This window comes from Adiantum capillus-veneris, chromosome 8, assembly GCF_014529385.1.
Source record: "Adiantum capillus-veneris isolate H3 chromosome 8, ASM1452938v2, whole genome shotgun sequence".
NCBI classification, from domain to species: domain Eukaryota; kingdom Viridiplantae; phylum Streptophyta; class Polypodiopsida; order Polypodiales; family Pteridaceae; genus Adiantum; species Adiantum capillus-veneris.
This window is the reverse complement of record NC_140938.1, coordinates 29,174,198-29,312,639: the sequence shown is the minus strand read 5'-3', so window position 1 is coordinate 29,312,639 and position 138,442 is coordinate 29,174,198. Positions and strand designations below refer to the sequence as shown.

Below are 138,442 nucleotides of genomic sequence, written 5' to 3'. Positions count from 1 at the left end.
AGGACTTGAACTGGTGGGACTGGCTGTGGTTGCATGGCTGGTGGTGGTCTCACCCTTGGTGGAGAGATTTGATTCTGCCTTCCTCCAAGTTCTGCCTTCTAGGATGAGGGCAATAATACATGCCATGGCCATCCTCTCCACAGTTGTAGCAATAGTACTCCTAGTTTTGCCTCTGTTGTCCTCTCCCTTGTTGTACCAAATGCACAGATAGATTCTCAAGCTGAGTAGTGATGCAAGTTAACAGATCTTGCTGCTCTTCTGATGCCTCTTGTGGTTGAGTTCTCTGAGCAGTTTTGTGCATGCCCTTATTGTACCAAATGCACAGGTAGATTCTCAAGCTGAGTAGTGATGCAACTTAATAGATCTTGCTACTATTCTGATGTCTCTTGTGGTTGAGTTCTCTGAGCAGCTGTTGCAGTCTCACTGGGGTTAGTCGGATCGAGCTCAATTCCTATGGATTGTTGACTCTTGCTTGCATGTGCAGCTTCTTGTCTAGGGAGAATTCCTTAAGTGTGGAGACCCTACTCTTATGTGTGGTGACCCTTGGAGTCAGGGTGTGTGCATGGCTTCCTTCTCAAGTGTTGACTCTCCATTGCCCCCTAGTGCCGCAAGTATTCAAGTGCCCCAAAAGAATGCTCTCTCAAATGCCCCCCTAAAATACTCTACAATGCTACACCACTCTCCCAGAGTGTTCTCCCGAAATGCTGCCCCCCCATGCTCTCTCTTGAAATTGCCGCCCTGATAGTGACCTCTCAGTGTTCTTTTATAGGTGCAAACTGCGTTAGTTTAGGATAATCTGATTAGGTTAGGGCCCTAATCAGGAGAGACAAAGCAAGGACCCAGGTCCCAAATAGTTGACCCTTGCTTTGTTTTATGAGAACTTTAAAATGATATCTCCTAGGTGGGCCTTTGTGACCATCACCTAGAGAGAGGTGGCAAGATACAATTGGTTTTTTATACAAGATTTTTGGCTTGAAAATGGGAAGTAGATCACCCTATGGATATTTACTGCGAAGAAGCGTTGTGGGCGAGATGCCAGTGAATGGCGGGCTTTGCTGGTGCATCGGTGTAACGCGTTCTGCCACTTACAGGGTTGACCGGGGCATGCCTTCGGCGTCATTTCTTGATTCAGTGTCGCTCATGTGTGCTTTTGGTCATCTCGTTCTTTTGTCGATGGCGTGGAGTTCGAGTTCTTTTGTTTTTCCTTCTTGTGCGTGCGTATGGCATGCATTGTTTGTTGGCTTGAATGTCTACGTGCTCGTAGACGTGCTATATGAATGTATTAATGCATGTGTGGGTGTAGATGATGTGAGTGTGTGTGGTCTGCAAGAGTGTGTGTGTGTGTGAACGAGAGTATAAGAGATGTATTTATTATATTTTTAAAAATATGTTTACGTGCTGTAGGTGTTGATTACAGAGAACGAGAGCGTGAGTGAGGAGAGGGCGGGTGATAGGGAGAGAGGGGTTGGGGTGAGTGTGTGGGTGTGTGTGTGTGTAGATGTGTGTATAGAGAGAGAGAGAGAGAGAGAGAGAGAGCGAGTCCGAGAGTGAAGCGAGGGGGGGAGGAGAGAGTGAGGGAGGGTGAGGGAGTTGAGAGAGTGTGTGTGTGTGTGCGTGTATGGGTGGGTGTGTGGGTGTGAATGAGAGAGAGAGTGAGTCCGAGACTGAAGCGAGGGGGGGAGGAGAGAGTGAGGGAGAGGGTGAGGGAGTTGAGAGAGTGTGTGTGTGTGTGTGAGTGAGAGAGAGAGAGAGAGAGAGAGAGAGAGAGAGAGAGAGAGAGAGAGAGAGAGAGAGAGAGAGAGAGAGAGAGAGAGAGAGAGAGATTATTCCCTTGCGCCATGTGGGCTGCCTAGCGTCTCAGGAAACGAGAGGGGGGGAGAGAGTCAACGGGCCAGGGGTGTGTGAATGGATGATAGTGAGCAGTCGGGGGAGAGAGCTAGAGGTGGGTGTGTGTGTGTGTGTGTGTGTGTGTGTGAATAGGGTGAGTGTAGGTGGGTGTGTGTAGGTCCGTGTGTGTAGGTAACGAGAGAGAGAGAGAGAGAGAGAGAGAGAGAGAGAGAGAGAGAGAGGAGAGAGAGAGAGAGAGAGAGAGAGAGAGAGAGAGAGAGAGAGAGAGAGAGAGAACGGGCTGAGCCCTGTTGCGCCATTTGGCTACTACCGACAAGAGAGGGAGAGTCAACGAGAACGAGGGAGAGAGAGAGAGAGAGAGAGAGAGAGAGAGAGAGAGAGAGAGAGAGAGAGAGAGAGAGAGAGAGAGAGAGAGAGAGAGAGAGAGAGAGAGAGAGAGAGAGAGAGAGAGAGAGAGAGAGGGAACGTATGGATGAGAGGGGAGAGAGGGGCTGTGGCGGGCCAGGGAGAGAGAGAGATGCATGGCAGCCCGCCTTGGTTGACAAACAAGAGGGAGAGTATGGACGAGAGGGGAGAGAGGGAGGAAGAGTGTGAGAGTGTGTGTGTGTGGTGAATAATTAAAGAGAGAGAGAGACTCTTGTCCCATGCATGGCGGCCCTCGAGAGAGAAAGAGATATTATCTTGTGCCCTATGGGCTTGGTGACACAGGAACGAGAGGGGGGGGGGGGGGGAGAGAGAGAGAGAGAGAGAGAGAGAGAGAGAGAGAGAGAGAGAGAGAGAGAGAGCTTGTCGTTTGGCGATAATGGAGGAGAAATGGAGAGAGTGTGGCCAAGCTGAGAGGCGGCCCACTACATGCAAGCATGGAAGGGGTGGTGGTGCAAGTTTAAAAAAACGTGTTTTTAATCATTTTTCTTGTATTATGCTCCCCCCGGTTGGGGTTGGTTCTCGCGGCCATGCTCCAAAAGCCGGGCATCACATCTTGGTTGAGGGGATGACGAGGGTGTGACAAGCTAGGTGTCACCGTGCTTCAGGTGAGGAAAGAGAAACCTTTCTCCTTTTTTTTATTTTTGAAAACCGGCTATCATAACATTCCCGATTCATCAAAATAATAAGTGATTTTACAATAAAAGCTTCGAAAAATGATATTCGAGTATCTGAGCTAGCTTGCTGCTAACATTCCCCCCCTCCTCGACTATGTCATCCCTTGACACAGCTTCATGGGCTGAAGCAATCTTCGGGTTGACGGGCGTGCATGTAATGCTTTCTCATTTCTGAGTCTTCTTTCTTTGTCTGGAACATGCAAGAACTGCATGGTGACTCTGTTTTTAAGCTCAATGGCTGAATAGCCAACAAATCTAGATGTGAGGTTGCTTATCACTGGCCCCAATATCTTCGTTCGCCAAGTGAAGAAACCTATATAGAAAGGTTCCTCAAACGCCAACATATTGCTAGAGGGCAAAAACATGCATCGGGCATAGAAGCCGTAAAGGACTTCTTCAGAAGGCTGGCCGCTTAGGTCATAACAGAGACCCTTATTGCCTTCGAGGAACGACATCCATGGTGCTCTTGCTTTCTCTGGCTCGTGAAAAGCTTGAATACATGTGAGCAGCATTCTGCAAATATTATATAACATGGCACATGAGAGGTCAGGAAGGCTCTTGAAGAAAGTCATGGCGCTCGTTAGGATTTTCACCATGTATTCCTTTGTTTCCGGTCCCTACTCTGGAGCTGGAAATCGTGGGTAGTTCAGCCACGTCGGCCTCTTCTTTTTTAGTGCTTCAAATGCTTTCCATGTCCTTACCCGTGGTACAGGACATAATGTTGGGTCTTTCTGTAGTGTTGCAGGTGCTCTTGTGAACAGAATGAGATATCTCGGATTCTTGTTCAGCCAGCTCTTTCTCTACTTGGGGTGGACATCCTTTGATCCTTCTGCTTGCATATCTTTGTATAGTTTTTCTTTTACCTGTAGTAGCTCTACTTTGATCAAAGGGTATGGCAATGATTGTTGATGCCACTGAGCATTGATTCGGTGGGGAGTGAGTTGAGTTACATTGACCAAGTGGAGAACTCTCAACTCCCAATCCATCGCTGCTTTTGATTCAGCATCCGTTTCTTGGGTACTCTGTTCCTTTAGGGCATCTTCCTCATATTTAGAAAGCTGGACCATGGGCACTTGCTCAACATCAGTCAATGGTACTTGAAAATCCTCATTTCCTTCTAGCCCTTCCATCGGTCTGTTTCCATCTCAGCAAAAGAGACTGAGGGAATGTTGACAGTTAGTTACTCCGAAAGACCTACTTCTTCATGTGTCTCTGGTTGTCCCTCTCTCAGCTGCTGATAGACTCTTGTTAACTCTGCTATCTCTTTGAGCAATTGCTCTTCTCGTTTTACCTGCAGCAGTGCAAAGTCTCTTCTTTGTGATTGCTCTAGCTTTAGCTCTAGCTTGAGATCCTTGTTTCGTTTTTCCAAAGTCTTATAGACTTCATATGTACCTTTTATTGAAACGACAACAGGATTTTCCCTTATTTGTCTCAAAAATGCTGCCTGATCATTAATCCTTTGCTCAGAGTACTGCAAAGAAGTGCTCGCTACATCGAGCTGCACTTGGATTTTTTGTACTGACAGAGTGGTGGTTAGGAGTTCATTTGTTACCTATGTCAGCTGTTGATCTTTGTTCTTACAGGCATTGGATAACTTGGTTAGAAGTTCTCCCAGCTCCTCCATTTCTTTTTGCTTCTTCTCTTTTCAAGATGGTGTTGTTTGGCTTCAGCTTTCAGCTCTTTGACTTGTCTTTGTAGATCTGAGATTATGTTCATCCTGTCATCCAGCTCTCCCTGTAGAGCATCGATGACTAGCTCAAGATCTCTAGCCTTAGCACTGTGGCTAAGTGTTGTAGTTCGCATTTTTTCGATCATCACTTGTATCTGCTTGGCATATTTATTGAATTACATGATGACTTTGTTGTTTGTTTCCCATTCTTCAGACTCTATAGACTGTCTAGATGTTTCAGTCGTTTCAGTTTGTGGCTCCTTAGGTGGTGCTGTGGTGGCTGCTTGTGGTTGCGGCGGGGGTTCTACTTCTCCTTGAGGCATTGCGATTGCCTCGGCTGTTCTGTTGCTTGAGGCTTTGTGGATGCCTCTGTTGTTTCTTGTTGGGTGGTCATAGAAGGTTCAACTCTAGTTTGTTCGGTTTATTTTGGCTGCTCAAAACTGGCTGCTGCCTGCGGTTCAGGCTCTTTTTCTTTGGCTTCCTCGCCCTCATTGGGTTTAGCTGTTGGTGAAGGGAGAGGGCTTGGCATTGGATGGTATTTCTGCTCCGCAGTGGGTGAGGTGGGCTTCAGAGACATTTCCCCTTGGTCGAGATTTGTCTCGATTTGTTCCATTGCCTCCGCTTGTCTTTGTTGTTCGGCCACTTCTTCCCTTGCTTTCCTCTCAGCTTCTTGAGCTTCTTTCAACTTTAGGGCTTCTGCTTCCGCATACATGCGTTCAAGAAGTCTGTGGGGTCCTCTGCTTCTTTCGTTGCAGGGTCTTTGGTTCGGGGTCCCCTTATCTCTCTTGGAACCCACCTTTCCGGGTCCTCAACTACAGCTTGGCGGGTTCTTTCATAAGTTTGTTTTTCTCTTTCAAACCTCGCCTTCTTTTGCTGAGGTTCTTCTTGATGTGCAGCCACAACTTTCTTCTTCATCTCTTCAATTTTGGCCTTCTCTCCTCATTGTCCAAGCTCTTACTACTATGAGCTTCGTGGGAGCTTTCATCAGATTCTTCATCTGACTTATTGTAACATTGAATGGCCTAGTAACTTGTGTGTACCGGAAAATAGAATGAACATAGTGAGAATTTCATTAGAATAGATTCCTAATGAGAATAACAAGAGTGCTTGGGTGGAGAGAGCAACGAAAAGGATAACACCTAGTTAGATAGCATTAACAATACTGAAAAAGAGAGAGAAATTAAGCAATTGACAATAGTTGAGGATCGGATTTGCATGGAGCCGGTCCCCCCTCCAAAAGGCTTTGTATTATGGTTTCTCCCCTCAAGAGAGACATTTTACAATACAATTCTTTGTGTTCCTTCCATTCTAGCTAGGGTTATGAAGATGGAAACTTCAAGCACTAAGCACAACACTTATTAAACACAACATCAATTCCCTCACGGTCTCAGACCCAAGACCTCACACACCTTCGAAGATGGTGAGAGCTAGTGGGGTATGAGAGTAGATTGAGAGGAAGAAGGAGTATTCTTACGGGAAAGATGTTCATCTCTTCACAAAATCACTCATATTAGCATAGCTTAGCTTAGTAATTAGCATGGTAGAGGAGATGAGCATGCATTGAAGCTTGGCTCTTGGTTGGATTTGCATCACAAAGCCAAGAGTTGTTGGTGTAGGCCTCCCTTCTCACAAGCTTGGAGTAGGTGGTAAGCTTTCCATTAAAGCTTGAGAAGGAGAGAGAGAGAGTCTTCTTGCTTCACACATAGATTGTGTGAGTGTGTAAGTCAATAATGCCTTTGAAAAATCAGCCCCCTCTCTCTCTCTCTCTTGGTCGACCCCTCTTGCTATTTGCTCATGCTCACATCCTATTGGACCTCCCCAGCCTCAAGCAATGGAAATTAAGCAACATAAGTGATAGCCTTCTATTATGTGTCCCCCGTTCCCCTTTTGTGAGAGCTTTAGGTAATTAATAAATGCAACTAAACTCTGATTGGGACCCCTTTGCCTCCTGGCCAATAGGAATCAGGCAAGCCATTGGGCTGCTGAATGCTCATTGGACCCCTTGGGAGACTGTCCAATAGTCTTCTAGAGAGCTTAATTCTTATTGGTTCTTTTATTAAGTGTTTTTAAATTGATTAAACTAGATTTACTCTAGCCTAATTCTCATTGGTCTACCTCCAAGGTCATCCAATAGGATTTGAGTACACCTTGTGGGCATCTGGGCTAGGGAGCTAACATGTGTCCCTCATTCCCTTTGTGTAAAGGGAGCTTGTGTGTGTGTGTGTGTGTGTGTGTGTGTGTGTGAGTTTCTCTCTCATATCGTACAACTAGGGCTCGCCCCCGCCTATGTAGGGATGCATGAAGACTTTTGGGACACACACAAAGCTTCCAATTTCCCTAATGTTTGACCTTTGGACACAACCTTTGAATTTTGGAACCTTAGCATTTTGAAAGTCTTAATGGGCCGAATCTTAGGTCTTTTAAGCCTATTGTTGCACATTTCTCTTTTGCAGATCGCTCCCCCTTTGGATCCCTATTTTCCCTCCTTTGGATCCCTATTGTGGCCGGTCTACCAGCTTAACCAATATTCTAGCTTTTTCTCCCCTGGCACTTCCCCATATTAAATGATCAGTTTAACATGAGAAAATCATTTAGGAGAATTAGATATTAGTTATTATGACATTACCCCTCTCTTGAAATCATAGTCGTCCTCGACTATGGGGTAGAGAAGATAAAGCATATTCATTAGCCCTTTTTATAGCGGGTAGAGGATCCCTATGTTACCCTACGACATCGTTCCAGAATGGATGACTAGTCCATTTGGCGCTTGAGAGCCTAAGCTGCCGCAAGCATGTCTGCACATTAGTCCTATCAATCTTCCATAGTAGAGTGACAAGCTCTACTTGGTGTTCGGAGACGTCATCTCCACAAACTTGATCTAAGCATGCATACTAGATTTTTGTGCACAATTAAAAAAAAAAGAGTTTTATAAGACAAAAACTTTGTTCATTTTTAACATTTGTACATTTGATTACTCTAGGGAAGCATTCTAAGCATTGACAAGGTTTAGGTTATCCTTTAATTGTATGCCTTTCATCCATCTAGCATCTTCAAAAGGATAATTCTTAAACTTAATAAGATATCGTCGGATGGTCTTACCGCCTCTTAGTACCTTGTCTTCATGTCGGAGAATGGAATCGGGCTGCAACACCTCTTCTTGGTCCTCGATCTCCGGTGGGTCTTCAATAGTTGATTCTTGAGGTGTCTCTCCTTTGTAATGCTTTATTAGGCTCACATGGAAAGCATTGTGTATGAGCTAATGGTTGGGCAACTTGAGTTGATAGGCCATCTCATTGATTGGCCTAAGAATCTGGAAGGGACCATAGTACCTTTTTGCTAGCTTAACATAGTACTTGGTGTCTCGTAGGATTCTTGCCCGTCGTGTGCCTTAATCGAGCCTTGGGGAAATTTGAGTAAGACCCAATCATTTTCTTTGAAGGCTTGGGCTCTTCTGTGCTTGTCAGCAGGCAGCCTTTCGCCTTTGTTGTGAGATAGAGATAGCATCCTTAATCTTTTGGGAAGATTCTTGTAGGGCTCGCCTATACTCATCTGCAACAATGAAGATCTTCCCGTGTATCTTAAGTAGCAGGGGACTTTTTGTTTTTCCCTCAATTACCTCAAAAGGTGCTTTTCCCGTGGAAGTATGTACAGTGTTATTGTAGGCATACTTCACTAAGGGTAAGTACTTCTCCCAGTGGGATCTTTGATCTACTTCCGTTCCATAGGCTTTTAGTAAATTGAGAATTGTTAGGCTAGCTATTTCACTTTGGCCATCCGTTTGCGGAGAATAGGTCGAAGAGAAGTTTGCTCTTATAGAGGTTGCATCATCACTACCTTCCGATCTTGGATAGTGAACTTTCTATAGTGGGATGGCACGCTCATTTTGTCCTCATTTTTCTCGTCTTCTCCTTTCTCACTTTCTACTTCTGTTGTCCAGACTTCCTTGAGATTTTTCTTGCTCTGGTACTTCTTCTTTCTCTCCATCTTGGTCCATTTAGTCTCTCCAAACTTGTTCAATCTTGGTTCTTTTGTATTTTTGGGTTTTGTTTCAGATTCGCACTTTCTAGTTTGTTTTTCCAGGTCTCTTATGCTCTCTTTTGTTTTTGGATCTTGAGCTTTAGAGAACCTTCTAGATATCTGGCCCTTGGCACAATATTTAGCCTTTACAAGCATCAGAAACTGCGTTCTATTCCTTAGTCTAAGCATAGGGTTCTCTCTTGGTCTGTTTTCAGCTCTCTTTTTCTTGTAGCGCTCTTGACGTCTAGGTTTTTGATTTGGAAAATTGTAAAACCAGACATCTGATATCGTTTCTTAGTGTTCCCTTGGGTTGTCAAAGCCTTCATTATCTGTGTCATCTACTCTCTCAAAATGCTATGCGCAGTCATAAATCGTATCCTCTTCTTCAACACACACCAGACGATCATCTCCGGGTTTTCTAGGTTTAATTTCTCATCATTCTCATTTACTATATTGACCATATAGTATGGAACCACGTCATAACCGTCCTTGTCACAAAATTTTGTTGTGGGCCCATCCAAAAAATAGCACACACAACTAGGGTTGCTAGAATATGAGTCCATTCCAATGGCTCTAGAGCTTCTTCGGGGAAGGGTTCACAAAGGTATACTTTATTGTCAAGCCCCCTTTCCAGAATACACTCTTCTCGTTTCAAGATTCCGCAATGAGAGGCTCCAAACATCCATAGCTTATTAGGCTTGCCTAACCAAGTTGGAAGCTTTGATCTTGCTAATGTAGTTGAATTAAACTCCTCAACTGGGGTCCGATTCACGTCTTTGAAACTATGGTCTTTAAGGTTTATGTGCGTTGTGGTTTTCCATGTGTCTAATGTATATATGATCATATCCCCAATCTTGAACCATCTTTAATTGTCGCATGAATGGCCATCCAAGTATTATGTCATAGTTGTTCCTCTTGCCAAAATCCTCTATAGCAAAGGTATGCTCATACTCAATGCCGCAAGAAGTAACAATTACCTTTCTCTAGATGTCCTGTTAGGTGTAGCTAGGGTGGATGCCATCGGCAAGAAGCCATGGCTATGGGAGAGTACAAAGGTGTAGAGAGAGAGAGAGAGAGAGAGAGAGAGCAGCTAGGGTGGATGCCATCGGCAAGAAGCCATGGCTATGGGAGAGTACAAAAGTGTAGAGGAATGAGAGAGAGAGAGAGAGAGAGAGAGAGAGAGCAGCTTGATAGAGAAAAATGAAAAACGTTATGCAGCTAGGGTGGATAACGTTAGGGTGCAGCTAGATAGAGCGTTAGGGTGCAGCTAGGGTGGATGCCATCGGCAAGAAGCCATGGCTATGGGAGAGTACAAAAGTGTAGAGGAATGAGAGAGAGAGAGAGAGCAGCTCGACAGAGAAAAATGAAAAACGTTATGCCTTGCATTAACTTCGTACAAAAAACCTTACAATATATAAATGTTGACCATGCAAACTTCTAAAAGTGGAGTTGCCGTTGCATGCTACTGGGATATGTTCCCATGGATAGACAATATCGACAAGGGCTTGAAAACCCAACAATCCCCCCCAATCCCGAACTAGATATATGACTCTCATGATATCGAGTTTTTGGTTTACTTGTCAACAGTGAGTTTTAGGTTCTCTCACAACCAAGAGTTTTGGTATATGGTGTTTGTCTGCTAAGCCACAATCCCAAAAACTATCAGAGGGACATGGATCACGATTCATATTCCACCATGTCTGAACCTCAGGCTTGGTCAAATTGTTATTTGAAGTCTATGGAGTCTATTTATCCACTTATTTTCGGATCTGAAACCTATTCACCTTGCCAAAAGCAAAATTTTGTGGATGCTTGCAGTTTTTGACTTACTTGTATTTTGGTGTTTTGGTCAACTTTTTTTGTTTTTTGCTATGATGACCTTCACAAAAGTTGTTCCAAATGGTATCAACTTCTTACTACCCAAATCTCAGCCTCAGATGCTTCAAGGGTTCATGGATTGCGATCCATGTTCCACCTCATTTGGTCATGGAATTTGGTCATCTGTATGTCTAGACCCTATAGAAGTCAGATTTTCACTTATTTTTGAATTTGGAGATAAAAAGTCAAAAAGGCCCAATTTTGGTATATTTTTAAGGTTTTTTGTATCCTTGCCAAATTTCCTTGATTTGGTGAGACTTTTCATCAATTTTTCCACCAAAAGTGTATAGTCAGTGAGTTGTGGAACCACACTGCACCCAATGGTATCAGTTTCTGCTCAACAAGTCACATGGAAACATGGATTGTGATCCATGTTCCTGCACCAAACTGTATGAAACTTAACATATTCACTCTCTCTGGTTTAGTTATGCCCTTTTTGTAGTTATTTTTGAATTTAGATCGGCTTTGGAGTTTTGACCATCAAATTTTTAGTTTCTTAGAGTTTATGATTGTTTTGTTCAAAATATGGTTTTCACCCTTTTCTTCTCTGATCTTTCAACCCAAAATTAATGGTGGTAGTTTCTACTTACCCTACTCCTAAGTACTGGAATGAAACATGAAACAAAAAAAGACAAAATGATACAAAATAAAGTCAAAACGAAAAACAATATAGCACTCTAAAAGTAACGAGAAAATCAAAGAATGAAATGCTTTTGGCTATTTCACTCACAACCCTCTTTACCTCTTGAGAATAGATCTAGCAAGTCCTCGACTTCTAAACTCTATCAAGCACCAAACCCCGTCCCATGTCTAGCTGCCTAACTGCTAAAGTAAAAATAAAGTGGAAATCAAAATCAAAGTCTCTACCTAGAAATCTACAACTAGGTCACTCACCACCTAAGGCTCACTATCCCCGGCAACGATGCCAATGTCAGTGGCGGATCGCCATGATGGACGTCAATAGCATAGCTTTCTGGCACTGAGGGAAGCAACTGGAATGGGACACACAGACTCTTTGAGAGCGTCGACCTCAAGAAGTGAACCTATGGAATGACACGATCTCTAGCACATGCAAATCTATCACTCTTTGATCTGGCAGCCTACCTATATGTCCTATGTCACCGCACTCAATTATCAAACTGTGTTGGCACTCAAACGAAGCCCAAATCCTACAAAACTTTAGGCGGAGGACACTTAGGGACACTAACTTACTAAGTTTGGGCGCAATGCGAGGAGGTACCAAAATCACGATCCATCATTATCAAGGTCCTCAATATTGCAACAAAACATACCAAAAAGGTCGCACAAGGGTCTAGGAACACTCTTCTATGGTTAGAATGTCAAAAAATAGTCATTAACCCACTCAAAACAATAGATTTAGCCTACTAATGCGTAGTCACAAATCACCGCAGAATCGACAATGACTATACTTGAATGAAAGAGCAATGGACAAGGAACACAATTTAAGTTTTGGAATCGCATTGTGATTACCAAAGTTCAAGATATGAGGATTACAAGTCGCAAGAGAGTAGTCACTCTCAGTTTTACGCTTCAAAACTCAAAACTTGATAATGATAAGAGTGTCTTTTTTCCACCTTACAAAATAGACTTTATACCTAGGGCTCTCTTAGCCAATGGCCGACTTTACAAGACTCATACTCCATTACAGACTTTACAACTCAGCTTCTCAGAGATTACATATCTATAATTAGAGATTATCAAATAATTACAAGGCTTTCCAAAAAAATAATGAAGAAATTTTGGGGCTCATGGGAGAAAGGGTCGACTAGAAGGGCACCCGTCTGGCTTGGCTGCCAACATAAATTGCACATTCTCACCTACTCATCTCCTTGAGGAGCTTTCCTTGAGAAAAGAAGTAACAAAGTTGCCTTGAGGAATAATTACGAGGCCATTTTTAATAAGAGAGAGAGAGAATTTAGCGTATTTTCAGTCATGAAAGTTTTTGTGTGGTAGTGTGGACACCAAAATCTTGAGATTTTCTCCAACTTGATGCCACACTGATTACGTCTTCTCACTATTCGAATTTGGTGTGACATATTGTGGAGCCTAGCAAGTGTTGGATATGCCTCTTTTTTGGTAGGTGGTGCAATGCTTTCTTTCCTTACATGCCCAAGACTTTCTTGAGTTATATGAGCTTGAATATGTCAAATACTCCCTCTAAATGGCATGCCAATTTCCTTGGGTTGTATACCTCTTGCAAGAGGTTCCCTGCAAGCGATTAGTAATGCTTGAAATGTGAAAGTTAAGAAGAATCACTCTCTACTCAATAGTGTGGCACATGTTCCTCACCTTGTTGATGCATACTCTAGCTTCACCTTGTTCCATGTTTCATGCATTCACGGACTGACTATTGTCCATAGCAATACCAAATTGCATTAATGGATTCCCCATTTCTTCGAATTCACCATGTTGAATGCAATGCTCTCTTGCGCCAACACCATTCTTGTTCACCAATGAAAGAATCAACACCGAATGATGGAATTGCTTTGAATGATTAGTAAAAGTGCATAAGCGTGCTTGTAATTTCTTGAAGGATCCAAGCAGCCACAATCACATTGCAAGCCTAAGTAATACCATTGATTGGGGTCACTTGCACTTGTAGCTTGAAATGTAATGTCAATTCATTTAAAATGCACAAGGTAGATGGATTATGCTCATAAAAAATAAGTATCTCCTCTCCTTCTCTCAATAAGCGTTTAAAGTCAATTTCCATGTAAAAACACGGGTTCAATAGAAAAGAATCCATCAATTGCCCAAAGATGCAATATGAAGCTTAACTATCTCCAGTTTGCTTGTAAAATTTTAATACAATTCCACCCATGTGTGTGCTAGTTATTGAGTCACCCATAATGACATAGAGAAGCTCGAGAATATTTATCTATGCATTCAATAAGGCGTACTTGATATGCTGCCATAATCTCTCAACTAGGTTTGTTGTGTCAAGATTCCCATAGTTCAAAAGGCAACTTGGGCTACTAATAAATGATATATCCCTTTTGGGTCACTTGTAGTAGGATTGTAGGGTTGACAAAAGAAAACCTACATTGAAGAGGGAATGTCAATGTCAAGAGGAACTTAAGCAATGGTTGAGATGTCTACCTTTCACGGTTTGTTTAAACCTCTATCCACATGGTTGTCCAATCATCATTTGTAATCTTGCCTAAACACCAAATGGGAAACATGGTTACTATTGGCAAAAGAGTTGCATTACTAGATGTTACCTTGACTACAAATTTTGTATGAGAGCATAGCGACCTCCCTTGGTATCATGAAGAATCTATGGGTAACACTATCAACGGGTGAGCATTGCTCATAATGCAATTGTTCCTTTGATAAGGACATCCTAGAAACGTGTTGAGAAATCCCCACATCAAAAAAATCTTCCATGTAGCATTCAATCACATCTAGATGAACATGCAAATAGTATAGAACATCATGTGAGCTTAGGGTATGGCCTTCATTAAGAGCAATAGGTGAGATAATGGCACTTTTTGTCTCATGACCAAGACACACTCTTACTTCAAATTGGCATCAACATCTCTTAGACCTCTTCAACCTATTTTGTGTTTCAATCATTAGTGGTTCTCCACCTCTACGACAAGCGTAAACAAATATCTTTTGTTTGTTGTGACTTCTCCTTGAATGAACAATTGCAAGTTTCACCTTATGCTCAATCATAATGTCATTTAGAGTATCCCTAATTTTCTCAGTCTCTATTTATCAGGATTTTGGTCGCTTCCAACAACACGTGCGCAAATGTTGAGCAAATCCTTCACATAAGCTAGGGGTATGACATGCCTTCGAATATCCACATATTAGGCCTTCTTTATGACTTGAAGAGTCACCACAATGTCATGATACATATTGTCGTCTTCACACATTGACATCCATGGGCAATATGCTTGCACTCACCTATATATAGAATCCTTTAAGAGGGTGGGAAACTTAAGCAAAGGTTGAATGAACCATCTCATCTCTCACCAAGGAAATGCTAGCTTTCGTCTTCCTCCACCTTGACAAGTCAAGATTGTTGCTATAGTCACATGCCTTCAACCTCTCCAAAGTCATTGTTTCACTAGTTTGTAGTGCGGCCTTCATAAGATTGTGAGTGGTGTCATCAAATGAATAAAATGTCCTTGAGACATAATGGGTTGGTCAATCAAATGGGACATTTATAGGCTACTTAGTTGCTCCAAAACCCAACGATATGGATTTGGTAGAATTGTGTTTGGGAGGTTATTGGTATCCTCATTACTTAGGAAGGCATAAACCATGTTTATCGTGTTGTAGTTGCTACAATATTCATGTGAATTGCCATTTAAAGGTATGAAGTGCCTCTCTACTTCTCATTCAATACCCATTAAGTCCATAAAGCCTATGTATTATGAAAGTCTTTGGATATAGGCTTGCCTAGTGAAAAGGTAGTCATTCTAGTTTATGCATGGTTCACACAAAAAAAAATACACACGAGTCATTAAAATGTTCACACTAAGTTCACACCAAGTCCACCCAATGATCTCAAAATAGCCATGAATATAATGGTTTACACTAAATTCAGATTGTGATCACAAAAAATTCACGGATAAATTGGTTCACACTAAATTTAGACCAAGTTCATGTGAAGAACACAAAAACTAGGAATTACATAGTTTACGGTATGTCACAAAAGAGAACTTAGAAAAGGCACTTACCTATAGTCCCTATGTTGGAGCTCGCATGGAATGTTTGCTCATTAACCCTCCAAGTTGAACTTGAACAAAGAAGTAAGGAAAAGGGAGAAGGAAAGAGCACATTGAGAGAGAGAGAGAGAGAGAGAGAGAGAGAGAGAGAGAGAGAGGAAGAAGAAGAAGAAGAAGAAGAGAGTTTTAACTCCATAGGAAACTATCCCAACAGTCCTTAAAGATCTAGCCGACGAGGAGTTGAACTCAAGACCTGTTATGTGTGTGTGTGTGTGTGTGTGTGTGTGTGTGTGTGTGTGTGTGTGTGTGTGTGTGTGTGTGTGTGTGTGTGTGTGTGTGAGAGAGAGAGAGAGAGAGAGAGAGAGAGAGAGAGCATATGCACACATGGTGCTATTCTACTTGATTTATTTTTCACCCTTGAACATTATCTACTAGCGAACGGCATCCTACGCACATGCATGGTTGATCGATTGCAACGATGCTCACATAGGCTGCAAATTTTGACAAAGCTAGCAAAGGCGGTTGCAGGTTCCTTGTAGCCATTTTGAGTCCTTCTCGCCACCTTGAATGCATGCATTTTAAATTAAATGAATTATCGAGAGGGATGCAAACTCATTGGAATCGTTTATCGATCCAAGTCCATATAAAATAAAGGCGGGCCCTTGCACTTTTGAGCAATCGAACATCCTTCATGTGTGCACTACATGAGAGAGCAAGTCACACACACACACACTTTGTTTTTTTTAGTTAATCTGTTTTGATTAATTTATCAGTGGGAAACCTCAAAGCGAGGAAAACCCACGGAAAAGATCAAATACAAAGGGAGGAACACAAAAGTGTTATGCGATATTAAAGCGCTAAAAGCAAAGAAGAGTTGCAAGATTTCCAAGGATATGTCCCCAATATCAAAGGCAAAATGTAACGATTGCCTCAACGAAATTTTCAACGAGGGAAAGGATCTGCCTCATGCCGGTAAAACATGGAGAGATTGCGATGGCGCCACAAAGACTATAGCGACCAAAATCTAACCCATGTGAAGAAGATGGCAAATCGTTGAAGGGAAGTCGGAAGACTGCCAATAGGCCAGAATTGTTTGTGGAAAATTGCTTATAGAAATTGAAGGTGTATACAAGCAAAAGCGCGGCAAAGGAAAGCCCTGGTGCAGTGACAATCCCAAAGAAAATGTTTGACAGTCTCATCAACAGCGAAGCAACTGACACAACGAGAGGAGCTAATGTGACGCACGCAAGGAGAGTTCCAACCGGAAGAACTTTCAGCAAGCAGCACCAAAGAAACAGACGCTCCTTAAGAGGCAAGTGGGACTTCCAAATTACAGTAAGAGCTTGTCTCCACCATTGATCAGATTTGTGTAAAGTCTAGAGCGCATTACAATGATCAGCTAGCCAAGAGTCCTGCATAAGAGAAGCATAAATATGGCAGGCAGAAATTGCACCCAAAGGAGTGTCCCATAAATTCCAATCTTGCATACGGCATCCACTGGCCAACGGTAGACTGAGGCGGAAAGCAGCCATCATATGTTGAAGCAGACTCCAAATCTGACAATAATGCAGGCCCAACCCAAAGCGTGTTGTTGCCTGAGAAAAAGTAAGCAAATTCCCAAATGAATCCACCACATCATCCATCGTGTATATGCCACGACTAGAGAGGAAGTAGGCTTGACGAGGTGACCGATCAACAACGGTAAGAGAGAACACTTGACTCCAGTGAATCCTTTCCAAACGCAACGAACTCCCATCTGTTTGCTACTTGCCATGCCAAGAGAGATGATCCGTAACAACTTTCCAAGTAGGGAGCAAGCCAAAGGTGATCAATCAACCAGGATACACACACGCGCGCGTGCGTGCGCGCGCACACACACACACACACACACACACTCACTCAGAGTATGTTTGTGAGCACCAAACATCATAGCATGTGATTGGGAAGAGAGCAAGTTAAATATGTTCATGTAACACTTAGTGTATGTGTTTTATGTAGCACAAAGAAAGAAAGAGAGAGAGAGAGAGAGAGAGAGAGAGAGAGAGAGATAGATTGTTGCTCATGAGCTTAGGACAAACTAGACTTTAGATTTCCGAGAGGAAAATACAATAACATGAAAAACAGTTATGAAGTGACAATAGGAGTGCCACAATGACGATTGAGCCAAAATGGGTAGTAGAAGTGTCGTAGTGAAAATTGAGTTCATTGAATTTAAGTTAACACTCCCACATACACCATCTATATGTGACTGAATGAAGGGTATATATGCTGATTTCCAAGGTCAAATCATTTTTGCAGATTGTTTCAATAAGAAAGAGAATTTAATGGCTCGATCGTTACCTTGCTTGGTTGTACCAGGTCAAATTGCTTTAATCTAAAAGATGCATATAAATTTTGTGAGATTGGTGTTATTTGTTGGCCATCTTATTTGCTTTGATGTTCTTGTTGCATTATAAATGTAGCCACCACTCTTGGCTTGATTCAAATAGATAAAAGGTATATCAAGATTTATTTCTTCATTGATATACTATTCTATGAAACCTTGCCCATGTGGATGTATGGTGCATCCCTTACATGAAACCTAGAGAGAGAGAGAGAGAGAGATCTCATTTTAGCCTTCCGACTGTGTACTTGATGTACACATCACACCCACAAGGGGCCATATCATAGGAACCATTCCTGCCATGGAGAAGTTGATAACACCCATCAAATTAAGCCTCGAACCCTCAACCTTGTTATATCACAAAGGTTCAACCAGCTGAGCCACTTCCACTTCATGACAAATTGAAATCATTGATACCTTCATCCTTTATCGCTCAAGTCACAGCTAATGAGCTGAAAAGCAAAGCTTCAACCACCTTCAACAATATTATAAGTATGAACTGCATTTTGGCAAATGCAAAAATCCTCCCTTTGGTGGCAACAAAATCATGGAAAGACCCATTTGTCTAAAGAGAAGGTATTTTCTTGGAAATGTATGGTTGGAGTATGATAATGTATACTTTCAAAAGCCACTTGTGTTTATTGGCATTGCCTTTTTGCAAAAACGGAGGGTGTATGCTGAAAAAGTCTCATCTCGTGTTTGCTATCTTTTGAGTGATGATGTCTCCTCCCCTCATCACTATATCACACGAGTATGGTCAAATGGGATCAATGGTGGAGGAGGAAAATGCGAGCGCGTCAATTATGGATTGTCAAATTTGAGGTTGTCCCGAATTTACTAATTGGCCCACATTTACAATATGACATATTCGAATCACCTATATTTCAACGCATGCATGATGGCATAGTGGTTAGTGCACACAGCCCATGGAGGTCAAGGGTTTGAGACATGGGGTGCGGACCGACCCGAATTTACAAGTCTACCCGAATTTACTTTTCTTCCCTAAAGGTTGTCCGAAGGACTTCTCGAAGCCAATGGAGTCTATGCATTTAACTTTCCAAATGTCTTCTCTTGGCAATTCTTTTTCGAAAGTGCGACAATATTCTTCATTTCCTTAAGGTGGTACAACACAATCTTTTGTTTTTTGTGTGCTTATCATTTAAAATCTTTTCCAAGTTTGCAAATGTTGGTTCATATTTTCTTTTGATTTTTTTAAACTACGAATTTCTCTCTATATTTTCTTTCAGCCAAACCCTCTTCTTTGTTTGGTACAATATAATAAAAAACAAGGAAATTTTTTCAGGAAACCCTTAAAATTTGAGATAGTTCACAAAATACTCCACGTTCCAAATAAATCCAAAACATTTTCGAATAAATTGCTCCAATTTTAGCATAGAATGCCTTATACAAGACTTTTCACTGATGAGCTAAGAACAGCATTTGTGTCTACTTATCTTCCTAAGAAGAGTTGCGAAAAACCAACCCAAAAAAAAGACTTTAAGAGTTTAATAATTTTGGGAAGTTTGAAAAAGTCGATTGTTCTTGAAGTTTTTACAAATTTAAATTTGAGGAGAGTTTTGAACATTTCCACAAATTTCAACGGTGATTTGGTAATTTTCGCTAAAAATAAAAGGAGCCTTTTGCGCCACTTGGATACTCCCACCCACCCCACACACACACACACACACACAAAAAACAAAAAAATAAAAATAAAAACTGAAGAATTCTTGTTGCATCTTATTCAAGTCTAGCATGTGAGATTCCTTTCCCATACACTAGGAAAACATTTTGGATGCTGTGTGTTATTAGGAATTCTACAAACTTTTCCATTTTCTTTGCTTGGGTGCAATATTTAGGGCGACATAGTTCCATTAAGCTACTCTCAAACAAACATTTACTTATCTTCCTAAGAAGAGTTGCAAAAAACCAACCCACAAAAAAAAAAAAAAGGACTTTGAGAGTTCAATATTTTTGGGAATTTTGAAAAAGTCAAGTTCTCAAATGAAATGAAGGGACTCATTTACAAACCAGGTCCATAATAAAAATGATTAAATATACAAATGTAGGCTTAACTCCCTTCTCCATGGACACCCATCCCCTCCAAGCAAACAGCCTTTAAGACCCCCCTGCTACTGCCTTGTGGACTCGCTCCTCCAGCTCCGAAATGAGCTTCAACTCCAACAAAGAGATACAATGGCATCAAGTCAGAACAAAACTATGTTGCCACGTTTCCTCGTTATTTAATGCAGAGTTTTAAGCACTAAAGGCAGGTTGTGACTTACCCTCTCAGAAGATTTAGCCCAGATGCTAACATTCTCAGAAGCTGCCTTTAGATGCACAAAATTGCGAGCACTAAGGTTGGAGGAGAAAATGGAACTCTCAGATGCTTCTGCAACCCACATGGAGTTCCTTTGATCTCGACATCTCTTCAAGAGATTGCAGTAACCAATCTTCGGCAAACCAAACACTATGTTCAATCTCTGCACAACTAAAAAGCCAGGACCTGCTGGTGTCAAAACCAACAAGAGATTGCACACTTACTATGCAACCTTCGAGTGCCCTCTCTACTGGCAGAAACGCATCACTTGAGGTTGACAAATCTATCGCCAATAAAGAGAGCATTTTTTTTGGTTCTTGCGAAAATTCTTCCTCCAGAGAACCATCAGACGCGAACAACCATTGTCTTCGATGAAAACCGCATGCATAAGGCTTGCCAACATGTATAATCAATGCTGCAACATCAAACTCACTAGCATTCAAGAAAAATAAGTTCAGTTTCCATATGCTTCACACATGTTACACTACTGCAGATGGTCAAATAGGTACGTTATGACCTTCTAAACGGGAGCGTTCCAAGCATTGACAAGGGTAGCGCCTTACGAGGAATAAATCCAGAAAACCTGCAAAAATCCTAGTAATGAATTAGCAACTAGGAAAGGTGCTCACTTGTAATGTTCCTACTTAAAGCATTGGAGCCTACACTGCTTGAGGCAGTAAGTGCCAATTTGATGCCTTGGTTGTCCGCATTTGTAATACAGCATTCCTGCTCCGAGCACCACTCCTCCCAGTAAATGGACTCAAATTCGAGACACAATATACAGCTCCTTCTTTCAAACGATCCACCTGTAAATAATCATATTGATAGATTTGCATGAATAGAATACAAAGCTCAAAAATCAACAGATGAGCTTGCCTGCTCCTCTGTCACATGCCAAACAGTCACAATCCCTCCTTTTGTACACTTGCTGCAAATTTGGGATTTGCATGCTGGGAAACAGAGACCTCTGACACTTATTTTCATGAAGGGGGCCACTTCCCTTGAATCAAGATGTACGTCTCCTAGAGCCTTGAGAATGTTCTTCTGTGCTAAAGATTGCCTAGCGGCCTGAAAAGATTGAAATATATGCAATTAATTTTCAAAACCAGAGGAGAAAGGTTGCACACAAATTTCTAAACAAAAGATTTGTACGTAAGTAAAAATATCCTAAAAGTTGGTTTAAAAAGGTCTTGTTTGTTCAGACCAGTAACCTCTCTTTTCGCTTGAAAAGCTGAAAATGCAGCATGTTGTGCAGCAGACATGTCTGCCATCAACAGCTCAGGCTCTGCTGAGCTTTCAAGAAGTTGAAATATTTTTGCCCCTTCATCTGTCTCATTCTCAGGCATAAATGGCATGCACTCTCTTTCCATTCTGATAACTGTGTCCTCTGCAACCTGAATTCTCCTGCGAAAGTGAAGTATTAGAGCTACAGCATTGTCCTCTGGCTGCTAACAGATGAAGAATGAACACATAAGCTACCTGTCCTGATATCCACGCACAGCCAAATCCTCAGCTCTGGCAGATCTTGTTATCGATCCCCCATCTGGAAGCCTGACACAATTTTCTTTCTTAAAAAAATGAAAACCCAGATGATGCCCAATTGACAGCAAAACTGAAAGAATTACTTCGTATACCTTTCATGATATAAGACAGGGTAAATTCGATGGATTCCGATTATTGTTCTTGGGACAGGCCCACCATCTGGTTTAATGCAGTGAAATGCTAAAGGCACAGGCATACCTTTGCCTGCAAAGGCAAGTGCTTGAAACATTACAAGCTGTAGCACCTTGCAAAATTTATTGCTTTGTGTGTCAGATGAAACATAAGATTGACCAAAATTTTACATTAACTTCTACTTACAAAGTCCCAATTTATCCATCCAGTGAGCTCTATATGTACCATTTATGTGCAGCACAAGCTTCATAACTTGAAATGCCTGTCACAGAAAAGCTCAATCAATGTAGAGCCAGTGCCACCAAGCCACATGTAAGTATTCAAAAACCGACCTCTAAGGGAGGCATGGGCGTAGTGCATCCTAATAATGTTGCTCCACAGACCTGGTTAGAGATTTGTTCAGTTAATGGTATCAAAGAACCAAACCTTGAAATGCTTTTTATTGAAGTTAGTTTGAGAACTGCATTCTTGTGCTTGCAAAGCATGCCTCTGCCGCCAAGCACAAGAGCTTAAACTGCAACCAAAAAGTTAACATGCACAATTCTGAATTCACGTTTATACAAAATAAGCTCAAGATAAAGTAATTGTGATAGATACTCATGGTTCAGAACCCACTTAAGATGCCTCCACACACATGCAAGGGGGCAAAAGACACCACAGGGTGTTAACCCCACAACCTTGCTAATGCTTCCTCCTTAGGAGGGCATGACTCTCAAAAAAAAGGAGACATGTTAGCAAAAACACCAATCAAGCGTGGATGGCACGATGATAAAGATCCCCAAGTGAATGGAACACCCTTATGAGCCAGGGTATGCAAAGGCAAAGCAATCTCCACAAGCAATCAAATGAACCGCCAGTAGTACAAGCACAAACCCAAAAAGCTTCAAACTTCATGCAAATTGGCCAATCCCAAATAGAAGCAACATTTGTTGGGTCCATCTGACACCTTCTGCCGAGACGTAAGTGCCCCGAAAAGTGCATCTCTAGTAGGAAGAACTCACTCTTCTTCTCGTTGATGAACAACCTGTGTTTCCACAGAGCCTCAAAAACCTATAAGAGATGTTTTTTGTGTTCCTCTTCATTCTTCAAGAATTCGATAATGTTGTCAAAGAAAGCACCCACGAACTGTCTATGCTCTCAATAAATACGGTCCATCATCCTATTGAACGTTGCAGGAGCATTTGTGAGACCAAATGGCATCACCAAATACTCATACAATCCAAAGGATGTCCTGAACACGGTCTTGTACAAATCTCCAGGAGTGATCCTGATATGATGATAGCCACTTTTCAGATCCATTCTACTAAAGCACAAAGAGCCCTGTAATCTATGGAGTATACCATCGATCGTGGATATTGGAAACCTGTTCTTGATGGTGATTTTGTTGAGAGCCTCGTAGTCAATGCACTTTCCCCAGATGGACACTTTCCCCAAGATCCATCTTTCTTCAAAACAAGCAGCACTCGTGAACAAAAAGGTAACGTACTTGGTTGAATTAGACCCTTTTCTAAAGTTGTTCTACTTGGCTCATTATTTCTTCATTCTCGGCTTTGCTTACTTTGTAAGGTAGCCAGTTTTTTTTTTCCGAGAAAAAGATCCTTTTATTAGTTAATGAAACTGCCCATTGGGCTACTGCCACCTCTACAAGAGAGGGCTACAACAATCATGATGGGGAAACTCTCCCAATGAAAAAACAGCATATGTACAATGAGGCTAAATCAAGAAATGGGAGGAGGGAAAAGCCACACAGGTGGACGGTAGTGCCATCTGAGCACACCTTGGACCATGGTGAAAAAAGGCCCAGGACGCCAGAGTCGAAGGAAAGCCTCTCTACGCTCCCGCATGCGTTCGGAACAGCCCTGGAGTCTCTCGAACTGTCCTTTGAGAGTATGGATCAGCTCTAGCCAAAGATCCCGAACAGTCTCTTCTGGTGGTACAGGGCGAGCCTCGAAGATGCGGAAGCAGCGGGCCCCCCAGATGAACCAGAGTGTCAGGCCGCTGATGAGCTCCCAACACTCCTCTCTCTCACTGCACCACTCCTGTGGAGTAAGCTCTATAGCAGGCTGGAGTGTAGGTCGACCCCCCTGTATCACTATCATCCTGCTGGTGGAGGATAGCTCAAGCTGAAGTGTCTGGCCCGTGAGAGTGGACCAAGCAGCTGCCCTCAAAGTGTACTGCCGAGCTGTGGAAAGAGTTAGCATTAGCCGAAGAACACGAAGCCACACCTGTCGTGCCAAAGGACAGTCCTAAAGACAGTGACGCTGACTCTCCACAAGATGGTCACAAGCTGCACATGCGGCCGAGAGACCACTATGTGCAAGCCAGCTCCCAACTGCTGTAGCTCGGTGTGCAACCAGCCACTGGAACAAAGTGACTCGCCTCGGCTGTCTGAAGTCCCACAACCTTTCCCAAAAAGCTGCCAAGAACTCAAATGTGAGACCCTCCTCCTGCCAATGAGGTGTTGCAGCAAGACGAGCCTCTCTCTACGCTGCCAGTATGTGACGTCTCAGTCGAATAGTGTACTAAAAGAAAGGGACACCTGGATGGTCTGTTGAGGAGCAAGGGTCTCTCCAAAGCCACTCTCCAGGATCCCAATGTACTCGTGCCAGTGGACAGCTCTCCCAAGCCCACAGTCTCCAATGGCCAGTCTCAAGAGCTGATGGGTCGGGATCTATTACACAAGTCCTCCGACAGATGCCCACCACTCGGATCCTTTGAAAACAGCACTCTGCCACCTGTGGGGCCTCTACTACAACTCGGTGTAAGCGTCCCTCACCCTATAGCTCGAAAAACAGGGAGGGTAAAGTCTCTAAGCAAGCCCCAACTGAGATGAGAACCTCCAGTCACGTGAAGGCCCCCATCCATATGGGCGCTGCTGACTCGAGAGGTGTGAACCACTCAGCTGGTACTGCCTCTGAGATGTCCTGACACATGCTCTGCACCCCTCTCATGCTCTGTAGCTGAATGCCTTGAAGCTCCTCTGACAAGCATGAAAATTGTAGCCAGTCACCTAAAGTGCGTGCTGAACCCTCTGCCGTGGGACCCCAGGAAACATGAGGCCGACTACCAACCAAGTGGCCTCTCTGAGTGCTAACCATGGGGTTCCAGACAAGGGGCTGTCTCAGGCGCTCCTCCGTGCAAGTAGGTTGACGCTGCTCCAGGCCTCTCCGCAATTGCTCCCAAGATCGGAGCAGACTCACAGCGAAGCGGTCCTCTAGTCTCTTGCTCAAGCCAACTCTGCGCATCTCTGTGAAAATCCATCTAGTCGAGTGTTGCCAGGGGCCTCCAGCCGGAGGCACCCTAGCACTAAGCCGCTGAAGCAAGAACTCCTTCCAGGGCTCCTCTCTTGGAAGAAGTCCTCTGACGATAAACTTCCCAAGGGCTCTGCTCTGCTGTGCTGGGTCTATGATCCCCAATCCTCCCTGAGAACAAGGAAGACTAATGACCTGCCATGCCACTTTGGCCCGGGCTATCTGAGTATCACGCCCTGACCAAAGGAAGTTCCTGATCAGCCTCTCTACCTGGCTGCTACATATCAGCTCTTTGACACAATTTACATGTCTTACACCAATTGTGTACATCACGATTGAGACTAGGCCATACAAAACTAGCCTGCAAGATTTTCTTGCTTGTTATATCTAGGGCAAAGTGATCGCCACAAACACCATAATGACAGTTGGCAATTATCCCAGTAATTTCATTAGAGAGAGGAACCTTCATGAGTACTTGGTCCTTACCCTTACAGTACAGACCGTCATTGATAAGTCGATACCTTGTGGCCTTCCTGGTGAGCCATTACTTTTTCCCTTTTGTCAGTTCTGGTGGACATTCCCCTATTTCCAAGAAATGCATTATGTCGGGTAAGGCGTCACTACCTTGAAATAGAGGGAGCTTTAGCTTTATAGCCCCAACAAAGCTGACACACCTCTGATCCAAGCATTTGAGAAGCCCATTCTGCGTAAAATGCCCTCCAAAAAGTCCCAGTCAACTCTGTCGTAGGCCTTCTCAAAATCGAGAAGAATTATCACCAGATCCTCACCACGAAGCCGTGCGAGGGCAGAAGCCTCCTAAAAAGTAAAGATGTTGTCAAGAATACTACGCTCCTTGACAAAACCTGTTTGTGTCCCATGTATAATGCTCTCTAGAAGTGACTGAATCCTCAAACTCAGAGCCTTGGCAAGAATTTTTTAGGCTGAGTTGAGGATGGTGATGGAGCGCCACTCTCGAATCTCATCCAAGGAGCCACCCTCCTTGGGAATGAGGTAAATCAGGCCCTCACTCATGCTGTCAGGCATCTCTCCTGTGTGCAGGATGAACTGAAAAGCACTGAAGAGATCTAAGCCAAGCAAGTCCCAATACTCGAAGAAAAAGCTGGGAGTCAAGCCATCCTCACCTGGACAGCTACCACAGGGGAGTGCTCTAAGAGCCGTGTGTAGCTCCTCTAGCTCAAGAGGTAACTCAAGCCTCTGGCGCATCTCCTCAGTCACAAGACAAGGCATCTGTGCCCACACCTGCTCTCTGCATGCATCCTGACGCTCTGACTGAGGCTCTACAGACAGTAGATCACGGTAGAAGTCAATAGCAACTGCACGCATGTCCTCCGGCTCTAAAGCAATTGACCCGTCGAGCCTCCTCAACTAACTGACCTTGGCATGCGTATGCCGGGGTCCCACTGCCTTAAAGAAAGCGCATGTCACTCTGTCACCCACCTCGGTCCACTGAGATGCATGTCAATGGAAAGCAAACTCATGGCACCTCTCCTCTGTGCTGGCAAACTCTTGGCAAGCCTGCTGTAACTGCTCCTCCAACCAAGGATTGTCTGGATGCTGCTAATGCATTCTCTGCAAGGAAGCAACGCCCCGTTGTAGACGCTGCTGCTCCTCTCTCGTTGTAGCCAGGCGAGCCAAAGACTCGTGAAGAAAGAATTGACTAAGCTGAGCAAGTCCTAAGGCCACTCTGTCAACAGGAGAATCCAGCATGTTTAAGCTCTCTATTCAAAGAGCCTCCACTCGCTCTCTGAGCGCAAAGTCCAGCAAGACCCTCTCAGGGATGCGTAGCATCGTGCTCCCCCTCCTCTGCCTATCAGTCACTGCGAGGATCACTGGTGCATGGTCCGAAAAGGAAGTCCCTGCCAGAATGTCAATTGTCCCAGCCAAATCACAGAAGTGGTCACTAGTGTAGAAGCGATCTATCCGAGATAGATTCACGCCTCCCACTCTTGAATGGCCACAAAGCTAGAATGTTGCCACACATCTTGAACCCGCAGTCATACAAAACCTCTCCCAAGCTGCCAGCTCAACTCCATGCACAGTAGTATGGCTACCACCAATCTTGTCAGAGGGGTCCTCCAACATGTTGAAGTTACCCCCTATGCACCATTGCTCTGCATGCACCAGAGACTCAACAATCTGAGACCAAAACTCTGCACGTGCACTCGCCACATTGGGTGCATAGATGTTCAGGAAGCCCACAAGACAACCCTGAACCTGCATAGTGATCCATTGAGCCCTGCCTGGCACAATAATCCCTCTGCCCACAATGACTTGCAGCAAAGAATCCGCAATAGTCATACATACCCCGCCCTGGATGCCTCCAGGTCCAAATGTAGCTGACCAAAAAGTCTCATATCGTCCACGCAAGAGCTGACCACAACGTCTAATGTGGCTCTCACACAGATGATGCTCCTGTAGCATAAGAGGGTCAATCTCTCCTCCCACAAGACATCGCTGAAGCTCCTCACGTAGCCGGCCTCTCTGACGCTAAAACTGGGGCCCACCTAATCCCTGTACGTTCCATGAGATGATCCTCATGGGGAGCGAGAGAGAACTGATGCTGCAGCAACAGCTAACCGTGCTATCTTCGAGGCAGGCTTGGACGGGGAGTAATCCGCATCCGAGCGTCCTCGAGATAGGCATGACTGCAAAGAGTGCCTAGCCCAAGCCCAAGTAGACCGAGCCGTGCGTAAAGCAACCTCCTCTGTCCATGAGTCCTCATGTATGTGTACATAGCATGGCGGGCTCTGCGTGTCAGCAAAGAAATGAACCACAATGTGTCTACATCCTACTGCGTCTGGAGGTGTCACAAAAAACTTCGCCAATGGCCAAAGAGTCTGAAGCAAGTCTGTAACCCCTAGGGTCTCCCATGTGATGAGAGAACTCTAGGGCCTGTGCTTGCAGCCACTCCAACATTGAGTATATAGTCCACTCAGCACGGTCCCTGCCACATAGGGGGAAAAGAGAAGCCAACCACTGAGTCCAAGTCCTCTATCCCCCTAGCTGCAAGGAGCAATACATGAACTTTGAAGCAGGCTGCCTCAAGGTCTGGTGAGGGGCCGCCGAGAAACCTTGTAAAAACATAGGCAAAGAAATCCCAACGATGACGAATGTCGAAGCTCGTCAGACCACGAGGAACTGTTGCAAAGGGAGACGTCTGTACGAGAAGAGGGGGTCGCAAGAAAGGCTGTCCCTCTCTCGCCAAGCGACTCGTGACAAAAGCGCTGCCAAGAGATCTCCTAGCAGCCGAGGAAGGCCCTGCCTCCTGGGACGGCTGCGGGAGGAGATGGGGGAGAGGGGGGGAGAGGGGGAGCGGCAGAGGGAGGAGGACGAGATGGGAGGGCAGAGGGAGAAGGAGGACGGGGGGAGGAGGGGGGAGGAGGGGCTGTCGAGGGTAGGCTGGAGCAGGGACCTCGTCCTGCTGAAGAGGGTCAAATCAGTTCCCCGTGGGAACCCACTGTTGCTGGGCAGAAGCCTGGGGCCCACTCTGAGTGCCAAGCTGGCGCGGCGGCCCCTGGTGATGTCGTCCATGAACCTGTTGCCAGTCCTCCTCCGCTTGAGCCCCAGGCTCGGAGGGTGGCTCTGCCTGCGTACTTTGTGACTTTGACTGCTGCCGCTGGCCAGCCCTTGGGGGGGGGCTCGAACTGGGCCTGTGGTGTAGGTCGAGGTCTCCTCCGTGGACAGGCCTTCGCAAAATGGCCCATCTAATTCGGGAGGCCCGAATACTCCACGCTTTGTCGGAACCAACCTCCACTCACCCGAGGAAGAAGGATGACCTTCGAGAGAGTGTGAGTGTCCCTAACCAGAACACATATTGAGGGGATGCCGACCGCCTTGGCAGCTACCGAGGCTGCTATGCGAGGTGTCTCCAGGACATTTTCAATCTCTGAGCCTATCCTAGACAAAAGTGGTAAGTACTCCCTCCTCAAACCAAGAAAGCAGACGGAGATGGAAAGGTCTGCCTCCTCTACCAAAACATCTGTAGCTCGGTCAAAACCACGCCTCCACTATCGAAAGTGGGCTCGAACTGCTCGGATGGCCAGGGGGCTCATCGCGATGACCTTGGACGCCATCTCGGAAGTCTCGAACTCTATCTGATAGTAGCCACGTTCGAGAAACTGAAAATCCAAGATCTTGCCCACCTCTCGAGAAGGCGGGCCTAGAGAAGATCACACAGCTCTCCTCTGATGGGTCTGGTGCCGAGAATCTTGCAGATGATGGAAGTCGCCTGAAGAAGTTCCACCTCTACAGCTAGGCTCGCTTGCTCTGTCGGTGAGAAAGCAAGTCGAATGGTGGCTCAGCGGGGTCGAGCGAGGGGACTTCATTGGAGTCTCTCTGCGGCGGAGCTTGAGCCTCCATCTGTGTCTGCTGCTGTGAAGAAAGGGCGAAGAATCGTTGAAGAGTGGTGGTCTTCTACGCCCGAGTACGTCGAAGAGATGACGACTTCAGCCGAGCAGAAAACAGGGGTGGAGAGAGGCGATGCGGATAGAGCAAGATTGTGAGGCGGGGCTGGCGGGCTGCGCGCTGGTGATGAATGCGGGCAGCGGGCAGGGCAGGACAGGTCAGCGCGAACCAATTGGGGGGGGGAGAGCGATGGCGAGAGGGAAGGGGGGACAGTACGTGCGCAAGGGGAGAGGGCGAGGGCAACGGCGAGCCTTTCGATGCTGTTGTGCCTGTAAGGTAGCCAGTTCGGCGGCATATTCCCATAAACCAATTCAATTGCATGATGCTCAGGTCTCTCGGGAGGTAGTTCCCCAAGTTAACCCTCAGAGAAACAATCGTCTTGAGCTTTCAAAAAGTTTTGGAGTTCTGATACTCAAGAGGCATGATATAGAAATCATCATGCCGTAAATACCCTAACAATGCACCCGACAATTGCCAAAAGTGTAATAGCAACGTCACACTTGGGTGCTACTAGATTTGCATCCATCCGTGGCACCATTTCTTCAAGCGTTATTCCAAGTCGAGCCGTCGATTCCGATGAAATGAAGTTTTTCTTTTAATTGAAGAAAACAATAATCAAATCAAAAAAAGAAAAGATATGTTACAAAGAGAGTGAAATGAAGTTGGCCTTGGCTCCTCCATCAAAAAATATCAAGACCTCCTGATCTCATGCCTTGCCTCACTCTGCTGAGCTCGGTACTCCCATCCCCATGGTCTAAGGTCAAAGCCAGAACAAGTCCTACCTTTGTCTTTGCTTTCCCTTGCTAGCTCCTCTTGCCCGTTTGGACCTCTTTGGTTTATCCTCTGCTTTTTCCTTTGATTCTTTCTTAGGACATTTAGCTAAGATGTACCCAGCTTCTCCACAACCGTAGCACTTGCCCTCTTTGTAGTATTCTAAACGTTGTTCTGCTGTCAATTTAGGCCCTGTCAAATTCTTCTTTTGCTGCATCTTGCCCTTCTTCTTCTCCTTAGTAAATTCCTTCTCAAAGACTTGGACATTGGCTCGTATGTCACATGCTTCAAGGAGCCTGAGTGCATGGAGAAACTTACCATAGCATGTTCCATGAGCTACTGAATTCTCTTAGACTTCTGTTCCAAAAAATATCACCGGATCTCTTTCGGTAATCCGCAACAACACCGCTCCACTTGCTCCAAAAAAGAAACCTTCGAAAAAGAAGCATCCGGTAAAAAGGTTCCCAAGAACGTTGGTTGTAAGTGGTTAAGGTAATCATCTTTCCACTTCCTCACACGGTTCACAACTGTGATCACATACGCCTCGTATTGTTGCGTCAACCACACTGAAGAAAACAATTTCTTGAATTTCACCCACTTCATCCGTGCTTTGCTATAACAAAGAGTCGACCACCACGTGAGAGCATTCCCCTTCTAAAAAGATGTTGCCTTTTGCACTTTAGAGGCTTCCGAGAAGTTGCCTCCAGAGAAAGGTAGAGGCGGAGTTGGATCCGAATTATGTGAAGTATCTGAAGGGTCATCCGATTGCTAAGGTTTACAATAGAGGGAAAAAGGCTGTCCACACTTCGACCAAGGCAATGAAGACCAAGATACAAAGAAGCAAAAGCTTTATTCACATGAAGAGTTTGATGAAGCTCTTGAGAAGAAAGTCAGCAAGTAGATGAAAGCTAAAAAACACTCTTGGAAGGGCAGGAAGACAAAGGATCGTGCCGGCCATTTGGGTTGGAAACTTCGAAATCTAATTTCAAGGATACAAGAGGATCAAAGAAGCTTGCTTCGTCTTCTTCCAGTTCCAACGAGGATGAGAAGAGACGGTCAAAGCGAAAAAAGCAAGCCTAGAAAGCACAAAAAGCAATCTAGCAATTCGAAGGAGGAAACCTCTTCCACCTCTAACAGTGGAGACAGTGATACCCGAACTTTTGGTACGCTTTATGGTAAGAAGAAGAATCACCTGTTACGAGCCACTAGTATAGCAACTTGGAAAAAAAAAAGGGGACAAAGAAGTTCAAGGATGGGGGCCAAGCGGTAAAGTTGAATACTTTTTCGTCTACAAAGATATCCATCAACCTCTCTCTTTCCTACAACAGTTTAGTAACTAACAAGGGGCCTGGCACAAGTGTCCACTTGAATCTGTAGCTTATATTCAGATCTGTCGAAATCCTCTGTTGAAGGTCTACCATGGTCCTCTCCTGACTCATCAAAAGAAGGCTTTCCCTCGTTTGAATCTCCGTTGGTACTCTCCATTTACCCATTGGGATTCAAGTGCTCTTCATCCTCACGCAAAGTTGTAGCAGGTCGGATGTGTTCATCTCTATCAAATTCACTCTTGAAACGCATGTGTACTGCAAGATATCAAATCGGATCCTCCGTAGGAAAAGAAACGTCTAAGCTCTAATATCACTATAACATGCTTCGACACCCATGCGAGAAATCAATAGCGAAACACGAACAAAAACTGCAACAAATTGAACTAAATAGAGAGAGGGAGAGAAAAGTTGACACGAAGCGGTGGAGTTCTGCTTCCAGTCCGGCACCCCTTTAAATACTTCTTTCTTGATTAATGATCACGGAGTACAACTGCCGGGAGGCGTGCTCTGCAATCGCTTCCAAGCTGATCTAATAGAGTGCCACTTATAGGCTACAAGGGGCCATGAAACTGGGCACCCCAGATTTGCTTTTCATCTACTAAAAACAAGCCTTCAAAAGGCTCACACAAGTTCCCGTGTTGGCGGTTGTACACAATGCCGCATGGTAGTCCACAAATCACAGTGTGTTTTACGGGCAGCGGGGCCACATCAACAGTTAATGGGCATGCCACGTCATCACACTTGTGACACTCTGACAAAGATCAAATAAGAAGGAATGAGTAATTTATCAATGTAGAGATTATAGACATAGATACAACAGGGACGCACTCACCTTTGAGTTTAACATCAATGACAAAACACTTGACCCGATTCTTCAACTATTTCCTAGCCCGAGAATCCGCCATGACACTGCTCTTGGGGTGCCAAGGCATCCTCAACAGAACATCACACCCCTCAAGAGTCAAAAGGCATGATATGAAAATCCTTCCAACATACCCTTGAACATGCCTCTTTGAATCCCATTAAAGTCTTCGATGACTCTCCTTGAAGTAATAAGGTTGACCACCACTTTAGAGCATTTCCTTTGAGAAAGAAAGATACTTTTTTTAACTTTCGAGACTTCGGTCAAGTTGCCTCCTGAGAAAGCGGTATCAAACTCCTAGATAAAAGCAAGTGCTTATTCTCATCTTGAGGCCTTGTAATCCTTCCAACCCTCCATGTTCAATCGATCATGAGCATTAGGTCGTAGAAGGGCGTTCCAAAAGTCGTGCCGAAGGTTAGAGACATCCCTCCTATATATTTGCCATAGATCCCATCTTGGTCGAATTCCATGAGTGTATCCTTGCATGCAATGCATCGTGTCGTACATCTATCCGAAAAAGCTAGGCATCCCTACTCCATACAAGCCAAAGCCACCCACTGCATAATACATATGGTCCCAAACCTACTGCTTCATGGGGACCGAATCCCGCTAGACATACCAAAGTGACTCTTGGCCAACACATCAAAAAATTTCAAATTCTTGTCCAAAAAGCTTTGGTCGGTTACAGCTATTCTTGTGAGCCCACTCACATAAGATCGAAGTACAATAGGCACCCAAGCCTCTATATTTTAGGCAATTGGCCTAGAAGCACTTGAAAATCATCCCATATCTACAATCGTGCCCATAAATCATCTACTAATCACAGAACTGGTCCCCCAAAAGCTCTCTCATGTAGAAATATGCCACATCAGCGATTTTCGTGCATTGCCACATTGGCAGGCCTTATGGACCCCTGGAATTTGCAGAATGAAATCCAAGTCATGATGATAGGTCTCCAACTCATTGCTCCAATCCTCTAGACTCTAGCTCTGCTCCCTCGGCTATGGTTATGCCAAATCCTCATATTGTGAAAAGAGAGGTGCCCCCATCACATCAAATCAGCAGAGCACTATGCCATCTCTCTCTTCTCCTCTTGCTCTCCCTCGTGCTCCTCTTGCACCACACCTTGTGTTGCATTTTGACAACCCAACCGATACTCTTGATACTTTACAATCACAATTAAGCTGACAAACAGCATCAGTCCGCACCATTAAGGCAAACCAAGATGGACAATTTGCCACCAACCAATTGAAATTCGGTCCCCTCCCCTCCTCTTTACTAAAAAAAGGGTGTACAAGCACTGAACTCGCAACCTCCCCACGACCACCCAAGAATAGGCAATCCCTTAACCAAGGTACCCAAACAATTAGCTTGTCAAGGGAAGCAATAAGAAACAATGTTATTACTCTTGTTGAGCACATTAGATTACTTGATTGGAAGAGAAAATCTCCATGGATGGATTCACCTTCAAGTTGTAATCACTTCCGACGCGTGATCGACAGAAAGATAGAATCTACACACTAGGCAACACGTTTAGTACTTCAAAACAACTTAAATAACAAAGAGAGAGAGAAAGATGACACGGCACGGCGGAGCCAAGACGCGTTGGCCCCAAAAGACCGGTGTCCCTTTCGGTATTTCTTTATTATTGCTTCAAGATCGTACAACTCCCGATGGGTCGAGCGCTTCTAATTCTGGGTCCAGATGCTTCATAGACTGGCCCATGGGGCACTTATATAGAATACAAGGGATGCTAAAACAGAGCCCCAAAAAGCTCCTACTCTAAAAGCGTATGCTCCAATAGGCTGGCGCTAAAAACTGCTCAAATCAGCCAGCTAAAAATGCGGAAATCCGTACAATTGTGCACATGTCAGTTCAACGCAAATTGCAGAATTCCGTACAACAAGCAACATAATTGGTGGGGGTTTGTACAGTATGTCATGTGGCAGCCTTTGCACAACTTTTATCTTTAGATCCCTTATAATTTGCTTAGGCCCACTCAATGGACCTTTATAAGTTGGTAAAACTGCAGTTGTTCTTATTTTGTTGCCTTTTTAAATAACTTATGCCCTCGGCAGGAATTATAAGTTTGTGCTTCTTCTTTCTTTTTAGGCACCTCGGCCGGATTCTGCAAAATTCAATCAAGTTTAGCTCCAAACCGGAAAGTCACTCAAATGTTCTAATGCTATGCAGGTGATCACAAATGCAAACACCACTTAGGGAGAATTGTACACATTATAGAGGATTCTGGCTTTGATCAAGAGATTGGCATGGACCACCTTTCTAGGGAGAGTGAGTATGTGATTGATCAAACGTACGCATGGATCATATGCGTCTATGACCTCGATGCAGAAACCCTAACGCTAAAACCCATTACATACCGCCTTCTAAAAGCAAAGCAATCATCCTTGATTGCAAGATCTAAGAAAATATGCAAACTTTCAATATTTACGAGGCAAGAATGCACGCTAATGCAATGCTTTCAATAGTCATATAGAAAATAAGCTAGCAACAAACACCTCGATTGCGTTCAAAAATCACATGGCCAATTTAAGCACATCATACTCCCAAAAATTAAAATTATGTCACGGGTGTACACCATTGCAATGCATATAAAATGACATCGAATCTCATCATTGGGAAAGTTCCCAAATGATGTCTCTTTGAATGCGATCGTTCGTCCAAAGTCTATGGAGAGTCACATGAAGTGACATCTACTTCATGATATGATGGAAGCATGCCATTAGTCATACCATGTCAAGATCTGTACATTCAGAACTCAAGGCATATCGTCATGGTCTGTTAGTTCTTCAGAATTCATCCATGGCGCATCCATTGGTGGATAGTTCGTGAACTTCACCAGAAATCTTTGTGTTGTTTGTCCTCGAGCGGTGCAGTTATGAGCCAATATCTGTTCTGGAATTAAAATCTCTTCAAGTTCCTCTACCTCTAGTTGAGCGTCATTTGAAGGCTCAATCGATAAATCTCCTTTGAATGGCTTGGATTTTCCAATGAGAAGGTAAGTCGAGGTGGAAGGAAACATCATTAATGCACTCGATGACCTCGATGGGCCAAAATATCTTTGATTGAGCTTGGGGTACTGAGCTTGGGGTACAACGTTTCTTTGCCTTTCTTTTTCCTTAGTCTTGCCTTCTAAAATCGAAGTAAGACCCAATCACCAACTTTGATATCGAGTTACTTCCTATGTTTGTCAGCAACGCGCTTTTGCTTGTCATGAGACCTTTGTAAAGCTTCTTTCACTTTTGTGTATAAAAGATCCAAGTCCTGTACAAATTTGTCAGCCTCGAAAATCTTATCCTTTGTAAGCAAAATTGGTGGAACTTTATGAGTTCCCTCAATGATCTCGAAGGGTGCCTTTCCCGTTAAAGAGTGTGGTGTTGTCGTAAGAAAATTCCATGAGTGGTATGTATTTCTCCCATAAGTTCTGATGGTCCAAGACATAGGTCTTGAGAAGATCAAGTATAGTGGAGTTTGCATTTTCTGGTTGGCCATTTGTATGTGGATAAAATGATGACGAGAACTTCAATGTAGTGTTGATGTTATCAAAGAGAGCTCTCCAAAAAAGACTTGTCATCCGTGGATCTCGATCACTAACTATTGATTAAGGCATCCCATGTAGTCGAAAGATATGTTATAAGAATAGAAATGGCATTCTATCTGCTTTGATGATTTTCCTCACGGGAATGAAATGAGCTTGCTTGCTGAAGCGATCAATTATAGTCCGAATTCCATTGCAACCTGATGATGTAGTCTGCAAATCAAAGATTGATCGTGGCAATGCTTTCCCAAGGTCGAGTAGGGACGGGAAGAGGATGTAACAACCCGGAAGCTTTCTGACGGTTGTACTTCACTTTTTGACAAGTGATGCATTCAGAGACATACCTCTCGACATCTTTGCCAAGAGTAGACCAATAGGAAAATGTGTCAATGTCGAGGGTTGTTGGGAAAATACCCCGATGTCCTGCATATGGTGGTGGGGCATGAGATTCAAGTAGGATCTTAGGTTGAAGAGCACGCGCCATACAAAGCTTCCCATCCTTCAATGTGTAGCCTGGAACAAAGAATCCATTCAAAGGTATGTGCAAATTGGGGATCCGAGGGATATAGATCCTTCAAGGCCTTGAGCTCTGGGTGGGTAGCAATAGTGACTGAAGTGGCATATGGTCGTCGTGGAAAAGTGTTTGCTACCGTGTTGTATTTTCCTTTAACTGAGTTGATCTGAAAGTGGAAAAGAGACAAGAAATTTTCCCATCGCATTTTCTTCTCAAAGATTTTGGTTTGATCCATAAAGTAACGGAGGCTTTGGTGATCGTTCTCCACAACAAACTCGGCTCCAATGAGGTAATGTTTCCAAGATACTAGAGCATGCAACACAGCAAGCAATTCCTTTTCATAAGCGTTACCAAACCTTTCCTAAGGGCGTAGGCCACCACATGTCCATCCTGCTCAAGTACAGCCCCCAAGCTAATACCGCATACATCACATTTGACTACAAAAAAATTTTGTAAATCGGGAAGAACCAATACGATATCAGTAGAAATTTTATGCTTCAGTGTGTCGAGAGCTCCGATTTTGGAGAGGTCCATTTGAAGATAGGTCCTTTCTTGGTTAAATCATGCAGTGGAGTGGCAATAAACGCAAAGTGTGCAATGAAACGCCGGTAGTAAGAGGCAAGGCCCAAGAAACTCCAAACCTCATGAACAGAAATCAAATGGGGCCACTCATGTATTGCCTTTGCCTTTTTTGGATCCATGCAAACTCCCTGTGCCGAAATAATATGTCCAAGATAATGGATCTTTGTCATGAAGAATTTACTCTTCTTCCAGTTAATAACCAATTTATAACTGCAAAATTCCTCAAATACCAAAGCTAGATGGCGTCCATGTTCGTCTTCATTCTTGGAGAAGATAATCAAGTCGTCAAAGAAAGTGCCAACAAAAGCTCGATGTTTCCTAAAAATAGGCTCATCATTCGATTGAAGGTAGCGGGGGCATTTGTCAATCCAAAAGGCCGGACCAGAAATCATAAAGGCCAAAAGTGGTACGAAAAGCTGTCTTTGATATATCTATCGGCTGTGAATGCGAATCTGATTGTCACGTGACACATCCAACCCTATGTGTCCGTGGACAAGCTACAACACGACAAGGGTTCAGTCAGTTTAGATTTAGAAGTGATCTAGCACTTTTGTGAGTCTATTCGTAGACCGTGCATGCCCAGTCACTTAGTGTAGATGCATATCCTCTGGTTGCACACAGCATGATCATAAGCATTCCCATCAGAATCCATCAGAATCAGTCAAGGGAATTTTCCAATGATTTTAGCCTATTTTCCCTATTTTTGACATTTTTCACTTATTAATTTAAGTGACTTCCCAACAAAAGTAGGTAGGGCAATTTGGGTAAGAAAATATATAAGCAAACGAAAGTTAGCACTAAACGGCAGAAGAGGCAACAAGAGCCAAGCTCAGCAGGCAACTTCTCACAAGAACCTCGGTGGACTTTCCCCTCCAAGCAACAGATTCCCTCACCTAGCATTTTTGCACAGCATCCCCATCCTGGCGTTTTTGCATCAGATCTGCATCGCCAACAGTACCCAGCACCTAGCGTTTTTGCAAGGATCAACCACTGCTACCGTTTTTGGTCATCAGCTCCATTGGCGTTTTTGGATTTCAGCAGCAGATTAAGACCGACAATATTCACCTAAAGTGTAGCAAATTCAGCCCAGTAAAGACCTCAGTTTTCAGCCCTTAAGAACCTCAGTTCTTAGCCCTAAACCTGCAGAATTTCAGCAACAAAGACCCACAGAAACAGCCCCCAAAATCAGCGTTTTTGGACTAGTCGCAGATTTCAGCCCATAGCGTTTTTGGACAGCAGTAGAAAGATTGCAGATTTCAGCCCTAGTGTCGGCCTCGTCATCCCCGTCGTCGTCACCGACATAGCCCCAAGTTGCATCAGTTTCCATACATCATCATTGTACCCACTTGTGCAATCATAAGTAGACCACTCTCGCCGACGAGAGTGGGGCCTTCGGAGGAGGGTTTTACAACGTCTCTAGTGTCATATCTCTCTTCTCTCTCTATCTCTCAGTCTCATACACTTGCACGCACAGTGTCCATTCACTTTGTTTGTGATCATAGCATTCTCTCATTAAGAACGGAAGGCTCTCCCTGCCATAAGAACAAAAGGAACCTTGAGCATAGTTCGGAGCACTCATCTTGAGCAAAGCGCAAACATTCATTCCGCTGCACCTAACACTGATGGTAGCCACTCTTCATGTGGATACGACTGAAACAAGAAGAGCCCAAAAGCCAATCAAGAATATCTTTGATGCGGGATATAGGGAAGCAATTCTTGATGGTGATCTGGTTCAAGGCACGGTAGTCAATACACATTCGCCATGAACCATCCTTCTTTAGTACTAAGAGAACTGAAGAGCAGTAAGGAGAGAATCTGGGTTGTATATATCCCTTGTTCAATAATTCAAAGATTTGACTAAAGATTTCATCTTGTTGTGCTTTACTGTGTTTGTAAGCTGGTTTATTGGGAGGCAAAGACCCTGGGATGAGGGGAATTTTGTGATTTTCAGGTCTCTGGGGGGGCAATTCCCAAGGCGGGGGTTCCTCACAACAGTTAGGTATTGTTGTAAGAATTCAAGGCGACCTTGATCAAGGGGAGAGAGGGGAATAGATGCAGGAGAAGAGGAAGAATTGGCATAGATCATGTAAAAAGAAAGAGGTCGTTTTATTAATTTCTTGACAGAACAAGCAGATACAAGGGGTACAGATTCACCCCGAAACTTCACATCCAGTTTAATCTTTTTGTCTCTATGGGTGAGCAAGATCTCTCTATCGCGAGAGCGAAGGAGAGCATCATACTTACGGAACCAAGGCATTCCCAACAAAAAATCACATCCTGCTAAGTCCATTATGTAGAAATCAACTGCATCCAGGAATCCTTGGACATGAACTCGTATCGAATTCACCAAAGGTGTAGTAGACCAGTAAGTGCCATCAGCCATCTGAGCTTTGATTGAGTTGCCTTTAGCGTATTTGTCAATGCCTAGTCGAGCAGCCATGTCGGTAAAAATGAAGTTTTTTGCGGACTCTGATCGAAGAAGATAAGCGCATCTTTGTCATGAACTTGTCCCCAAGCTCTGCAAGGTTCTCCTGATGTATCATGTTCAGGCTCTCCTATGAGATCAGGAATCGATCCCACAACATGTCGAGGTTTCTTGTTATCATTGTTACTATCCTGGTTATACGGACGCTTCACAGGAATGTTATTGGGTGGGGTAGGGTGGGTATTTTGATTACAATCTCGAAAAGTGTGTCCTATGCATCCACACTTACAGCATCTTCCCTGGGCTCTATACTCAGCCATCTGTTGAGGAGTGAGTTGAAAACGCCAATCAGGAGTTTGTGAAGGCCTTGAAGTTTGCTGCCTTTGGCTCGAAGAAGTATTGTTGCGAGCAGTGGCGCTCCGTGAAGGTGGTGTCGTTTCAGAAACCAATTCCTTTTTCATGAGGTGATAGCCGACTCTAGCACGGTAATCCCAATGTGAACTTCTCAATGTAAACTGCAAAAGTAATATCTCTGAAAGTAGACACAGATAGGTACATGTCCCAAAATCTTCGATTGCAGACGGGTAGGTACGTGTCCCAAAATCTTTGATTGTAGACAGATAGCGTGTTTGAAGGGTACATCTTTAGGCCAGACCAAGCAGCAAGTATTTCGACCTCGAAAGTGTCATCTAGAAAGCTTGGGTAGAATGCTAGCTTGAAGTCGATCCAAGGTTGCCCATTTGTCGTGTATGTAGGTGGGTGTGGAGCAATGGATGGTTGTGGAGGAGTATAAGGTGAGGGTCCAAGGGGCAAAGGGGGGTAGAGAATCTGTGGCAACATGGGGATGTTCTCCTAAAGCCATTTGCTTAAAGATGCCTCCTGAAAACTGAGAGACATCACCAGAACTCTGTCGGGAAGAGGCCACAATTGGATTTTAAGGTGCAGGAGGATGTATGGGGGAGGTCTGTTGAGGGACAAACGGGCCATAGGAGGATTTAGAGAGCCCACATAATTGTGGAGGGCTTCTAAATCAATTCGATCATTTGTCGGGTTCTTCTTTTGTTGTTTTGCTAAATATACCAATTGATGTACCACATACTAGGCATGTGTCTCGTCAGGAAGCCTCTGGGTGGGTCGATGGATTTCCAACTTCAACAGTGTGATCTCCCGGTGCTCCATCCATGTCGATAGGATCTTGGGTTCTTTACGGCTTATGCCCCTTAAGACAGAGCGATGAAGACGGGAGCGCGCCCGATGCGCGATGGACTAAGGGTGGGAGTGGCTAATCAGTCCGGGGCAGGGACACAAAGATTCTTTGATAATAACAAAAAAATCTTTAAAATTTGGAAGCGTCGTCTTGCTCTATCTGCTCTTTGGTAGGACCAATATGCTTTCATAAAGGCACACTCCTGAAGCTTTGATACCACTGTAATCACTTCTGATGAGTGATCGGACGGAAAGATAGAATCTACACACTAGGCAACACGTTTAGTACTTCAAAACAACTTAAATAGCAAAGAGAGAGAGAAAAAGATGACACGACGTGACGGAGTTCCAAGCCAAGATGTGTTGGCCCCAAAAGACTAGCTCCCCTTTCAATATTTCTTTATTATTGCTTCAAGATCGTACAACTCCAGATGGGTCCAGCTCTTCAAGCTCTACCATCCAGATGCCTCATAGACTGGCCCATGGGGCACTTATATAGAATACAAGGGATGCTAAAAACAGAGCCCAAAAAAGCTTCTACTCTAAAAATATCTACTGCAAAAGGCTGGAGCTAAAAATTGCTCAAATCAGCCAGCTAAAAACCCAGAAATCCGTATAGTTGTGCCACGTGTCAGTTCTACGCAAATTGCGAAATTCTGTACAGCAATCAACGTAATTGTAGCGTGGATAATGTGTCGTGCTCTCTACAGTGGGTGGTCCTCAGTGCAATGTGCGTGACAATCTCACTCAAACAAACTGAACAGAAAGGAAACAATAGACATCAACAGAGCTCACAAAGACACAACAGCAGACCAGAACATATGACTCGACTATCTCAAAGACTGATACAGACTTTGGCGTGGCAGCAAACTCAGCTCCAGCCCAGGACTCACAGGTACAATGGGGGTGTCGAGGCTCAAATGTGCAGGGATGGTGAAGATGTGCTCCGTGCATAGACTCACTCTAGACGACTACGTACAAGATAATGCAACTGGCCCAAAACGACTACTCATATGTACAACCATAAAGAGCCACCAACGGCTCATAAATGTCCAGTCAACTAAGTCTATCTCCAAACTGAGTGGTGGTGGTGACCTGGCCACGATGTCCACTAGACCACCGTCGGTACCCTACCACGTGTCACTCCCCAGCCCAAAGGGTCTGTCCAGTGTAAACCAGACCAACTGTAACTAACTGTCCAACTGTCTGTCTGTCTTGTGAAGTGACACTGTAGCCCTGCTACAGGTTGCCCGCCACAAGACTGGTCACCGTCTCGGTGAACCAAACCCTGAAAAACTGCAAAAAGTAACCATGTGTACAATGAAAGGAGTAGCAAGTAGTGCGGTCCTGTCATCCAAGAGAAAGTGTCGTCGCCACTGCCGCACCAGAAGTCTCGACGTCCGGAGGAGCCATCAAATCGATCATGTAACGCTGCGGCTGCTGGACTATGTTCTGAACAAACTAGCTCCCTGTGGTTAGAGCAACCACCTGCTCCACAGCGGATGGAAGCACCTGTCCTGAAGTGTACTCATGACGCCTAGTGACACAACCATGGCGGTGTGCACCAGCAACACCGTCACAGCAAGGAACGCTCTGTGGTATCTAACCTTGAGGCCCCAGTGAAGTATAGTACTAGACTGGGGGCTGCGTATACAATCCCAAGAATTGCTGAGAGGGACCTGCTGATGCTCCTGCATACCCTGCAAGTGTCTGGACCTGTGTCCCTGGCTGTGTGTACGATCCCAAGAACTGCTGAGTGAGACCTGCTGCTCCTGCATACCCATACCCTGCAGGAGTCTGTACCTGAGTCTCGACCTGTGTCCCAGGCCCAGTCCATCTATATCCCACAGGAATCTGTGTGGACCTATTACCATACAAAAGCGTCTCTTGAAATCCTGATAGCTGTGCTCTTAGGTCGTCAATAATCTTTGACTTAAGCTTCAATGCTTGTTGTAATGCGAAAATCGTAGCATCTCTATCTGCGATGGCACTCTCGACGACTCTCAGAGATCCTTCCATAGCTGCATATGTGGCAGAGTGACGCTAGTGCGTGGCAGCTAGCTGCTCTGTACCTAGTTCTATGGTGGCAATAGCAGCCCGTGAGTCCTGAAGTAACTTCTCAGAAAGCTGAAATAGAGAAGTAGAGTCGAGCATCCCTAAAGATCCCTCAGATGCATGGGATGCTGGAGGACGTGTAAGTGGCACAGCCGGCGAGCTAGGAGGTGGCATAACTGGTGTGGTAGGTACCTCTGAGATGGTTATTGTAGATGGAGAGTGAGATATGTTGACTGGAGTATGAGTGAAGATAGGAGAAGAAGGGAGAGGATCCTGTAAGGGCGCAGCGGCCACCCTGCTCTGAGGAGGGACGGAAGTAGAGACTGGTGTTGGTGATGTAGACACTGGTGCTGTTGGCATTATAGAACTAGGGGTAGAAGGAGATGGAGTGTGACTAGGAAGACGCGTCACCCTAGTCTGCTGACTCTCTGAAACTGGCAAGGAGAGTAAAGACTGCACTGTATCCTTCGGCCACTTTTGCCTTTATCTTCTTTCTCTTGGTAATTGTAGGGTCAGCCTGAATGCTTACAGATTTTCTTTTCCCATTCGAGGGTTCCTGTGGATATTCAATATTTATGACCCATGCCAAAAGAGGTGCTGCAAAACATTTGAAGCTTAACTGCACAGATTGCACTTGGCCCCGAAATCTTTTAGCCCTAGACTGCAATGAGGTGAAGAGAATCTGGTGGAATCTACAGGGTATGGTGTGGATTAAACAATAGAGATACAGATTTTCTTTTCCCTTTCGAGGGTTCCTGTGGATCTTCAATATTTATGACCCATGCCAAAAGAGGTACTGCAAAACATTTGAAGCTTAATTGCACAGATTGCACTTGGCCCCGAAATCTTTTAGCCCTAGACTGCAATGAGGTGAAGAGAATCTGGTGGAATCCACAGGGTATGGTGTGGATTAAACAATAGAGACCGTCGCAGTGGGAGAAGATAGTGGGAAGATCACTTTTTTCTTTATCTTCTTTGGCTTCTCTAGCGAGAAAGTAATACCTGAAGATTGCCAGAATCCATTTGTTCCTTTCATAGTTTGGTTGGGTGATCCGAACTGAGCAGTTCTTGACATGCTTGAATTGTGGCATCCTTGGACAACTTAGAAAAAGTGCGTGTAGCCAGCTTCACAGATGGAAAGCTAGTCATTCCCATGGCATGGCCAAGCCTCTCAACTGTCAACTTGTGGCCCCTTACTTTGGGAAATCCTTTAACATTTGATGTATCATCTCCACAGGAACAGTGTTAGGTAGATTGGCATCAGCCAATGCTGTGAGACCTAGAGTGTGCAGCTGAGCATTGGAAAATACCTTGCTCAGAGATGGTCGAGGCTGTTGTAAATAAAAATCCAAAGAGAACGCGGTGCGATTTTTGGATGTTGCAGGCCTCTTGATTATATGATTCATGATTGGTTGTTTCCCTTTCTTTTGAGTTGTTCTTGTATGGTCCTCTTGATCACTCGAAGCATCTGACTCGGAGTGTGCTTCTGACTCAGAGGGCGAGTCTGCTTTGTAGCTTTCATCACTGGGGTCGCTGGAAGTTATGTCATCCAAGCCGTGGCTACTGCTTGCTGACATCTCCTCACTCTCTGATTCCTTTGATTCCTCAGCCACAGCTTTCTTCTTTCGCAACAATTCTTTTTTGCTGCTACCACCTTCTGCTGTCTGTTTCTTGCTACCTCTTGCCATAGTGAGTACAGTTGGTAGAATGTTCAAGTACGAGATCTTGACACTAGAAGAGCAGAAGATTCTATAGAAGCGTTTTTGAGATTTTTGGTAGGTGCGTTTTGGAGATTTCTGATGGATAGGTGCGCAGGGCAGAGAGGGTAGGGCAAGTAGAGAGAGGGTAGGGGGCGAGGGAGAGAGTAGGGTGTGGGTTCGGGTTCCACCGTGATCGCCAAAATGAGAGCACCTGTAGCGCGGATAATGTGTCGTGCTCTCTACAGTGGGTGGTCCTCAGTGCAATGTGCGTGACAATCTCACTCAAACAAATTGAACAGAAAGGAAACAATAGACATCAACAGAGCTCACAAAGACACAACAGCAGACCAGAACATATGACTCGACTATCTCAAAGACTGATACAGACTCTGGCGTGGCAGCACACTCAGCTCCAGCCCGGGACTCACAGGTACAATGGGGGTGTCGAGGCTCAAATGTGCAAGGATGGTGAAGATGTGCTCCGTGCAAAGACTCACTCTAGACGACTACGTACAAGATAATGCAATTGGCTCAAAACGACTACTCATATGTACAACCATAAAGAGCCACCAACGGCTCATAAATGTCCAGTCAGCTAAGTCTATCTCCAAACTGAGTGGTGGCAGTGGCCTGGCCACGATGTCCACTAGACCACCGTCGGTACCTTGCCACGTGTCACTCCCCAGCCCAAAGGGTCCGTCCAGTGTGAACCAGACCAACTATAACTAACTGTCCAACTGTCTGTCTGTCCTGTGAAGTGACACTGTAGCCCGGCTACAGTACTTGTCGGGGGTCCGTACAGTATGCCACGTGGAAGCCTTTGCGCAGCTTTTATCTTTAGATCCCTTATAATTTGCTTAAGCCCCCCTGCAGCCCCGTGAGGGCCCCAAGCAAACTCAATCCTGCCCTCTTCCAAGCTTTTCTAGTTTGCTTTGGGCAAGTGGTATGGATAAACTTCAATCAAAAACCTTTTGCTGTTCAAACTTGCACAAGATGTCTCTTGGTTAAAATTAAGCGGATTAAGGAGGCCAAGACCTGTATGACTCATCTATACACACATGGAGAACAAAACAGTTTCATAGATAATTAAGGAGTCCCTATGTTTTAGTGCTTTTGAGCATTCTCTCTCTTAATAAGACTTGCTATACATACATTGTAATATAGCATCAATAGATTTCAGCAAATAAACACTGTAGACTTAAAATCCAGTTATCCATGGATATTTACTCTCCAAATGGCTACAATACACAGGAAAACTAACACAATAAATGCACTTTACTAGCTATAAAAGATTACTGCAAGAAAAACGTATAATCCTGTAAACTTCCATACCCTTAACTTTTGTCCAATGAAGACCTTGCCAGCCTTCAACTGCCTAATTAAAGGTGGATCTAAATGTGCAATGAGCGAGTACCTGTTCACAATGACCACACACACTTGAGGCATCCACAATATACATTAGCCAAAAGGAGAACACAAGTACATACCATCCATCAGTGACTTCAATATGTGTTGCTTCTGAATCTCCGGACGGGGTTGAACATACTTCAAGCAAATTAGTACCAGTCTTTTCCATAGTGCAGATAGCTGCAACACAAAGAACCATCATTCTGCCCGCTACTGAGTCCCCTTCAGTAATTTTCTTGATTGCAGAGCGATGTGTGCGGTCAACCTCCCTCTCATACCTGACAAGATAGAAACTTTTTGTAATGTAGTGCTACTATGAATAACTGGCCCCAACTTCATAGTTTTTTTCCCACCTGTGTCTCAATTCGTCAAAGACCACCTGGATTGTGACGAGCTTGTTGGCCACCTTGGATGGGTAGCTTCGTTCAACAGAGGCAAGTTTCCACACAATCCACCTATAATGATTCTCTACCCACCTGTACCATTTCAACAGAGGACAAACAGTAAATCACAGGCACTGCTACAAGAAAATGATGCAGAACAAAATTTAACTAATTCTACCCTTGACAGGAGTTCTCATTTGACCCCTCTTTCCTTTCACTGGAGACCACGCTACAACCCACCCAAGAGAACCAAACTCCTCCAAATTTAAAAGCTTCACTCAAAATTATCTCTGAGCTTCTTAAGTAGCACAGTATAAAACCCATTTAATAAGGGTAATTACCAATCCAATGAGCAGGATGAAATAAGACTTAACTCATGGCACGAAACATAGTGATAAGATACTTGTAAAAAGAAAAAAACAGAATACAATTAAGACTAAGTTGCAAAATAGTTGGGTGGCAGGCATATCTTAATGATTGAAAAGGCAAGTGTGAAGACGGTTTAGATAATCAATAACCCTTTAACTTAAAACATCAGCTGACCCATTGAACCCTTCCAATCACAAAATCCAAGGATCAGAAAATATGCACTTTCATCCATCTTTGTCATTGTGAGCCTCCTTGCCTGGAGAATAGGTTGGGAAGCTTACTCCTTGGTGACAACTTGAGAATTTCCTCCAGCTTCAAGAAGCATCAACCTGAATTCCTCTGCACCAATTGACTCCAAGCCATCTACAGTGGACTTAAATCTAAAGTTTTTTGCACTTTCTGATGTCATCATTTTTATCTCATTGGTAAGATGTCTAAACTGCATCAAAAACAAAAATTAAAACAAACCTGTGAATGCACACAGAAAATAAGTTAAGACATGAAAACAATAATACCTCTTTCTCTTGATGAGGTGGCTGCATGAAAACTTCCTCCAAAGAGCTTCTTGGTCTCTCCTTCTTGTGCAGAGAATGCAAGTTTACAAGCTGAGAGAAATCATATTTAGCTGTCTGAATAGGAGCCTCTTTGCAGCAGGAACTTTTTGCAGTGTGTAGAGCAGGTCTACAAATGAAAATGCAGTCAATCAGGATCCTTCTACCTGATTGAGAGAAGAATTGATCGCTGGTATAACTACATGTTACTTACTGTAGTCGACGAGGTGCCTTGAATGAGGGAATGAGCTTCCTTGGCATAACAGTTTTCTTGCCCATAGATGTAAAATTTGACTCTTGCACGAAGTGGTTATGCTGTGTTTTATGGCCCATCCTTGGGAGAAGCCCTTGAATATCCGTAGTCTTGGTGACATCAATGTCTGAATTAAGACGTGGCAATGTGCGGTAGCCAAGACTTGTGTTTAATTCTCCCTCTTCAAGTAACAATTTTGCCCGCTCTATCGAGCCACTTGAAACCTTAATAAGGTGTCCTTCAGGTGTTTCGAACAGTTGTTGCTTGTTCTGCTGCCCTTTATTTACTAGGTATGCAGGAGTTGTAATCTCTGTGTTCTCCAAGTCCCCTCCAAGTAGGTCCTTGGCACGCTTCATAGCACTGCTAGAAACTGAAAGGGATTTCCCAACCCCTGTAACAAACCTGATTGGTTGAGAAGACAAAGATCCTTCAACTGGAAAAAAATATTTTTCTTCTCCCAAAATCTTTGCTGCCTGATTCACAGCATTGGAAGAAACTGAGGCAGACTGCTGACCTTGGGCAGTCTGGAACGATGTTAAACCAGGATTATGATCAATCGAGGTATTTGCGAGCAATTTTCTTGCTCGGAGCATTTCAAAGGAAGAAATAGAGACGGCTTTTCCAGTGGCGGTTTGGAACAAGCATGAAGATGCTTCTGCATTATGTTGTTCCGCATGATTAGCTAATGTAGATAAATGACTTTCATCAGGAGGATAACAGACTTCCTCCAAAGGCTCTGGTGCCCGTTTAGCAGGAAACCGAGACAAAGAAATTGGCTGTTCCCCGGACGTGAGGAACATGTTTGTATTTGATTTATCATGAGGATCATACTTCACCAAAGTATTACTGACACCAGAAATGCCCATGTTAGCCTTCTTGACATTGATTGGAGCTAATTTCCCAGTGGCGGTTGGCATTTGAGATGCCAAAATCTTCGCACATCTATTTGTGTTATCTCTGACATTTGCGTTATGACTATTAGCATTCTCAGGCATATTTTCTGTTGTGCTTGATTTTTTGCAAGGCCTCTTGCTTGGGGAGCACTGTTGCTTTCCATAATTTGCACCTGGCCCAATATCATTAAAATTGAGCAGGGCCTTTGCTTTCTGCATTGCTGAGAAGGAAATTTGCACTGGTTTTAATGATGCAGTTTGAAACACAGGTTGCACATCTGCTGCAGAGATACTTATCAGTAACACAACCAAATTCATGGACACCAAGAAAGTTAGAGCAAGAAAATATTCACTATATTTTGGACCGAGTGCAGAATCTTTGTGGTTGCAAAGACCCATCACACAATGCCTCTGATAGCTGCATTACCTTTAGACATGTCTCCTACCCTCCTAGCAACTCGCAAAGGTGCAGTGCTTGGGATGCACTCTTCTTGTCCAGATGTTGCACTTGACCCAATATCATCAAAACCTAGCAAAGCCCTTGCCTTTTGCATTGCTGAAATTGAAAAGTGTACCGGTTTTGACGATGCAGTCTGAAACATGGGGGGTTGCACATCATCTACAAAACACAAGTAAATAGTGTATCAATCGCATAGAAAAACATGTAGTCACAATGAAAAGCTACAGCAAGCGACCTTGACCTTGTTTTGCCTCATGCACTCTTTGTCGTTTCAATGCAACTGCAGAGCCATTGCACAATGCAGAGTTTTCAGTAAGAATCCCCCGCTTCTTTGGACTAAAGACTTTCAAATACTCTTCTGAATCCTTTTCAGCACGTAAGCCCAAGCCCTGCAGAGAAGCAGGCACTGTTATAATCCAAACCAAACTCTTCTCCTCACCATCCTCTTAAGCTCCACGTGAACAAGCCATGAAACATAAAAGAACTAAGAAGTCAGAGTCTCAACATTACCGCAGGCTTTGGTTGAAAATTTTCTTTGGCAATTGAGAAGCAGTTTGTTTTCTCAGCAGCACTAGGTGGGCGTGGATGCAGTCCAGAACCTGAGATGTAAAGACATTTCCAAACTAATGAACACGTTGATGCAAAGAAGCTTGAATACAATAATAAAAGCTCACTGTAAATAAACAATTTCAATATAAGCAATCCTGACAAGAAGAAAAAAGAGCATGCATACAAGCCACTACTTCTTTTGTACCTTCGCCTATTGATTGTCTCAAAATTTGTGATGCTCTAGTGCAATGTCTTGGGAACATGAAAATTAAAATAAATGAGAATAACTAGAGTGGGTAGGTATGTAAGCCTACCCTACATCCTGATCATCATCATCAGCAGCAGCATCACATAACTCTAAACATATGGGGAGAGTACAATCACATGAGGGCTAATGAGGTGTACAATAGAGGAGAAGAGGAGAGAAAAACGCTAGAGAGAGAAGATGGAGAGAGAGAGAGAGAGATCTCTAATAACACCAGCTCTACAACATGCCAGAATGGCACCGCCCCCTCTCCCTATAAAGGGGGCCTACAAACTTGCCCGACGCATGCAAAAACTGCAAAATCCCCCCCACATGTCTAGAATCTGGAAAAGCCTCACAAGGTCAGGCACAACCACAATGAGGCACTCACTCACAACATCTAGATGAGGAAACTAGGAGATCACTCCCTCTCAAATCTTGGGACACAAGACCAGGGATCTAGGGCCCCCACGAGTGAGAAGGAATCTGAAAGTCTAGACCACCACTGCATCAAGCACACCGCTCTACTGAGAACCATAGGGTCCTGGATAGACAATCACGTCGACCAATGGCAATAAGTGGGTACCCGAAAATTGCCATTGGTGTCCGCGAGGCTCTAGAAGCCTCGTCAACATACAAGCCAGAACTCCTCTACCTGTACAACATGTCGTGTGGGCATGTCATCAATAGCTATAGGTTATAGGAAAAGTCTGTGATCTCGGCCACGCTTCCTCCAAGAACTAGTCCAGCAATCCTACTCCAAAGTCCGGCTCAAAATGCCAGAAGCCAACATACATGTGTACTGTGACTGGGTATCACAAAGATGAAAAATCTTTAACACCGTCCTCCATAAAGGACGTAAGAGCAACCGCATGAGCCAAGAGCTGAGAAAGAAATTTGATAAGAGTATTATCGATCCACAAGTCTTTGTGAAGATAAAGGTACGTGAACCAAGTGTGTAAAAGCCAAAACAAGTGCAACACTAGGCAATTCACGAGACTCTGAATCCGGATATTCCTTCTGTGCCTTTTTCTTTTGCTTTGATTTCTTGGACGATTGTCCAACAAGGGCATCTCGGCCCCCTTTGAATTGGGACCTCTGTAAATGGTCTTCCTGATCCAACACCATGGGAACAAGCTCCCCCGATGTCAAATCATTGGTCCTCCTTCAAGTAATCAAGGCTGAATAGAAAGCAAAGGTGTCATCAAAATTATAGCGATATCTTCTCAAAAGATCAGCTTCCCTGTTTGAAGAGTCACCTACTGCATCTCCTTCATTTTCTTATTTCCTTCATGGACTTAAATTGCCGAGGGTCCAAAGCCAGCAATTGTACCTCCAGGTGAGCTCCCTTCATAGGCATAATTCTGTTGTGAGCTTGCTCCAAGTAGTTCAAGATCGCTCTAGCATTAGTCACACTCTGAACATGTCTAAGTGCCTACCATGTACAATCTAGGAACATGAAAGACTAGATCCTTGCATTAAGCCAATCCCAAGCTCATTGAAACTCTGAAAGCTTCTCAAACTCCTTGGAAGTAAGAGATACGTTTGTAGGAGCCTTAAGCTGCTCAATCTCGTCATGCACCATCAAAATAAAAACATAGGTCGCCAATCCCGCCTCCATAAGCACCTCCAGTCCTGGTAGTTGGTGAAGTCTAGCTTTTGATCCTATGGAAACACCGGCAACACCAGAACCTTCCTCTCAAGTAGCTCTTGCAACTGCTCACTATGAGTACTCTTCTGCAAACGCTCCAAAGTGTCATCCACTATATCTATGTCAATCCCGCCTCCATAAGCACCTCCAGTCCTGGTAGTTGGTGACGTCTAGCTTTTGATCCTATGGAAACATCGGTAACGCCAGAACCTTCCTCTCAAGTAGCTCTTGCAACTGCTCACTATGAGTACTCTTCTGCAAACGCTCCAAAGCGTCATCCACTATATCTACGTATTCTTCTTCAATGTCCACATCTAGTCTTCGTCAATGTCCACATCATGAGAACTCTCCATAACATTCTTCTTCTTCAGTGTTGTTGTCAAGACACTCGAAGGTCCAAAAGCAATCCTCCATAGAGAGGTACAAACCAAGCATCAAGGCTGCAAGCAACCTCCCATCGAAAGGGATCTTCAAACTCTTTAGCAAGGGCAGGTACACCGACTGAATCCGTCCAAAAACAGCCTCCTCTGCCACACAAAAGTCTCAAACCTGTTGTTTTGTGGCTGTGCCCGGCCAGTGTGAGGTGTCTCTCATGACGGATCGTGTCTAGCCATGGTTAGCCTTGGGTTTTGGCTCAGTTCCATGGCCATTTAGGCTCCTGCAGGCTGGGGGTATTTTTCCCTAGAGCCCACAGAGCCTCTATTGCCATTTTTCCTATTTTACACCTATTTTCCTACATTTTCCCATGTCGTGAGGGCTGGCTGTTGGCTGGCTGACCTGGTATATGTCAGGTATATAGTCAGTATATGGGCACCTTGAGAGAGTAGTTGTGTGCAGTGCCCTTGAGGTAGGAGGCTTCCCTCTAGCATGGGCGATGGGCTGGAGGGGCAGATCTGCCCAGTGTTTTTCCACAGCCCAGCGTTTTTGACAGCACTCAACCCAACGTTTTCCTCATGGGCAGTAGGGGATCAGGCTAGCATTTTCCACAACATGCCTAGTGTTTTCTCCTTCTGAGTGCACATGCATGGAGGCGCTATGATCTGGCAAATGCAGAGCACCTCCATCATGGTGCAAGCATACGAGAGGAGCTGATTCATGTTCGTCATGGGGCAGCCACACCATAGGGCAGCCCAGCCCCGATCCGGTTCCTTCTCCCTTCAGATCAGCCTTCCTGCCAGGAGGCGATCCCGCCAGAGCCTTGGTTCCACAGGAGGCTACGGCAGCCCATGACGAGACCATGTCAGCGATCTCGTGTGCAGGAGTTGTTGGCAGTGTCAGTGGAAGTCGGAGTTGTGTGTCCTCGTGTCTGTCCATTGTGTATGTCATTTCTATGCCGGACCACCCTTGATCACTTGTATGAGCAGATTTTTATCAGCATGGAGAGCCTTTCGCATCTCCCTCTCTCTCTCTTTCTCTCTTTCTCATTCTCAGATGTCCCGTCTCTTTTTACCTCAATGATCTCTCTTCTCCATAGGCGTGCCTTGTTCATGTGTTTGGCATTGCAGATGTTCTAGATTGGAGTCACGGTACCCACCGGATCACGAGCCAGTTCTTGTCTTCGTTGCATCTTCCGCTGCCACCTTTGACATGGTATCAAAGCCCTATGGTGATACGACCACTTGAGTGCTTAGATGTGGCTAATCCGGTGCGGTTTTGGACATAATTGAGAGAGAAGAAGCTTGCTGTTTTTTTCCTGGTTTTCTCCAAGTTTGGGGCAGATTTGGTGATGTGGAGGCCTTGGATCCTCATCTATGACTTCCTCGTATTTACCCTTGATTACCCCGACCTCTCTTCACCGAGGGGAACCCGATAGAGGCTTCAGGATGTGTAGCAGTGCTGGATTGCTTTGGTTATTCCAAATGGAGTCATGTTACCGTGCTTTCTCGCAAGGAGAGCAAGCATGCGGTTGTTGGATCCAGAGGGGGAGATATTCACTTCTAGCTTCTTCTTCAGACACAAGTGTTTGGACAGGAGTAGGATCTTCTTCATCCCTTTTTTGGAGGAGCTTTCTATGGCTGTGTTTTCTTCGAGGAGATGGATTGGTAGGTTTGCTTTGCCTTTTGCAGTACCAGATTGTGGATTGAGGATGACAGAGGGAGATTTATTCCCTTATTGCAGCAACGGATGTTCCATGATTTTTTATTTTCCATCTAAGGATGGAAGTTATATTTCGGCTTCAACTGACTCTTGTTTATGCAGTACGCAACAGTTCAGGCGCATGTTCCAGTGCATGTGTTGGAGTTGGTTTTGAAAGACAGAGGGGATACTTTTATCCCCAGAACCACTTCTTCTTTGATCATCCGACTTCCCTGGATGAGGTCTAGAGGTGGAGCATGTGATGCCAAACCCTTGGCCAACAATGACAACAGCTCGAGGAGGTTTTGTTGGAGTGTGGACCCTTCCTTTCTCCATGTTCTCTCCTTTATCCGGTGGTAGTGTGTGGCCCTACACATTTGGTCACTTCTTTGCGCTTTTGTGAGCTTGTCAGTACCTGTTGTGGGACAGTTTACGACTTCTTGTGAGCTTGTCAGCACCAGTTTTGGGACAGGTTTGCAACCTTCTATGGACGGTTTTCTTGATGATCGACAATAGATTTGTCGAGATCCTTTGAATGGCAGGTTTGTAGGTAGTGTCGACAGTTAGTGGGGACATCCAGTTCCTATTCCCGCAGTCAACAACGTTTGGATGCTTCCTCCATACATCCCTTTGGAGAGCTCCAACCTTGGGGGCAGCCCTTCTTCAGGTGTGTAGATTTGGCCACAGCTGGCTTGGAGAGCAAGGTCTTCCCTTGCAGTGTTTTGCCCAGCTTTCTCGCATGATACAAATCAGCCCCAGCGTTCCTCACGGGCTTGTTCCTCAAGCCGGTTCCTTCACTCTCCATTTGAGTATTGGAGTCATCTTGCATATTGGATATTGATTGCACAGTTTAGTAGTGGGTATGTTCTCTTCAACACAAGTACAAAGGACAGTTTTGATGAAGATTTTAAGGAAGCAAGTTACAACAAAAGGAGTATATGAGGTCTTCTGAGTCTGTATGCTGTTTGGCATATTGTACAGGATTGTACCTACAGGTTTGATCTTGGCAGATGCAGAGATGTGGCGGACATTTGGTTTGATCTCAGGGAATTTGCTTGAGTTGTAGGACCCAGACAGCTTCTTTGGCAAACATGATCCTCATGTGAAAACCTTTCAGGTCTTCCTATTCTTAGCAGTCCGAGTTTACCGACGGTGTGATTGTCTTTGAGTCTCGAGTTCCATGAGATTCCGGCTTTGCTATTCAATTACAAAGGAAGCAGTTTTACTCCAAGTTGTCTCATATTTCTTTCTAGTGGTACTCATTCTCTTTTCCCAGGATTGAGCGGGAGGGGGACTTCCTATCTTTGGGGGAGTTCTCAGCTTTAGCTCAAGAGCTTTCAGTGTCAATGTTTTCTCTGTTCAGACGTGGGTCTGGTTAGTTGTTACCTAAGAGCGTACTTTTGAGGATACTTCTCTTTAAGAGGGGGCTTCCAAGTTATTATCTTCTGTTGACTTCCGGTGCTCCATTTAACGAAGTACCATGCATGGTGTCTTCCAGTCCTTGGTTTCCTTGCTCATTTCTTGCGGCTTTGGATGGTGTGCTTTAGCCCACAATACCTTGGCGGATGTTTTCCTTAGCCATTTCGATGGTTGCCTTGTCTTTCAGATTTGTGGTGTGACGGTTGCTCTTTCCAGTGCATCCGAGCAATCATTCCTATGTTTTGTCATTCAAGACACACCTACTTCCCTTATCCTTAGACTGGCATGTTATCTCTCGTACAAGTGGATAGTGGTCCTTCTCGGACTAGCAACCAGTTACAGTTAGCCGGCATTCTTCATAATGGGGAGAGTTTTCTTGGTTCTCCCAGATTTGGTTCCAGGTTCCACAAGTATATTATTTTCCTTTCGGATTCACCTACCATTGGTGATCCAATTACACACGCAGAGACTGTTGGAGAGTTATGACAGTTATCAATGGTTCGGGTGTTCTCCATTCAGAGGAAGATGTGGAGCTAGTTTGGGAGTCAATTTGCGCAAACTACTTCCATACCGTTCTTGTGGCTCCATGTGCAGCAGACAGGATTGACATCCAATCCGCCCTTCAAAGTGTCATCGTGAATGAGTCACCCTTTATCGATTGACCTCCCCTTGAAAATCTCATTCCCAAGATTACAACGTTCCATCATTGAGCCACAAAAGGCTTGAGAGCTTCAAGTGGCTTTCTACAGCACCTTGTTCTTCTCTTGCAGAGCTTGGGTGCAAGGTCTCTTGATCTTGCCGTGTTAGCTACAGTCTCAGTATTGATGTGTGATTTCTTTCTGTTGGATGTTTGTTCCCGATTCACTCTCAGAGTGGGGTGATATTCTCTCGGGTGGTGTTCCAGACAGATCATTACTAGTTTTTCACTCTTAGTTCCCATCAAGTTGCTTCAGATACAGTTAACAATTCATCATTTTATATCGTGGTTGGTGCAGTTCTTTGGTTCTTCGTCATCGGACATATAGTTCCTTGATAGCCTCGGTTGTCCCTTTCCTTGGACTTCCATAGCAGCTTGGAGTTTTTTGGCATGTGGTATTTGATCGGAGGTGCAGATTTCCAACTCTTTCTTTGAGGGTGGACACCTTAAAGTAGGGAAATGCTCAAGATACCAGTATTTTATGCTTTTTACCCTCAATTTTGCTGCATACTCTTGGAGCGGTCAACAGTAGTACCTTTTGCAGATGTTGGTTGTGCGACTTGTGAGTCGGTTGGCTTGAGGAGATTCTTGATAGAGCTGGACTTACTTTCAACGGACAGCATTATACTTCCCGGAGTCTTTCGGGGGTAGCAGTTGGAGTATTTACTGCAGAATACTTTCCCACTGCAGAGTTCGTAGCAGATATCCTCCTCCACAAAACCCTCTCTTTTCAGTTGTAGATTGCTCACTCCAGCTTCTTGGTTCGATTTTCCCGTCCAAGAACTAAGAGGGGGTGTTAAGAGTTCATTTTCCTGTGCGGTGGTAGCTCCGATATCTCCCAGGAGCAGATTAGGGAGTAAGGGTTGTTTTGTGGCTATGCCCGGCCAATGTGTGGTAGGTCGCTCATGTTGGGTCGGGTCTAGCCATGGTTAGCCTTGGGTTTTGGCTCAGTTCCATGGCCATTTAGGCTCCTACAAGCTCGGGGTGTTTTTCCCAGCCTTATTGGTATTTTCCTTAGAGCCCATAGACCCTCTATTGCCATTTTCCCTTTTTTCCACCTAATTTCCTACATTTTCTCAGGTCGTGAGGGCTAGCTGCTAGCTGGCCGACCTGATATATGTCAGGTATATAGGCAGGGGATGGGCACCTTGAGAGAGCAGTTGTGTGCAGTGTCCTTGGGGAAGGAGGGCGCCCCTAGAGGGCAGCCCTAGCATGGGCGATGGGTTGCAAGGGCAGATCTGCCCAACGTTTGTTATGTTAAACGTCTTCAAAAGGCCAAAATGACCTATGACACCAAACTAATACAACCTTGGTGGATCTAATACAATGGCTAGGTACAGAAATAAAAATGAAGTAAAGTGAAAAACTAAAATCATCATCATCATCATCAATGCCCGAGGATGCCTGGCATCGCGCGTTGTCCGAGAAAGTTTTGCATCAATCGCTGAAGAGCTTCATCAATGTCGGCCTCTGTAAATAGTCATACTCGGCATCTCCCATGTCGTGCTAGAATAGTCCTAATTCTTTGATGAAGGCTCCGTCGATATTGTGGTCCAGAGTTACCCGAAACTAGAAATCGGAATGTGAACGAGGAACGGAGACCTGAAAATGGCGATTCCTTGTGTCACAAACTGATAACGTGGAGGTTGCTCCAACTTATGGACCTTTGCCGAGGGGCCTAAGGACACCTAGGAATTAAAAATCAAGCGAAGAGCATGCTAACGTGGCTAATGTATGGACGGCCGCGAATTACGATGACAGTTGTACGGACTGCCGCAAAACGCGCTGGCTGCTGACGTGGCTTGACTGTACAAATTTCCGCGATTTCCGTTGACTATGTTTGGTTGGCAGCTTTTGGGAGAAGTTGCTTTTGAGTTTAATGCTTTTGGGGCTCTGCTTTTAGCATCCCTTGTAAGCCTTTACAAGTGACCCAAGGGGCTCACTTCTCAGAGCATCTAATGAAGAAATCATGAACCAAGTGAAAGACCTTCTTGAAAAGGGTCTTATCCAGCCGAGTACTTCACCCTACTGCTCTCCGGTTTTGTTGGTATTTAAGAAAGACGGATCTTAAAGAATGTGCATTGATTATAGAGCTCTCAATAAAATCACTATCAAGAACAGATTCCCGATTCCAAGGATCGATGATATTCTTGACCGACTTCAGGGATCCTCTTGTTTCAGCAGGATTGATTTAAAAAGCAGATAATCAAATCAGAGCTCCCGGAGATGTCTACAATGACAACCTTTCGGACAAGCTTTGGTTTATACGAATTTTTGGTGATGCCTTTTGGACTTACCAATGCTCTAGCGACTTTCAACCGAATGATGGATAGGATTTTCCGAGAGCATCAATCTTTTATGGGCACTTTCTTTGATGATATTATAGTTTTCTCCAAGGATGAAGCAGAACATTGACAACATCTACTACAGGTCTTCCAGGCATTGCATGATCACAGATTAGTTATCAATGCCAAAAAGAGTGAGTTTTTCTTGCCGGAGATACACTTTCTGGGACACATCGTCTCAGTAACAGGAGTACAGATGGACCCGGCCAAGATTGAGACTATCCGCGATTGGCCAAACTTGAAGAATGTTCATGAAGTTAGAAGCTTTTACTACCGGTGGTTCATTCGAAAGTTTGCAGAGGTAGCTTCCCCTTTGCACATATTGACTCAGAAAGGAGTCCCTTTCTCGTGGGGACCGACAAAGGTGACTGCCTTTCAGACACTTCGGAAAAACTGACTACAGGACCAGTGTTGGCTTTGCCAAACTTGCAAAAGCCATTCGAAGTTTATTGTGATGCTTGTGGTCGTAGTCTGGAGGCGGTCTTAATGCAAGAAGGCCATGTGATTGCTTATGAAAGCAGATTGTTTTCAAGGCCAGAATTGATAGCACAGATTTATGAGAAAGAGCTATTGGCAATGCCCATGCTCTTACTCAGTGGCGACCTACTCGGAGCCGATTTCACGGTCTTTACTGGTCATCAGAGTTTACGCTACTTCTTGTCACAGAAGCAGCTTTCGGAAAAGCAAATGCGGTGCACTAACATCTTGTCACTATTTCACTTCCAGATTGTCCATGTACAGGGACAAAAAAACTTAGTGGCAGATGCATTGTCTTAGAAGCTCCTCGTCTTGGCTATTTCCACGATCCATCATAGAAGCTTCGAGGGTATGGTTGATCAGTACGCCACCGATCCGGATTTTCCGATGTGTTTACTCGGATACAGAATGGGGAGATAGTGCCAGGGTATTCCATACGCGATGGCTACTTGATGAAGAAAACGATGTTGTGTGTTACACAGCCACTGAGGGAAAAGGTTTTGATTGAGTGCCATTGTCCACCTTTTACAGGTCACCATTGACACCGCCTTGAAAGGTGTGGAGCGTTATTTCTTTTGGCTGAGACTCAAGAAGGATGTGGACGACTTTGTTTGCAGTTGTTTACTATGCCAGAAGGTCTTTACCCATTCCCATCCGCCCATGGAAAATTATTGCAATGGATTTCATCTTTGATCTCCCGAAGACACAAAGTGGGCACGATGGCATTTGGACTATCATTGACAGATTTAGTAAGCAAGCTCACTTCATTCCAGTGAAGAAGACAGTGAAGAAAACAGTCAACAAGCCGGACCATTTAGCAAGATTGTTCATTGCACAGATATTTCGATTACATGGCATGCCTGAGACAATAGTCTTCGACAAAGATCCCCGATTCACGAGTTTGTTTTGGAGGGCTATTTGGGAGAACATTGGCACACGGTTGCAGTTCTCGTCATCCTTCCACTCGCAGTCAGATGAGCAATCTGAGATTGCAAATTCAATTAGTTTTATTGAAGTCTTACATCTCTGATCAAAAGACTCAATGGGAAAAAATTTTGCCTTTGGTGGAATTTGCCTACAACAACACAGTTCACTCTTCGACGAGGAAGGCGCCATTTGAGATAATTGAAGGTGCTCCGAAGGTTCCACCCTTTCTCAACACTAAAGACAAGATTTTTGAAGCCGACGAGTACACGAGGGACTTGGACACTGCTTTGGCCAAGGTTCGGGAGGCTTTAGAGAAATCTCAAGAACGACTTAAGAAGGCAGCAGATCGACATCGATGAGATTTGAAATTAAAAGAAGACGATTGGGTGCTCTTACATTTTGAGAAGGCACGCCTAAGGAAACGAAAGAGAAAGGAGCGGTTTTTTCCAAAGCTTAGCATGAGGTATTATGGCCCTTTCCAAATTAAAGAAAAGATAAATGATGTCTCATTTCGCCTCAAGCTACCCGATACTTGGAAGATTCACAATGCATTCCATGTGAGTCTTTTGAAACCTTTTGAAGGTGATGTGTCAGTTGATAGGGAGCCTGATGAGCAACCCGAGGTGGAAGAGAGTGAGGAGATACTCATTCCCGAACAGATTTTGGCGCACAAGAAAAGAAAGATGAAAGGTAAAGTGATTCGGCGGTTCTTGGTTAAATTCAAGAGCTATCTGGCATTAGATGCGAAGTATATGGAGGAGGACCTAGCAGATACTCCTCAGATTTTGGACCTTTACCTTGAAGCATTCGGTTTAGCATAGTCTACTCCGATAGAACCCCAAACTCAGCAAGGGTGAATCTGGTGCAGCGAGTTTGCACAAGAGGGGAGTCACTCCGCTCCTTTGTCAACAGATTACCTCGATTTGAATAAGGTCACTGATGTCCCCTTTGGATTTCAGGGATACTAATGGGCTGACAGTATTCTGTTGTATGACTTTATGAAACGGAATTCCCGAAATTGAATATGATTGATTTGTACTCTTTCACTTAACTTGTTTGAGTGCAGGAACTGAAAGACGAAATGACTACAGCATTTCGGTCTCATAAATCTCTATAGACATGATCACAATAAGGATAAGTTAAGCATGGAACTCCGTCGGGGCCGTGTCAAATCAATTGTAAATTGTGAACTATTTTGAAGCAAATCTCTACTATGTCGCGGTAGAATCTTGACTTGGAGTGTCCAAGTTTGTTATACCAAGATTTGAAAGTCTAAGGTGCAAGGGAAATAAACATGTGCAAAGGATTATTGTCACACTTCAGCACTTCACTTTAGGTCCGAATGGATCTAGATGTGATTACTAAATACGTTACTGGTAGTCATGGTCTGAGATTTGGAATGAATTTTTATGTGATTTGTCATGTGATGTCCTGTGATGTCAAGTGATGTCCTGTGATGTGACTGTCGTCTTTGTAAAAGTGCTAGATGTGTCATGTCTAGTGCGTCGGTAATAGCAATCAGTGTCTACTAAGATAGTTTATGGCCTCTTGTCTGTTTTGCATGCGTAATCGAGGGCGATTACAATTCTTTCAAGATGGGGATATGTCACAAATTGATGACGTGGCACAACCTTTAAGAAGTTGTTCCAACTAATATACCTCTGGTATAAGTGGGCTCCGAAGTCTGCTATGAAGCATGCTCAATTGGCTATTGAGTCCCTGCTCTAAAGTAGTTAGTGATCTCCCTCTGTGATGTCTCCCACCGCCCAATCTCCTCGGGAGACTCTCCCTGTATCTGCGCAGCTCTAGCAAAAACAACCCGAGGCATCTCTGATCCTGATATCTCATGACTCTAGCCAGTGTCCAAATGACAAATGTGATGTAACTCTGTCTCTAGCTCTATATGACACAACTAGCATATCCTGGCCTCTATTGGTACTCTCCTAAATCTGCCAGTCTAAATCTCTAGCTGATGCAATGATGTGCGCATCTGAACAATAGCACATCGTATCTCATAGGATAAATGAGTGTCCATATAGACCGGTCTGATCACATATCCATCCTCTGTTAGTTGGAGAAGATGCTCTCTATGGAAAGCCATCTTCGTGCCCAACTCCTATATCGGTTGTATCCATGTGCTCCTGGTATCTAGCTTGAATCAAATCCTCGCGTAGGAGTCTAGTGATCTTTATCCATGTGAGAGATAGGGAGGGTGCATCCGAGGAGTACTGGAATGGAGGTAGTCTATCCATGCTGAAGCCATGTGACTGAAACCATGATGCCCATACCAGCATGTTGTGTCCCCCTGTAGTGCTAGTTGTCGGGTTGACTCAATGGCTAGCTGAGCATATCTATTTCTGGGGAGGTCCTATAAATTATGCATGAAGGATACTAATTTAGTAAGGGCCTCGATCACGAGAGGGGGGGCAACCAGCTCGGCTCAAATAATCTCATGTGGCACTAAGGCCTTAACTCGAATCATCCGAGAAATCATAGAGACTAGAGGCCTCTCCATCCATCAATGCTACCAGATCTGCCATGGTGGTCCACTGAGGGTCTGTCACAAGACGGGCACCACGTGCCAATAGAAAAGAACAGACTGAACAGACTTTTAGCACTTCAATAACAACTGAGCTGAAAGAGAGAGAGAGACGACACGCGACACGGAGTGGCGGAATTCCACCCCAGAGAGTATTGATCCCAAACCTTGGTGCACCTTTCGATATTTCTTTAAATTACATCAACACAATACAAGACTCTGCACCTTCTCCAGGAAGCATGTCAGAGAATGAGCCCTAGCCTCATATTTATAGGCCCTAAGCCCCAAAAAGCAATTTTACATGAAAAGCCTTCAAACTCAAAAGCTTCTGGTCCAAAAGCAATGTCAAAAAGCAATGCCAAAAGCAATGCCAAAAAGCAATTTCAAACAAGTTCTCAAACAGAAGTCAAACAAAGTTCAAACTTAAAAAGCAATCTCGACATTAGCCGAGCTCGAAAAGTCGACTGACTTTCCATCCTAAAACCTACACCAAAAATTAGGGTTAGATTCCTTCCATAAGGTCGTAACCGAGCACAGCATGGTCCATCAGCTCTTGGACAGACAATGTTCCTCTGTCGGCGATGGTAGTCCCAAGTCATTGCTTCACACTCGACCTCCAAGGTTATCAACAAGAGGCACCTGTTGAGAGATGTAAAGAAATTTCAAGTTATAATCTGCTAGGGTTTCCATGGCAAGCATTTCAGGATACCCCACTCTGCCAGGAGTTGCATTCCGAAGGAAGATGTCAAAAACCATATAACTTCGGACAAAAAATTTCTTGAAAGCTTGCCAAGTCCTTGGAGTGTGCGGCTTGGTAGCTATAGACATCAACATCTGTATGACACTGCTTCTGAGAAAAACAGTGACTCGAAACAAATCTGGATCCTTCTCTTGCAAGTGATCTTTATGGCTTATGCCCTGTAAGACATGAGCGGTGAAGACGGGAGCGCGTCCGATGTGCAATGAAGTAAGGGTGGGAGTGGCTAATAAGTCCGAGGTCGGAGCACGAACCTAAAATTTCCAATGAGCTTTGGAAGTGCGATCTTGCTCTGTCTGCTCTTTGGTAGGACCGGTATGCTTTCAGAAAAGCACACGCCTAATGCTCTGATACCATTGTCACAAGACGGGCACCACGTGCCAATAGAAAAGAACAGATTGAACAGACTTTCAGCACTTCAATAACAACTGAACTGAAAGAGAGAGACGACACGCGACACGGAGTGGCGGAATTCCACCCCAGAGAGTATTGGCCCCAAACCTTGGCACCCTTTTCGGTATTTCTTTATATTACATCAACACTACAAGCCGGTACTCCAGACTCTGCACCTTCTCCAGGAAGCATATCAGAGAATGAGCCCTAGCCTCATATTTAAGGCCCTAGACCCCAAAAGCAATTTTACATGAAAAGCCTTCAAACTCAAAAGCTTCTGGTCCAAAAGCAATGCTAAAAGGCTGCCAGTGTAATTTACGAAAATCCGTACAGTTGCCACGTCAGCAGTCAATGCAAAATGCAGAAATCTGTACAGCCTGCCACATCATCATGTCAATGCAATTTTCGGAAATCTGCCACGTCATCAGTTTGTGTGTGTGTGAGGGTCTTGCTTTATTTTAATCCTTTATGTCACTTGGGGCCCCATCGGATGGGGTCCCCATAAGTTGGTAGGACTTCTTCTTCTATTACTTGTTCTTCTTAGGGTTTATGCCCCTCGGCCGGTAGCTCCGTTCTTCAGTGGACCGACACGTCAGCAATTTGTTACAAGGTCCCCAAATCTGAACCCCGTAAAGCATAGCGAAAGCCACTAGACTGTCAGAAAGCCACAGCTTTGTTCGAGGTTCCTGAAACTAAACCTGCGAACACATCTTCTCCAATCCTCCCAAGGCTGCATAAGCTCTCATCAATCTAGTCTTTACTGCTCTCCTCAATGAAAACACCGGTCCATTGAAGACTACCCCAACATAGGTGTATGCATCTGTACACTCCACTGTCTCCTGGCCATATGTAAATGTGGGTGCTGACCTCCTGACCCACTGTGGTGTGGTGTTAAACACATAACCTTGGTTTTCCCCAGGTTAACAAATAATCCACTATTGCGGACAAATGTGTACAAAGCATCTAAATGACGCTACATCCCCTCCGGGGAGTCAAAAATCAACACAAAATCATCAGCATATAACAATAGTGGGATCCATGTCCCTGCCAACTGTGCTCCTCTATCACCATCCCTCTCAATGTAGTCAGCAATCTCATCTGCATACATGCCAACCGCATACATGCCAAATAGTGTAGGAGATAGTGGGCAGCCCTGTTTCACCCCGATAGTGGAGTGAACCAAATCAGAAATCCCCTCTGGAGTGCATACAAGCCCCCTCCTCAATAATAGCTCTGAGTGTCAGAATATAGAGTAGAGAAACCTCTTCAACAACCAGTGTGTCCTGTTGCCCGTACACCCTCTTTCTCTGCCCATCTACTCAATTGTTGCTCAAGGATGGATGCATACAACCATGACAATATGTGTCCAATCATCATAGTGCGGTAGTTCCCCGGCTCCATAGGGTGTATTACAGACTCCAAGTATCAGGTAGGCCCACGCACATGGCACGACTAAACATCACTACTAGAAGCTCTGCAAGCAGATCTCTGGCATATATAAAATGTTCTGCTACTAGGCCATCGTGATCATATGTTCTCCTGGTCCTCATCCTGTCAATGTGTCACGTGCACATCTAACCCTATGTGCATGTGGACAAGCTACTTCAAGTCCACAGTTCAGGTCAGCTTAGAAAGTGTTCTGGCACCTTTGTGAGCCTGTGCGCAAGCTGTGCATGTCCAGGCACTTAGAGTAGTTGCATATCCTTTGGTTACACACAACATGATCATCAGCATGCCAGTCATTCAGTAACCATCATGAGCATTTTATAGTGCATAGAACACATTTTCCCTATTTTATCCATTTTTCACTTATTATTAATAAGTGACTTTGTTGGGAAACTCGGTAGGGCAAATTTGCTAAGTTAATATAAAAGAAACCTGGCAGTCACTTAGTAGAAGCAAAAGAATCCACGAGAGCACAGACAGAATCTACAACAGGCCCTCTAGTGTTTCTCCTCAGCAAGAACCTTAGCAAGACCAGCGTTTTCTACAAGCATCTTCAAGCCTAGCACCAAGGATTTCAGCAGTCAGTGTTTGCGGATCAGCCAACCGGCTGTCACGTGCACATCTAACCCTGTGTGTACGTGGACAAGCTACTTCATGACAAGGATTCAGTTCAGTTCAATCAGTCTAGCTTAGGAAGTGTTCTCGCACTTCTGTGAGTCTGTTCGAAGACTATGCATGTCCAGACATTTGGAGTATATCCTTTGGTTGCACACAGCATGACCATCAGATTTCCATCAGAATCCATCAAGAGTATTTTTACAGTGCATAGACCTATTTTCCCTATTTTTCACTTATTATTTTTTTAATGACTTTAGTTGGGAACTAGGTAAGGCAATTTTAACAAGCAAGTACATAAGAAACCTAGCGCTAGCACTTTCTGGCAGAAGAGGCAGCAGGAACCAAGGTTCAACAGGCACCTTCTCAGCAGATCCCCCCCTAGCGTTTTGCAACACAGCAGAACTAGCCTTTTTCCCTCAAGAACCAAGCCAGTGTTTTTGCATTACAGTAGCCTGGCAACAATAGACAAATCAAGAAACCTAGCATTTTGCATTTGCAGGACAACCGGCAACAGCAAGACAACAGAATGCCTAGCGTTCTTGCAGCAGACCAGAATTCAACCATAGCGTTTTTTATTTGTAAATCAGCCTCAGCGTTTTACAGATCCTTCACAACGGAACACTTAATAGCACCACCGTTTTCAGTTTTCAGCATCAAGACACAATAGTCGAAGTCCCAAACCTCGCAGATCTCACCTTCCTGCAGCCAGATCCTCGCCGCACGGTCAGATCCATCAAAGTTTGCAAATTCAGCCCGGAAAACGCAGATTTCAGCATTTACATTTTCAGCACGTCGTCGTTGCATCGTCGTCATCGACATCATCACCGACATAAAGTCAAAATTCAGCAGATAAAGATTTGCAGATTTCAGCCATTAGCGTTTTCAGATTTCAGCCCGTCTCGTCGTCGTCCTCATCGTCTCGTCGACATCGTCGGCAAGTCCAAACCTTGTAGATATTTGTGCAATCAATAGTAGACCGCTCTCGCCATAGAGAGTGGGGCCTTTGGAGGAGGGTTTTGACAACATTCTGGTGTCGTATTCTTCTCTCTCTATCTCTCAGTCTCAGCACCTTTATTCACAATGTTCACCTTTATTCACAATGTTCACCACTTTGTTTGTGTCCATTGCACTCTCTCACTAAAGGAACGGAAGGCTCTCCCTTCCGTAAGTAAAAGGAACCCTTGAGCACGGTTCGAAGCACTCATCTTGAGCAAAGTTCAACATTCACTTCCGTTGCACCTTACATTGGTATCAGAGCTGTGGCGGTGTTCTGTATCACTCAAGGAAGAACCAAAGAAGTTTTTTTTCTTGTTGCGGTCACACGTAACCCAAGTCCTCTTGGGCGTGTTGATTCGTAATCGTGTTTTTGAAGAGCGACAAGAAACCCAAGAAAGAAGGGCTTGTCCAGCCTCCCCTTGTTTCTCTTTTCACTCATTGCGAGCGGACCGTGCACTTAGCGGCCGGCCAATCGACGTGAGGTCGGAAAAAGCAACCTTGGTGTGAGCGCAAGGCCACCAAGGGGTACGCCCACGGGAAAGAGAAGAAGTCGGGTGAAGAGAAGATCCTTCTCTAACACAGATTGCAAGCTAAAGAAGAACCTCAAGAACCTCAAGACCCTCAAGAACCTCAAGAACCAAGAACCACAAGAACCCAAGTTCCTCGTAAACTTAAGAACCCAAGACTTCAGTGGATGGTCATCACCCAAAGCGGAATGGATACTTTGCATGGAGGTGGTGAGCATGGGAGTGGCAACGAAGAGTTTTCCCCACCAGGAGGTTTTTCCGACCCTCCCCCTTCCCCATCCACGCCGAGGATTGCACTAACTCCTATGGAGGCTTTCAACAAGAAGATGATGGATAGGAAGTTAGAAAGCGAAGAAAGAATAGCAATCATAGAGCGCAAATATGCGGAATGAATGGCAGCCATAGCGCGTGAGCACGAGCAAGCACGCTTGGAAGCCAAAGTAAGACAAGCCGAATTGGATCGTGAGCGCAAAGAAAGACAAGCAAAATTTGCTCGCAAGAACAAAGCAAGAAAAGAGAAGAGCGACCGACACATGCAAGAGTTGTTGCGACTCTTTTCTCATGTGCAAGCACAGATGCAAGAGAATCATGAGAAGGAGACTCTCTCAATCTCTTCTTCTCTAAAGCATGACACAGATGATTTGCATGATTATGATAAGCATGATGATTTGCATGATAATGATAAGCAAGATGATTTGCATGATTATGATAAGCATGATGATTTGCATGATAATGATAAGCAAGATGATTTGTATGATAATGATTAGCATGATGATTTTCATGATCACGATGTGATTTGTCACAAGCATGATAATTTGTATGATCAAGATGTGATTGTTCACAAGAATGATGGGGTTAGTCGATGCTTTTTCTAGTGAAGCTAACCTCATTGCAGATTCGATCAATCACGAAGAACCGATCTTGGCTCTCGAGTCGAGGTCCAAAGAACACCCACAGGAAGATTCGATCAATCACAAAGAACCGATCTTGGCTCTGGAGTCGAGGTCCAAAGAACCCCCACAAGAAGTATTATATGTTCGAATGATTAGTCAACACGCATTGTTCGAGTGTTTCATTCGTGATGCTTTCCTGTATTTTAGTCACCATCCTTATGTGATCCCTTTTCATAGACATGACATATTGTACGTTGAGCACGATTCACTCATGAATCAGCACGGATGTATGCGGATTACTCATGAAAAGATGAAATGTTTGCATTCAAGGAATTTACATTCCATGTCTCTTCCTTGGCATGACTCCGTATCCGAAAGAGCACAAGAAGGATTGAGCATCAAGCATCGGCATTTCCATTGTGTTTTGCCACAGTTGATTGATTTAGATCGGAAAGTCGAGTTTCGACCCCATTGTTTGTGTGTTTGGCACTTCGTCACTTTGTTTATCCGCATTGCATGCACAGTTTTTTCGAAGGAATAATATTTTTCCAGTCACTTTACATGGAATGGGTATGTTCATGTTTTTGTGTTGGAAGTGGTTTCAAGAATTTTCAGCCTCAGGGATTCTTGAAGAAGGTAGACGCATGACTATAGACGAAGTTGAAGCATTGAATGAGTTACAGATGACTTTGTGTCGCTTTCGACGCGGCCCAAAGAAGCAAGCGTTGTAGACCTTTATGAAGTTCAAGTATCGCACAACCCACACATCAGAGTGGGCCGGCGAAGCGTCCTTTCCAGGATTCCAGACGCTGTTGGCCATCTCCCTCGACACCATACAGTTCGGTACCAGTACCTCACTTTGAAAAGGAGGGGATGTCACGTGCACATCTAACCCTATGTGTGCGTGGACAAGATACTTCATGACAAGGGTTCAGTTCAGTTCAGTCAGTCTAGTTTAGGAAGTGTTCTCGCACTTTTGTGAGTCTGTTCGCAGACCGTGCATGTCCAGACACTTAGAGTAGATACATATCCTCTGGTTGCACACAACATGACCGTTAGATTTCCATCAGAACCCATCAAGAGCATTTTTACAGTGTATAGACCTATTTTTCGTATTTTTCACTTATTATTTTTAAGTGACTTTTGTTGGGAACTAGGTAGAATAATTTTGATAAGCAAGTACATAAGAAACCTAGCGCTACCACTTTCCGGCAGAAGAGGCAACAGGAACCAAGGTTCAACAGGCACCTTCTCAGCAGATCCCCCCCCCCCCCCCCCCCCCCAGCAATACCTAGCGTTTTGCAACACAGCAGAACTAGCCTTTTTCCCTCAAGAACCAAGCCAACGTTTTTGCATTGCAGCAGACAGATCAAGAAGCCTAGCATTTTGCATTTGCAGGACAACCGGCAGCAGCAAGACAGCAAAATGCCTAGCGTTTTTGCAGCATACCAGAATTCAGCCATAGCATTTTTTATTTGCAGATCAGCCTCAGTGTTTTACAGATCCTTCGCGACGGAACACTTAGAGGCACCAGCGTTTTCAGTTTTCAGCATCAAGACACAGCAGTAGAAGTACCAAACCTCGCAGATCTCACCTTCCCGCAGCAGATCCTTGCCGCACGGCCAGATCCATCAAAGTTTGCAGATTCAGCCTGGAAAACGCAGATTTCAGCATCTGCGTTTTCAGCGCGTCGTCGTTGCATCATCGTCATCGACATCGTCTCCGACATAGAGTCAGAATTCAGCAGATAAAGATTTGCAGATTCGGCCATTAGCATTTTCAAATTTCAGTCCGTCTCGTCGTCGTCCTCATCGTCGTCGACATCGTCGGCAAGTCCAAGCATTGTAGAGATTTGTACAATCAATAGTAGACCTCTCTCGCCATAGAGAATGGGGCCTTTGGAGGAGGGTTTTGACAACATTCTGGTGTCGTATTCTTCTCTCTCTCTCTCTCTCTCTCTCTCTCTCTCTCTCTCTCTCTCTCTCTCTCTCAGCACCTTCATTCACAATGTTATTCACTTTGTTTGTGATCATTTGCACTCTCTCACTAAAGGAACGGAAGGCTCTCCCTTCCGTAAGTAAAAGGAACCCTTGAGCACAGTTCGGAGCACTCATCTTGAGCAAAGTTCAACATTCACTTCCGCTGCACCTTACACGAGTGTTTGCAAATCAGCCGACACCAGCTTTTCAGATCAGCCAACCAGTGTTTTCTATAAGCCTGCATCAGCGTTCTCTGTCAACCTGCAGCAACGTTTTCAGCAGACTGTACTAGCCAGTCTCAGCGTTTTCAACCAGATATAGCAATGTTTTTAGCCTCTGAAGTCAGTGTTTTGAGCCAGCAGTCATCAATGTCGTCGTCGCCGTCGTCCCCGACTTAGACCATCATTGCATCATAGCATCAAGAACTTGCATCAGCACCTTTGTACCAGATTTGGGCAATCAATAGCATAGACTTCTCTCGCCATCGAGAGAGGGGCCCTTGGAGGAGGGTTTGAGAACAGTCTGGTATCGTATTCTTCTCTCTCTCTCTCTCTCTCTCTCTCTCTCTCTCTCTCTCTCTCTCTCTCTCTCTCTCTCTCTCTCTCTCTTTCAGCACCTTCATTCACGGTGTTACACTTTGTTTGTGATCATTTGCACTCTCTCACTAAAGGAACGGAAGGCTCTCCCTTCTGTAAGTAAAAGGAACCCTTGAGCATAGTTCGGAGCACTCATCTTGAGCAAAGTTCAACATTCACTTCCGCTGCATCTTACATTGGTATCAGAGCTTTGGCAGTGTTCTGTATCATTCAAGGAAAGAACCACAAGAATTTTTTTTGCTTGTTGCGGTCGCACGTAACCCAAGTCCATTTGGGCGTGTCGATTCCTAATCGTGTTTTTGAACAGTAACATGAAACCCAAGAAAGAGGGGCTTGTCCGGCCTCCCCTCATTCCTCTTTTCACTCATTGAAAGCGGACCGTACACTTGGCGGCCGGCCAATCGACGTGAGGTGAGAAAAAGCAACCTTGATGTGAGCGCAAGGCCACCAAGGGGTGCGCCCGCAGGGAAGAGTCGAGCTCGGGTAAGAGAAAAGCCTTCTCTAACACAGATTGCAAGCTAAAGAACCTCAAGGACTAAAGAACCTCGAGAACCTCAAGAACCCAAGAACCACATGACCCCAAGTTCCTCGTGAACTTAAGTACCCAAGATCTCAATGTATGGTCATCACCCGAAGCGGAATGAATGCTTTGCATGAAGGTGATGAGCATGGAGGTGGTGAAGAAAAATTTTCCCCACCAGGAGGTTTTTCCGACCCTCTCGCTTTCCCATCTACGCCACGGTTTGCACCAAATCCTATGGAGGCTTTGGTCAAGTCGATGATGGACATGATGCTACAATAAGAGCCGCAACGCGCCACCTTTGATCGCGAGCGCGAGCAAGCGCGCTTGGCGGCCGAAGAACGAAGGGTAGCCTTGGAGCGTGCGCGTAAGCGAGCACGCATGGCGGCCGAATAAAGACGAGCGGCCTTGGAATTAGAACGTGAGGCGCAGAGAGACCAACGCATGCAAGAGTTGGTCCTACAAGTACTCACCTTGAAGTCCGAGCCACTCAAGGACATGGACGAATCAACAGATAGCACAAGTCGAGAAGCGGATTCCAATAACCCCGTCACGGAGAAGTTGACATTCAGTAAGTATGACAGTAAGATGGACGCTAATGTTATTCATTCTTGGTTGCATCAATTTAATGCTTATTTTGCGACAACTAAGAAGACAAAAAATAGCAAAGTTTTGACGGCATCCATATATCTTGCCGGTGATGCCATTAACTAGTATCAAGCGTGGCAAGATTAGCGGTTGGCCACGCACCTAGAGGAAGCAAAGGAAGACGTGCCCCTTTCTTTCAATTGGGTCGACTTCCAAGACAAGCTCAAGGCACGGTTCTTGCCACCTCAGTACCTAGCGCGGTTAAAGGAAGATTGACGCAATCTCAAGCAAAATGATACTCCAATCATGTCTTTTTCTAACCGTGTTTTGCAGCTTGGCACCCAATTGCGCAAATCGGAAGCGAAGCGCAAAGAGGCTTTTATTTTCGGGTTGGACGACTATATCAAGTTTGATGTCGAAGTCTTCGAACGCATAGATCTCAACCAAGTGGTAGCGATTGCTCTCGCACAGAACATGAAGCACAGGAAGGAAAAGCCTAAGGAGAACAAGTCCTCTCACAGTACCTATCAGACTCCTCAAAACCCACAGAACGATAAAGAACGGTAAGAATGGTAACTCTTCTAGCCAATCTTCCTCTAATCCTTCGGAAAAGAACTCCCAAAATGAATCTACAGGTAAAGCTAAAGCACCTGCAAAATCTAAGCTAACCCCGGATGAAAAAGCCGCACAAGGAATTATAGGAGGACACATAACGGCTGAAGAACAAGTGATTTATGCTAAGGAAGGTAGATGTTATCAATGTCACGTCAAGGGTCACATTAAGAAGGCTTATCCTAAGACAGCCCCACCTAAAGAACCCAAAGCACCAACAACTACCACAAGCACTTTAATGAACCAATCTGAGTCTTCATATGTTTCTGACACACACATTGATGAGTGTCTCTTTAAATGTTATGGTCATGTGAAGGTCAACGTTTTCTCATATTGTTTGATTCTGGCAGTATGCATGACGTGAGTAGTGCCTCTCTTGTAGAGAGAGCCCGCCTAGAGGTTAGTCAGACATCTCATCTCGAGGTGTCTGGCTTCGCTCCCGGTATGGACTCTCTCATTACGCTAGAGTGCCTTGATGTGTTGTTTATAGTTCAACGGGCTGCCTTCCGTAGAAAATTTATCGTGTCTCCTCTCTCAGGATGTGATATGATTTTGGGCATTAGATGGTTTTGTGAGCATAACCCTTTCATTGATTGGGCCGACAATACTCTCACTCTAAATGCCAAAAGTGACTCTCCCATGATCATTCGTGGTGAGGAGGGTCTGCATTCTTTGTCTCTCATTTCTCATGTGCAGGTGAAGCGTGAATTACAAAGAGGAGCACAAGCGGCATTCATCTATGCCTCTCCAGTTACCCAGAGCATTCACGCTCCAGATAGGTATTCAACTTTGTTTACCAAGTTTAAGCATCTCTTTTTGTAGGATGATCTTCCACCCCGTCTCCCACCCGAGCGATCGGAGGACCATCGCATTGAACTCATGGAGGGGGCACAGCCTGTCAGTAAAGCTCCATACCGTTTGAACAAGACTCAAGAAGAAGAGTTAGAGGGGCAACTCACGGAGTTGGTGGCCAGGGGATTCATACGTCCTAGACTTTGCTACCAATCGTCCACAAAGGAAAAGACCAACTGACTCAGATGATAAAGAAGAACAGAAAGGCAAGAAGCCTAAACCCACGACAGGTTTGGTGTCACACATGGTGGGTGACAGGCCCAGTACAGATGCCAGTGAGTTATGCAGGACATGGGGTAAAGTTAGGGATCATACGGCACTCATCTTCTTTGATCCAGGTACCAAAGCCAACTTTATCTCACCATAGTTAGCTATGAAGCTGGGCATCAGAGCTGAAGAGATGGGGTACACAACATAGGCAGGGTTGGCATGTCCTGGCCACTCAGAGTGTGTTGCTCCCATTATTGGAAAGCTGCGTCTGCATATTCAGTCGTATATGGACACAGAAGAGTTCTACATCATGCCGCTTGGAAGGATGTGATGCCTTGTTGGGGATCCCGTGGATGTTCCGAGTGCATGGAGTCTTGGATGCCTACAACAAAAAGATCACTGTACAGCATAGGGGCAAAACTCACATCTTGGATGTAAAGCTAAAAGGAGAGTCAGTCCCTATTGTATCTGCTTCTGCTATTACTTCTGTAATAAAGAATCATCTTTCTGTGTACTTGATTTTTGCACGTGATGTCTCAGATAGTGGTCAGTCAAATTTATCTGTGTTAAGAAAGGTCAGCATTTTTGCAAAAGTTTAGTGACTATTTTTCTGATTCATTACCGTCGCAATTGCCGCCAGAGAGACCTAAGGACCATCGGATAGATTTGGTGCCAGGGTGTAGCCCACCAAATATACCTCCTACAGGGTTAGCGGGGCGCAACAGAAAGAGATTATGGGCAAGGTTGAGGAGTTATTAGAGAAGGGGCTGATTCAACCTAGTTCTTCACCCTTTTGCTCCCCAGTGCTCCTAGTGCAAAAGAAGGATGGCTCATGGCGCATGTGTAATGATTACCGTGCGTTGAATAAGAATACCATCAAGAATAGGTTTCCTATTCCTCGAATTGATGATATTCTCGATCGTTTAGAGGGTGCTGCAATTTTCAACAGGATAGACCTTAAGAGTGGGTACCATCAGATTCGCAGAAGGCCAGAGGATGTGCACAAGACTGCGTTTAGAACGACATTTGGTCTTTATGAGTTTCTAGTGATGCCGTTTGGTCTAACAAATGCTCCTGCCACGTTCAACAGAATGATGGACTGGATTTTCCGCTTGCATCAACAGTTTGTTGAAACATTCTTTGATGACATGATAGTCTATTCGAAGAATGAAGAGGAGCATAGGCGTCACTTGACCATTGTGTTCGAAGAGATGCGCAGTCATCACAGGCTACTTGTCAATCCTAAGAAAAGTGAATTCTTCCTGGAAGAGATCCACTTTCTTGGCCACATAATCTCAAAGGATGGTGTCAGAATGGATCCCGCAAAGGTCGAAGCTATTAAGACATGGCCAGACTTGAAGACTGTACACGATGTCAGAAGCTTCTTGGGATTGTGTTCCTACTATAGAAGGTTTATCAGGAATTTTGCAGAGATAGCATCGTCTCTTCACTCTTTGCAAAAGAAAGAGGTCACTTCAGATAGGCCCAAAAAGAGATTTCAGCTTTTAGTCTCTTAAAAGAAAAGTTGACTTCAGATCCCGTAATTGTTTTGCCAGACCTCAGGAAGTCATTTGTGGTCTAGTGTGACGCGTGCGGCAGTAGCATCGGAGCAGTGCTAATGCAAGATGGACGGGTAGTAGCTTATGAAAGCCGAATTTTACAAGGGCCAAAGAGGACTATGCAAATCTATGAGAAAGAGCTCTTGGCCGTCATTCATGCGCTTTCTATCTGGAAGCACTACCTCTTAGGTGTTGATTTTGTTGTCCAAACAGATCATCAGACCTTGTGATACTTCTTGACACAGTCAAAGTTATTTGAAAAGCATATGCGATGGGCAAGCATTCTTTCTATGTTCCACTTCTAGATTATGCATGTGGAAGGCAAGAAGAATGTTGTGGCTGATGTGTTATCAAGGAAGCCACAAATTTCAGCTGTGTCAATTGCTTATCATCATGAGTTAGATGAAATGAAGGAACAGTATGCTACTGATGAAGATTTTTCAAGGATCTTTGAACATTTACAAGAGGGGCAACATCACGAGTACTACCTCCTCAGAGATGGTTTTATAATGATGCATGGCAAGCTTTGTGTCACAAGGTCACTGCGACATAACGTCAGGAAGAGAGTCATGTCCCACCGTATGCAGGGCATCGTGGTATTGATGCGACAGTTAAAGCGGTAGAGACATTCTGCTATTGGCCTACCTTGAGGAGAGATGTGGATGCCTTTGTGCGAGCATGCATAATTTGCCAAAAGGTCAAGTTTGACGGGCAAAAGGCGCGAGGGTTGTTACAACCACTGCCGATTCCGGATAAGCCATGGGAAAGCATTGCTATGGACTTTATCTTTGATCTTCCAAGAACACCAAGGAATGATGGTATATGGACCATTATCTGCAGGTTCAGCGAAGCAGACCCATTTTATCCCTGTCAGGAAGAAGATAAAAACTGATCAGATGGCACGCTTGTTCATGTACAATGTGTTTAAGTACCATGGTATGCCACAATCGATTATCAATGATCGTGATCCTCCCATGACCAGTTTGTTCTAGAGAGGATTGTTTGAGAACATGGGCACTACGCTCAAGTTCTTGTCTTCGTTTCATCCACAAACTGATAGACAATCAGAAGAGGCTAATTCTACTGTCTTAGATCTGCTGAAATGCTATGTGTCAGATAATAAAGGCAAGTGGGAACAGTATTTGCCTATGCTTGAATATGCGTACAATAATACGTACAATAATATGCTTGAATATGCGTACAATAATACAGTGCATTCGTCTACTAGCAAAGCACCTTTTGAGATTGTTGAAGGCGGCAAAAAGGTTCCTCCCATTTTGCATACAAAGGACAAGATCTTTGAGGCAGATCGATATGTTGAGAACATGGATGAAATGTACAAGAAAATTAAAGTTGCCTTGGAGAAGACTCGGGCAAAACAAAAAAAGGCTGTTGATCGTCACCGTCGTGAATTGTTGTTATCACCTGGTGACTGGGTATTGCTAAGGTTCGAAAAGGCAAGGTTAAAGAAGATGAAGGGCAAGGAACGGTTGTTTCCTCAGCATGCGTTACTATGGGCCTTTCAAGTGCTTAACAAGATCAGCGATGTGGCTTACAGGCTGAAATTGCCTGATGCGTGGAAGATTCATAATGCGTTTCACGTGAGTCGTCTAAGACCCTTCGTGGGTGATGTGCAAGAAGATATGCCAGATGAGGATCAGCCAGAAGTTGAGGAACTTGATGAGATCCTGGTACCTGAGTAAGTTTTGGCACATAAGGACATAAAAGTTAAAAGGACAGGTTGCAAGACGTTATTTGGTGAAGTTCAAGAACTATCTGCCTATGCATGCAAAGTGGATGGAAGAACATGAACTGTCAGAGTCACCAAATGTATTGCAGCTTTACCTTGAAGCCTTTGGATTACAGCCTACTTATGCCCCAACCCAACGTGTGCAAAGGAGGGGTAATGATAGAGCTAGTACATCAAATGTACATATGAATTCAGTGTAATAGATGGAAATGACAAAAGTATGAAGTTATTTGTATCTATGTGTTCCGACCTTTCTTGCGGATACATGAGATGATAAAAGAGTGTTAATAGCACAAGATCATCAGTGGCATGTATTTATGGTATGCAATTGAGGACGTTTGCGATTTCAAGAGGGGGGTATGTCACGGGGACGTGGCATATGTCAAGAGGACGTAGCAACTGCTAACCTTAGTTGTTAGTTTCTTTCCAATGATTTTTGTTTTATTTTTGAGACCCTCTCTTTTTGAAGTAGCAAACGGTCGGACATTGTATGGCCAATGTGAACGGTAGTTTCACCCACAGAGGGGAAGTGGTCAGCACTAGAATTCGTATAGTAAGAGGATGTCTAGGCTCAGAGCAAGATCATGTAGGTCCCCCCGTCGCACTTAGCAAGTTGGTGGATTCTAGGAAGTGAACTCAATAAAGGCATAAAGTCAAGGTGGGACTACCAACAGAAAGTATCCGACAGTTGGGCCACATTGCACTTTTGGATGCGGTCCCAATGAGGATAGATGGTCAGATGACCAGTGGGAGCCCAATGGAAGCATCTCCTAAAATTTAGGGAACTGCTATTTTGGGCCATGAAATGTGTTCGCGTCATTACCTCCGGTATGACTAGGGGAACACTTTACAACTCTGCCACGAAGTCAACTAAGCAACCAGTCGGGAGATTTTTAGGCGGCAAACCCGAAACAGGAAAATGCTTGTAAATGCGCCAAGTGGTACATTTCTGTGAACTTGCCTCACAAAGGAAGAGGTAGCGCTGAATTATAAGTTGGGAAGCCTCATTTTTGAAGAACTGCCACAAGTTAAGAGCTATGGAATGCTTCCTTTCCCTCTATGTACAGTGTGGTGCCAGGAGTGATGCCCTGCACACTACACACTGCTCTCTCTCTCCCTTACGTGCAGTTATGTGATGCCCCACAAGAGGGCTTTTCATTTGACTGATGTACAATTGTGTGGGTTCATGCGCGATTGCCGAGGCAAGAACCTCTTGCAGGTACTGGATTAGCTAGTTGCTAATCCCCTACAGATACAGGTGAATTCGGGGAGGTTTCACGTGAGAAATCTCGTCCGATTCAAAGGGCCAATAGCCCTACAGGTGCGGGAGATCGAGGACTTGCTACAAATGCGACCGGCACGCGAAACGGAGCCCAAAACGGGGAATACAGCCTGCTGTGTATTTGTGCAGGTTTAGGGTTTCGGCCCTAAACGGTCCCTAATATCCCCAGGAGGTTCGGGGACATGATAGGACTGTTGTAGAGGTGATCTGGTGCATTTTCGGGGCAAAAAACAGAGAATTCAGCGTGCTGCAGATTCTCGCCAGGTTTTGCAAAGTGTTCGTATGCGTCGGGAAAGTCATCTATTGCGTGGGAATACTGACTATGAAGCGCCTACTACAGTTATGTTGCCGAAACCAGGCCAGAACAGGTGTATTTCAGCCCGGATTATGCGGGCCAACTCGTAGGAGATCACAGGTTTTATTCCCTCAGTTAAAGAATAAAGAAATACCGAAAGGGGCGCCAATTTTGGAGCCTACAAGTTGTCGGCGTCAGCTCGGAGCATTCTAGCTTCCGAGCCGTGTGTGTGCTTAAGTGTTAATTCCCGTCCCAAGTTTCCTTTGCATGTCGGCGTCAGCTCGGATTATTCTAGCTTCCGAGCCGTGTGTGTGCTTATTAAGTGTTAATTCCCGTCACAAGTTTCCTTTGCACGTTCTCTCTGTGTGTGTCTGAAGTAAAGAATTTCGGGTGAAAGCCAAAGCCTAACGCCCCACGGGCCGGTTTCACCATTCACTTTGTTTGTGTCCATTGCACTCTCTCACTAAAGGAACGGAAGGCTCTCCCTTCCCTAAGTAAAAGGAACCTTGAGCACAGTTCAGAGCACTCATCTTGAGCAAAGTTCAACATTCATTTCCGTTGCACCTTACATCTCAAGGCCGGACAACCAATGGATCTCGGATCTATCGCGATAGATCTCCTTGTACTCAAGCTCCTAGCACGAACCACCCATCGTAAAGCACGGGAGCAACCTACAAACGATGTCACACCATAGAGGGTTCGCACACACCAAGGAAAGGGAGTGCTAGCAAGAGGGAGGGAGATCGCAAGGGAAAAACGCCAAAGAGAGAGAGAGAGATTGTTGGTGGAGAGAGAAAACACTAGAGAGAGAAAGTGATCATACACACTCAAAAACCCTAGCAAGCTGAAAACGCTATAGAGAGAGAGAGAGTGTGTCCAAACGCTGGAACTCTGCAATGATCACAACATGCCAAAAGTAAAAGGGGAGGGGTTGCATATATAGGCAAATTGCCAATTTTCCCTACCTACTGCAAAACCCCACGATCGATAAATGGCCCTAAAAATGCTAATAAATATGTAAACTCACTATAAGTGACCTGACACACATATTAGGTAGCATTGTAGAACACTCAAGACTCTGACCACGAGAAACCCTAGAAACAGTGTGCCCGCCTCATGCCAGCCTACTGGGTGATCAACACTGTGGAGTGCATCGCCAAGAAAAGGTACATCTACCTCAAGTACGGTCGGGCACAGCCACAAAACAGCCCGCACTCCCTAAACTGCTCTTGGGAGATATTGGAGCCACCACCAGACAAGAATTTGAATTCTAACACCCCCTCTCAACTCTTGTATGGGAAGCAAGTCCAAGGGAGCAGAATTGGCATGAGAAGATAATGTCGCCTGTGGAAGAGGTTTGGTGAAGATATCAACAGGGTTATCTGACGTTGGGATGTACTCTAGTTGGATAGAGCCATACTTGGTCTTCTCACGAACAAAATGGTACTGTATCTCTATATGAATGGTCCAGGCATGGAACATCGGATTCCTTGCAATGGCTACACAACTCTAGTTGTCACAGTACACGATGGTCGTCTGCTGGGAAAATCTCATCTCCGAAAGTAGCCTCTGTAACCACACTGACTCACATGTAGCATTGCAAATAGCCCTGTACTCTACCTTTGTGGAAGATAAGGCAACTATAGGCTATTTCTTGCTGCTCCATGAAACTGCTCCTAAGCCAAAAGAAAAGGTGTAACCTGTAGTCGACCGTCATCCATCTGGATCTCCACCCGATCTGAATCACTGCATCCTTGTAGAATGATCTGGGAGCCTGTACCTCCAGCCGCATAGTAAATGCCTAATGACTTGGTCGCCTTTCAATATTGCTCAATCCAAAGAGCCTGCTCCAAATGTGACTTGACGGATCTCTACATGAAAGAGCTGAGATGTCCCACCGAGAAACTGACATCAAATCGGGTGTTGAGAACCCAAATAAGAGAACTGACCAGTTTTCGATACTTTGTCGCATCTGCTATATCTGGGAGATCATGCTATGACAACTTCTAATTGGGACCATAGGGGTTGAGATAGGTTTGCACTCAATCATACCAAATGCTTCCAACAACTCTTCGATGTAGCGCTCTTGAGAGAAAAAGATGCATCCCTTTGTCTGCCATACCTCCAATCGAAGAAAGTAGTGAAGCAAGCCAAGATCTACCTTGGAGGTTGCTCCTCATACACCTCTTCCTCTAAGTCACCATTGAGAGATGCCGAAACAACATCCATCTAAAAAACCTGCCACCCGAAAAAAGCAAGAAGGGCAAAAACTATCCAAATGGTCGCCATCCTCGCATTCGGTGCAAAGGTCTCGTCATAGTCCACACCAAGTTTCTAAGAGAAGCCCTCGGCAATTAGTCTTGCCTTGTGCTTGTCCAAAGAACCATCAGATTTGTACTTGGTCTTCTAGATCCGTTTGACACCAATTACTTTCCGCTTGGCAGGCCATGGAACCAACTCCCAAGTGTTGTTCTTCTTGATGGAATCAAGTTTATTCTGCATGGCCAACTTCCACTTCGGTTGTGAAGCGCCTCCTCAACAATCAAAGGATCTCTGTCCTTGATCACTGTCGTCGACATCAAAGCATAGTTCACCTGTAATAAAGCCCATCTGCATCGGCAAGTCGAAGTCGCTGAGATCGTCATGTAGTACCGGCTTCACGCCAGTCGGGTGGAAAATCTAAAGTCGCTGCATCTCACAAGGTCTCCAATAGCTACTTCGGTAACTTGTTTGACTTGCTCTCGACAGAAGGAGCTACGTCTCCAATAGCCACTTTGGTAACTTGTTTGACTTGCTCCCCGCAGGAGGAGCTACTGGTATGTCTGGCTCTAACTTTGCACTATGATGAGAACCATTGTCATCTGCATCATTTGAAATGGGTGCATTCTTCTACAAAGCCTGAGGGATAGGGGTAGGAGAAGAGGGTTCATCAAGGGGCAAATCAAAATCTAGGTCTCCAAGTATCGGCAAATCAAGGGTCGTCGTGAAAGACTTGGGAGCGGAAGCCCCCTTTGAGGGTAAAACCTCATCAAAGACAACATCACGGCAGAGTACAACATCCTTCTTCTCTCGATCATAAAGTCGATATCCCTCGAAAAGCCGACAAAAAACATTCTCTTGGACTTGGAGTCAAACATCTCCCTCTTCTCCTTTGGTACATGGACATATGCATTGCTCCCAAAAATCCGAAAATGGGAGACGTTGCCTGGGACTGAAAAGGTTGGAGATTGGTTTATGGTATGGACTGTCATCGCAATTGCCTCTGCCCATAAAGACTTTGGAAAGTCTCAATGCTCACGCATGGTTTGTGCCATTTCTACCATTGTCCTATTCTTCCGCTCCACAACTCCATTCTCTAAGGGTGATCCGATATTCGCAAGCTCTCGCTTGATGCCATTGTCCGCACAAAACTGAATGAATGCTTTGGAGGTAAACTCTCCACCTTTGTCCGATCGAATAGTGTTCAACACTTGATTGCTTTCCTTCTCCACAAGAGAATGCGAATTCTTGAAGAGGCCAAATGCCTCATACTTGCGCTATAGAAAGTATACCCAAGTAAAGTGGCTAAAATCATCCACCAGCAACATGAAATAGAGAGCCTTGCCAAGGGAAGGAGTCTGCGTAGGTCCATAAAGGTCAATGTGAACCAACTCCAAAATGGCAATGGCTTGGCATGTAGCAAGCCTTTGAATAGATTCTCGATGTTGCTTCCCACGAATGCAAGTAATGCATTTCACATCCTTACTCCCAACATCTGGTAAGCCTGTAAGCATCCGCTCACGAAAAGCAAGCCATGTTCAAATGACCAAATCTGTAATGCCAAAGATCACTTGTGGGTATCCGTGTCACTGAAGAAAGAGCATGAAGCTTGTAGAGTCCATTCTCCAATAAGCCCCCTCTGACCTCCTTGTCGGATTCACAATCCCGAATAGATACTGCGTCCTCTGTAAAGATCACCTCCATGCCAAGCTTGCACACCTCGTGCACAGACATGAGATGAAATCCCAACTTCGGAGCATAAAGTACCTTGGAGGTATGCATACACCCTCTGCCGTCGTGAATAAACTCCATAAATCCCTTGCTGTGAATAGGAATTTCATATTTGTCGCCAATAAAGACGGTGCCACAGTAATGTCACATGTTGGACAAAAGATCCTTCGAAGGTGTTATGTGTCGTGAGGCACCACTATCCAGAATCCAATCACGATCGTCTCGAACCGCAAGAGTCGACGCAAGCTCTGATGTCCCTGGAGAGTCCTCTGAGAGGAGAATCTCCAAATGAACAAAGGTTGGTGACTACACCACTGCCGTTGAAGAAGTCGAAGCATTTCCAACTCGCTTATGACAGTTCCTCCAATAATGTCCCTTCTCATCGCAACTATTGCAATGTCATTCCGCCTTCAAGGCTTCCCGTTCGACATCACTTCTCGTCTTTGGTGTTGTTGCTTTTCCTTTTATAATTCTGCTTCTTGTTGTTGTTGGAAGAACCGGTCAAGGCTTCGGAGCCTCACTTCTTCCCCGTATTGAAGCGCTCCTCTTAGTCCATCACCATTGGAACAATCTCGTCCAAAGAGATAGTATTCAGTCAGCCACTCATAATCAATGAAGAATAGAAGTTGGTATACCGAGGAGGCAATTGGGTCAAAAGCTTGATTGCCATATCCTTTGAACTCATAAGCTTTCCCATACGAAGTATCTCTTATTGAAGCTCCTCCATCTTGTTGATGTGATCCCGCATGGAAGAGTTCTTCGCATCCAAGGTCCTCAACTGCACCTCAAGGGCTATCCGCTTCATTGGAGAAACTCGATCATAAAGTGAAGAAAGCCGATCGCAAATCAACTTCACGTCTTTCACCAATCGTATGTGACTGATAACTGAGAGGTGTACTATTGAGGATAATGAAAGACCGGATTCGAGCATTGACACACTCCCATAGCTTCTCTCCCACGAGGTCCTTTGGCTTTTGAAAGTTGCTTGAAACAAAGCCTCCAAGCTTGTAAGAGTCGAAGACCGTCATCATGGTTGCTTTCCAAATGGCAAATTTTTTTCAATTCAATTGTCGATCCGAGGGAAAGGTAGGGAGGGTAGGTATCTTGATTGGTTGATCACCTACGCCACCGTACAACTGGGACCAATCTCCCGACTCCTTGTTGACGGGCGGTTCACCACCGCCGCCAATCTCATCCCCGTGATGTATTTCATTATCACAAGCTGAATTTGGGTCAGAATCATCACTCCTCTCCATGGTGTTGGAGAACTTGGGCATGTGACGAGGCTAGGTCGAGATAGAAGAGAGAAAATCTACAAATCTTCCCACTACAGCCAAAATCAGCCCCAAATGAGTGAAAAACACTCAAAAAAAAAAAGCTAACCGTCTCTTTTCGTCACGGAAATTCACCACCAAAAACTTGCACAAATCACCCATCCGATTCGAGAGCACGCCGTGGCTATAATACCATGTTGAAGGTGCAACGGGAAAGGGTGAATTGGGTGATGAACTTGTCTGCAACCGCGAGCAAACCTCCTCTCGGGACCGGGCAGTCAATGGATCTCAAATCTATCGCGATAGATCTCCTCGAGGCTCGTACTCAAGCTCCTAGCGTGAATTGCCCATCATAAAGCGCAAGAACCTATAGACGACGTCACACCGTAGAGGGTGTGCACACGCCAAGGAAGGAGAGCACTAGCAAGAGAGAGGGAGATCGCAAGGGAAAAACGCCAGAGAGAGAGAAAGAGAGAGAGAGAGAGAGAGATCATTGGTGGAGAGAGAAAGTGGTCGCACACACTTCAAAACGCTAGCAAGCTGAAAACGCTAGAGAGAGAGAGAGAGAGAGAGAGAGAGTGAGTGCCCAAACGTTGGAACTCTGCAATGATCACAACATGCCAAAAGTACAATAGGAGGGGTTGCATATACAGGCAAATTGCCAATTTGCCCTACCTATTGCAAAACCTCGTGATCCTGATGAATGGCCCTAAAAATGCTAATAAATATGTTAACTCACTAAAAGAGACCTAACACATATTTAGTAGCAAAACTGCAAAACACTCGAGACTTTGACCCTGGAAATCCCTAGGAACGAGGGTCCCGTCTCATGACAGCCAATCGGGTGAGCAACACCGTGGAGTGCATCGCCGAGAAAACGTATGTCTACCTCAAGTACAGCCGGCCATAGCCACAAAGCAGTCCTCACTCCCTAAACTGCACCTGGAATATACAGGAGCCACCACCTAACACGAATGTGAACTCTAACAACCACGGGCTTAGACTCCTGTTGTGGAGTGCATCGCCGAGAAAGGTATGTCTACCTCAAGTACAGCCGACCATAGCCACAAAGCAATCCTCACTTCCTAAACTGCACCTGGAAGATACAGGAGCCACCACCTAACACGAATGTGAACTCTAACAACCACGGGCTTAGACTCCTGTTGAGCCTTGAGCTCTTCCAACTCCCTCTTTATCTCTTCCAAAGCTTCTTGATGTGGGGACTTCTCCGGCCGAAGAGAGGACCTCTCCTCTTGAAGAGCTCGTTGTAACTTTAGTGCTTCAAGTTCCCTACCTATAGAAATCAAGGGGTCGGAGGCCTTTTCCATAAGAACTGAGGCAATCTCTACCTGAGGGGGGTCCTTGAATAGCCCCTTCTATCCTCATAGCGACAGTGACAAACTCCTCCAGGGTTGCTTCAGGTTGGAGAAGCTCCTGTAACTTCTGTTGAGATGTCTTGGGGAGAGCCTTTTGCACCCACTTCTTGAACATGAATTATCTTGGTTGCTGGGGAACCTTGGCAACCAGACGAGAAGAGCACTAGGTAGGCATCTTCTCTATTGAGACCACAACCTCTTCTGAGAGATACAAATCTCCTAGCATGGTAATTTGCATCCTCTCTGAAGAGTCCCTTGAAAGTCGGGAACTTTAAGTTCTCAATGCAGCCAACGGCTAACAAAATATCCCTGACACTCCAACTACATCTATCTCCGAATTGTGGTGGTGGTGAACTAGCCATGGTGTCTACTAGACCACCACTCCCTATGTCTGCCACGCCACTACCAGGACGAGAGTCCATCCATTGTGAACCCAAGACCAATTGTAATTGCGTGTCCAGTGCAAGTGACATTGTAGCCTTGGTATAATCTTGACTCATGTCAACCTACTTGGTGGGCAAATACATGGCTCATATGGCTGGAAAAGTTACGTCAACCTCAAATACGGCCGGGCACAGTCACAAAACATCCCACTCCCTAAACTGCCCCTAGGAGATACTAGGAGCCACCATTGGATAGAAGATGAAACTTTTAACAAATCGATGATATACTTGACAAGACAAGAGGCTACTTAATTCAAGAGGATCAATTTAAAGAGAGGATACCATCAAATCAAGATCACTCTTGGAGATGTACATAAGACCGCGTTCAAGAAGCTCTTTGGAGTACATCAGTTTTTGTGATGGCATTTAGATTTACCAATGCTCTTGCCATGTTAAATAGGATGATGGACCAGATATTTAGAGAGTGCAACCAATATAAGGGAGGGCACGTCACTTTCTTTGATGACATCATTGCCTTCTCCAAGTCCAAAGCAGAGCATTGAGAGCACCTTGCATGTCGTTAATAGCATTGCGGGAACACAGGCTTCTTAGCGATGAAAAGTAACGCAAGTTCTTTATGTGGGAGATGCACTTTTTGGGGCATATTGTGTCACTTGAAGGTGTTAACATGCATCCATGACGCAGCCAAGGTAGAGACTATTCACAACCAGATTGTGACCAAGGAATCGTGCATTAGCAATGTAGTGGTCTTCTTGAACGACATACTACCTACTTTGGATATGGGATACCTTATCCAACTCTAACAGCTTAATTGTGATATGAACATGACACTATGCATTTTTACGCATCAATTCAATAATAATCTATTTGAAGATTAATAACGACTTGGCCGGAAAATGCAGCTAGCCCAGGTGTAGTCCCTACATGTGTATATCCTCTATTTCTTGTTCACCATCTCTCAAGTCTCATGCATTCTCTTTTATCTACATGCCAATAAGCGTTTATCTGAAATATTTCCAAGTTCACAAAAATTACTTTTTTTTAGTACAAGTTCCGAGCTATTCATGAAAATGCAATGCTCCACATCCTTTAAATTCATTGTCAATACCGGCACAATCACGAATCTCTGTGAGGTGCCTCTTAACATTAAAAAATAGGACCTTTAAGAAAATCAAAAGACTTTAGAACCTCAGTGAATTTGACGTCATGTAGCCTTATGAGAATAAGTCGTGAGATGAATAATGGATTGTGCAGGGCAAAACGTACATAATCGATAAGGGAAAAAGAGAAACCTACATGTAAATTCATCACGGATGAGAGACTCGATGTCTGCATTCCACAGGCGGGGTAGATCATCGGCCACCGTTCCAGCTGCAGGCTTAACTGGGGATTTAAGAATGCCACCTGCAACAAGGGCCCAATCACCATGACCACGGCCATCAGGTGCAACACGCCAGACAGGAATCTCCATTGAAGTCCTCTACATTGAGGTCAATCTAAGCGTGGCCTTCCCTGTATGGACCCTTGCTTGCGATGAGCGAAAGCGAATGGAAACTTTCCTCGCCATTCGAATGATCCTAGACACACGAGCGAATTTCACCTCGCCAAGCTATCTGCAACCCTGCCCGAGCTACTGAGAATGAAAAACCTCTCCACACAAATCAGTCGCTTTGGCAGCCGCGCGGGAAGGAAATTGAACGTTCATAAGTTGTCCGCAAGTTGAGAAGGGAAATTGATTGCATTTGAACGTTTATAAGGGCCCCAAGTTGTGAGAAGACCACCAAAGAGATACAATATGAGAAGGGAATGCATGAAATGGGACATAGTTCCACCCCCACTCAGCTTTATCCCTTATGCCTAGCATTTGTGTGCCCCTTTTATCTCCAGATCCAGCAAATCATCAAGAGGGATCGGAACAGGTTTTCTTGCACCTCGTTAACAAAAGAGGATTTGAATAGTTGCTTAGGAATATATACTAAAGTTTCACGTCAATGAAACTCTTCTTTTCCCTTGTCTACTTGTCTTAAGGTTTCATATTTTCCACATGTAGGGTAGATATTCAAGCAAAGAATCCATATTTTTAAGAAGATGGATAGAGGAAGAAGTCTCTACTACTTCAAGTTTCAAAATTTGTATGTGGTGCTTTATGTGACACTTGCTCCACATTGTCCCGGGTTGCTCAAGGAGCAAATTGTTTGAGGTGATCTTATCTTTTAAACAATTCATTTTGCATCATGGCTTCAGATTAGCCACCCACACATTGAGTTTGAGCAAGGCTTTTCAATTCTTGATCTAGCCATTCCTTCTTCTAGCGTCCACATGTTGCTGCATATTAGGATACTAATAATAGCGGAAGATTAATTGGTCAAAATCATGAATTGTAGAGAACTTCATATACGCACAGAGGCTCTCTTTCGAGCAATCAATACCCTACCGATCATGAACTTTGTGGATTAGAAAATATCTCATCCTTGGAGCTTAGCAAAACTAGGACCATGCCAAGGTGCAGTTCCTCGAGGGGCTCACTATAATAAAAAATGCCTTTCACGTGGGTTCAACAATAGGGATTATTCTTTTCTAGACTTTCTCGAGTTTATACATACAGAAGGGTGTTGAAAAAATGATCTTAAAAAAATTTATAGGTTGAATAGGAAAATAGTCTCTTTTATTGGTGAAAATTTCATAGCTAAGGGTTTTATAAATAGTCCTTGAACGCATGCTATATATAGGTTTTACATATAAAGACCCCCCTCCCCCCCAAGTGCAGTACTCCCAGGCAAGCCATCCAATAGGTTCCTTTCATGAGGCTGATTATTGCATTCAATTGACCCAAAAGAGGTGGCCCAATTTCTTAAGAGTAGGAAGCCTCTTGATTTTCATGGTGAGGAATGAGACCACAACAAAGGTACATAATTACATCTTTCAGCAAGGTGGGGAGATATTTATCATTTATGCCATACTTTAGATGCAGTCAAGACTCTATGAATGAGTCCACAACAAAGGTACATAATTACATCTTTCAGCAAGGTGGGGAGATATTTATCATTTATGCAATACTTTAGATGCAGTCAAGACTCTAGAATGAGTCTCACACTTGAAGGCAAGGCCTACAAGTACTAGATGAATTATAAACCACAAACTAGACCTTCAAGTACTAGATGACATGGGACGATTTTAAGAGTGCATTCTACAAGGAGCTCCTTCCTATGTGTTGAAGATGATGAAACAGGAAACAGAAGGAAGACAGCAACTCAGAGTAGGAAGAAGATGGAGAAGGAGAAGACACAGAGCTTGTGTACGAGATCTCTGTAGTCTCTCTCTCTCTGTATTGGAATAATAATTGTGTGTATACAAACTCAGAGCTACAAAGCTTATATGAAACCCTAAGAGATAAGGTGTCCTTTCACACCAGATGTCCAGGGGGAAAAACCCAGTGGGAGAAAAGTGCCCCTGGTGAAGCGCGTATACACACTAACACTACTACATGTCTACAAATCCCCCCTGTAGTGATAGTGTGAATCCGTACAAGGTAGCAGATCATCATGTGTATGAGAGTAAGCCCAAAGCTTTTCGGAAAGCTTCAAACTTTTCTCGTGATAACGCCTTCGTAAATAGATCTGCAATGTTATCCTGTGTAGGACAGTAAGTTAGTGTGATCTCCCCTGCATGTAGCCTTTCCCTGACATAGTGGTAGTGAACCTCTATGTGCTTTGTTCTTGCATGAAATACTGGATTCCTTGCAACTGCAATAGCACTCTGACTGTCAGTGAAAATGGTAGTGGGTGCCTGTTGACACTCACAAAGATCTGCCAATAACCTGCGTATCCATACACAATCAACTGTTGCCGTGAAAGCTGCCCTGTACTCAGCTTCACAAGTTGATGTAGCCACTGTGGGTTGCTTCTTGCTTAGCCAAGATATACATGCATTTCCCAAGAAAAAACAATTGCCACTTGTGGAATGTCGTGTGTCAAAATCACCAGCCCAATCTGAATCGCTGTAACCAAGAAGCTGCATAGAACTGTGCTTTCCATACATATCCCCCCTTGGAAAGAACATGGCAAGATTAGGGGTACCTGAAAGGTAACGAAGTATGCGCTTCACAGCCTGCCAATGATGCATACCTGGGCTGTGCATAAATCTGCTTGCTTGGGAAACCCCAAATTGAATGTCTGGACGAGTGTTGCCTGCCAAATATATCAAGCAACCAACCGCTGCTGCATAAGTATGTACATCAAAAGTTTCTCCAGCATCATGCATGCTCAACTTTGATCCAGTTTCTACGGGTGTAGAGATTGGCTTACAATTTTGCATACCAAACTTGTCCAAAATTTTATGCAAATATTTTGCCTGCAACATGTATATGCCATCCTTTGATTGCACAAACTGAATACCCAAGTAATAATGTAGCAAACCAAGATCAGACATCTCAAAGGTTTTTCTCAAAGCATCTTTAAACGCTTCAATTTCATCTGCAGTATTGCCTGTAAGAAGCATATCATCCACATAAAGTGTTAGCATAATGAGAACTCCATCTCTCTTTTTGACATACAAAGTACTTTCTGTTGGACTATTCTGAAATCCCTGGCCAATCAAATAAGTATGTATCTTCTCATACCATGCTCTTGGAGCCTGTTTGAGACCATACAAAGCTTTACGCAATCTACATACCTTTTGCTCTTGACCTTTTACAACAAAACCACTTGGTTGACTTACATAAACTTCTTCCTGCAAATCACCATTCAAAAAAGCAGTTTTGATATCCAACTGATGCACTTTCCAACCATGATGAGCAGCAATTGCAACTAGTGATCTAACTGTGGACGCACGAGAAGTAGGAGCAAAGGTTTCATCATAATCTATGCCTTTCTGTTGCGCATAGCCTTTTGCCACAAGCCTTGCTTTGTACCTGTCAACAGTACCATCTTGTTTCCTTTTTACCTTAAAAACCCACTTTGTACCAATAGGCTTTTTACCTGTAGGCAAGTCCACTAGATCCCATGTATGATTCTTATGAATAGAATCAATTTCTTGCTGCATAGCATCTTTCCACTGAACACACTCTAAAGCTTGTTCAAATGAATCAGGCTCATCTGCATCACAAAGAGTGCTAAAGGAAGCCAAATCTACTTGCTCTCTGCCAAAAGTAGTACCAGCACGTGTTTTCCGTGGCAACGGTGCATCCAACTTGCTATCCTGCAAAGTTTTCTGAACCCATTTAGGCAAGGTTCTTTCTTCCCTGAGAACTTCTTGCTCTTCACGCACAATTTCCTCTACATCATGAGGTGTCACATGCTGATCAAAAGATTGATCAAGATTATCAACCTGTTGTGATTCTTGATTCTCCACAAAAGAAGGAAGCAAACCTTCAAATACATCATGTGTCTGCATATGAGGTACATCAAAAGCAACCATAGGTTGAGCAGTAGTTTCTGCAAAAATTACATCACGACTTTCAAAAATCTTGTTTGTAGCAGGATTGTAAAGTCTATAACCTTTACTTCCACTACTGTACCCCACAAATATACATTTGATTGCCTTATCATCAAGCTTCCCACGTAACTGCTGAGGGATGTGAGCATAAGCAAGACAACCAAAAACACGAAGATAACTGACTGAAGGTTTTTTGTCATACCAAGCTTCATATGCAGTAATGGTCTTCAAGGCACGAGTAGGACACCTGTTCAAAACATGTGCTGCACAAGCAATTGCCTCCATCCATAGCTTATGAGGCAAACTCTTAGCCTTGAGCATACATCTAGCTGTCTCCATTAAAGACCTGTTCTTCCTTTCTGCAACACCATTCTGTTGTGGTGTGTATGGCATAGTGCATTGGTGTTTAATGCCTTTCTTTCCCAAAAAATCCTTAAATGCACCTGACATGTATTCACCTCCTCGATCGGTACGAAGAGTCTGTACTTTGCAACCTGTTTCATTTTCAACCATGGCGACATAATGTTGAAAAACTGCAAACACATCTGACTTTGCTTTGAGTGGATACACCCAACAAAACCTGGAAAAGTCATCAATGAAGGTCACAAAATAAAGGCTGTTTCCTATAGATGGCGTCCTCATAGGACCACATACATCACTGTGTACAAGCTGCAACTTTCGTGTCGCTCTAACTGAACCATCCTGCGAAAATGCAAATCTGTGCATCTTTCCAAGAACGCAACCTTCACATACATGTCTTGGTGGCATCTCCAATAAGGACAAATCATGCACCATATTATGACGTTGTAAAGTCATCAAACTGCCATAACTAACATGCCCAAATCTAGCATGCCACAACTCAGCATCCTGCATGGCCTGAGTCTTTGTTTCTGCAATACATACCTGAATCTGCTTTTCATAACGATCTAGCACAAATAGTCCATTTTCCAGCGTACCTGTAGTGATAAGAGAATAACCATTCTCTCGATCTCGTACAACACATCTGTCATCCTCAAAAATGACCCGAAGACCATTTTTTGCAAGAGAGGATACAGACAACAAATTCTTCTTGATCCCTGGAACATATAAGACATCTGGCAAGCATAAATCTGAACCATCTGAAATGGTAATCAAAATCTTACCAACGCCTTTGATTGGATAAGAAGCATTATTTGCACATGTCACCTTCTTTCCTGCTGGAGTTGCATCCAATGAACAAAACAAATCCTTCCTTGAAGTAATATGCCTGGATGCACCACTATCAAAGTACCAAATCATTTGTGTCTTGTCAACACTGTAAGCAGAAAAATTTGAACATACTACAAAAGCATAAGAATCCTGCACAAAGTTTGCAGACTCTTCTTTAGCTGTAGAAGAATCACCAGAAGCTGAAACAACCAAACTTGACTCTTTCTTCTTTTCTTTAGCAATTCGCTTTTTACACTCACTAATGTAGTGACCAGGTTTCTTGCAGTAGTGACATTTACCTTTCTTCTTGGACTTGTCGGAATCACCTTTAGACTTCTCTGAAGACTGTCCTGCACTAGACTTGGAGTGATGAGCACTCTCTTTACCCCTGTTTTTGTTCTGTACAACAAGAGCATGATCCATACCATCCACCTGTAAAGACTTGTTCTTACGTGATTGATCCTCCTGCAATAGCAAAGCCACTAACTCTTCAAAATGAAGAGGGTCAGGATTAGCTCGCAAAGACAGAGTCAAAGAAGTCTGAAAAGTCAAATAAGATGGTGGTAGTGAATTGAGTGTTTTGGAAACCAAGTCCTTCTCTGGAATCACTTCATCAATGCTAAGCAATTGCTCTTTAAGATCCCTGATTTTTGTAAGATGCTCGACAATATCGTCACCTTCGTCCATCTGTATTTTGTCAAGTTGTTTCTTCAAAAACTCTATTCTGGCAGCGTTTCTTCCTCCAAACATAGCTTGCAGAGTGTTCCAAGCATCCTCAGAAGTTCTGCAAGATCTGATATGTGGTGTGATTGTCCTCTTTATGGTTAAGGCAATCACAGCCATAGCCTGTGCATCTTTAGTATCCCATCTCTTTTGCTCTGGAGTGACTTGTGAGGGTCCTGCACCAACAGCTACACCACGACCAGGCGTGGCAGGTGCAATGCTACCTGGACGAACTTCATCTCCAGATACATAATCCCACAATCCTTTACCAACCAAAACATTTTTGGCCATAAAAGACCAAAGAGAATAGTTGGTACCATCCAATTTGTCTTCGGATGTAAACGCACCAAAAATCTCTTTCTCCGTAGATTGAGCCATACTGTAGATGCACACAAGAGAGCAAAAGAACCTCCAAGAGATTCACAAATCTCCTCTCCAATCCAAGCAAAACTCTACACAAAATCTCAGCACAAAGCTAAGACAAGCTGCTTCCCAAAAGAACTGTTTACCTGAAGAAAATCTGTCAAAAAGCACACCCTCTTGATCTAAACGCCTCGGAAAAGTAACTTCTGCTACGCTGCTCAGAACGAAATTCTGAGGGCTCGAACGGCTTCGAAAGGGGGGTAAAACCCCAGGTCGCCTGTTCAGAATACTCCCGGAACGTCGAGGATGCTCCCACGAACAAATTTTCCGAAAACTGCCTGAAAACTGCGATTGCGCGCGCGGACGCGAAAACGCAAGTAGAGGCTCTGGAAATCACCTTGCTCTGATACCAATTGTTGAAGATGATGAAACAGGAAACAGAAGGAAGACAGCAACTCAGAGTAGGAAGAAGATGGAGAAGGAGAAGACACAGAGCTTGTGTACGAGATCTCTGTAGTCTCTCTCTCTCTGTATTGGAATAATAATTGTGTGTATACAAACTCAGAGCTACAAAGCTTATATGAAACCCTAAGAGATAAGGTGTCCTTTCACACCAGATGTCCAGGGGGAAAAACCCAGTGGGAGAAAAGTGCCCCTGGTGAAGCGCGTATACACACTAACACTACTACATGTCTACACTATGTATGAGAAGGATAGGAATGAGGCAGTTTGGTATAAGTTCTTGAAGATGCATCATCGGTCCCTCAACCAATATATTTCTCATTATATGGCTCTAATTCTTAAACTCGATTGGTTGTCCATAAAATGCAAAATTTTATTTGAGGATTAGTCACATGAGCTTAAGAAACAAGTGAAAACACAAGATAATAAGAGACTCAAAGAGGCAATTGTTTAGACACACAACTCTGAAAATATGTATAATGGTAAAGGACACTCAAAGACATTACACACAAAGCCGTATTCATATTATTGATGCTCCACATGCATCTTATTATATTACTCTTTAGAGAAAGTCCATTCTTGTACTCATTCAACAAGCTAAGACACATCAGCCACAAGGACCTCTCTCCAATGAAACATTTGAGAAGGTTAGGGGAAGAAACTCCATTAATTGCTTGTCAAAAGATTATGCAGAAGGACTATCCCAAGGGAAAATAGAGTCGAGAAATTAAGACGCATGCAACCCCTTCCTCTCAAATCTTCCTCTAAATACAAAAATGCAAAAGTATTGCATACTAAGGAGATTCATGAATGAATTTTGAATGCTTCTATCTGGCAATTGGATTTTGGATCCTGTGCAATCTCAAATCAATGGACAAGAATATAGATACAACATTTGGTCCTTAGGCATAAGTGGTTGCACGAGCTGGGACCAGCAATGTAGCACATTCATGAGCACAATAGTTGGATCTTTGAAGCCAATGGTTCACATATGTTCCTCTTGGGAGAAAACAATGTCCCTCCCACCCCACTTATAGTAGAGGTTTCCTTTCTCTCTTTTGATAATGAAATAGGACAAGTTTTTCTTTTTCATCAATGTGACATACTTTGTCAAGTTCAAGTTCATGTTTGGATTAACCTATATTCCTCTCCCTCTTCTATTCCTATAATATCTCAAACCCAATAAATATCAGACACATGTTTTGCTTCAGCTTAAGGAGTTGGTCCATGAATACAAGGATGTTTTTCCACAAGATTTACCACCAAGCTTAGCTTCAAAGCAACCCATCTAACACCACATAGATGTTATGTTTGATTAAAAAACACATCAATAAGTTGTCATGTTGGCTCAGCCACAATGAAGCAATTTGGAGTGTTAGCTTGGAGACTACCTCAATAAAAGCTCCATTCAACCTAGTTCTTCACCATGGGTATTTTCCACACTCTTGGTAAATAGAAAAAGACAAATCCATGTGGATATGTGTGGATTAAACTTGGTTCTTGCTAACAATAATCCATTATTGTGGATTAAACTTGGTTCTTGCTACCAACAAGTATCCACTACCACGAGCATATAATTTATTTGACTAGTTAAATGGCACATGCTATTTTAAGAGAATAGAAATGCTCTCATCACCAAGTCTATATTAGACTTGTTGATATTTTATGAGACACGTGCTATTTCATGAGGATAGACATGCTCTAGTCATCACCAGCTTGGTGTGCATTAGACTTGTTGATATCCCTAAGATTGCTTTTCACAACATATTTTGAGCACTACGAGTTTTTGGCTATGCTCTTTAGTTTAATCAATGATCCATCTACGTTCATGATGCTGATGGATAGTGCCTTGAAACCATGTATAGAAAAAATTTGTCTCATTTATTTATAACATACTAACCTATAGTGCTACTAAAGAACAACATATGGCACATCTCCATTACATATTTGATTTGCTTTTGAATCATAAAATATAGGACAAGGAGTCAATGCAACTGTCTTAAGAGAGAAAATTATCATCATTGAGTATATTATTCCCACTAATGGAATGCACATGGATCATTCAAAGTGGAAGTTATCCTTAAGTAGTCTCATCCTAAAACTTGAAAGAGCTTCAAATTTTATCAGGATTAATAGGTTTTTATTGTGAATTTTTCAAGGACTACTCTAAGATTGTTGTTCTAATGGACGAACTAAAAGCTCAAGGGAAGGCTTTTGTGTGGAAGAAGATCAATGGTGAAGTTTTGGAAAGCTCAAGGTAACTCTAGCCATGGTACCTATTTGAGCCATTGTGGATCCAACTAGAGACTCACTAGAGACCTATGCTTTTGGTGAGGATCTTTAAAGCAATTCTACTACAAGATGGTGAACCAATTACTTTTAAGAGTAAGAAACTCAAGAGTGTGGAATAGAATTGTCAGCCTATGAAAGAGAAATTTATGCAATTATGTGTATTTTAGGAAAGTGGTGACATCATTTATATGGACCTCAATTTGACATTGTGTTCAAACACAAAAGCATTAAGTGCCTCACACAATCGACAAATTTATAGGGCTGAAAGGTTAGGTGGGCTACCATAATTCTAGAGTATGATGCTTAACTGCGTTATTGCAAGGGCTTGTATAATGTGGTAGTAGATTGCTTAGTTGTATGGAAAAGATTAATTCTCTTGTTTCAATGAATTGAAAAGTGATTTTTTGGTATCTTGTAAGGGCAAATGTAAGCATGATTCCAAGTTATGGAGCCATGTACAAATGAGAGATTCCTCTCACGCAAACGTTGGTGATGCTTTTGGTTTTTTCACACACAATTGTCCTCTTTCGAATGAAAAATTGACTCAATTAAAGAATTTTTCCATTTATGATAGATATAGGCACTTGATGGAAAACTCTTTATGAGTGCCATGATAGTCCAAGTGCAGGGAAACCAAGAATAAGGAAGACCTATGCTTTCGTACATCAATAGTTTTACTAGCTGGCATTACATTGTGTTGTTTAAGACTTTGCCTTGCATTGTCAGAATGACAACTTAACAAAAAAAGTAGAGCACCTCAAGTCAGGAGGACTCTTGCATCCATTGGAGACGACCAATAAAAAGTGGGAAAGCACCTCTATGGATTTCATAGTTGGTCCTCCTTCTTGTATACAGAGAAATGACTTAGTATGAGTGATTGTAGACCATTTGACTAAGAGATGTAAGTTTATATCTACCAAGTCAATAGCTCAGACTACCACATCTCCTCAACTATTCATGGAACATCTTTATGGGCTATATGGTTTCCTTAGTAACATGGTATATTATCGTGATCCAAAGTTCAATAGTCTCTTTGGATGGTTGTTTTTGAGAGATTGGATACAAAACCCAATAGAAGTACATTCCATTATCCATAGATAGATGGTCATACCCAAACGAGTCAACAAGGAGTCAACCAAGTGTTTGAGGATTTACAAAGAGCATATGTGATTAAGAAGCAACTAGGTGAAAAAATTGTCCTACTCATTCTAAAATTTTCTTGCAATAGTTCCAAGCATGTGACTACAAAGTTTGATCCATCCATGCTAATGTGTGGATTTTAACAAAGGTCATTGGTTAGATTGGGGTTGGCAACAAGTCAATGACTTTAGATAGGAGCACATTGATGTGTTGAAGTTGGTTGACCAAAATTTTTGGCAACCAAAATGGTAGGTACAAGAAGGTTGCTAATGAGAAGCTTATCAAGTCACTTTCAATGAAGGTGATGAAGTTTTCCTGAAGGTTCTATAAAATTTAGAAAGTCTAAATCATTCAAAGTACTTACAAAGTCGGACAAATCTAATTTGTGCATCAACACTTATTTTAGATGTGATGTACATCACATCACATCAGTCGGACATTAAAACTGCTTTCTAGAAATGTGACTTGTATGAGGAAGTGTATGTAATGTAGTTTTGTGGTTTTGTTAAGAAAGGATAAGAAAAGAAATTGTGCAGATATAATAAAGCATTGTATGGCTTAAAGCAATGTCCTCATGCTTGGTATGACAAGATGGTTAATCGTTTAATTGCATGTAGCTTTTAAAATAGTCCAACTAAGAGTAATTTGTATTTAAAACGTGCAGATGATGTACATCTTATTGTTGCTACTCACTTCTCTAAACGAAACACATATTGTTGAATTTAAGGCTGGTTTGAATGCCATAGTTGAAATATGAGCTTTGGAGCCTTTTGCATCATTATTTAGGCATTCAGTTTAAGCAGTGTGATGAAGGTATTTCATTATGTAAAACAAAGTATATGAAAAACTTGCTAAGCACATTTGGACTTAATGATTGCAAGCCAATTTCCACTCCAATGGAAACTGGTTCGAACTTAAGTATGCATGATGCAGGAGATCATGTAGATGTTATCCTCTACTAGAGAGTTGTTGGTTGCCTCATTTATGTATGCATTACAAGGCTAGATATTCAGTTTGCAGTCTCACAAGTGAGTATATTTATGCATAGCATGGGTTATAAGCATTGGTATGTTGTTAAGAGGAACTTTCATTACTTGAGTGACGCTATACATTCTTGGGTTGTTTTATCCCAAGGGGGGATCATTGCTATCAGATTCACATGCTTTTTTTGACTTGGACTAGGGTGGTTGCTTTGACACATGAGTGTCCACTAGCCGTTTTTGTTTCATGCTCCAAGCAGTTCATGCATATCTTGGTTGAGAAATAAGCAACCTACTGTGGCCATCTCTAGTTCTAAGGCTGCGTATAGGGAAACTTTCATAGCTATATTTAGGACCATGTTACAACTATGCTTTCCATGGCAAATTTGACCCAAGGCTTTTGGGATGAAGCTGTTTTGATAGTTGTTCACATCGTCAATAGACCGTCTAGTATGCCATTGAATTACAATATTCCATAGGAAAGGCAATAAACCACAATATGATCATTTACGTTTCTTTGAAGCATATGCTCATGTGCCAAAGGAGCTCAGAAAGAATCTTGATCCAAAGTTGCACAAATGTATCTTTGTTGGATATGACATAGATGGAGAGATGGGCTATCGTCTCTAGAACTCGAAATCTCGTAAAATTATTTGTAGTCCACACGTGATCTTCAATGAATTGAATTCATAAGAAACATGTCAAAGAGGTTAAGTAAAAAAGATTCACATTTAAGGATGTTGCCCCAAATTCAATAACAACTCAAAAGTCTAGTGAGGAGCCTTCCGCTAGCAAACACTCCAAAGAGAGCAGAGAGCAATTTTTAGGGTTTAAAATGCTCTAGTAGATCCCCGTATCTACCTAAACAATTTCAACCAGATGTAGATTATGTCATGTTGTCTGAGTGCAAAGAACCATTTTGCTTCTAAGAAGCCATACAGATGGAAGATAAGATATAGAGGGAGCAAGCTATGCAATCAAAATAAGATCTAATTATTAAAAATGAGACTTGAGAATTGGTCAAATTGCCTAAGGGAAAGAAAGACCTACCTTGCAAATGGGTTTACAAGTAGAAGTTTACGTGGAGAGATCCAAAGCCTAAATATAAGGCAAAACTAGTTGATAAGGGTTTCAAGATGTAGAAAGGTGTAGATTTTGAGGAAATCTTCTCACCCATGGTCAAGATGACTACTTGGCATATGGTGCTTGGATTTGTATATATTAGATATTGAGGACTTGGAATTAGTCCAAATGGATGCGAACATGGCTTTCTTGCATGGTGATCTCCAAAAGGATGTGTATACGCATCAATTTGAAGGGTTTGTTAAGCCAAGAGGAGAATAGCTTATATGTAAACTCAGAAAAGGATTATACGACTTGAGGCAGGTATTGCAGAAATAGTATAAAAATTTTGAAACATTTATGCAGTCTCATGGAGATAAGAGGATTTAAGAGTATCACTATTTGTACACAAAGAAGCTCAGTGATGGTTCATCATCCTTCTTGTGTTATATGTAGATGCCATGCTAATCATTGGGGGAAGAACTCCATGGAATTGCCACTTTGAAGCAAATGTTAAGTGAGACTTTTGCTATGAAGGATTTTGGAGAAGCTAGTCACTTTCTTTGTGTATGTATCAAAAGCATGAAAAATCGAAGGGGATTCTTGAATTGTGTCAAGAATCATGCATTTGTAAGGCTTTGCAACATTTCAATATGTAGGGAGGAAGTCATTGAGTACCCCTACTAGCACAAGGATAATTCTCCTAAATTAGATGCTAAGAAGGTCGAGATAGCTAAGATTCTGTATTCCTCAGATGTGGGTAGTCTCATGTATGTGATGGTGTCTACAAGGCTAGACGTTGCATTTACAGTGGGAATGGTGATTCATTACATGGATAACCTTGGCAAGAAACATTCGGATGCACTAAAGTATATCCTCAAATACTTGAAAGGCACAACAAGCTAATCATTAGGCGTTGAAAATAGTGATGCATTCGTCATTGAATACAAAGATGTGGATTATGCTAGGAATGTAGACAACAAGAGGTCTACATATGGCTATGTTTTCATATTTGCTAGAGGTTTGGAGATCATGTCGTCATGATTGCACATCCTCTTCCACTACAAAGGGTGACTATGTTGCAACGGCAGTGGCCAGCAAGGAGGCTTAATGGTTAGCAAGTTGTGGGAGATCTAAACAAGGGTTAGCATATTCCAATGTTGCATTGTGATAGTAAGAGTGCCTTGCTTTGGCAACAAAGACTCTCGCATTTCATTCCGACACAAAATACACAGAGATGTGTTGGCAGATAAGCACATCGAGCTTGTCAAAGTCCATACAAATAACAACCCTGTGAATGCTCTTACAAGGAGCTTATCCAAGGAGAGGTTTACACATTGCATAGAGTTGATGGGTGTGGGGTGAAGCCACTGTCATGCTTCACGGTTGTACAAGTTTTGTTCTACTCCACTTAGGCCACATTGGCCTTTTAGTGGGAGGGTTTTAGGGTTACAACCAAGTGGCTTGCTGGACAACCCATCTAACACTTTTCATATTATCTAATAGAATAAGGGAGCACAACATGTTGCAATACTAATCTCCACCCACTCTCTCCTTATCTCCTCCTTCTTCATAGCATGCATGCTCCCCACTATTGCACACTCTCACCACATTGATTTGCATTTTCATGATGAAACCCACACCAAAGTAGCATGGAAGTGTTGGATTTAGGGTTGCAAGAATGCAAGCACAACCTAGAGATGGAGAAGAAGTTGAAGGCACACAATAGAGAACATACAACTAAGTGTGCGAATACAAAATAAGTTAGCCCGAGAGTGATGGACATACATACAAAGCACGGGGGGGGGGATAACTCCTAGGGAGGGAAAAAGTATCGGAGTGGTTCTAAGTGTGCTCACACACATCACTACCTAAAGGGGCAATGGTTGCCCTTGTGCATGTGTGTGCGAGAAGTAGAAGAAGAGGAGAAGCACTTGGGGGAAACACCAAGTAGTGAGAGGTCACTATGTGTTTCCTTTATTGAGTATATGTATAAAGAGTTAGAGTTAATAGGGTCTGGCATGCGGGTCGAGAGCCACATAGGCCTTTACCCTAACAATCTCCCATTTAAATGCCAAAATGGCTATGGCTAAAGCTAGTTTGTACAACCGTGAAGCACGATAGCTTCACTCTGTTCACCCTACACCCCTTAACTTAATACAATGTGTAAATTTCTCTATAGCCAAGCTCTTTGTAAGAGCATCCACTCAGTTTTCATTAGAGTGGACCTTGATAAGCTCTACCTACTTATCCATCAACACATCCCAAATGAGATGATATCTCACCTCAATGTGTTTTGACTTAGATTGAAACACAAGACTTCCTGCCAAAGCAATGGCACTCTGATTATCACAATGCAAAACTAGAACCTACTGAATGTTTAATTCTCCCACTAAACATGCCAACGATATAAATTCCTTGCTGGAATCTCACATTGCAATGTACTCAACCTTTGTAGTGGAAGAAAATGTACAATCTCGGAGAGATGATCTCTAAGAAATGTCTCCTTCTGCAAATATGAATATGTAGCCAAATGTAGATCTCCTGTTGTCTTTGCAATCCGCATAATTTGCATCCGCATAGCCAACAATAGACACATCACTATTATTGAAGCATAAAGACTTGGTTGATGTACCCTTCAAGTACCCGAGGATATGTTTCATTGTTGTCCAATAATTCTTGCTAGGATTAGCCATATACCAACTAACCACCCCCATTGTAAATGCAATCTTTGGCCTCATAGCCATCAAACTATCTAAAGGTGAAGAGTATGGCACACTTTCCATTTCTACTCTCTCAACATCTGACTTGGGAGAATCTTCCTTGCTTATTTTCAAATATGATGGAAGTGGGATATTCACTATCTTCCACACCTACATATTAAAATGTTGCAAGACCTTGTGGATGTAAGATTTTTGAGGTAACTGAAGAATTTCCTTTTTCCTATCTCTCTTGATACATATACCAAGAAACTGATTTGCTTTGTCCAAATCCTTCATAGAAAAGTTTTTGGTCAACATTTGCTTCAGTTTGACAATCTCCTCATTGGCCTCTTCTGCAATGAGCGTGTCATCTACATTGAAAATGAGAATGACCAAAGAACCATCATTGAGTTTTGTGTATACAAGCAATGATCCTCTTAGCTTCTTCTAAATTCTTGGGATCTTATAAAAACATCAAACTTTTGATATCACTGACTTGAATCTTGCTTTAAGCCATAAATTGCTTTCTTGAGTTTGCATACAAGTTCCTTCCTGCTAGGCTGTTCAAAGCCTTTTGGTTGCTTCATGTAAACATTTTGTGAGGTATGACAACAATGACGTTTCTCAAAGGTTGTGTTCTAATGACAAACTAGATATGGGGACAACTATCCACTCTGGGGGATACATGATGCAACATATTTTTATTGCAAAGTGCGTTTGGAACATTGTGGGGGTTATGATGTAAGGTTCAAAGAATAATCATGGAGGTTCTATTAGTGAATACATGATGCAACATATCCTTGTTGCAAAGGGAGTTTGGAACATTGTGGGAGGAATCATCATGGAGGTTCTAATAGTTTTATTGTTAGAATTGTTTTTCCTACCATTGACCAAACATTCTAGGATGCTAAGATGTGCAGGTTCATGCATTGATGTACTTTCAAATAAGCATTCCATTACTCCACACATCTGCTCAATACCAACCACAAAACAAGCATAGGATAAATTAGATTTTTTATACGCACATCTGCTCAATATAAACAACAAAACAAGCATGGGATAACAAAGGTTGGGCACAAGGAGGATGATATGGACGTCATTCTTTCAAAGATTAAAGATCTCAATGAGTTGGTAATTGTTATCAATGATGTCATTTCTAACAGTTCCCTTGTGCAGATAGCCCTTGGTGCGTTGTAAAATTCTTACAGACTTTTGCCTCCACCTTTAGACTTTTAATAGAGAAAAAACCTAATAATGTGAATTTTTATGGTCTTGTCTCAGTTTAGTTGCAAGAGACTCAATCAAGAAAAAATAGTGCAAAGTAGTGTTTTATTGAACAAGCATTTGTGGTTGCATAGGATAAGAACAATACCAATATTTCTACCTACAATGATTCTTTGTGTAGTAGGCATGCCTCTGTAAATACCGCTTCTTCAAAGAGAAATAGGTATGAGAAGTTTGACAATAATTTAAATAGAGGATGAAATGGCATTATTGTAAGGCAAATGATCGTCTCATCAAGTCAGGTCCTAAGTTCAAGCTAAAGAGAATCATAAGAAAGAGACATATGTAGCCAATGTAGATGCTTCTTTTATTGTAGATTTGGAAAATGCCATGTAGGATGCTGAATAGATTTTTAGGATACACTAACAATATGAGCCATCTATTCATGATGCATATATTGCATAATTTTAGATCATGTATAGAACTTGAAGTGGCACAACTAAGCACAATCTGCTTTCATCATGATGTCTTCACTTCTTTGGAGAGTGTCCTTGACAAGACTAATGCCACACACCTGTGCCAATCATGTTTCTTATCAGTAGGAAACTTGGAAAGATTCTTCCTCCTTATGTAGTTTGTGTTTCTTTCACACCTACTAATGGTTTGTGTGTACTTGGGATCAACAAGAACCTTATATCTATATCTACACTTGAAAAACTTGGTCTTGTAGTAAAGTTTGTGGATGGCATGCACATTTGGGTTGTCTGATATTTTATAATTTGTTGCATTTATAGAGTTGTGATACAATTGCTTGATTTCCTCCTCTTGAGGCACCATCGAAACACATTTGAGAAGGCTATATTTTGAGTGAAATGTAGCATTCTAAGTTTCCCAAAGATATTTTATGTGCAAGGGCCATCTTTTGGAATCATTTGTACTTTGTGGATCTTATTGTTTATTACTACATGCATGTATGGGCATATTCACTTGATGAATTCCAAAGTGTTTATGTGCTTCAAACATTCTTAGTTGTAGCTAAAAATTTATGTGACTATATTGACTTAAGACAAATTCCAAAGTGTTTATGTGCTTCAAACAATTCCTAGTTGTAACTGAAAATTTATGTGACTATATTGTGGGCACCATTAATTTTGATAGGGAGAAGTATATGTATAAAGAGTTCAATGCTTTTTGGGAAGTCGTGGGATAAAACACCATTGTACAATGTTGTATATCCCTCAACAAAATGGTATCGGTGAGATCACTTATGATGGTACAGTGTATGGTCAAATGCTAAGCTTTGCCACATGTACATTGGCTCGAGGTTATTATTTGTGCTACACATATACTAAATAGGTGTCTCATTAAAACATTGCAATCTATCAAAATATATGAGGCTTTGCATGGAAAGAAGCCAAGTATTGGTACTTCCATGCATTTGGTTGCTTGGCTTATGCCTCAATGCCTCACTAACAACACGAAAGGTTTGATGCTAAATTTGTGCAATGTATTTCTATTGGTTTTAACCTAGTAAGCAAAGGTTATAGGTTGTATCATTCATAAAAAAAATTATATCTCACTCAGTCAAATGTTTTTGTGAAAGATGTAGTTTAGCATTTGCTAGCATGTATCAAGGCTAAAAATGAGTAGGTTGGAGGTTATACCCATATGGCTAGTGTAGACTTTTCATGACAATAAATCTGGCATATCTTTGTCTAGTCATACACATTCAAAATCTTTGCATGAATCTTATGTTTCAGGTATGTACAATAGTGCTTTGTCATTCCTTGAAGAAAAAAATATAGAAATTTGGTGGTTTGCAACAATGTAAGCTGAGTTCGATGAACTATTATGAAGAATGGCATGTGGCTTTGTGTAACGTCTCCACACAAAAAGACCTTTGGAATTTTGTGGGTTTTCAAGTTCCTTCAAATTGAAACATATGCTTGATGGTAGTATTGATTACTACTATAAGACTAGATTTGTGGCAAAGGGGTATGCCCAAGGGGAAGGCATTTATTTTAATGAAACTTTTTCTACTTGTTGTATGTATAGAATTTAAATCATTTGTGCATTAGTGACTCATAATGGTTTGAATGTACATCATTTGGACATAAAGACTTCATTTTTGAATGGTGATTTGCAAGAGAAAGCATATATACAGTAGCTTTGTGGTTTTTTTCAAGAAGGGCAAGAAAACAAGGTGCACACGCTTCAAAAGGCTTTGTATGGTTTGAAGCAGGCTCCACATGCTTTCTATGAGAAGATACATGGTGAAAGAAATGTAGAACAAAATAGACTCTTGTAGCAACAAGAGAGTAGAGAGAGATACAATACAAAGTAGATTAATGGTAAATCAAAATTTTAGATTAGCACTATTACAAAGTGATAGGGTCATACACACATGCGCTCTCAAGGTAGAGCTTAGATGGCGATATAGACAACTAGGGCAAGTAGACAAGAATACAAGCGGCTAGTTATCCTTTGATATAGGATTCCATGGTTAATGGACATCGTGGGTAGTAGATAAGCGTGCATGCATGTGTGTGTGTGTGTGTGGCATGTGTGGTTTTGACTAGGCCAACCCACCATCTGCATGGCCACCAACCATCAGCCAATACCAATCGACCACCGGGCACTGTGACCATAGTGAGGCCATAGTACTAATGGCATGTACATATGGCCTAGTAATGCAAGAGCTAATTTAGTCTCTTGAATTAGCTCTGTACCATCCATGGTCACAAATAAAGACCTCATTAGCGTGTAAGCTGGAATCCGCCAAATATATGTGCACTATTATCGTGAAACATACATGATGGTGGGTAAAGTTGACAGGTGGACATTTTAGGTATACTAACATCAAGAAACGTGGAGCCACCTTGATCAACCACTACACACAACGAATCTTTGATTCTTGATTATTTTTAAAAGTCTAGTAAGACTCACTTGTCTTGCGCTTTGAGAGCACCTATGGTTATTGCTTGGACACTTTGTATGGAAGCTATCATCCTTGTTGTCGCAAAAGCAAATGCATCCAACTCTATATTTTGATGCTTTGTAAAGAAATCTTCCATCTCATGGCTATCACATGAGTATCGACCCTCCGAAGTGTCATCCCCATGACTTATTGCAAGAACCCTTATCTTCATCAAAGCTATTACACTGTCTTGTAACTACAAAGGCAAGCCATTCAAATCCCACCCCCAAGACTCCCCACCCCCAATGGTCAAAGCGTCCATCTTGATTCGCACCCAAGCCTCTTGTCGTGTAGTGATGCTCCGTTTGTCCTCCAAGAAAAGCTAGTTTGCCTCACAGAGGACAGTCCCCCCCGCACACAATGACCCTCTATCCTCCATGTGTTTTGCATGCATGTAAATCTTTTCCCAAGTTGGAATTTTGTCGTAAAACCCTTTTCTAGTCCCCAATCCTCTGGAGAGCATGGAAATTTCATGACATGGCATCGTAGACACGTGTTAGTTCAATTGACATCCTCGTAGCCATTCATCAGAGACACATTGGCCCCTCAATCCCCTTTCTTCTTCTTGGATTTACACTAGGGCACGTTACCCACCAATGCCACATGGAAAATTGCGATGCCCTCATGGATTGCACCTCACTTCCCCGCTGCCGATCCCATCACGGAGCTTCCTTTACCTCCAAAGCTCTTGCAATTTAATTCTCCTTCCTCTCAATCTCTACAACACTTGCTCTTGTGAGTTAAGCATAGCAAATATGTGATACTACTTGTTGGATACATGGGGAGGCATGTGTGTGTGTGTGTGTGTGTGTGTGTGTGTGTGTGTGTGTGTGTGTGTGAGAGAGAGAGAGAGAGAGAGAGAGAGAGAGAGAGAGAGAGAGAGCATCATGTAAGATAGGAAGACACCCCTTTATTCGTTGATAGCTCAAAAAAGTACTGAATATAAGTGAGGTTAGTATGGACAGGAAGCCATATATAAATGATTGTGAGGCACAATCACCTCTACCAAACAAGGCTACCTCATTTATAAGATAGTTAATTTCATAACATTAATAGTGTGCTATCCACCATAAGAACCTTTCAAAATATAGGCTTGTAGGGACCACATTTTGATAAGATCTTGTTGCCTTTTTGTTGGCAGTGTCTCATAGATATGTGGGAGTCTTTTAACTTCATGATGAAGTGCTCTTAGGCTAACGTAATTTGAAGAGAAAATGGGGATTCTAGCTTTGAAGCATACCATACACGTAGTATTTGTTCATTGTGTCAAGCTACATATGCTTTGGTCTCCATTAAATTTTCCAATGTGGGTGAATAGGCAAGTAATGACCGGAGATGTACAATCTTTGGTTTAGAGTTTGAGGAATATGATCAATTCTTTACTTAATAGTGAAATTTTGAAAAAGGCTCAATGCTTAAGAAACCACCTTGACATCTTTAATTCATATAACAACATATTTTGTTTGTGCAATAAAAAAAATCTTGGTGATAACATGCTAGATTTTGGAGAACACAAGAGACAAATTTAAAATAGAATGATGCTAGATTTAAGAAAACATGAGACAAGCTTTAGACCAAAAACAAAATAAATATGATAATGAGGACAACTGAGAAATACTAGCTCTAGGCTAGCACATGATGCATAAATACTATGAATGCTCTAGATGCACATGACTCACAAATAGAGTGGAGGTGGAATTTATACAAAAGAATTAGCACTAGGCTAGCACATGATGCATAAATACTATGAATGCTCTAGATGCACATGACTCACAAATAGAGTGGAGGTGGAGTTATTTATACAAAAGAATGGATAGGATAAAGTTGAAGGACCAATATGATTATGATGGTTTGATCAAAAGAAGGTAACCATTCCTTTTGAACCTAAAAAAATTTCCTTCATTGCAAAGCCAAAACTGACTATGAGATGATTGCTTAGATGATGGATAAACTACTAAAAAATAGGTAAAAGAGATGGATAAATGGCAAAAAAAAATTTGGTAGGTTCACAGATGACTACCTCAACATGCATGGTTCAAAGGAAACCTCCATGCATGGCTCAGAGCCTCATAGGTTGATCAATAAAGTCTTGCATGAGTGTAGAGATAGCTCTCCTAGTAGCTTCCATGCGGATGGAAAAATCATTTATTCATACTTCATTTCTCCCCCCACCTTGAGTGCAGTGACAATTTCAACAACCCCTTCTTCCTTTGCAAGGCTAGTAAAAAGTAATGCCTTCTTGTCATTGTCATCTAGAGGACACTTTAGTGTAGCCAATTGTTGGAAAAAAAGATTTAGTATTTGTAAATGTTTTAAACTATACCTGTAGGTCGTAAGTATAAAAAACTATAGAGTTGCAGTTTGAGAAGGAGCATTGAATTATTAATGTTATTAGTGAAAAGTCATACAAGGGATTCCCAAACCACCTTTTTCATCTTGATAAGATTTAAATGATGGAGTAGGTTGTCGGGTAGACCATGACTTATGAGAGAAAGTGCAGTTCCTTCTTTTCAATCCAATTTAAGTGTCGAGATACATCAATGAAATTATACTCGAGCTCTTCTTGCGTTGTAGCCTTCCATACACCTTCTTTCATTGTAGAAGTTACATTTTTGTTTTAAACAAAGAAAACTCTATTCATGAGAATTTATCAATGGTGAATTTATATTTGGAGACCCCTAAAGTAGCCATGATAGGCTTTTCTTATAAAATGAAGCCTCAAGTATTAAAAAGCTTATTAGAGACTTTTAAAACTCTCTATATAGAGCTCCATGAAAGGTGCTTGAGAGAAGGCAGCTTGCAAGCAAGCTTGTAATCTTCTATCAAAGTGCCGAGATTTGAGAAGTCTAAGACTCGCTCTAGCTTACATGCACATGGCCATATATAGGTCAACAATTGTACATAACCAAGTAGAGAAGCCATGAGGACGATGCCTCTTGAGGGCACAAAACCCAAAAGAGGACACAAATGGTGATGGAAAGTGGTGACATTGGCTTGTGGAGTTGCCTAAGAGCAAAGGAAGGAGAGAGACGAAGAGGAAATAAGTGTGTTTGAGTTTTGAGATGTAGAAAACAACTAGGATGCCTTTATAGTCTTGGTATGTTAGAGAGAGAGAGAGAGAGAGAGAGAGAGAGAAAATGGATGTTGCTCTATAGGTCCCTTCTCAAAATCTAGTCTCTTGGAATTCTCAATCAATGGAATAATCTTTGAAGCAGTGTAGATCTAACATATATCTATCTATAAATACTAAGCATGGTTTACCCAAGTATTCCTATGGACATATACTTGCACCACACAATTGTTTATTATCTATTGGTCTTATTTTTGGTGCCTCATGACTAGCAACACACACATCCTCTCATTTCCTACCACTCACCCACACTGTAGACCACATTGAGAAATATACATCCACATGGCACAATAATCTCATGCATAGTTTCTTGTTTGCCAAAACCCAACCGTGGCTAATATCTGCATCCTAAGAGAATATGGCATCTAGAGAAAGACCTTCACTTGGCATCTGCTCAAAATAGCCTAGAGCTTGCTTGGCACAACCATGTTGGGTGATCAATGCACCCTAAGGGATGACATTTTGGCCATATTCTCCATACATGTCAAATAAAGCACCAGAAGCAATACATGCTTTTTCAACAGACCTTGCACAATGTTGCATGCCTTGAAGGTGCAAGCATGGGTGATTGCATTTGGAAAGAGGCCTTCACTTAGCATCTTCTAAAATTAGCCCAGAGTGTCTTTGCCACAACCATGGTGGGCATATCCTGCTCCAAATGAATCAGTAGTAGGTGCTATGCCTGGGGAGAGGACACCATTAATTAACAATGAGAACATCACTTTAAGTTGCAGTGTACAATGAGTACAAAACCAAAAAGTACTTTACTTCAATTGCTTGCATGGAGCTACCTGCATTATTAGTCTGCAGGCCGTGTTGTTAGTGCCAAGTATTGAAAAACAAAAAATATCTCTAATATCACTGTTGCCATCAATAATAGCACTATAGCCACTACTAGTACTAGAAGAGAATCCTCTGATACCTCCGTGCCCAAGTCAACAAGATTGGCTGATTACAGTGACGAAGAGGACGAGGATAATGACTCTAGCCAACTCTCGTGGTAGTTGGCCTCCTTACAATGCTAGGGTCTCAAGGCCATCTCTCTGAACTGTGAAGGTTCTCTCTCTATAGGCCTGCCCTGTCAACATGCTATGCAAAGGGATGCAAACTTAGGGAAGCCTTAATGAAGGGTCAACCAGGGGCTGATCAAGCTGGGTGTCGAAACAAGCAAGTTGGGCTAAGAGACCGGTGCCACATTTGGCATACATATTGACCAAAGCACCGACAAGTACAACATGTTTCTCCAATAGCCACTCTTATGAATGACCATTTTTTGTGTGTTGTGCATTTGGTGTTTGTAGATCTAGTCATCATGTCATCATTTAATAGATATACAAGCCGATGCAATACATGTCATCATTTAATAGATCTAGTCATCATGTCATCATTTAATAGATATACAAGCCGATGCAATACATGCACACATGGTTGTGCCCAAAGATCAAAATCGAAAAAGAAAGAAAAAAAAAGTCATGAAAATACATTGAATATAGGGGAAACACAAACATACACAAGTATGGCTAGGAGGTGGCACGGTCCCCACCCATTTATATAATACGTAGGGATGTGCCTTTCCCTCATCTGTCCTTTATTGTACCCCGGTGTCGAAATTGCAATATGCTCATCTTTGGTGTCAAAGGATGTCCCTTTTCGCCAAATTTTGTCCAATGCAAGACTTGTATATCTGTGATGTATGTTGAATTCAAACTCAAGCTATATTGATTTTAATTTTGCTTTGCTATGTTGATGGATGGCATGTATCTTTGTAACAACAAAAGACACTTCTCTTAGAAGCATGATGATAGAACATAATGAGAAGTGGCTATCCCCAGACACTTCTCTCAGAAGCATTCTATTTGTCATATACTTGACATTTCTCTTAGGCCTTGTGCAATCCTCAAACATGATCACTTGACCAACCTCTTTACCAAGCCTAGACCCTCTTTGCTACAGACATTGCTGCCACTCTTTGAGGTTGTGTGCAACCAATATTTCCTTTTGTTGTGTACTTGCTTTTGCTAGATATTGTGTAAACTGTGTACTTTTTCAACTATCAATGGTAGTAAGTCTTGGGTACTCAACTAGCACACAACCACGTATACTCTACACTAACCTTAAGCCTATTGATTTAGCAGCTTTTGCATTACGAGTCTTGATGTGTGACTCCTGCCTTGTATTTCCTTCTAGTGTGGTTGTGTATCAACCAACTTAAGTCAAATTCAACCCATGGATGGGTTGTTGTTCCGGATCATCATAGACACATGTTTCAACGCTACAAGGAAGGGCAACACCATCACAATAGCTCATCGCTCACATCAATCAACAATTTTTTTATCTTGATTGCACTTTAGAATTTGGGTTCAAGGCTTCATTTAGAAAGTCTCTCTCTCTCTCTCTCTCTCTCTCTCTCTCACACACACACACACACACACACACACACACACACACACACACACACACACACACACACACACACATCTCAGTCTATGAAGATGGAGAAGTTGGGAGGCTTGTGTTGATCAATCTATGGAGAAGCTGGGAGGGGCCCCCTCGTTGCTTGAGGGATCTGGTGCACCCCCATCACAGTCATTAGGAAAATAGGTGTGGTAAAAGAAAAGGTGTTCTCATACAACCGTTCAAAAAGTGTACTTCCAAGTAGATTCTTTCCATAGCCTCATAATGGCCATGATGATTGAGGGAATATTTTTTTAGCTACAATTAATGCACCTCGTCATCTTTGGAGGGAGATTCAACGACTGAGCACTAATGTTTCTTGCATAAAGTAGTAATGGATTTTGCATCTTTCTTGCACTAAGCACTAATGGCCCTCTTGCACTGAGCAGTAATGGATTTCTCATCTTCCTTGCACTAAGCACTAATGTCCCTCTCCTCCACACCCACAAACCTCCTTGCAAAACATCCTAAATATCATCTACACATTGACTTGGATCCTCAATATGGTCCTTTATGTAAGAAAATCAAAACCAACACACAAGTGACAAAAGCAGAGAAAGAAAGACTCAAAGCAGAGGAAGCCAAACATGTAGACATTTGGACAAATGGTTCCCTCTATCCTCTTAATCCTTATACTAATGTTTCTCTTGCATTTACAAATCCTAATGGTTTATTGCCCTTTGTAGGTGATGGAGTGAATGGATTGTTTGGCTTTTGCAAAGCTTTAACGAGACAAGATAAAAATCAAAGATGCATGCTTCATGCTCAAGAAAAGGAGATTCTACGACTCTCTGATTTGCATTGTAATGACCAAAAAACCATATTGCAGCACACACAAGAATTAAAGGTCCTTCGAGACCAGGTACATACCTTACGAAAGAAAGATACAAGCTTGGGTGCTTGTGTACAAAAGAAGAAACTATGGAATCATGAGACCTTGAAGGTTGGATCTGGTGGTCTTAAAAAAAGAATCCAAGGACTGAGGTGAGGAGTTCAATTTTTCTATATATTGGTTTGACTTATGTTTTAGTTTATTTGTAGACATGCTATCTATGTATTGCTTTGACTTATGTATTTTTCTTTTGTAGACATGCTATCTATGTATTGCTTTGACTTATGTATTGTTTTTTTTGTAGACATGCTATCTATTCGGATAAGGAAAAACTTGATCCCACAACCAATGTAGGGAAGCAGTTGAAGCCCTTGATAAGCAGTAGTCTGCAAAAGATATAATCCATGACAAGAAGTTTAAGTTTTGCAACGGGATGTCGTGGACCAATTTATTTCAAAGAATGCAGTGCCTGCCATAGAGATACAAGGCACACTTAATACTTGGCATGAGCAAGAGAGGGTATTCAACTATTCAATAGGCTCTCTCCTCCATATTTGTGAAGGAGGGAATAAAGTCTAAGCTATTACCAATAACAACAAGTGTCTCGAAAGAGAGACTTCAACTCAACAATGCACAAAACAACTTCCTTGGTTGTCCCTTTCATATTTATATTACTTACAAAGGCCAAGGAATAGCTACAACTTATGATGATTACAAAAATATCTTCACGGAACTTTCTTTGCTGCAAACTAAAATGGTAGAGTTCTACAATTTCACATTTGAAGAGGCTTGCAGTGTGCTAACTTTGTCTTGAAGCTAGATGAGTGTGAAATTTTTAAAGAGAAGAAGCTAGAGTGAGTGACACTCACATTAATGAATAGGGCACTTTTGAGATGTCCTACCAACGATCCTTTATACTTCAGTGTTTAGTCAGAAACCAACATATGGTGTCTTGGTTCTTTTGAGGTAATTCATTTTCTTCCAACCCTTGTACATTTCATTTCACATTACATGAGGATGAATCTTGTAGGTAAAGAAAGAGGACCATGACATTTTATTTTGGGTCTTCAACTTTCAAACCCCTATTCTTGACATAATTGACCGACAATTGAATCAAGGAGAGGTGCTAGCTGTGGATGGGAGGGGAGACTTTCAGGTCCAATGGAATCTTGAAAGTGACCTCAAAAAATTAAAATGTATGTATTATTGTGGAATGGGTGCAATGGAAAAATATCCATGCTTGTTTTGCATGGATTATGCAAAGGTGATGGACCCAAAGTGGTGGAGAAAGGCTCCTACTTGGCACAATGAAGACCCAACATCTGTCGAGTTCTGGCAATTCCACTTGTTAATGTCCACATTTGTACAATGCATGCTCTTTGCAAAATATTTGAGAAGTTACTATATCTCTACATTGGGTTTGCTTGGAGAATCAAGAAGTCAAGTGAGTGCCAAATGGCTTTAGAGGCCCTTGAACTGGGGGCAATGTCAAAATCCAAGGGGACTAGAAAAAATCAAGCAATGAGAAGGACGTGCCTTTCAAACCATCCATTGGTGGGGTCAAGGCTCACAGATTTTTATCTAAACCACTAGGCATAAAAGATGTGAAGCTGACAAAGCGTGGGAGGATATATCACTCCATCTACATTAGCAAAGTTGAGTATTTGTAATGGAAAAAAATGCATATGGCCGTGAAGGACCATAAGCTAGCTACTGGCAATGCCAAGGTTGATATATGGCATTTCATAGATGCGCTCTCGCTCTTTTGATGTGTGAGATGATTGGTCACAAGAGGATCTCAACAATTTGAAGGAGAACCTCCAAATTCTAAAGAAATCATTCAAGCCATCATGGATAGACACTCAAATTACTCATAACATGGTACTTTGAGAACCATTCTTGTGATTAGACACAACTATGTTAGTGTCTCGTGTGCTTACCAACTTTTCTTCATTTGCAGCACACCATTTTCAACCATTTACCATACTTTATTCAAAAGTACAAAAACCTAGGCATATGGAATACCCAGGGCTTAGAAAAGTGTCATTACATGGTGAGGAATTCCTACTTCAGACACACTTAACATGGTGGATCTCAAGACAAAGCAAACAATTTGAAAGAGCTATTCTAATGGTTCTATCATGGAATCCTTCACCGCATGCAACAAAAGAAAGTATTAATGCCTTCACAAAGAGCACAGGCAATCAAACATTCACAACAAAGAAAAGTTAAATGCTCTAAGGATTTCAACAACTCTAGTGCTTGTGAAGGCCAAAAAAAGTGGAGAGAGACAATGGAATATGTGAACCATAGGTGGAGCAAGAGAATGTGCGTGTTTAACAATATGTGGTTACAACACAACATGTACAAATATGACAGCATGTATAATTCACAAGTTGTGCTTAAGACAACATGTACAAGTCACAAGTTGTGTTTCAACTTGTTGAAAATTTAGAATATATATTTTCCGGCACATTGCTCTGCGGGAGAGTGTCTTCAGGGAAAACGTTGTCGTACTTTCCTCTTGCAACATTCTGTTGTGAAAGACCAAGATTGGTGCCTCACAAAGTTTCTCAAGATATTATGAAAGGGCTACATCTCTTCCACGGTACTCTCGGGTCCAACGAACGAGAAAGTCATCCTTTTTTGCAATCTAGAACTGCAATAAAAAAGAAGTGTCAGATTTTAGAGTGATTTTGAGATGTCAAGCTCAACATATACGACTCTTGGATGACTACCACCGATAATCATCATCATTGGCATGCCTTGGTGGATATGCATCGAGTTGGTCTACCTACCAAAGTGATGGCACACTTATCTACTCACCTAACTCACTAGTGGTTTACACTAAACCATTGTACTAGTTTCCTTTTTATGTTGTACTTTCCCCTTATGTTTGGTAGACCTCTTATCTTGAGTTAGTGAAGAAGAAGTAGTACAGTCCCTTGCCTCTATCTCTGCATGTATGTGTATGAATGTGCTTGCAAGAGCTCTAACTCTCTTTTTCTCTATCTCTTAACATGGTATCAGAGCCCGGTTGAGGAGCTTGGAGAAGCAAGCAGGAGCAGTCTAGGAAGCGGCTTTGGTATTCCCGGGAGCCATCATCAACAATCTCCAATTGAGGTGACTCCTTTTATAGATTGTGCGTCTCAAGGTTCGATGCAGCTGTGCAGCCACCCATTTCGGACACATTTCGACCCTCCTTTTGGAGCTAGGGTGCGTTCGCATGCAAAAAAACTAAGGTTTGGGATTCTGTAGGTCTACATTTGGGAGGTGCAGAAAGCTTTGATTTGGCTGCAGTGCTCACAAACATTGGGAGTGTGGATTAGGTGTATGTACGCATGTTGTGGTTACAGGTGGTAAGTGGCTAGTTTTAGCAAGTTGCTCAGAGACTTGGTGAAAGGTTGGAAACACATCTTCCAACAATGATGGGCTTAACTAGATTGTGAGTGTTGAGAATCTAGACAAGAAAAATCCCATGCTTGGAAGTTTAGAATGACCAATTTTCTTATGGGCAAGGGTTATTGGGACTATATTGATGGAGAGCATGAGACATCACCATCGTTACCAGAGGAAGGCGCAAGTGTTGTGCAGATAAAGATGTTCAAAGATTGGAATAGGGAGCTTAGAAGGTCATGTAGTGGCATTGTGTGAGTGTGCTAGCAGTTTTTATGTAGGTATACTCCATAACAAAATGGTGTTGCCGAGCGGAAGAATAGACACATTGCAAAAGTTGCTAGAGCGTTAATGAATGAGAAAAATATGCCTCATTATTATTGGGATGAGGTTGTTGCTACAATTGTTTACATTATAAACAAGACCCGTACTACTGCTGCAGTGCATGATATGACACAGGAGGAGAAGTTTTGTGGTGAGAAATCGAATGTATCAAATTTTAAAGTGTTTGGATGTATTGCTTATGTGCATGTTCCAAATGAGCTAAGATGTAATCTTGATCCGAAAGCAAAAAAATGCGTGTTTATTGGCTATTCCCTTGAGTAGAAAGGGTACAAGTGCTACAATCCTGTCATGGGTAAAGTGAGGGTGAGCAAGGATGTTTTTTGATGAAATGACGAGTTGGTATGTTGATGTAAAAGATGATTTGGGGACTAATGTAAGAGAGAATGTGACTGCAGAATTACAGATGCACAGTCACACGTCTTGAGTGGGCTGCAAGGGTCACCTAGTGCAAGTCATGGTGAGAATCCATGGAGTGGCAGGTTGCATGAAAGAGTGAGTCCTACCAACTTCAAATGTATCCAAGGAAAGGGAAGGAAAAAGATGATGATGCCCCTAAGCTACCAAATTTGAGTGCTAGTCATGATGATGGTGATAACAATGGTTCTGAGCAAAGTTTAGATGAGGAGTTTGGCATACCCTCTGTGAAGACTCTAGGTGCAAGAAGGATGCAAGCAGAGAACAAGGCACTTGGAAGTGATCCAGACCACACAAGTCGGAAAGTGTAAGAAATCCTATGCAGAGATTGACTGATGATAGTTATGGCTAGTCATTGTGCATTTATGAAGAAGATTACAGAGGAGGTAGAACCCACATGTTTTGAGGATGCTGTCAAGGATGAAAATGGTGGCAATCTATGTATGAAGAGATGGATGCACTTGATGCAAATGGAGTGCAAATGGAACATGGAAATTGGTACCATTACCAAAGGGAAAGAAGGCAATCGGATGTAAGTGGGTTTACAAATTAAAGCATAATGTTGATGGTAGTGTAAGCAGGTATAAGGCCAGGTTTGTGGCCAAAGTCTATGCAGAGACTTATGGGATTGGTTACAAGGAGATGTTCAACTTTGTAGCCAAGATGGCTACCGTTCGTGTGTTTATTGTAGTGGCTACCACATTAAAATGGTTGTTGAAGAAAATGGATGTAAAGAAGGCATTTTTGAATGGAGACTTGGAGGAAATTTTGTATATGGAGTAACCACAAGATTATGCAAATATGAGTGATCTTGTATGCAGGCTAAAGAAAGCATTGTATGGGCTGAAGCAAGCACCTAGAGCTTAGTACGATAGGATTGTGACATTCCTCATTTCATTGGGATCTGAAATGTTTCATGCAGATCATTCATTGTATCTGCGCAAGAATGAAGTAGGACTTGTGGTGATATGCATATATGTGGATGATTTGATTGTTGGAGGGAATAAATTGGCTGAAATAGTGGGCGTATGGGCTCTATTTATGTAGAAATTTGAAATGAAAGATTAACGAGATTTGTGATATTTCTTGGGCATTGAAATTATTTGCATAGAAGAGGGTATATAGTCACAAAGACAATATGCTTTTGACATGTTGAAAAAGTATGGTATGGCTGATTGTAAGCCAATTGCAATGCCTTAGGATCAAAATTTGAAGTTGGGAAATGATGCAGGTCCAGTGCTTGAGAATGCTATCATGTACAAGAAGATTGTGGGTAGCTTGATCTACTTGACTATCTCACGTCCAGACTTGAGCTACACAATTGGATTGGTGAGTCAATTTATGCAGCCCCCTAGGAAACCACACTTGGATGCGGTGAGGTGCTTTTTGCACTATGTGAGTGCTTCTTTGGATTATGCATTCCTTTATAAGGATCATGTGGAGTTGCAAATCTATGGCTACACATATGTGGATTGGAATGGTAGTACATATGATCGTAGGTCTACCGACGAATTTATATTCTCACTTGGAAGGGCTGCTATCACATGGAGTAGCAAGAAGCAACCTAGTTTCTCTTTTGAGTACAGAGGTAGAGTACAAGGGTGATGCAATGGTGGCATGTAAATTAGCATGACTGGGATTGCTACTTCATGACTTTGGAGTACAGGTACAGAGGCCGATGTCATCTATTGTGACAACCTCAGCAACATACAGTTGGCATGAAACCCAGTGTTTATGCTAAGAAAAAGCACATCGAGGTGCACCATCGCTTCATCAGAGAGAGGAACTTAGTAAGCAACATCGACCTTGAGTACGTGGCGACGTAAGAGAAGGTTGTAGATATCTTCATAAAGGCCCATGGAGCGGAGAAGCTATGGATATTTTGAGTGATGCTTGGCATACAAGAGATGGCACTGAGCTTGAGGGAGAGTGTTGAGATGTCAAGCTCAACATATACAACTCCTGGATGACTACCACCAATAGTCATCATCACTGACATGCCTTGGTGGATACGCATATCTTCACCAGTGATACTAAAACTATACTACACCAGCTTGGTCTACCTACCGGAGTGATGGCACACTTATCTACTCACCTCACTCACTAGCGATGACTAGATTGTTGTCCTTTTTATGTTGTACTTTCCCCTTATGTTTGGTAGACCTCTTATCTTGAGTTATGAAGAAGAAGAAGTACAGTCTCTTGCCTCCGTCTCTGTGTGTATGTGTGTGTGCGCACGTGCACGTGCGTGCTTGCAAGAGCTCAAGCTCTCTCCTTCTTTATCTCTTAACAAGAGAGACATTGGGGGGGGGGGGGGGGGTTGGGACTACCATGAAACTCTCATCTTACATCCCAAGTTAGTCCTTCCATAGGTCCACCAAGTGGCTCGACCCCTATGCTAGGCACTTATACCAATCCTCTACTTCTTGCTTGCTAGTTGAGGGCTTTAGGCTATTCATGATTGCTTGAAAAGAGGCCTCATCATGGAGTGTCTCCTTATACTTTTTTACTTTTTGGAACCAGAGTTTGAGGAACTTTGTTGGGTTACTGGAGGTTTCCATTGCCTCATTATCACTACTGTCTTCAAGAAAAAATCCACTCTTGTCCTCATGGAATTTTGACATGGTGTCCAATGCAAGTCTTCCCTCAGAGAGAAAATACTTTGAATGTCATGGAGGAAAATGTATGTCCTATTGTCAATTCTAAATTCAAGTCCACCACGAAGCATCAACTCAGCTTGTTTCTAAATTCTCATCGAATCCAGACACATCCAAGGGTAGCTTGATTTTTGATGTTTTCATAGAGAGCATTTTGTGCCGCTTCCCATTCATCCACAGAGCCTTCAAACGCCACATGCACAAGCTACAACATGGCTGGAGGTCATTGTTACCAGCAAATCAATGCTTATCTGAGATAGAGAATGCATGGATCAAAGCAGTGATTGAGCAAATGCCAGCAATCTTACACGCTTTAATTGATGGTGTTGCGATTGCTCACTCAACTGGTATAGTGCATAATGACCTGCAACCTTTCAACATTATGTTGTACTTTACTCACGCAAAAAACCATGTGTTGGCATCATTGATCAGGCCGTGATGCTTAGAACGCCAACCAAGCACGTATCAAACAATTAATTGCATCCAAGCGGACAGTCGGATCCTGCAATTTTGGAGGCACAGAAAGCAGGGAAATGAGAGATTGCAAAGCGATGGTGGATTTCCCCAAAATTATATGATCCATGATGCACATATGCGTACACAAAAGGGAGCGACATTTATGCATTAGGATATTTATTCAGCATGTTGATAGACTTTTGGAGTGTAGCTAGGAAAGTTTATTTCCCACAAGAAGTATTTACCACCCCGATCAAGATGTCATGAGGGACATTCAGATAAAAGTAGACCGTTGGATGAAATTAAGAGAGCGGAAAGCTAGAAAAAACGCATCAGATGTTTTGATCTTTTTCAAAGAGCATTTAAAAAATAGACCCTAATCCTATGCAGTGATCACTTGTTGAACTTGCGCCATCTTTTTACCGGGCCTGAACATTTTTGTGCTATACATTTGTCTTGTTTTCTAGGTATTTTATGTGTATTGAAGTCTATTATCTGGGTTTGGGGTGGTTCACCTCATTGAGTCCTTTCAAGTATATTTGAATCTATATGTCTCTAGTCAATTATCTTGTAGTTCAATTTGACCAATTGTCTTGTATTTTAATCGGATCAATTATCTTTAATCATTTGTCTTGTGGTTCAATTGGTTCAGTCAGTTGTGATTTTGTTTTTCGCATCAATTGTGAATTGATTGAACGAGACTGTTATGTAGTGGATGAGATTGTTGTATTTGTGTATCTATGAGACTGTTGAATCGTGAGAATATTTTTGTCAAAGATATTAAATATTTGTCTATTTGTCCATTGTAACTCTAAGATACTATGGCCGATGAAGAACAAGTTTGTGGTACCCAATCAATGCTAGATGATCAACAACAAGCGGTTGTTAATGCATTTCAGTGCATGAAATCTCTAGCGCACGGTATTTCGGCACAGGAAGTCACGTGCACTGCTCGACGACTATCAAAATGGGCAAATCCAAACCATATACAATGGAAAGATATCAATAAATAAGTGACCAAGGATATGATCAAAATAAAATGACAGTGTGAGGACACGGAGATAAAGAAAGGACGATGGAAGGTATCGAAGTGTCTCCACGAAGCGATCAAAGAAAACAATGGGAGGATCTCCTTGGAAGTTTATGGCCACCCACTGCACAATGCAGATTCTGTGTTATATTTTGCAAAAATATTGTATGTTCATTTTGTGCATCAACGACCAGTAGAATTTTCGTCGAATGGGACAATTGTTGCCACCCATGATGTAAGGGAGAGTTGTGTCACTTTCACCCTACATGAGCTAGCATTGATAGTTGAAGGGGCCGACCTACAATTAAAAAAGGAGAAACATATTTACACGACACAGTTGGCAGAGAAAGATGTGGAAATAATATGGCTTTCTATAGCCACCCAAACACCCCAACCATCACAGGTCTGGATGGATAAAAGTATTCATCGCTTAAGCCAAGATGTTCACAATCTAACATAGTGAGTAAATCCTCCGCCTGTACAAGGAACACACATTAGTCACCTTGTCTTGCATCCAGAGTTGGTCCCCTCGTCTGCTTCATATGCATCTTCATCTTCCCGATGTCCAATTTGCTATAAGAATTTTGATGGATGGAGTGGATACTATACATTTACATGTGGTCATTATTATCACCTCGTCTGTTTAATTGGTCTAATGCAAAATAGTAGCCGATGTGCAATCTATTCACAAGATATTCCACAAGGAATATAATATATGTTTGGCATGGCAAATGAGTATAAATTCAAGCAACCTCGCCAAGATACCCCTAGCACAATTAAAAACCTGTTTGGTGATGAAGATGCAAGTTTTGAGCATATTAATTGAGATCAACAAACTATGTATAATCGCTACTATGAAGCATTGTATATGATCAAAACACATTGAATACAAGCTCTTTCATAATGGTTTTTGTGCACGTATGCCGCACGTGTCAATGCAAGGAACTTGCCGATACATCGTGTGCGAGCCACAAATGGCTCCAAGCACACAATAAGCCTAAACTAGTAAGCTCAAAGATGGCAATGGTGTGTCACTCACTGCTCTACGCTTGCCGTCGTGGAGGATTCCTCGCCGCGAAGAAGAGGGAGACGCCGCTACGCCACGCTCAACCGCCTTGCCGCGCTCAACCGCCTCATCGCCGTCGTGCCGCCGCAATGCTCGATCGCGCACTCTCTCTCTCTCTCTCTTACGCATACACACACACACACAAGGAGATGAAGAAGAAGAAGATGGAGATGGAGGAAGAGCACTCTTCAATTGCACAAATGAGAGAATGAGTGAATTTTAGGTTTAGTTGACTTTTATATGAGCTCGCCCCATTCACACTTGGGCGCCCATGCTTAGCCAACTAATCCCTTGAATGTTCCAGTTAGAGTGCACCTCTCATCGGCAATCACTCTTACCCTTTTCCTATTGGACCAAAAAGCTCGGTACCTGACTCTACCAAATAAATAATACGACGTCCGTTGTAGATGATAGGAATGTGCGTGAGGCTTAACATGCCCCCCTTCCTGATGTAGATTTCGTCCTCAGAAGCTATTGAGTTGAAGCTCGTTCGTCGAGGTGGAAGAGCTTTTGAGGTGAATGTCCTTAGCCTTCTTCAGTCACTGCAAAATCAAACAACATTGGCACAGTAATTGCATTCTCATAAGCAATTAAAAAGCATATGTAGTTGTAGGCATACAATTTGATTGGTAACAGAATTTTAAACCATTTGTCAGCAATAAACATTAAATTGCAATATAATGAAACGCATAAACAGCTGTAAAAATAAAAAATTAAACAAGTTTGGGGTCGCTAATTTAACGGTCGAAAGGCACTAAAGATCGACTATTAATACCATGGGTAAGCTTCTCAATTTTCTGTGGTCAATTAAGTTGTTTAATCGCGAGAGCCAAGTATTTCATGTTCGAGGACTGCCTAGAGGCTATACCTAGAAGACCTTGTAGTTAAGCTACGATAAAATGAATTTCTCATGAAATCGTCGCCTGACTGATTACTTTTTCTTTGACTCCCCAAAGTTTTTTCACAGTGATTCAATTTTGATGTGTGTGCTTATTTTGTATGCCTTGGGTTTTTTGCTTTTCAAGGAAAAGCACCCACATTGGGAGCCTCTAGGGCTCTAGTACCATAAGCGATACATGTGAGTGAAGTACCAAATCAAGCTGAGATTTTTCTTCCAACTTAAGATTTTACATTGTGGTACTTTGATTTTTTGTTTGTTCGTTTTTAGCATTTTAATTTTGTAACTTTGGGGGGTCATATAACATTGTTACCCTCCCCAGGCTCATCACACTAGTAAACTCCCTTTATAATACTTAAGCTAAAGGTCAATAGGGACTAAGCCCAGTAGAAAGCCCTAGTACATTGCACACAATGCTGCCTAAATCGGATTAAGAACCTAAGTAACCATAGATTATTAGGAAGGCAATTTCCCATGGTATTAAGAGAAGATCTCTAACGCCTAGCTTGGTCAAACTAGCTTAGTCGGACTGCTTGATTTTTAAGCTTAGAAAAGTGATTATGACAAAAAATTACATTGAATTTAATGTTTGGTACTAAACAAAGGCACTAAATATTATGCTACCAATCATAATCAAAGCAGACAAACATAGATGCAAAAAGATAAGAGGCAATGCTAATGGACAAGAAACACCTGTTTGCGTTGATAATCGCGCTTGATTTGAAAAGTGATCGAGAGAAAGATTACATGAAGGTCCAAATTCTAACCACAGTAGCACGTTTCTGAACACACAAGGAAACACAAAGAATACCTCTAGGAGGCACATCAGTGGGAAGAAAGAACTTTGCTAATCACTAAACTCTCAAACAAAAACACTCCTATCGTACTAATCCTATTTACCCTCCATCACTCGAGTGATGAGGATCAAAGGTTTTTTTATGACATAGGTTTCTGTTTCAATGTACCGGATGTGAATGTGTAGGTCTGGGTCAATGTTTTGACTTTTATTGTGCATACTTGTTTGCTAATTGCTCTTGCTCTTTACTTTTTTTCCTGTTTTTTGTGAGTATAAGGCTTTATATGTATATTCCCTAAGATTGGGAGATTGAGAGGTCAGGGAGAAAGGTTGAGAGGGGAGTGAGTGAATGATGACTGTTAGCAAACACTCCTCCCTTCCTTGGGTAGATCATACCGTTTGAAATGTGCTTGCCACCCTTTGAAACCAATTGTTCCAATTGGTAATAGGTGAGGATTTTTGCCAGTAGTTTTCTATTACCTTAGGTGCCTCGTCGAGTTGCAAGGGTGGTAAGGTACTCTCCCAGGATCGAATTTGAAGCGGTTCATAATGTAATTCTTGAACACTGGGAGGTGTGGATTCTTTTGTAGCTTTATGGAGGTCCACTACTATAGGTGGAGGCTGTGGAGAAGCTTTTACCTCTATAGATTTATTACATGAGGAGCTAGAAGCTTCATGGGACTCCCCCCTTCCTGAGCTAGGTGGAACAAATCGTTCATTTTTCGGTACCCAAACTAGCTCTGGAGCGGGTGTGTAGCATTCTGTGAGTTTTTTCTTTCCACGATCGTCAATTCGTTTTGGAGCTACGGGATTGGGTGCACATGGGTCAGGTGACAGGTAAGAACACAATCTACGTTTTGGAACCCAGATTTGATCATTTCCCTGATAGTAGCCTTGGGCTTCCAATAGTCGTTTAGGAATCCAACGCCACATTTTATTACTTTTCTTGGAGCGAGTGGTATATTTCTTACAAGGCTTCTGTTTTTTAGCACTAGCTATGGCCGCTAAAGAAGCTTTAGGGACCCACTTGTATGTTTTCTTCGTTATATTAAGATGAGTCTTGTCAGAAGCTATATGCATTGCTCGTAGCATATTTAAGGTACGGGCATTTCATCCCCCTCAGGTGTTACCCAGGTCGTCCCTCTATTTCCCCAAATGTCTATGGTTGCTGCTACGTGGACCCAATCCACATTGTCCGACTCAGTCATCCCAAGTAGTACATCCATATAAGGAGAATCTTCCCCAACATCAGTGTCCGCTTTACACGTGTAACAATATTGCAATGGGACCGAGTGAACTGTGGTGTCAGATATATGATCAATTATAAACCTATTTCCTAGGGGATGTGCTCGACCAGTCACAAGATCCACTTGAATGACAGAATCTTGGAACTGCAAGTAGACATGTTTTTAGACCAGTCATGTACCATTTTTGCTTCCCTCATGAAAGGACGTCCTAAGATCATTTCTGATGCCATAGTGTGTTTGGAGAAATCCATAACAATGAAGGTAATCCTTATTTTATGTACAAAGACCTTGATCCTGAGATCTTCTAGCATCCCAATAGGTTTAACAATAGACCCATTGGCCATCTTCACTACTATGGTTGCGGTCGCAAGGTGAGGTCTTCCCATAGTTTCCCAACAATTTTTAGTCACAATGCTAACCCCAGCGCCACCATCAAGGATTCCCTTCACAGTTAATACCTTGGTAGTGATTGGTATGGTTGCATTGGATTCATCACCCTCAAAGTATTGTCCCAACTTGTTAACAGGTATTTCTATAACAAGGTTCTCATCTAGGTTGGGTTGTGGATCTAAGTGTTCCTCCTCTATTGGCATCTCCCCAGCTCCATCCATCTGTGCAAATTGTGGTAGCCCAAACTTTAGTTCTCCATTGAGGAAGGCTCGAAGAGCTGAGACTAGCTCAGGGTCTTTATATAGTTTGGACATGATGGTGGTTCTAACTTCTGAAGACATGAAATCCATTAATTTGGAAATGTTTAACGGCACCTTTTGGGCTTCAATCCCTTGACGTGGCGAAGATGGAATCTCCATTTCTTCGATAGGATCAAGTAGTCCCTCTGTAAACATTCCTTTCATCAAGAAGTGAGTACGCCCACTTTCCCATGACTTTAAGTCACTTTCTTCTTGTATGACACTAGGTATGGCTAAGGGTCTATGGACTTGGTGAGGTTGTTGTTGCGTAGGGAACACGGTGTCTGCAATCTGGATCTGCCTAGGTGTTGGTTCTAGATCCCTTTGGGTATCTTCTACCAAACTCCTTAATTGCTTGACTCACTCAATCTCCTTTGTAGGGTTTGGATAAGTTCCTATCTTCTTCTTGGATCCTGGCCATTGTGGCTCATGAAGATCTTCCTTGTTTATTTCTATCTTAGTGGTCGTTTTGGTCTCCATGGTTTCACCTGAATCAGAATCCTCTTCAGCGTCGTTCATATATACGGGATCGTCACCAGTCCCTATGTTGGTCTTTGAACTAGGGTCTGACTTCGTTGCTTTTTGCGATCTCTTTCTTCGTGTGTTCTTCTTTTTTGAGATTGGGCAATTGATGCCGTGTCTCTTTCCTCAAGAATATAATTTTTTTTTTTGGAGCATCGATCGTGTGAGTACGTTTACTGGTACCACAGGTGTACTTGGTGATGGCTCCTCGATAACTTCAATCAAGTTTAATGGCATGATCTTCGGTGCATTTGGATTGTTTGGACATTGGGCAATCAAATGATCTATGCCACATCGATTACACACGAGTATCGGCATTGTAAACGTGCTCGCTTGATTGGTTTGCATTAGTGTGGCGTTCTTTTGTAGCCTAATAGGACACTCGGCTACACGATGTGGACCTCCACACTCATAGCATTGAAGAGGTGGTCTCTTAGCAGTGTAATTGATATTTTGACCTCTTGCCGCAAGAGCAGCTACTTGATATACAGGTTTGACTTGTCCCCAATAGTCCTCCATGTAGTATTGTGGACTTTCTTCAAGCACATCCATCCCATAGGCAATATTAGGATCTATATCTTCCTCACAGCCTTCCAAACAAGCAATAGATGACTCACAACCCACTTGATTCACAAAAGTGATTCTCGGATGTTGTGGTTGCGGTCCTAGCACTGGAGGTGGTAAGGGTGTTGTTTGAACAATGTTTTGGGCCCTAGGGACCATGTGTTGTGCTGTTTGTTCAAGAGGTGGGGCCGACATCAATCCAGGCACTCGAGGTGTGTCTGTCCATGCTAAGGTTGGTCTATTGGCCATCGTGCGATTAAATACTATGCAATCCTTAGCTTGATGACCATACCTCCCACTGGCATTGCAATTCCCATTGAATTTTACTCTAAAAGTAGGGCATTCACTGGTACTATGCGGTCCATAGCATACTGAGCACCATTGTTGCTCCCTTCTTGGATACATATGATTGTTTTGCGGAGCACGATTATCCCTAAGACTCTCTTGAATAGCCTTGGTGAGATCTGCTAAAGTCATCTCAGATATCTTTGGCTCCTTAGCAATAGGCTTTAGGGTCATTGGCTGATGCCCTGATGCTTGCGAGCTAGTAGATTTAGGCTCAACAGACACTCTTTCTCCTTGAATCATTAAATTATTCTCCAATTGGATCGCATTGGTGGTGACTGCTTCCCAAGTGGTGGTACCTCTAATGACTAGGCCATTGTAGATATCCTCATGTCGTAACCCCCTAATGAATCTATCAAACAATTGGTTATTGTTGAAGTGCTCATTTGGATTACAACCAGAATTCAAATGCTTCAAGTGACTAATAAAGTCTCTCACCGACTCTCCTTCCTCTCATTGGGCTTTCTGGAGCTGAGAGGCTACACCCCAAAGTACTCCCTCTCGTTTGTATTCTTTCAAGAACAGTCTCCTAAGAGTAGGGTAAATCGTTTTTTCTTCCACCCTTAGGGTTCTATACCAATCCCTTGCCTTCCCACTTAAGGTTAGGCTTAAAGCATTGCTCTTATGTAGGTCATTGTGTTCTCCTAGAGAATCGCATATTTTCTCAAACACTTTGATATGCTTTCTCACATCCCCATCTTCACTAAATTTTCGTGTGAGCTTGGCTATTTGTACTGCCTTACTTCTGGGCTCTCTATTAGGCGTGTTACGCATATTCTCAGCAATAGATCGACCAATAGCTTGAGCAAATGTTGCCAAGTCACCTAAGTGAGCAGGCACCGTGGGTGAAGGCGCTCCAGAGACTACATGTGGAGTAGGTATTGGCATTGAGCTTGGCACATAGAAAGCCCTTCGGTTCCGTGTTGGGTATGATGTTGTGCCATGTGGTGGCCCAAAGTTCATATGTGTGGCCCTAGGCATAGCAGGTGTCGGATGTGACATGCTAATGCTAGCCGGTATAGTCCCATGGAAATAAGAACTTGGGTGTTGTGGTTGTGGAGCATAGGTAGTTGAAACAATGGGAGGAGTAGGGACTACATGAGTGTGATGACCCATAGGTGCATACGATTGGTACACACTTGTAGGTACTGTTGCAGGCATTGAGCTACCATATAGTGGTGCTTTACTAACAAATGAGGTCCATGGTGTGTTTCTTGGCATGCCCATCATTGGGGTAGGCATGATAGCCGTGGTGTCATCAAGGGAAAGATGAGCTAGACTAGGAAAGGTGAAGCTATCACTTGTGGGATCAGATTGCACCGAGACCCCTGGTGAAACAACAAATGGAGGATCCATCGGACTTACCCAGGGAGTCTCCATCTGCGATAAGGTCAGTTGTTTAGCCTTTCCTGTATCTAAGAATCTCATGAGACCCATTGAAGGCATGTTGATCCCCTTGTTCTGTCTCTCTAACTCAATGACCCTATGGATGACCTCACAAACTCTTTGTTGTTGATCCTCCACACTAGTAGCACCCATTGTGGATTGTAGGACATCTAACCAACCACGTGATAAGTGTGACCTGTGTATAGGTCGGTCAGAGTTTCTATTTGTAGTTCGTACTCCCAGTTCTCATTTAAGAACGCTCCATCTAGAATTGAGGTGCTAGGGGTGTCCTTTGAGCTAGATGCAATGTTGCTTTCTAGGGGTTGGTCCTTAGTGGTTGCTAAGTCAGGAGCACTCGATTGCTCTCCTGGCAAAGATATTGACATAGGAGCTTTTGATTATAACTCTCTTCATTGCTCCGCCTTGCGTAAGCACTCAATTTCCTTTTCCCTCGCTGCAAGGATATACCGCTCAACCTCTTGCACTTCGGCAAGGCTTCTACCATCGGGTAATATAACCTCGGAGGGAAATAACTCTGAAGAGTCAAGAGGTGCCGTGAATGAAGTATTCACATGCACATTCTCTAAGGGTATAGGGTCTACATTGGTCACGAATGGAGAATTTACTTCCCCAACCCCCTCATTTACATCATTAGCTCCATGTTCGGAGCCAGTGGCTCTACTAAAGGTTTCCTTCAAGCGGCTAAGCACGCTCGGCCCGGACCGCGGGCCCATGGCATGCATGTCTTGGCTTGAGCTATCGGGATTAGGCATTGGGAAACCCTCCATGACGTCGTAGTCAGAGGAAGAGTTACTAGCCGCTATGTTCGGGTCTTGGTTTGTACTGCCTTGGGTCCCCACCGAGCGCCCGAAACCTAAGGTAGGTGGATATTGAGAACTCGCGTAAGTCGAAATTCTCTCTAGTTGCTCCGTCTCTAGCACACGACCAGAGCGTAGGTGCATGTGTCTTTGACAACCTACAAGCTTCGGCGAATAACCTCAAAGGTTAACCGTTTACTTTTTTAGGTGTCCGTTTTCACTTGTTTTTTATATTTTTAATGATCGGTTTTTTTAATTAAAGTGTGTGATAGCTCGAAACAAGCGTATCACTCAGAGGGTCGCGATGTGCTTCACAACACAACGTTCGGTCACCTGAAGCTCCGTTGGTCCTCAAAAAGTCGATTTTTAGCTATGTGTGAAGCTAAAATTCGTAATTTTAAAGGGCGATAGATGCCTAAGCCGAGCGTGAGCTTGGACTTGGGTCTGGGCTTGGGTTTGGGAGATATTCTCGATCCCGATCCTACCTTTAATTTTTTTAATTTTTTTTTAAAAAAAAGGATAAGGTTGCTGCGGCCTGCGCGAGAGCACACACACACTCTACCTACCTACTTCTAACTAATACACCTACTGTTACACACTAACACACTCTATTAGCTCTGACAGATCTACTTCCTACTTGTTGTACATTACATTACACAAAACTAACAACCTTAATACTAACACCTTACACAGAGAAAAAACACAGTTCTTTTGAAAACTCCATTAACAACAAAATACACAGTAGTAACACAAAATCCTTCTTCTCAACACACACCCCCTCCTTCCTTACCTTTTCTACAATTGAAATTGTACCACAAAAGAAGCACAGAGTGCCATTCAAGCTTAGTGTATGGCATTCCCCGGCAACGGCGCCAAAAATGTGCACGTATGTCGCACGTGTCAATGCAAGGAACTTGTCGATACACCGTGTGCGAGCCGCAAATGGCTCCAAGCACACAACAAGCCTAAACTAGTAAGCTCAAAGATGGCGATGGTGTGTCACTCACCGCTCTACGCTTGCCATCGTGGAGGATTCCTCGCCGCGAAGAAGAGGGAGACTTCGCTACGCCACGCTCAACCGCCTCGCCGTCGTCGTGCCGCTGCAATGCTCGATTGCATACTCTCTCTCTCTCTCTCTCATGCATACACACACACACAAGGAGATGAAGAAGAAGAAGATGGAGATGGAGCAAGAGCACTCTTCAATTGCACAAATGAGAGAATGAGTGAATTTTAGGTTTAGTTGACTTTTGTATGACCTCGCCCCATTCACACTTGGGCGCCCATGCTTAGCCAACTAGTCCCTTGAATGTTTGAGTTAGAGTGCGCCTCTCATCGGCGATCACTCTTACCCTTTTCCTATTGGACCAACAAGCCCGGTACCTGACTCTACCAAATAAATAATACGACGTCCGTTGTAGATAATAGGAATGTGCGTGAGGGTTAACAATTTTTGACACAATCTTCATTCTACTCTCAAGCTATATTGAATATGTGAAGTTGCTATCTGGTTCTAAGTCTGAGTGTTGTGGGTCTTCTTGTAGTTCAACTTCTATATCTATTATCAAATGCTCTTCTATTTCGTCTATAGTGCATTGAGAGACACCCACATTGAACTCTTCTTCGTCTTCGTTTTGACAATCATACAAGCAGGTTGGCATTTCCTTCTCGTAGCCAGCACTTTTGATGTGATGCAATATCTTTACGTTGCAAAACATATACACTAATTTTTCTGCTCCGTCTGCTAATAATCTATTGTGAATAGTGCTATGAACATACTTGTACATACTCCAGTTTCTCTATGAACTTAATTTTGATGCACATTGTGCTAGTACTTTCATTGCAAGAGGACGTAAGGTCGAGTAATGCTCTCCAGCATTCATCATCCACCACTTCCATGCAGGTTGCTTTTTTGCCATTGACTGTAAAAAATCATTCGCAAAAACCTTCTTTTAATCTAAATGCACTCATTTCTTTGATACAATCAATTTGGTCCTGAACATTGGAGTAGAATGTGTTGACTACATGATAGAAATCGCTGACCACCTCTATATTGAACATTAGATCTAAAGTCCAACACTCCGGATCGAGCATGTAAGCCACACCATGGAGTGGACTATAAGCGTTCTTCCATCTTGCATGAAAATACTTGGCCAAAATTATTCGTTGTTTGCCAGAGAATGGTAGTCGCCACTCCTTCTCTGCTACAGACTCTTTTAGCTCCTCAGGATTTTCAAGACTCTGTCGAACTGACCACCATGTTATCCACACTTTGCCCATATTTGGCGTCTTCTGATCAAGGTTGCGAATTGTAAACATAACGGACAACATTACATGGTATGCATCCATTACACTCCTCCACCAAGCAACCTTGTTTATAGAGCCATATAGACATGTAATTTTCTCTTTCACTTTTTCTTTGTGCTCAAGCTGCCATTCGTCAAAGGCCATGCAATTGAAAGTGTCAATCACAACGCACTTATTGCGGAGAAGTGATTCCAATGTATAAAAATACGAGCAAAACCGAGTTTCAGCAGGAAGTTTCAACATCACTAACATGCACGTTCTGTACAAATCAAGCAATCTTTGTCGTTTCAAGATAAATTTCATAACTTGGCACGCTGTGTCAATTATTTTGGCGAACCATGTGGTTTCTTCACTAGTGTAAATATCCTTCAGCACCAAGTTTAAGCTGTGCGTATTACAACCATTGGCAAAAATGTATGAAAAGCACTTCTTTATTAGTTGGTGTCACCACAAGATCAACAGAGTTAATATTTGGCTCTGACTACTCTTAATTTGCATTTATAACAGAGCTATATATCTGATGTCTCTTACCACCCTTTTTGGCGAGCTCTTCTCTCAAACGCTTTGCAATTGTTGGTGCCTGAGAATGTTCACATTCCTACAATTCTTTTTAATGATGCCCAAAAAATGGTCCCTAATATGTGGTGCACTGCCTGATTTTGTTGTGAAGCAAAATACATTGCCACTCCATATATCGACCGCATATGTTGTGAGCATAATCCCGCTCTTTACCAGGGCCTTTTTTATTCTTTGGCTTCTTCGTACCACTTGTGCCGACATTTTCTCCATTGCTTTTAATTTAAAACTGAAGGTATAAGAATTAGATGTTCAGTTTTTAAAACATTTTTCTTCTTTTCAATATATATTAAAAATCCAATCACTAAGAAAGTAATCAAATTTGTACAATATGATATTTGCAATGCATTCTAGTCAATCCACATATCAATCACATATGTTGTGAGCAAACAAAAACATTGCAATGCGCTCTCTGCACGACATTATAAATACAACAATGCTATGAATTTCTCAATGTAATTATTATTGTGATGATTATTTATACATCCTCTTCGATTTGCAAACAATAAGACACATCTAATTTCAAATATTACAAAGAATAATCAACTTCTACATTGAAACGATGTCAATTATTTGCAAAACACACACAAAAGCAATAATATCTATGATTGGTCATGTCATGCACTAACAATCTTTCATGATACATAATGCACTCTCTAGATAAACCAATGCATAAAACAACGCAAATAAATCTTCAATACAATCACACAATTGAGGACTACTTGTACCCATTCAAGGATTGTAGCCCATGTCGCCTTGCATCTCATTCTTATGTTCCCTATATATGCAGAAGCTTGCGACACAATTATGTAGTCCTCCCTTGTTTCAACCCCCTCTTTCTAATCCTCTGCTCATGGATTCTTTAGAGATGTTGTCAAGGCTTACTGCTCCCATCACAATCATGTCATCCCACCCTAATGATCTGTAGTATTGTCATCATTGTTGAGTCACGATTTTGTGCCGCCACAAATGAAGAGGCCTTCCGCTTCCTTTTTGTTGCTCAAACACTTTATTGTGCATTTTGTCCATTATCCCTTGACCTTCGCACTTCCTCCATGATGCTTTGTTCCTGATTTTCTTCCTCCAACAATATCATCATCCAAAGCTTCATCACCAGCACCAGCCGCATAAAAATCACCATTGTTATTATTAACGAGTCCACATTTTGGTCACCAATACTGATGTATAAGACTGTGGAGGGCCTTATAGGCAGGGACAGTTTCCTTGGTTTTGGACCTATACATGACTCCTTCTTCTTATCAAGGTCCTTGATGTTGTCATAGAGGAAGAACTCCATCAGCAGCTCCTCCGAGGATATCCTATGAAATTGAGGAGACCCGAGCCTCATAGGCAGTCCACGTTTCCTTGGAGGATATCCTATAGTTGGCCACCAAATTACTAATGTATGACACTTGTAAGGGCCTCGACATGGGCAATCCAAGTTTCTTTAATTTTGGGTCTATATGTGCCCGATGCATGAGACTAGCCCATCTCTTGAGGGTATTTGCTCGCCACCAAATTGCTACTATCTTCTTGCTTTTTGTCTGACATTTTTTCCCACAGGCAACATCGAGAGGGATCTGGTCACCATAGGATCAACGTACGTAGTTCTGTATCTTCCTTTTTTTCCTATGAATAGGTTGCTTTTTTGTTTATTGGTAGAGTTACAGTGAACTTGGTTTTATTTTTGGCCTTTTGGCTCATTTTTTCTCCTTCCAATATGTGCCAGAAGAGGCTTGAGACATAAAGGTAACGAATCTTTCATATTTGATATTTAATAAAAATACTCTTAGCCATTGTCAAAATGGACCATACGGTATTGGCTAATATGATCTCGTGTGCATAAAAGTGTATAATACTTGATAAAGCCCTCCTTAGCCACCTGGTGTGTGTTTCAGTAGAGTCGCAACAAACAATGAGTTTGAGAAAGAAGAAGAAAAGGAAAAGGTGAGTATCCTTACTGTAGTTATGTCTGTCTCTCAATGGTAGGGTAGCTCCCTTGCCAGTCAAATCTGTTCTGGTTGCTGTTGATGGGATGTTGTCCCTCATTGCCAGTCTTGCATGAGGTTATGATGTAATTTTTTCAATTTTAGTAATGTCATACTTTCACATAATGTGAGAATTGCCAAACAAAAAAACTATGAATAAAGCTTCATGATTTCAATGAAGCAAAAAGGTAGAGAATAATAAATAGGATCACTTCCGCTTTGATACCATGTAATATTTTAGAGAACGTAAAAGATAAGTTTTAAACAATCTGGCATGGATGCGTCTATGCTCCTCATCCTCTACGGTTGGAGCATCACGCTCCAAAACAGGTGAGTCCACCCCCCCTCCACCACCAAAACATGCCTCTAAACAAGAGCCCTTGTCGCTCAGCCGCTATGCTCGCTATCTTGGGTCGAACGTCGACGTGCGCTGCTGGAAGACACTCATCAACCACCGGTAGACTGTTTCTACGAGGCTCGAGCAAAGTAGGGGTCGAATGGAATGGTGTGGGGCCCTGTGATTCGAGGGGGTGGGTCCCTATGATTGAAAGGGGGTGGATCGGTAAGAAGGGAGGGTAATGGAGGTGTTGTCTCGGTGGGATGCTTTGGATGTATGGAGTTCCTCCCGGGCTCCCCCGTGGCGTGGTTTGCTGAGAAAGACCATAGGCCGCAAGTTGTTGTGGAGTGTAGCAGCAAAATAGTTCCTTCATTGAACACAGGTACTCCTCATGTAAGGACAATGTGCAATGCAGATTTGGATCTACCACCGGTGGAGAAAATTAGGTAGATGTGCGGGCACCTCCAAATCCATATGAGAGCCATGCTTGCAAATAATGGATAGAAGGCTACATTTAATTAAGCTCATGAAAAACTATCTATCGATAAATCTAAACATTGAGTTAGGACATACCGTCTCAAGAGCAGGGTCCACTAGAGACGATGCCCACCGTGTAGGGCCGTCCATATGGGACGTGAACCATTCAAAGGAAGAGCGCCCTAGCTCCTCCCCACTAGACAGTCTCTCATCCGACATCTATAAGAGATGCATTGGAGCGTATTAGAACTTATTTGAGTTTTACTCTCCCTATACCTAATCCATATCTCCCTCCCTCTACCTCTCTCTCTCTCTCTCTCTCTCTCTCTCCCTCTATTCCTCTCTCTCCCTCTCCCTCCATTTCCCTCTCCCTCTCCTCTCTATTTCTTTCTGTCTCTCTCCCTTTCTATCTCTACCTCTAGCCCCCCCCCTCCTCTCTCTCTCTCTCTCTCTCTCTCTCTCTCTCTCTCTCTCTCTCTCTCTCTCTTTCTTTTCCTCTATTCCCCTCTCTCTCTACTTTCATTTCCCTCTCTATCTCTACCTCTCTCTTTCTATTTATATCTTTCTCCTTCTCTCTCTCTCTCTCTCTCTCTCTCTCTCTCTCTCTCTCCCTCTCTCTCTCTCTCTCTCTCCACCTCTCTCTTCCTATTAAAGTTCTTTTTTTAAAGGTCTTTTGTTTAATGTTTGATTTATTCGGCCCTTCTTTCCTTTTTTCCTCTTTTTTAGAAATACACGTCTTTTAAATAGGACATTTTTTACTCTAATTAAACACTAACTTAACATTGAACATACAAAAGAAAAAAGATTTCATTTTTTTCTCTATCTACTTCGATTCTAACTTAGTACTATGCATTAAATATACACTAATCTCTCTTTCTCTCTCTTTTTCTCTCTCGCCTTTTACTCTTTTCTTAATCACACGCCAAACAAGCAAACATCTACAAGCTAATCACGCTCTCACAAGCAATCAAGCAGCAATGCAAGTGAGGGCAACCAAGAACTCAAGCAAGCAAGCAAGCAAAATGAGAACAAGGAAGCAAATAGCGACTACAAATATGAAAAAGGTATGAGAGGTATCACGGCATACCTTGCTCCGTTTATTTTTTATGATCGCCAATTATTATCACGAATATTATTGTGACTATTATCGTCGCGGATATAGCCGCATCTGTGAAAATCCAACGTTCAGAAAAGTATCCCATGTTGCAGACTTGTTACAATCCCCACTCTAATTTTCTACCCCCTTTTGTACGTTTTTGATTATTTTTTGGGCTCTCTTTCTTTTCTTACTCATTAAATATTTTAAGCACTATTTTTAAATTTTTTGAAGTTTTGCTCTTTTTCTACTCATTGAACTTTATTTAAATATTTCTTTAGTCATTTCTTTCATTTTTCCTATTGAAAATCTTGCTGACACCTAATCTACTAATTGTCCATTTTTTATAGCACATTTGATTTTTAATAACTTCTTGAATTAACATGTGTTTCTTTCACGTGTGTGCAGGACGATTGGGATAATCGTGGTCCCCCAAACGACCCCAAGTGCGATTAATGGTTGAAAGACAAACTACCTTGTCCTTTTTCCAAGTGCAAAAGGGAAATCCTTCGCTTGAGACGCATTGCCTTGAAGCATGTGGAGAATGAAGGGCTTTGGAGCTCTCAAAAAAGTGTTTGAGTAGATGGAAGTGCAGCCCGCCCATCGCTTGAGGATGCCCCCCTTTGGTCCATCGCTCAATAATCCCCCCTTTGGTCTAGTAGGTGGTGGTAGAGAGGCACGCAAGGCTGAAAGAAAACTGCAAGAGCTATTGAGGGAAGGCATGGAAAGAGGTGATTGTGGCACTAGCTCCACTTCAACAACGCCTCCACAGATGTCTCAAGCGCACTTCGAATTTGAGGACAAGCATATGTTTGACATGGTGGATGAGTTGTTTGCACATGAAGACAACATGTGTGAGAAGGATTGTAGACCTTGTATTAGACAGACACAAGAAACGCAGGACAAGTTACTATCAAGTGCTCGAACAACTCTTGATGATGGTGCCCTGTACTTGGTGCTCCGAGAATCGTTGGAGGTCCTCAACGTGCAAGCAAAATTTAGTTGGAGCAATGCAAGTGTAGATGCTGCAAGTGTAGATGCACTTCTCGGGTCAATTCTAGTAACATATTTTTGCAAATTAGAGATTCTTGTTGGCCCCCTTTGTATTTGTACTAATTTTTTGTTTCATTGTAGTTTCATGGGAATTTTTTTTTTGTTTCATTGTAGTTTGATGAAAAAAATGCCCCCCTTTGGATTGTCGACGAGGAAGGTTGTATATCATTATACTTGACATGGAGTATGAGCGCATTCATGCTTCTGTCAATGATTGTGTACTATACTGCAAGGAACATGCACTCGCTACATCATGTCCCGTGTGTGAGGAAGCACGCTACAAGACTGGTGTGAGTGGTACCGCGCAAGGTATTGAGGAATTTTCCACTTATCCCTCAAATTTAGCACATGTTTAAAACCAAGTTTACATTGGAGGTTCTCACATGGCACGCCAACCACTGCTCAAATGATGAGATGATGTGTGTTCCTACTAATTCACGTGTATGGAGGCACATCGAGACTCATTGGCCCATGGTGATCATCAACTACAATATCCCACCATGGGAGACTACCAAGAAGGGAAATATACTTCTAGCTTTGTTTGTGCAAGGGAAATACAAAGTGAAAAATATTGATATGTACCTCGAGCCCCTCATTGAGGAGTTGGAGGAGTTATGGAAGAGCATCCCTGTTGTGGATGTTTCACTTCCAAAGGAAAGGAGAGAGGGCATTATGAGGGGTATCTTTGTGTGGAACATGCATGACTATCTTGGCCTTAGAGAGATTTCTGGTATGTTATGTTCATTTTTATCTCTATTTTTACCATTTGAAGTTTGAAGGCCCCTCTCTAACGATATGATATGAGTGCAGGGTTACCCACATTAAGTCACACCATGTCCTATATGTGGGCCATCATTGGTGACGGAGCGGTCAGATGCCTTACTAAAGGTAATCTATCCAAACAACCATCGTTTTCTGCCCCAAAGTCATAGCAAATATAAAGCTCCAACAAATGGGAAGACACCTCTAAAGCTTATGATGGCAGATTGGGAAACCATTTGGGAAGAGCATTATAATAGTGATCCACCCCCATCTACTCCCCAAAAGGTAGGTCAAGGTACTCCATACCTTTAAGGCTTTCATATTGGAAGGACTTAAAAATACCACATCTCTTGGATCCCATGCACATATTTTAGAACATTGCTTACACAATATGGGACCACATTACAGACAAAAAGGACTCTTTGGGAGCTAAGGAGGATTTGAGGGCCATAAAACGTCCCCCCGCCTCCGCTACTCTATGTCGAATTCCAAATGGGAAGATTGTGCTTCCCAAAGCCCCAGGGACCCCATATTGCTTACACAATATGGGACCACATTACAGACAAAAAGGACTCTTTGGGAGCTAAGGAGGATTTGAGGGCCTTAAAACGTCCCCCGCCTCCGCTACTCTATGTCGAATTCCAAATGGGAAGATTGTGCTTCCCAAAGCCCCATGGAATCTAACCAAAGATGAGCTAGATGAGTGAAGGGTCCCATTGCATCTATTTGCACACCCGTGGGGTACATGCGGTCGCGAAAAGGAGCTTTCACAAAGGCAAAGAAAGGCGGAAGCGTTCAATTATATGGATTAAGACCACAAGATGTTACATGTAATTCTACCTTTCCTCTATCCTCTCCCTCGTTTTCTTTGGATATTGAATTTTGTGCAAGACTAAGTTAACATTGTATTTTAATCTTTTGATATTGTAGTTCATTTTGCGATGAGTATGTGCGTGTGCTGGGGCAAGAAAGTGAGGGAAGCTATTTTCAAACTTGGGGAGTTAGTAACGTACATCATATCTTTATTCAACTAAACTTTTCGATATACATTGTATCTTCTAGTGTGTTATCTTAGTGTACTACATAGTGTTACCTTGTAAATTTGTGAGCTCCAAGGAAATTGAAATAGATGCCAATCATGATGCTCAGTCACTTGCCGTGGGAATTGTGTGTACCATTGAGGAAGCATTTCCTCGATCCGTTCTTCTTAGTCAAGTCCACCTCTTGGTTCATGTGGTTGAGGAGATCGCTATATGTGAAGTAGTGTGCATGCACGATGGATGTTCTTTTTAGAGAGGTTTTTAAAGAATCTCAAAGATTTTGTGCAACTATGGGCCTAAACAGAGGCATGCATAGATGAAGGATGACCGTCAAGAGGCTTTGTTTACATTTCAGAGTATTTTGTATAAGTTGATCCCTCAATGCCTTGCATGTGGTCATATGAGGAGGATGCAAGGATGAATTCACATCCACCAAGTGGAAAGGGAAAATTATTTAGCATGGATATGGATCCACATAGAGTTGTCAACAACTTTTACATCCTCAATGCAAAGGTTATGACCAAGTGGATAGACTTCCGGACAATGTAAAAGGCAAGGAGCTTGCAAGAGAGGGAAGCATGGAAGTAGGCTCATGGAGGCAGGAGGGCACACCCAGTTCCTCGACACTTTGCATGTATATATATGAACACACTATACCTTTGGTACACAACCTCGTGCATACTCCCATTCTTTGTCAGTGATGTCCTCTCCGCGTGCCTTTGCTTCTGTCATTCTCTCATGGATCCACTCAGTAGTAATGATATATATATATATATATATATATATATATATAT

At 43.0% G+C, this 138,442-nt stretch overlaps 1 protein-coding gene across 2 annotated transcripts; it reads right to left on the bottom strand.

Annotated features, from left to right (window-relative positions):
• Nucleotides 1-19,424: 19,424 nt before the first annotated feature.
• Nucleotides 19,425-86,306, bottom strand: LOC147451874 (protein BREAST CANCER SUSCEPTIBILITY 2 homolog B-like). Of its 2 annotated transcripts, none has more exons than XM_086517758.1 (21): nt 85,718-86,306; nt 49,091-49,179; nt 48,822-48,969; nt 48,548-48,739; nt 47,189-48,401; nt 46,939-47,104; nt 46,705-46,862; nt 46,025-46,147; nt 45,752-45,949; nt 45,597-45,678; nt 21,919-21,969; nt 21,773-21,848; nt 21,547-21,658; nt 21,392-21,463; nt 21,124-21,316; nt 20,789-20,980; nt 20,576-20,718; nt 20,430-20,495; nt 20,137-20,344; nt 19,878-20,045; nt 19,425-19,764 (listed from the first exon to the last, which is right to left on the bottom strand). In XM_086517758.1, exons 1-21 carry the CDS (start codon nt 85,890-85,892, stop codon nt 19,711-19,713), a joined length of 3,879 nt encoding a protein of 1,292 aa, XP_086373884.1. In that variant the 5' UTR covers nt 85,893-86,306; the 3' UTR covers nt 19,425-19,710. The 2 variants fall into 2 exon arrangements, with proteins under 2 accessions (XP_086373884.1, XP_086373885.1); XM_086517759.1 differs by having other exon boundaries at nt 19,426-19,764; nt 47,189-48,398; nt 85,718-86,305.
• Nucleotides 86,307-138,442: the final 52,136 nt, after the last annotated feature.

Coding starts and splice junctions, on each gene's coding strand:
- LOC147451874 (XM_086517758.1), bottom strand. CDS start 85,892: ATGGAGATTCCTGTCTGGCGTGTTGCACCTGATGGCCGTGGTCATGGT. Junction 47,105..47,188: donor AAGGCACCTCGTCGACTACA/GTAAGTAACATG, acceptor TTTCATTTGTAG/ACCTGCTCTACACACTGCAA. Junction 20,496..20,575: donor CACTTACTGCCTCAAGCAGT/GTAGGCTCCAAT, acceptor GGATTTTTGCAG/GTTTTCTGGATTTATTCCTC.